Source organism: Sorex fumeus, unplaced genomic scaffold (assembly GCF_029834395.1).
Source record: "Sorex fumeus unplaced genomic scaffold, SorFum_2.1 ptg000043l, whole genome shotgun sequence".
In the NCBI taxonomy this organism is placed as follows: Eukaryota; Metazoa; Chordata; class Mammalia; order Eulipotyphla; family Soricidae; genus Sorex; species Sorex fumeus.
The window spans coordinates 26,545,880-26,651,248 of NW_026606100.1; the positions used below are offsets into that span (position 1 = coordinate 26,545,880).

The 105,369-nt window shown below is 39.6% G+C and overlaps 1 protein-coding gene across 7 annotated transcripts; it reads left to right on the top strand.

Moving 5' to 3' along the window:
• The first annotated feature begins 4,168 nt into the window (after positions 1–4,168).
• LCOR (ligand dependent nuclear receptor corepressor) lies at positions 4,169–105,118 on the top strand. 7 transcript variants are annotated; one of them, XM_056120766.1, is made up of 8 exons: positions 4,174–4,288; positions 47,462–47,527; positions 47,840–47,919; positions 67,012–67,144; positions 71,963–72,250; positions 75,259–75,352; positions 78,049–78,550; positions 81,471–87,437. In XM_056120766.1, exons 1-8 carry the CDS (start codon positions 4,192–4,194, stop codon positions 81,513–81,515), a joined length of 1,305 nt encoding a protein of 434 aa, XP_055976741.1. In that variant the 5' UTR covers positions 4,174–4,191; the 3' UTR covers positions 81,516–87,437. The 7 variants fall into 7 exon arrangements, with proteins under 7 accessions (XP_055976739.1, XP_055976741.1, XP_055976735.1 ...); XM_056120762.1 differs by lacking the exons at positions 78,049–78,550; positions 81,471–87,437 and adding exons at positions 5,486–5,559; positions 100,224–105,118 and having other exon boundaries at positions 4,212–4,284; XM_056120763.1 differs by lacking the exons at positions 78,049–78,550; positions 81,471–87,437 and adding exons at positions 5,486–5,559; positions 100,224–105,118 and having other exon boundaries at positions 4,232–4,288.
• The last annotated feature ends 251 nt before the right edge of the window (positions 105,119–105,369 follow it).

Sequence of the window (105,369 nt, forward strand, 5' to 3'; positions counted from 1 at the left end):
CACCTAGCAACAGGATTTAAAAAAATTTTTTTTAAATTGAATCACAGTGAGATACACAGTTACAAGGTTGTTTATGATTGCGTTTCATTAATATAATGCTCCAATACCCAGTGTACATTTCCCACCACCAATGTCTCCAGTTTCCCTAACCTCTTCCCACCCATGTCTGTGGCAGGCACTGCTTTTCGCTCTCTCTTTCTCTCCCTCTTTTTCTCTCCCCCTCTTTCTCCCTCTCTCTCTTCACACACATATACACACACTCTCTCCTCTCTCTCTCTCTTTCTCTATCCTGCTCTCTCTTTCTCTCACTCAGAACAGAATTTTTAGATGAGGCAGATGCTGTTTGAATAACCCACTCAAAAACCATCAGACCTCACCATTTTGGTAGAGTTGCCCAAAGTGTGAATCTGCAAGCTCCTGCATCTCTGTACCTGAGGCAGTGTTCTTGGCTTCTAGAGCCTGCTCCTCAAGGGAGCCAGAAGTCCAGGAATTAATCTTTCCCTAAACTCAGAGTTCTAAGTCCCAACCAACAATGAGGAGGTTTATGTATAAATACCCTAGCCCCCTTATTACGAAAGGGTCTCACTGCAGAACACGATGTTTTAGTTGCCCACACTCACGATTGCTTAATTATGTCGCTTTATTTTATTTCTTTATTTTATTTATTTTTGGGGCGTGGGGGGTTGGGCTACACCTGGAAGTACTCAGGGCTTACTCCTGGCTCCTTGTTCAGTGCTGGTCATTGAATTCAGATCTGCATGTGCAAGACAAGAAAAGACTTACCTGCTGAACTATTTCTCCCAACTCTTTTTAAAAAAACAAAAATAACAATAAAGCTTTAATTGATTTCATCTCTTCTCTCTCACTCCCTGCTGCGTGAAATTTTCTCCCTAGTAGTCTTCTTGAACATTAAACTCTTTAAAAAAAAAACTCTTGTCTTAGGAGTTAAACCTCTGGATCATGGGATCTATATAGGCTGGGTGGGCTAGAAAGGGATCACCGTATCTTCATACTCTTGCATAGAGATTCTTACTTTTCTATACTCTGGCAGCTTTGGGATTCATCTCACAGTTTTATTTTGTGTTTCTCTGATTACTAGTGAAATTGAGAGCTTCCACCGACTTGTGAGTCATATGTTTCTCTCACTTTTGGATTTCCTGATAGTGTTCTTTTCCATTCTATCAGGGTTACTTGTTTTCCTTGTATATTTTAGGTTTTAATTGCTCTTTGGTTTTTGATGTCGCAAACATCTTCCAGGCTGATGGTTATGTGCTAAATCATATATTTGGTTCCCCATAAACCTTACTAATAGAAACCTTAAAACATTAGCATATAATTTGATATAATCTATAGTGCACATTTGGGAGTAATCTGGTCTACAGCTATTTCCCAATGAAAGTCACAAAATTACCTTCTATGATCTTCCTTTCCGACGGAATTATATCATGGCACCCTGTAGGGTTTATTCCTACTTGTCACAGGTCAGGTTCTCAGAAAGCAGAAGGTGAGATGAACTTTGGAATGTGAAAAATGTATTGGGGATTTGCAGCTATGACAGGGCAGGGGAGGAAGCAGGACCATCCGGAGAAAGTAACTGAATTTAGGTGCAGATTGACAAAGCCTCAGACAACTCAGTTAAGCTCTTTAAAGCACCGATTAACCTTTAGAGTAACCTTCTCAGGCTGAAATAGCCAGGTTTTTATTATCTATTTATCTATATGTTTTAAGGTCACACCCAGCGAGAGGTATGGATGGAGCCATAGCACAGTGGGTAGGGCATTTGCCTTGCACCCGATTCCTCCGTCCCTCTTATGGGAGAGACCAGCAAGCTACCGTGAGTATCCCGCCCGCACAGCAAAGCCTGGCAAGCTCCCCATGGCGTATTTGATATGCCAAAAACAGTAACAACAAGTCTCACAATGGAGACATTACTGGTGCCCGCTGGAGCAAATCTATGAACAATGGGAGGACAGGGCTACAGTGCCGTACTATTTATCTATCTGTTTTAAGGCCACACCCAGAGATGCTCAGGGGCTATCTCTCAGGGTCCTAATATGCCAGAAGCAGCAGCCTACCAGCTGTCAGCAGGGAGTAGTCCCCACCAAGCACCGCCAGTGGGGCCCAGAAACAATAGCAACAAAAACTGGTCCAGGTGTGGTCCAAAAAAACAAAGGAAAAGGGCTGGTTCTATAGCCGGGTTGGCTGGATTTGGTTGAATTTACACAGTTCCCACTTTTATATCAGAGTTGACTTCTAAAGTCCTTAGGAGCCTCTGAATCTACATGGCTAAGACTTATTAAGAGATTACGATGATTTATTATTTACCCTTGGTTTATTTACAAATTAATTAAAACTGGAAAATATATTAGCTATGAACTGGACTTAAATGTTTCTTTCTTGGAAACTTTAGGAAACAGGCTTCCTTGGAGTAGCTTTAGGAAGACTCAGGCATGCATAGGAAGGCCTTGACAGACTGAAAGCTTAAAAAGACTCAAATCCACCATCTAGCGGCAAAGAAAGAAAGTTCCAGGTTGGCGATGTAAGATGTCGAGCAGGAGAGTGATCCATAACAACCTTCTCTCTCATTTGTCCTTTCTCCCCTCCCCACTCAACCCTGTCTTTTGAACACACGAATCCAGTCCTTCCGGATTCAATCTCCTGCTCACTCGACAGTATTCTTAAGCCGATGGAACAGGACAGATTTGGGGGAAGGCGTGGGGAAAATGGGTCTTTTAAGATTTGGGGGCAGGAAAGTGCCTTTTTGTTCCTCCGTCTCCAGCCACTTGGAGCAAGAGGCCCGCGCGTGCCCTCTGCGTCCACACAGTCACGTCATTCATCGGAGGTAGCGAGCCCGGCCACCACCTTAAAACCAACACACCAAGGGGAGCCTCGATGTCCCTAGCGCTTAAGGACCTTGTTTTCCCCAACTACAGTGATTGAAATGTAGTCTTTTAAGTTTGAATTTAAATATTTAAAAGCGGGAAGGCACGGTCTGTAATCTTAAACCCGAAGGGTTCAGGAAGAGGCCACACACAGTCTACGCCGGTCAATCGGGAAGTTTTCCCGGTTGACCTCGGTTTGGTTATTCCCGCTCCTTTCTCCTTCTCAGCGTTTCCCTCTCCCCGAGTGGAACCCTCAGCATCACTCTGAAACCAAACAGGTAGCAGCCGCGCACTCTGCGGGGCCCGCTCACCTCGTTCGGGAGTGACTGTAAATAAAATTCTGTTCGCTGTTGAAAATATTTGTCCTATCCTGAAAAATGCAATCAAGCCATTTGACCAAAAAAAAAATCTTGCTTCAAGATCGCGGATGAAGGCTTCTTTTGAAAAACGATTCCCATTTTGGCACGGTGTCCTTCCTTACACACCGTCCCACTCCTCACAGACAGCTTGGCCTCGGATCAGACTTGCTGGTAGAAAACCTGATTTCACTTAAAACGCCAGGGTTCAATTTTATTATTTAATTTATTGATTGATGTTTCGCGTGCAAGGGTGCGCGGATGAACGCGGTGGCTCAGTCTTCCCGGGGGACTTAGGTAAAACGTTAGCGCCTTCACCTTTGCAAACTTGGAGCTCGGCGCCTGCTGCCCCGGCATCCGGGCACTTATTCATCATCATTCTGCTTCTCCGATCGGCTCCGGGAGGAGCAGTTTCGACTGAGAAGTTCCGAGCAGCAGTTACCACGCAACTTGCAACAGTTGGTGTCCGGCCATAGGAAGGTTGGAACGGATCCACGCGACTGTATTTATTTATTTATTTATTTATTTATTTATTTTGGAAACAAAAAAGCCCCTGGAAGGGGCAGCGCTGGCCCTGTGCCTGGGGGCTGGGGGTGGGGAGGGGGGGAACAAGGCGGCAGCGCGGGGCTGCAGGGAGGAAGGCGCCTCCGGGAGCCCAGGGAGGTGGCGGCGGCCACGGCCGGGACCCTCCCCCGAGCCCCGAGCTCCCGGGCCGGCGGCGGCGGCGGCGGCGGCGGCGGGGGCGCGGGCCGGAGCGGGCCGGGCCGGGCGCGCGCCCAGGCCGCCCCCGGGGCCACGCCGGGGCCACTCGGAGGTGAGGCCCGCCCTGCCCTCGCACCGCCCCCGGCGGGAGGCGCGCGACGCCCGGGCCCCGGGTGCGTGCGCGGCCCCGGGCGACGCGGCTGGGCGTGCGCGGGGCCGCGGTGGAGGCAGGGCCGGGCGGGCGGCAGAAGATGGCGAGGGTGTGTAGGCGGCAGCAATGCTCCGTTGAGAGACGCGGCTTTCGGCAAGAACTGGACTCGTGGCGCCACAAGCTCATTCACTGTGTAGGTGAGGGCCTCCCCCCGCGCGGCCGCCTCGGGCTCTCGGGCCGGACGTCCCGCCCGCGGCGGCCCGGCGCTCGCGAGGCAGCGCCCGGGCGCCGGCGATTTGCCGCCCCGGCCGGCCCGCCCTCCGCGGCTCGGGCGTCCCCCCCTCCCCCACCCCCCGGAGAGTGCGGCGGGCGGGCGGGCGGGCGCGCGCGCGCGACCTCCGGGCGGGCTCCGGGGCGGCCGGGCCCGCCGGGCGCGCGCCCGCCCGCCCCTCCCCTCCCCTCCCGTCCCCTCCCCTCCCCGCGCTCCCCGGGGCGGGCTCTGAGGCGGGAGCGCGGCCCCTCCCCCTCCCCCTCCCGCGCCCGGCCCGGCCGCCCGGCGCCGCCGGCGTCCCCGGCTTATTGTGGAGACTCGCCCCGCCACGGCGCTGCCACTTGACCGGGGCGCGCCGCCGCCGCCGCCGCGCTCGGGAGGGTGGGAGGGTGTTGGGGGGACGTTCCCCCCCGTCGCTCCGCGCCCCCAAGTCGTCCCCTCCGACCCGCCGGCGCTTTCCCTCTCCCCTCCGCACCTCCCCCCTCGCCCACCCCTCCCCTCCCCTCCTCCTCCTCCTTCGCCCCCCCGCTCCTGCCCGACTCCGGGTCGCCCCTCCCCCACGCGCGGCGGTCGCGCGCGCGCCCCGGCCCCGCGAGCACGCGCGGCGGGCGGGCGGGCGCCGGGCGCTCTCGGGCGTGTGCGAGGCGTGAGGTGGAGATGGGGGCGGAGGGAGCCGGAGCTGTCACCGGCCCCGGGTCCGCCTGAGCGAGCCAAGTGGGGTGTCATGGCCGCGGGGGGCAGCGGCTGCACTTCCTCGGCGGGCGGCGGCGGCGGCGGCGGCCGGGGAGTTCATCCTCGACGCTCGGGTCGGTGTGTGTGTGTCTATTTGTGTTCGGGGTGTGCGCGGCGGGGGTGGGTGGGGGCGGGTGGGAGCCGGAGCCGGGGGTGGAGGAGGAGGAGGAGGAGGCGGTGGTGGGGGGGCGGGATCGGGGGAGGGGGGTCGCTCTGCCGCCTCCGCAGCCCGCCCCGCCCCGCGAGCCCGCTCCGCTCGGGGGGCTTTTCTTCCCCGCGGGCCGGAGGGCGTGTGCGCGGGGGCGCCCGGGAGGGGCCGGGCGGCCGCGCTGCGCTGCGCTGCGCCTCCCTCTCACACTGTGTGTTTTGTCTTGTTTTTTTCTCTCCCAAGGTCCCGTTTCCCTCTGTGCGGCGGCCGGCGGGACCTTAAGGGCTTAGCTCATATATTTAACCCCCCTCCAAAAAGTAAGTGGCCCGTGTGGTGTCTCCGCTCCGCCCGCCGCCCCCCGAGCCCCGGTGCGTCCCCGCGGGTGCCAGGCCGGCCCCCTCCAGCTTTGTTATTTCCCCATCTCGGCCGCGGGGGCCCGGCTGATGTGCGGGCCGAGGCGCCGCCAGCGCTCGTCGTCGTTGTCGTCGTCGTCCTCGTCGTCGTCCTCGTCGTCTCGGGTCCCCCACGCCCAGTCCTCCGGGAGGCCCCGCGTCGCCGCCGCCTCCGCCCGCAGCGGCAGCAGCGCCCGGCCTGGCGGGGAGCGCGGTCGGTCGGGCGCCCCGCGGTCCCCCGCCGCCGCCGCCGAATCGGGGCGCTGCTGCTGGGCGGGCGCTCGCTCGCTCGCTCGCTCGCTCGCGGGGCCCCTCGTCCCCTCCTTCCCGACTGGGGTTCGTTGGAAGGAATTATGCAAATCCTGCTTTCTGGTGTCCATTCAGCGGCAATTTCATGCGGTGAGAAGTTCTCTTTGTTGTGCGAGGGGGAGAACAGACACTGATTTAATAGACATATCTGTCGGGTGGGGGGAAGGGTGGAGGGGTGCGGAGAGGCGCAGTTTGGAAGAATTACAGCAGCACTGGCTCCCTCGCTCCGCGTCTTTGTGTCGGAGCTCCCCGGCTTGACAGGAAGGTTCTGCCCTTTACGTGTCCCGCCAGGGATGTGCTCCGCGGTGGTGGACGGGGGAGGGGCTGGGGAGGGGGCGGAAAGGCGAAGCTCAAACTTTAAAGACGCGAGACCCGGCGGCGAGGAATATCGGGGAAGCCTTTGCGTTTCTGCCGGGCTTCTTGGAAATGCAGATGCCTGCGAATGAATTTGATTTTTTTTTGGGAAATGAGACGCACATCCACATACCATAGGCAACAAAGCTTATTATAACCTGATAACACTTTGGTTGTCCAAAGGTTAAAAGTACGTTTTAAAGCATATGCTTCGGTAAATAATAAAGGCATGAATCATTTTTGGGGTGTAATTTGTCATACGGGTAGATTTAAGTTGGTTCCCCCCCCCCCCTTCTGTCTGTCCAAGTCTTTCTTAGATCTGCCCTTCAGGAATCTTTGGGTTTTCAGTTATCCGTTACTGTTTTGTTTGTGCTTGCTGTTACCCTTTCAGACCTATGGTGTGCTTGCTAAAATGGTAAAGCAACTTAAACACTATTTGAATTATGTACTTGTAAGAGTTTATGGGTAGTAGGTTTAAGAAGGAAGAAATAGTAAGTTTTCACAACTGTGAATTACTTAGAGACCTGCAGTTGCCTTGAAAAATTTTTCAGTTCTTGTATTTGTACTTTTTTTTTCACTTTTTTTTTAGTAGAGCTTTTTTCGTTTTTTTAAAATTTTGACTGTCACCCAGTCAATTAGATTTTCTTTCACGTTTTTGTACTCTGACCCGGTACATTTTAAAAATTGTTGCTTTAGATTGATAGTTTTAATGGGTTATTTACCTTATTCAAATTTTGTTGCCTTAAATCTTTGCCTTCTGCCTCATCCACCTTTTTTTTTAATCCGTTTTGACTAGTGTTAGTGGTTTGTTGCTTCCTGCAGACAAGATTTTTTAAAAAGTATATATAAGTTTTTCTGTACATTTCTGAATTGAATATTAAAATTTAGTTTCATTCATCTCTAAGAATTTTAATTTGATGATTGGCTTTTCCACACCATACTTTTAACTCCAAATTTCCATTTTAAAAGTAGAAAAGTTCCAAATTTCCAAAGTGGTAAAGTTCAGGAGATATTTAGTGTCCAGAGTGCAGAGTAGTAGGTATTTTAATCTGAGCAGTAATGTATTTGATAGCTTTCCAGCTGAAATCAATTGGTTCTTTTTTTTTTAATCATTTGTAATTTTCTTCTGTAAGGAGGATACTTCTAAATAAATTATTGTAGTGTTTATTTTAAAGGACTGGCAGTGATCTTTCGACAATCCAAAAGGCAACTGTGTGGGTAACTAGCAGATGTAATAATTCAGTATATTTTAATGGGATTGGTTCTGAGCAGTTAATTTTGTATTTGGTTCTGTTGAATGATGTGTATTTACAGGTCTTTTGGCTTCTAAGTGATATTAATTTATAGCAGTTTTTGTGTTTTAAAGTAAATTCTCATTTCTAAGATCTAATCCCCCTCCACTTTTGTGGGGGATGGGAGAGTGATAGAAAGGTGAGGTGGAGGTGTTCATGGTTCTGTCATTAGGTTTTAGTTGAATTTGGCCGTTGGTAGCAGGGTCAGGTGGTGATTATGATCAAGATGGATATTTGGTAACCAGGTGATAATTGAGGTGCCCTCTGGGACTGGGATGATCAGTTCAGAGCTGAAGAGGATACAGGTTCACTGCTGCATTGTGGTGTAGAGCCTGTTGCGCCTCACCTTTGGTCTGTTCTCAAAAGCTCTTCCAAACGTGGAGAAAGTTGTGATTTCTGCTGAGCTCTAGTTCTTGCTAAAATGTTAATCTGAAAAAACATGGAATAAGTCTCTTTGCTCCAGCGGGCCCAGTAACGTCTCCATTGGAGACTTTGTTGTTACTGTGTTTGAGTAACTTAAGGGAATTATTTCAGATTGTACTCAAGTCCCTCAGCTTTGCTTGTAGCTGGAGCTAGCAATTCTAGGAAACCTAAATACTTTTTGTTACTGCCTATGTTACTAGGGGTGATGGCCTGGAATTTCTTCCAAAGTGAGAATTAGGTATTCAGAGTCAATGGGAACGTGTCATTTCTGAGTACCTGTCTGATCACTTGGGTACCTGTATCAGTGCTGTTTTTAGGAAGGAAAGGTAAGAAAGTTAGATGAGTATATCATTTAAGATTTTATTAAGCATCGACCTTGTACCTAGCACTCTGGGCAAAGATATTGGGGGAGCTGCCCTAACTTGTACAAGCCCGGTCCTTTGATAAGTATGCAGTATGTTCCATTAGTGAATAAGGCAGAATGATGCATGAGAAGTAAATGAGCAAAAATGGAAAAGGACAATGAATAAAGGAACGAGCTTATGAAAGGACAATGAGTTATTGACTTCTATAGGCAACTTCTAGGTGATAAGCTTACAAAAATAGGCAGTTTTTTTTTTTTTGGAGTGGGGTGGGGGCCACACCCAGCAAAGCTCATGGCCTACACCTACCTGAACCCGTTAGTTATGTGCAAAGAAAGCATCCTACCTGCTTTTATATATCTCTGGCCCCAATACAGTTTTCTTAATGTGTTTTTTTTTAAAAAAAAATAAGGTCAGGGACTGGAGCAATAGCACAGCGGGTAGGGTGTTTAGCTTTGCATGCAGCTGACCCAGGTTCAATTCCCAGCATCCCATATGGTCCCCTGGGCACCGCCAGGGGTAATTCCTGAGTGCAGAACCAGGAGCAACCCCCATGCATCACTGGGTGTCACCCCCCTGCCCCCCAAAAATATAGGTCAACTTGGGGTTGTTCCCTTTACTTCAGGATTCCATCTTGGAATTCTAATGACAGATTTTGTTTTTAAAATTATCTTAATAGGAAAAATTTTGTCTCATCAAAATCATTTGGAGGCTCTCTGTTTCACTGTACAGAATATTTTTGGAATCGCCTAAAAGTAGTAGCTTATTTTTTGGATATCATTAGTACTGGCACATTTTCATCTCACGAAGTCAGATTTGGTATTTGGGAACAGTCAAAAGTATTCTTGGTAGTAAATAAAGGCAGTATAAAAGAATAAGACTGGTTTTCTTTTCTGGTTTGCAGACTGTCTTTGAAAGTTTAGTGAAGGGGATTGCTTCGTTTTGATGGGCCTTTGGGACAAATCTTGATTCTTATTTCTATGTGCTGAACGGGAATTTGGGTGTAGGGTGAGAGTAAACAAAGCTGTAACTTTTTGTAGTTTCAAGTTCAAAACTGTTAGTGCCCTCCAAATTATCTTCTATTACAAATATATATATATATATTTTAAACTTTAATACACTTTCATACTGCTTTGGGGGTAATTCTGGTGTGAACTACTAGCTCATTTTATTGATTGGTGTGCATGAAGTTTGAATTCCAAGGGTTCATACATTAAAGTTTTAAACGTTTGAAATAAAGAGTGTCAGATAAGTAATACCATGGGTAAAAGCACGTGCATGTGGCTGACCTGGATTCAAGCCCCAGCACCACATATGGTCCTCTGAGCAGTTAGGAATGATCATGAATGCAGAGCCAGTAGTAAGCTCCGCAGAGCCAGGTGTAGCCTCCCAGAACAGCAACAACATTTGAAATACAACTTAATCATAAAATTCACCTTGTGGCGAGCACACCCTACTGTGCTCAGGCTTGGGGCTTGCTCCTGGCTCTACTTAGGTGATCATATGGAGTGGTGGGGGTCCAAGAGGGATTGCTTGCATAAAGGCAAGTGCCTCGACCCCTGTAATATCTGGCTCAAAGTTTTTTTGCAGTCTATAGTTAAATGCTTTTCAGTGTATTTACAAGATTACACAAACATCACCATCTAATTCCAGGACATTTTTATTACCCAAGAAAGAACTCTCATACTCACCAGCAGTCGTTTCCCATTCCTGCTGTGTCCCAGCCCTTGGCAACCACTAACCTACTTTCTGTTTCTATGGATTTGCTTGTTCTGGATATTTCATATAATTGTAAACATACAGTATGTGACCTTTGTGACTGGCTTCTTAGTAGGTTTTGAAGAGTCTTTTCATACATCAGTGCTGTATTGCTTTTTGTGGCTCAGTAATATAGTGCAAGATGTTGTATAGACACAATACATTTTTCTAACCATTCATTTGACAGACATTAGTGATGTTGCTGCCTTTTACCATTGCTGCAGTTCTGCATCTGTGAACATTAGTAGCATTATTTGCGTGGATATGTGCTTTTGATTTTTTTTTTTTTGGAATGTACTTAAGAATAGAATTGCCAGATCACATGATAACTAAGGGTTTTGTTTTGGGGTGTGTGTGTGTGTGTGTGTCTGTATGTGTGTGTTGGAGGGCGGGGAGCGGTGGTCACCCTGGGCAGCTTTCAGGCTACTCTTAGTTGGTGCTTGGGTTGCTTCAGTATTAGGGATTGATTCTAGGCATCCCGTATGCAAACATGTGCACCATCTTCACATATTCCCGCCAGCAATGTTTGAAGGTTTCAGTTATCTCACACTTTACCAATCCTTATTGTTGTCTTTTTGATGATTATAAGATTTTAAGTGCTAGGTATGAAATGATTCTGATGGTTTTGATTTATATTTCCCTTATGAGACGTGTACGTTGAATATCTTTTCATGTGCTTGTTGGCCTTTGGAGAAATACCTATTTAGATGTCTTGCTCATTATTTCTTTTTATTGTTGTAAGAATATAATCTGTATACTATGTCCAGTATGATTTACACACTTTGTAAAAAAAATCATAACCATAATTTAAGTATAATTACAGATCAGAAGATAAATTGCTGCATACCCTTTTAAAGAATAATGGATATTGTACTGAAAGGATTGGAGTGAAATATGATTACTAAAGAGAGTCTTCCTTAAATGAATTATTCAGATTGTCGGGAGCTGGGGGAATGGCTCAAAGGTTTGGCCTTTAGCACTACCTGAAGTGCCCTCCCCCTTATTTTATTACTTGACTCTTGTGTTAGAACACATATATAAACACCTTGTTTATTTTGCTTTTATTTTAATTAAATTTTTTTTTTCATTTTTGTTCTTGGGCCACACCCAGATGTGCTATGGGCTAATTTCTGCCTCTGAGCTCAGAGATCACTCCTAGGTAGGCTCAGAGCACCATATGGGATGCCAGGGATTGAACCCTCGGTCAGTAGTGTTCAAGGCAAGTGCCCTTCCCACTGTACTATTATTCTGGGCACTGTATTTACTTTGATATTCAAATCATCTCAGTTCCTGCATTACTGTAGGGAAGGTTACTATATGAAGTTCACATTCTTAGAATTTCTTTTGTGCCTAAGTTTTGGAAAGTAAATAATAATGTTTTGGATAGAAATTCCTTTAGTCTCTATCTAGCCCTGTAACAGGTATTTTGTCTGGATCTATTGTTTCGAAGTTTGAGTAGTGAGAGAAGTCTACAATAAGTAAATGTGAAATTAAAGATAACGTTTTTTGCTTGTGTTTTATAAAACAATATTTGATAGATTATATTTATGGTAAATTATTGCTTTATTGTGCTAGGACTTCACATATGCAAGACAAGGGCTTTACTTCTGAGCTACACCCCTAGCCCCATATCATTTACTTACTTTTATTGTCTTTCTCAGAAATGTGGGAAGATAAAGATTGTTTAGAAAGTATACAGAAGCAGTTGTCAGTAGGGAAACATTGAGTAATAACGCTTGTTAAGCAGTCAGGGAATTTCCTGGAGCATAAATGCTTTTCTCCCATCCACAAAAGTAATTCTTTTTCATGTTTGAAATACTTAACTTCTCATAAAAGTAAAATGCAGAACTGAAGAATCTTTGTAGAAGCATACTTTTAATATAATTTTTCCATTTGCTGCCTGACATTTCATTTCATTTCATCATCCTGTTATTCGTCGATTGCCTCGAGCAGGCCCCAGTAACGTCTCTTTCATCCTAGCCCTGAGATTATATTCAAGGCTATTTAGGAGAGTGAGACCCATCATTGTTACTGGTATTTGGCATATTTGGTACGCCACGGGGAGTTTGCCAGACTCTGCCCTGTGGGCAGGCTACATGCGATAGCCTGCAAGTTTGTCCAAAGTAGAAATAAGACAATAAGATGTCATAAAAAAAAGTTCTGTTAAGATGTTGCGCGGCCGCGAATGCGGCCGCGCGGTTCCGGAATCTGGATTTTATAGTCTCTGAGTCTTGGCCGCTGATGGGATTACACGGCGCCAGGGGGCCAGGTGGTGGGTGTGACCCCCGCCTACTGGAATTTGGAGGATCTGGGTGGAAGATGCTCGACTCCAATTCGAGTAGGCTTGGAGGTCTCGACCCCGGAACCCGCGTGGCTTTGTCCCTCTGCCAGTACCTTCGTGTGTGCGGAGAGTGGTCTCAGCATGGTGGTGGCTGGTCCTGGAGGTCTTCGGCTGCCGTAGCCCTGGTCGGGGCGGGGAGGAAAGCTCAACCCGCTCCCCTCCAAGGGACTCCGGGAAGGAACACCCAGGCGCGGGGGCAGAGACTGCGCTTTTCTCGTCCGGGATCTGGATTTTATAGTCTCTGAGTCTTGGCCGCTGATGGGATTACACGGCGCCAGGGGGCCAGGTGGTGGGTGTGACCCCCGCCTACTGGAATTTGGAGGATCTGGGTGGAAGATGCCTGACATCATTTAGTAATTTTCTACCAGTTAAAAATGATGCACATTATTACCCGGTGGACTGGGGATGTGACTCAGCAGTAGAATATATCCCTGGTACCACAAAAACAAGTAAAGGATCAAAACCTTTGGATTAGAAGTTTAAGTTTTCATTCTCATTGGCAGTTCTATGTAGTCAATTGATCTGATCTCAAGATTAGGGTTTTTTTTTTTGTTTTTGGGCCTCACACTCTTGATACTCTGGACCTACTCCTGGCTCTGTGCTCTGGGTTCACTCCTGATGGTGAACCATATGGGGAACCATATCAGGTACTCTGGTCTGGTCCAAATGGGTTGACTGCAAGGCAGAAAGTATCTTACACCCTATTCTATGGCTCTGGCCCTAGCTTAGTTTTTTTTTTTAAGGCAAAATACTATAATTTATTCTTAGTTATTAATAGTTCGGGTAATAGGATTAGTGTTTATTGTGTTGATGTACAAAGTTGCTGCATAACACCACCAAGGAAGTCCCTGTGACCTTCCACCTGTCTTCTATGTCACCTCTAGTTCAGTCTCATCTTCCTCCGTTTCCCCCCTACTATTTGTTAATTGGCAGGAATGAACTTAGTGCAAACTGTTACCTTCTTTAGCCACCACCACCCTGTGCTCCATATCCTCTACCTATGCTCCTGTATTACTTCCTGTCAGCCTCATTGTTCCTTCTATTCCTTTACCCCCCCCCCCCCAAACATGGCACTGTCAGATTTGTAACATTCAGTATATGAGGTTCATTTTCGATTAACTTGTGTCCAGTATGCTTGATTTGTTTCATCATTTACTATAGGTGAGATGATCCCTTATTTGTCCTATGCCTGGCTTATTTTATTTAGTGTGACACCCTTCAATTCTGTCCAGGTTGCTATGAACTTGCATGACCTTTATTGTGGCTGCATAGTATTCCATTGTGTATATATCTGTCACAACATTTTTTTTAAAAATTCATCTATTGTTGGACATCTGGATTATTTTCATATCCTCGCTATGGTACTAAGTGCTTAATTAGCTTTGATTTGTTTCCTTTTAAAATGTTTTTAAATTTTAAGGACTGTGATTTATAATACTGTTAAGGATAGGATTTTGTGCATGTAGTATTCCAATCTCACTGTACCTCCAAGTGACCATTTCCCCCCACCATTATCATCCCGTCAATCCCCCTGACGCCAATCAGCTTGTCACTGTCACTGTCCTCCTGTTCATCAATTTGCTCGAGTGGGCCCAGTAACATCTCCAATGTGACAATTGTTACTGTGTTTGGCATATCAAATACGTCACGGGTAGCTTGCCAGGCTTTGCCGTGTGGGCGAGATACTCTCGGCAGTTTGCCGGGCTCTCCGAGAGGGGCGAAAGAGTCAAACTCAGGTTGGCCATGTTGGCTGCGTGCAAGGCAAATGCCCATCAGCTTAGTCTTTATAAAATCATTTTTATTATTAGCAGTGATTATTGTGTATGATTCTCATTAACTGACTTTTAAAGGTTTCGGAAGAGTAAAGACATGTTTAAAGGTGAAGAACAAATGAGTCTTAAAAGATCTGCTAGGTACAATGACTAAGACACATGTCTTGCATGCTGCTGACCCCAGTTTGATCCCAGCACCCTGTATGGTTCCCTGAGATCTTCTGGGAGTGATCCCTGACCACAGAGCCAGGAGTAAGTATGCTTTGTGCCCAGCCCTCCCCCAAAGGGATCTGTTTGACGAATATATCTTGTTTGATAAAAGATAATCACGTGTGTGTCTGTGTTGTACGTGTGTTGGGCCATTTCTGACTCCAGAAAACGTGTGTGTATGTGGGTTACTCCTTAAGGTGCTGAAATTCAAATGGTTGAACTTTCAGATCTCCTTTTCTTCCTCCTCTTCTCTTCTTTTCTCATCATTTGCAGATTTAATTTCTATACATATTTACTGGATATTCTATTTTCTTTTTTGCTTTTATTAGTATCTTTTAGATTAATGATTTATCAAGAGAGGGATGCCAGAATTGCTTATTTCTATCAGTTAAAGGGAAAGGAGTTTTAAGTAGTCTCAATTAGGAAAACTTGAAACATACACAAAAGAATAGTACAGAAAGATTAGTACAGTGATTACACAGTGATAACAAGTAGATGGCTATTGTTTCATCCCACTGGATTAATCCCAAGACATCAAATTCAGTATGAATCTTTTGTTTTTAACAACTATAGTATGCGGCCCATCCCACTTTCCAGCACCACCAAGGATTTTGAAAATTTAAAAAACAATATAGCTAAGTCTGAGAAAGACAAGCTATTGTGTTGTTTTGCTTAGTCTTAAAAGTGGTCATGCATTATACATTTAATATGAGTTGGTCAAGAACACTTTGATGTTAATATCAGTTTTACGGTTAGAGGAAACCAATTTGGAAAGATTTAAGGTTTCATTTATGGTCACCTTGCTAAAGATCTGGGATTATAATTCAGAAGCCTGTGCTCTTTAATCTTAAACATTAAAGCATCTTAAACACTAAAGCATGCACTTTCCTTTTAGACATTTCTATTTGGTTCCAATAAATTGCTCTCCCCCCTTTTATTTGTAACTGCTGATTGCATACTAGCTTTACTTTAAACAATTTTAGTTTCTTTGCCTATAATCTTATCATAGACTGACATAATTACACTTTTAATTCCCTGACTTAGAATCTGTGACCTGTATTGCCCCTTCCTTTTAGCATTATAGCCCTGTTTGCCTTTTGCTTCCTTCTTTTAAAAAAAAAATCTTTAATATTGGGCTTACCTGGCACTATTCGTGCTACCTGGCTTGATGCTTATATGTTGCTGGAGCTAGAAATAGGATGTCCCGCGCACATACCAACTACTCCAGCCTGTTGCACTGTCTCTGTTTCCTTGTTTATTCCAGTTTCATCCATGACATTCAGAACTAAATAGCTTTCTGAGCTAAATAGATTCCACTAGCCTAATTTCCCTCCAGGTGTTGTTAGACTGACCTTTCTTTAACCATTGGTTAAGATTTGAGAATAGGTTTAAAAGAGGAAAAATAGCAAAAAGTATCCAAGTGATAATTGATTCTAGGCTTTAAACTTGCTAAACCTTGCATGTGGTCCAGCCTTGCTCTTTGGGTCTTTGAAGTTAGTAGCAGTTGCCTTAGTAACAGTGTGTTGGCATCAAGCCTTTTTTCCTAATCACATTCTTATATATTCTTATAGAGACCTTAAGTTGGGATGGAGGGGGCATCAGGCAAAGCAAATTGAAATCAGGATTCATGATTTCTGGATTTTAGCTAAATACCTTCTCTGTTCTAAACCTGTCATAACTTAGATTTGGTGCAGTTGGGAATAACTATTTTAACATGTGTGATAGACAGGGAAATTACTGAGTAGCTTAATAACTGAGAAGGAGGAGTGACTGGGCAAATTTTAAAAACCACATACTTACTATTTTGGTAATTCAAACATCACTGGTCTTAGACAAAATACATATGGGAAGATATATGCAAAAATTTATAGAGATTAAAAATAAACTGAGAATAAGTGAGGGGAATAAATCTATGTCCTTATGTTGAGACATAGGTTTGTCTAATCAACCCCCCCACCTCCCCATTCCTTCCCACTGCTTGGGGCCCAGGGATCACTCCCTGTGGTACTTTGCCACTAGGGTCAATGCAAATGCCTGAGAATGCTCAGACCATGGGGTGCCAAGAACCACCAGATAATCTGGCAGTGCTTAGGGAGTGTGTGGCTACATTCGGAAGTGCTCAGTAGAGTCACACAGTGCAGCCACACCCCACCAGCTGTGACCCCGCTTCTTGCCCCCAAATATTGCTTTTTAAGATACATTTAATTTTTACATACCAATGTAAGCACTATGAATATCAGGTGTGATCAGTTATGTGAATAATTTTCATTCTCTAAGGCTGGAGCAATAGTACAGCGGGTAGGGCATTTGCATTGCATGCGGCCGACCCGGGTTCAATTCCTCTGTCCCTCTCAGAGAGCCCGGCAAGCTACCGAGAGTATTCCGCCTGCCCTGCAGTGCCTGGCAAGCTCCCCGTGGCATGTTCAATATGCCAAAAACAGTAACAACAAGTCTCACAATGGAGACGTGACTGGTGCCCACTCAAGCAGATCGATGAACAACAGGACAGTGCTGCAGTGAGGAATCTTATGAAGTTTAACCCATATAAATAGATACCAGCTCATCTGATCTCAGTTAAATGGTACTTTATTGATGGACATTAAAAAGCCAATAGGTCTTTGGAAATAGTTACTGAAAAACATTTAGCCTGGTCAGTTTTACATGAGTAAGATAGCTAATGCATATTTTTAAAATGAGAATGTATTGACTATTTTATGGTCAGTGTATTAAAATTTGTTATTTACTTATTGAAAACCCTACAATTGGCTTTAATTTGTCTTTGGACCGTTCTGGATAGAATTCAGGGACTGCTTCTAGCTTAATGCTCAGGAGTCTGTTGGCAGTGCTAGGGGACTACTCCTGGCTTTGCATTCAGGAATCACTCCTGGTAGGCTTATGGGACCAAATTGGGTGCCAGGAATCGAACTTGGCTCTGCTGTGTGAAGACAAATGCTCTACCTGCTGTGTAGGTACTCCACCTCCCCCCACACCCCAGCATTGACATTTTTATGGTGCTTATTAGATTCTTCAGATCGAGTTTCTGTTCTGGAAAGAGAATATATCAGAATAAACATAATGAGGTTAATATGGATTAGTTTCCCAAAACTTTGGAGTATTAGAATTTTGCTGTATCACTTTAAAAGAAAAATAAGTAGGGACCAGATAAATAGTCTAGGAGGTAAGGCACTCACTCTGCATGTGATCCACTCTGACTCAAGTCCCCAGGACCACATATGGTTGTCCCCTGAACACCACAAGGAGTGATAACTATGAGCATAGCGAGGTGTAACTCCTCAAAAGTAACTAAAAAGGAGACAGAAGTTAGAGACACTTTTTTCAGGTCTCTATTTGTGATAATGTCTGCTGTGATCATTTTGCTAAAACAAATCACCTGATAGAACCCGCAGTCATAGTAAGAAGGAATTATAAAGTTACACGGCAAAGGGCTGGATTCAGGAGAGGGCTGAAAAATTGTGGTCATTTTCAGTTTACCTTAGAATTCATTTAAAAAAAATCAGCAACTATCATTTATAATTTTACAGTTATTGGTAGAGATTCAGTTATCAGCCTTCCAATACCAGACCCACCATGTAGTGCTTCTTTCCCTCATCCTTGTCTCAGAGTTCTTGTTGAAGTACTCCGTCCCACCTCCTACGTCACCCTCCTCCACCCCTCTACCTCCTGTCTCAGTGCTCTGGTAAGTTCATTCTGTAGACCACATCCTAGATTCTGTTGCTTTGGGCCATTTGTTGTTCCAATACTGTGGTGGTGTTTTTTTTTTTCTTTTTGTAAAAAATATCCCACATATGAGAGAGAGATCATTCTGGTCTCTCCCCCACCTTCTGGCTGACTTCATCCAGCATGATACTTGTCCAGATTCATCCATGCAGCAGAAAATGGCATGATTTCTACCTTAAAGCTGAGAAATATTTCATTGTGTACATGTACTATAGTTTATCCAATCTATTCTTGGATATTTGGGTTGTTTCCAGATTTTGGCGATTATAACTACTTTCGCTGTAGTGTACAAAGAGGGCAAATGTCCTTCCTTCCCCCTCCCTTTCTCCCTGCTCTAAGCTCAGGGATCACTTCTGGCAGGTTTGGCGCACTATGTGCTAGGTGCCAGGGATGGAACCCAGGTCAGATAATGTGCACGGCAAGTGCCCTATCTCTACAACCCCACAAATGTGTTTTCTGACTACAGTTTTGAACCTTTGGGGCAGGTGCCCAGAAATGAGATTGCTGGGTCAGATGGAATCTCAACTTTTCGGTTTTTAGACAAGTGTTCATATTTTCGAGAAAGGTTGAGTCAGTTGACATTTCTGCAAACTGTAGATGAGGGTTTGAAAGGATCCATTTTTATTTTATTTTTTTTGTGTGTGGGGGGGTATGATGGACCATATCCAGTGGTGATCTCTAGACTATTATTTGGGTTGGTATTGGTGTCATTTTCATTGGTGGTGCTCAGGGGACCGTTTGGTGCCACGGGTTAAAGCCAGAGCTCCCACATGCAAAGCTTTTACTCTGCCCCTTGTGTCATTTTCCTGGGCCCAGTTTTTATTTCTTTATGTTAGTATTAGATAGAGTATTATTCATTATGCAAACAGTATATGCTTAACAAATATTTTTCTCATGTAATGAGAAGGTTGTATATACAACCTTCAGTGGTCACTGTCACTGTGCTCCCATTGTTCATCAATTTGCTCGAGCGGGCCCAGTAACGTCTCCATCGGGAGACTTTGTTGTTACTGTGTCGGGCATATCGAATACGTCACGGGGAGCTTGCCAGGCTTTGTCTTGCGGGCGAGATACCCTCGGTAGCTTGCTGGGCTCTCCGAGAGGGGCGGAGGAATTGAACTCGGGTCGGCCATTTTAGCCGCTTACAAGGCAAACGCCCTACCTGCTGTGCTATTGCTCCAGCCCGCCTTCAGTGGTATATCCTTTTTTATATGAAAGAACAGTTGAAATAATTCACAAATCTAGGCTAACTTCAGTGAATTTTCATCTCAAATTGCATCTTTAATTCCTCCACTGTGTTGTTTCTTCCCTTTTTTGGGTAAATGATACTTGAGCTTCTGTCCAAGTTATTTCTTTCTTGACATCCAAGTCTCTTTCCTCTTAGGAGTAGCACCTTGGTTTCCTTTAGGGGGCCATCTTTTCAGATATTCTTGATCCTTCTGCTTTGGATGAGGTGGATTTCTGTGGCTGATGCCTAACTGTTGGTCAGAGTAGGAGGCTGTCATCAAGACTGATTGGCTGAGTTTTTGGGAAAGAGATCTCTTTCTTTTTCTTGGGATAGGTCAGCTAATAATGTCTATAAAAAGGAAGTAATTCTTATGTAGGGAAAGTCTGCCTGTGACTGAAGCGATGCGTGTCTGTTTGAGATGACCAGTAATGATGGAGGAGAAAACACTGCCCCAACTGGAAAAGACTGAATCCAGCGGTGCATGCAAGGATCTCCAAAATTCCATTAGCTTTCCATTTCTTCCCCAGACCCATTTAGATTGTTGTTGTTTTTAATCACTTGTGTCCAGAAGCCCTGATTGATTTCTAAGTTGTTTTTTAAGTGCTGTTTTTTTAAGTGCTAGACATATTCCTCTGGAGGGTAAGAAAATGAGTAACTTAGAAGACAAACAGTGGGGTGTGTTGAAGTGGTCATTGTACCGTGGTGGAGGGAAGCAGGTACTGTTACGATGGGTGTGTTGTTGGAATGATGTATCCATGAAAAGTATGATTATAGTATTGTAAATCCTGATACTTTAGTTAAAATCACCTAAAAATAAGATGAAAGGCAAAAGTTTAAAAAAAACGGGGCTTTAATGAACTGGGGAGAAATAATTTGACTTCCAGAAAGTAAAATTAGGGGAATAGCATAGGAAGATATCCTGGAATTTGGCGGGGGAGGGGGGGGAGCATTTGCACTTTATTATATTTCTAATTTTTTAAAATTATAGCACTGTTATTCACCAATTGCTCATAATACAGTGGTTTCAGGCATTAAATATTCTATACCAAGCCCAACACTAACCCCATCATTGCGACCTTCCCTCCACCATTGCCCCCAGTTTGCCACCCACCACCCCGGCCTGCCCCCTTGCAGGCACAGATTTATTTCATATTGTTTGTTACAACACAAAGCCAAATGGAATTATTAAAATTTATATCAAAAAGTAAATTTGTGATAAGTTATATCTCACCATGATGTTACTAAAGTCATTGAGAATGACAAATGCCAGTTATTGCTAGATGAGTCATCTGTTTTTGTTTAGGCTCATCGAGCGTAGTGGGCTTCTGTGTAGCTTTCCCATCAGATTTTCTGTGATCCTGCTGGGCTAACAATATATGAATTTTTTTTTTAATTGAACAGAGAGATACGTAGTTAGAAAGTTTTTTATGATTGAGTTTCAGTCATACAATGTTCCAATATTTGTACTCTCACCAGTGCACATTTCCCACACCAGTGTCCCCAGTCCCATCCCCCCACCCCCTGCCTCTATGGTAGACATTCCCCCTCCCCCTTTCTCCCCCTCTATTTTTCTATTGCAAATTCAGAAACTCAAGGCAGAAAGGTCCTATTGTAAGTTTTTGAGCTGGGACATCAACAGTAAAGCTAATGTTAAAAATCTGATGTCACCAGGAATATTTTCTCTCTCTCTCTCCAAGCATTTCTTTTTTCTTTTAAAAAAAGCATTTCTTTTTTTTCTTTTGCTTTTTTTTTTTTTTTTTTTTTTGGTATAGTGGTCTCTCCATTGGACTCTATACCCTACCAGTGCTTGGTGCTGTTAGTTGAAGGTTACAGGTCTAAAGGTTGAACCCAGTATCCCACCATGTAAGACCTGCACCCCACCCTTTTGTGTTTGAGCCCAGGGGGTCATTGGGAGTGCATATTTGATTGTGCAGGAAATCTTGGGTGTTGTGAAGAGAGTGATCGAACTCAGGACCTCTAACATGCTGGGCATATGTCTACCACTTGAACTATCTTTTCAGTTCCGGGCCTGGTTTTTTTTTTTTTTTTTTTTTTTTTTTTTTTGCGGGGGAGGAGGGGTGTTTAAGGGCTGGGCATCTGGTGATGCTCAGAGTAACTTCTGGCTCTGCATTTAGGAGTAACTCCTGGATGTCTCTGGGAACCATGTAGAAATGCTGGGATCAAACCTGGGTCGACTGAGTGCAAGGCCTAATAGTGATATACTTCTTGGACCCTGCAGTCTTAGTGATTCCTGGTCTACCCTGTTGGTTCTAAAGCTGCACCTGGAGATGCTCAGGGGACCATGTGGTTCTGGGAATTGATTCTGGTTTGGGACACCTAGCATGCACTTTAAGCCCTATACTACTTTGTGGCCCCCATTTATAAACATTTTTAGCAGTGGTTCATTTTATAACTTAAGTGATACTTTTCTCCATTCAAAAGCCGAAATAATGTAGTCTGCAGTACAGTATTTCCATCCATGCCTCCTCTACTGTATCTTTACTTTGCCTTGTAAACATTTCTTGTTTTTTTCTTATTTTGTTTGTTTTTTTTGTTTTCGGACACACCTGGCAGTGCTCAGGGCGACTCCTGGTTCTGTGTTTGAGGATCACTTCTGTCTGGCAGGGCTTAAGGAACCATATGGGGTGCCAGTCATTGAACCTGGGCCAGCACTTTGCAATGCAAGCACCCTGCCTGCTAGTCCCAGTTTCCCTCCTACCCATCATCTGGTTCTATGACAAATATTTTTTATTTTTTTAAGTTTTAGGTACTGTTGTTTATATAATGGATTTCTTAATCAGCGACATCAGTCTCTACTTTGGAAACAGTTGCTGCTTTTTGTTGTTGAACCATTGCCCAGTGGTGCTGAGGGACTTCTCCTGACTTTGTACTCAAGGGTCACTCCTGGTGGTACGTCAGGAGACTATATACTGTGCTGGAGATCAAAATGGTGGAGAATAGGCGCTGGTGGAGGGATGGGTGTTCGATCGTTGTATAATCGAAACCCAAGCACAAAAATTTGTAAGTCTACAACTGTACCTCATGTTGTTTCACTAATAAAAAATTTTTAAAAAATTAATTTCAAAAATACATAAAATCATGTCAGAAAAAAAAAACTTGGGTCAGCTGCTCTGACCCCTGAACTGCTTTTATATTCATTAACCCAGATTTCCTGAACATTTATGCTTGATGCTGGGATACAGTGATGTGCATAAAGAAGAACAATTTTGGAGTTTAATGGGAGGTATAGAGAGTGTTAATAATATAATTCTACAGTGAGACAAGAGCTCAGAACAGAGACTTGGAGACAATGACTTATCTCTGTAATTGTGTTTATATTAGTGGGTAGAATAGCGTAAGAGAAATTCAGAAGAATTTTCTTTAATTTCATTTGAGAGGTAAAAAATGAATGAGTTCATTTTAGTTAGGGGAAGGAAAAAGAAGAGTAGGTAACGGAATGAATTCTTCCAGAGTATCAGAAGACAGAAAACATACATAGACCTTAGTTTTCCTCTTTAGAATTCTGCTACACATATAAATTATACATGTATGAATATATTTTATATGTATATATTTTTATATGTACTTTTGACTAGACTCTTCTGGCTATAGTATATTCTTAGATTTTTTTTTAAGTTAGGAAACTTGATATAAATGTAGATAGAGAGGGGAATACTGGATGAATTATTTATTCAAATGTTATTGGAAGAAAAGACAGTCTACTCAGGCACTGTATATTTCTATAAATTGACAGCTGTAAAATCACTTCTATTGGGGAATCATGAAGGCATTCTTTGGCAGTAACTCATTTCTTCCTGCAACTCTCTTTCTTGCTTCAAATAGGATGGCTTTTTCTTCTCACCGCCTTTTAAATGAGATAGAATTAAAATGTGAGATTCTTAAACCTTTTGTGTGCACCCCTGTGGACCTTGGTCTCTAGAGGACAGTTCCAGTCTCTAGAAAGTTTTTACTCATGTTTTTCACCAGCCAATTGCCAACCACCATTGTAACTGTTTTCTGTCACCATAAATTAGTTTTGCCTGCCCTGGATTTCATATGAATGGACTCACACAGCATATACTCTTGTGCCTGATTTCTTTTACCCAGTGTTTGTGTGTTGTTAAATTAATCATTCCTTACATAAAATGAGTTCATTGATATGTAATTCATAAAGCTTGCAGTTCATCTATTTAACTATATAATTGAATCATTCTAAGGAACTTGATTAGAATTGTGCAAACCTTACCACAATTGGATTTTAGAACATTTTATTCATTGCCGTCATTATATTAATTTATAAATGAGCTGGAGTGATAGGACAGAGGGTAGAGTGTTTGCCTTGCATGCAACCAACCCAGGTTCGATTCCTTCATCCCTCTTGGAGAACCCGACAAGCTACCGAGAGTATCCCAGCCATATGGCAAAGCCTGGCAAGCTACCCATGATGTATTTGAATGCTAAAAACAGTAACAAGTCTCACAAAGGAGACGTTACTGGTGCCTGCTCGAGCAAATTGATGAACAATGGGAGGACAGTGCTACAGATGAGAGCCCCTATCTATTAGCAGTCAGTCACTCCGTTTCCTTGTCTCCTCTCCTTTAGTGCCCCCAGCCATAGATATTAATAAACTTTGTCATTCTAGATTTTCCTTTTCTGGATATAAGTTCATTATTTATTTTTCTTTGTTTTTCCTTTTTGGTCCACACCTAGCTGTGCACAGGGCTTACTCCTAGCTTTGTACTCAGGGATCACTCATGGCAGGTCTCAGTGGACCATATGCGGTGCTGGGGGTTGAACCCACATTATTCGCATGCAAGAAAAAGTTCCTGACCCGCCAGACTGTTTTGACATAATTACTACTCATAAACTTTGACTTCTACCATGAAAGTGAAAGATTGAAGTGAAATAAAATAAAACTCAGCCATAACTGTAAAATCTCTAAGAAGTAGTAACATTGCCATATTACAGCTATCAAGTTACAATAGATTTGTCATGCATTGCCTGCTCACAGCACATAAAGATTTCGGCCGTTCCACTTACCTCGGTTTTTTTTTTTTTGTTTGTTTGTTTGTTTGGTTTGATTTTGCTTTTGGGCTGCACCTGCCAGTGTTTAAGTAAGTCTACAACTGTACCTGATGGTGTTTCACTAATAAAAAAAATAAAAGTTAGGTTTCCAGAAGGGCACTGCGATTCTTGCCCCCCCACTTCCACCCCCACCTCCCCGAAAAGAGGGCAGTTGACCAAATAAGTTTGGAAACTTTTGGTTTAGTTGTTCATGAATTTAACAGTTTTGTGAAATTGGACTAGATATAGATACCTAAGTATGGTAGTGATCCACACTCAAGTGAGAAGTGTTATGGATTGCTAAAAAAGTTCCAGAATGGTAAACAAACCTTTGCAGCTGATAGCGTTTGCTCATTGGAGTATCCTTTATAGGTTTGGTAATAATTTGGTTTCTTTAAACTATATTGTGTCTGTGAAATACTGATACCACGTTGAGCAGTTTTGAACCAATATCTGGAAAACTGCAGCTGCCTTAAAGCAAGTGGTATTAGTGAAATGAGGCCATGTTTTCTAACCAGTGCATCATACTCATTGAAATATATAGGATAGTATGCCTGGGAGTCTTAATGAAATAGTAGTTTGATTAATCTTTCTAGATTGTCAGTTTTGTGCCATAGCTAATCATTTTTAAAGATAATAAAATAAGGCTATAATAGTAGGATATAAAATGTGATGAATTTCTAGTATAAAATGAGCTGCTAAAATTATTTGTGCTTATACTGACTGCTGTAGCCAGAGTCAGATATGTACTGTTTTTTACTTTTTCATTATGAAAATGCATCACTTGTGAGAAAATGCAAATCAGAACAATGAGATATCATCTCACACAAGTGAGACTAACATTTATCACAAAGGAAAAAAAACAACCGTTGTTGGCATGGATGTGGGAAAGAAAGGACACTCAATTACTGCTGGTGAGAATGTTGACTGATAGTCTTTTTGGCAAATAATGTAGACATCTTTAAAAAACAAAACAAAACTAGGGCTTGAGCTTTCATATGATCCAGTTGTTTTTTTGGGTTACCCCAAGGGTCCAAAAATTCAATTCAGTAATGATACCTGCATTCCTATGTTTATGCAATGCTGTTCACAGTAGCCCAAATTGGAAGCTACCCAAGTGTCCAAGAACAGATGACTGGACATAGAAACTGTGGGACTGTTTTGTGTGTGTGTGTGTGTGTGTGTGTGTGTGTGGCAATGTAGCACTGCCCTCCCGTTGTTCATCAATTTTCTCGAGTGGGCACTGTCCATTGTGAGACTTGTTGTTACTGTTTTTGGCATATCTAATACATCTCGCGTAGCTTGCCAGGCTTTGCCATGTGGGCGGAATACTCCTGGTAGCTTGCCAGGGTCTCTGAGGGGCGGAGGAATCGAACCCAGGTCAACCATGTGCAGGGCAAATGCTCTGCCCGCTGTGCTATTGCTCCAGCCCAAATGTGTGTGTGTGTATGGACTAATGTTCAGCAGTAAGAAAAATAAAAGTACACACACGAGTGGAGGATGTGGTACTATGAATTCCTATCAACAGTTTTTAAACTATATACCCAGAATTAATTTTTTTAAAAAAATATTCATGGTTGGGGGTATGGTCAGAGCATCTACCTTGCTGTCTGAGATCCCTGGCTAATTTCCATGGCATAGGGAATTGGGGTGGGGATAGGGGACCAGAGTAATATCACAGATAACAAATTGAAAATACTGTGTAGTCCAGGTAAATGGTAATTATACCAGGTAATTGGTACTGGTAGTACCAGTTGGTACTGGTTGTACCAGTTGTAACTGGTACTTAGACCAGTTAGGAACATATCTTTAGGGTGTAAATAAGTTGTTTGGAATTGGTAAATTTAACATAATTTCCTTTGGATTCATATTGGAAGAAAGAATGTAAGATGTCTAAGATTTAGATCCAAACAATTGAAAGTGCATGTGGATTTTTCTTTAACCGAGATTGGTAAAGACTGGATCATGTTTGGTGGAGAAAATAAAGATTTGATTTTGAGTATCTTCAAAATCAATATAACAGCACTATAATTGTATTTTCTTATAGATATAGCACTGCTAAAAACAAGCTACCAAAGATAAGAGAGCTGCTGAGAACATATTTTTTTTTTTTGGTGGGGGTCACACCCAGCAGTGTACAGGGGTTATTCCAGGCTTTGCACTCAGAATTTACTCCTGGCGTGCTCAGATTCCCTGTGGGATGCTGGGAATCTAACTCAAGGTCGGCCAAGTGCAAGGCAAACACCCTACTTGCTATATTATTATTGCTTCAGCCCCGAGAGAACAGCTTTCATTGTCCTAACATTGTTTATTAACTGAATCTCACTTCATTAGCATGGTGCTTTTGTATATTTTTTTTCATAGCTGATGTGTGTTTATAGTGCTTAGTGTAACAGATGCTGATCTAATTTTTCAACTACTTATTCTTCATCCTCACAAAAACTTTAAGGTAATATGTTATTTTACAGATAAGGCACTTGATAAGGAATTTTTCCAAGGTCAAATAGTAGAAAAGGTAGTTACGAGTTAAAACCACACAGTTTTATGGTTCCATAGTCTGTTGTGAGTCACTGTGTGTGTAGTGTGCATTCTTCCTTTTTTGATATTTTTCATGATTATAATATATAATATAATAAATTCTAGTCCTGAATTGAGCGTAAAGATTCAAACCAAAACCGGATGCTTATCTCGGCCATCAGTGCTAGAGATTACTGCTAATGGGTATTACACAGTTTTTAAAGTCATGGTTGGTAAAGCAAGTAAAGTAAGGTAAGCCTGTGAAACCACAAGTGCTGTTACAAAAGGCTTACAAATTGTATTTCAGGGTGCACTAAATGTACACAAGTTTTTCAGAACTGCCTCTGTATGAGTCTGTCTGCATGTATGCTGCCATATTGGTTGGGGGGGGGGGGCGGGGAGAGAATATACAGTGAGTAAGCCACTTGGCTTTGTACGTGGCTGACTGGGATTCCAGCTCCTCTAGCACATAGTCCCTGAGCACAGCCAGGAATAAGCCTTGAGCACAGCTGGGTGTGGTTCAAAAACTACACACACATTGTGTATAGGTTTGAATTTGTGAACCGATGATATTTTGTTTGCTTCATATCTTTTCTATTTAATAATTTAATAATTGCCCAGTTGCTAGACTGTTATCTATTGGAAATTATTAAGTTGGTTAGCTTTTTTGCAGTCGGTATTGATTGGTTTTATTCTATTTGTCGTAAACTGTTACTGTCCCAAACGGCACTGAGGTTTCCTCTTTAATAAATCCCAATGATGTTTATATCTGTTAGTTTGAAATTATATACCTTTGCAAAGTGTTCCATTTATTTCCTTGGAATTATAATCAGGTTATATAGGTGGCATTAATGCTAGTTGGTCTTCAAGTACTGGTACAAGGTACCCAGGGCTGGGGGCAGCCCTGTCTGTGCTCAGAGTTTACTCCGGGCTCTGTGCTCAGGGATCACTTCTGTGGTACAGGAGGAACACGTGGGAGTGCTGGGGATTGAACCTGAATTGGCCACGTACAAGGCAAGAGCTCTACCTGCTGATACCTCTCTGGCCTCATAAACGTTACATTTTAAGGGTAGTTTTAGGTTCACAGCATAATTGAGGATTCCCACAGACATAAAACTTGCTCAGTATTCACATCTTGTACCACAGTGGTAGCCCTAAATTGCGCTCTTGGTGTTGTACATTCTCTGGGTAGACACATGTATCCGCCATTGTAGTGTCATCCAGAATAACTGCACTGCCCCCAAATTCCCGTGTTCTGCCTATTCCGCCTTCCATAAATATTTTTTACTGTGTGCATAGTTTTCTTTATTGTAGGATGTTGTCTAGTTAAATCCTTAATAACCTTCTCATATTGGCTTTTTTCACTTACCTATGTGTATCCAAGTTTCCTTGTAACAAGTCTTAATAATTCATTTCTTTTTGTACTGAATAATGCTTAAATATACTGGAGTTCACCCCCCAGAAATGTACCTTGGTTAACTTACAAGTTTTGACAATTAGGGAGTAAAAGCTACTGTAAACTTCTTTGTGCACATTTGTTTTTGCTGCATCTGTTCAGGATGTTCTAAAGATGTTAACTCCTGACTCTGAGTTCATGGATCACTCCTGGAGGACTTGGGGAACCTTTTGGGGCACTGGGAATCAAATCCTGTTGATTGTGTGCAAGGCAAGTGCCTTACTGCTATTTTTTTTTTAAATATTTTTAGGTGCTCTTGTTTGTGTCTGCGTTTTTGTGTGGACTAAGTTTTTTGTTCTTTTGAGTAGATACTAAGAATTGCAGTTGCTGATAATTGTTGAGGATATGTTAAATTTTGTGAGAAATTTTGTGGTTTTTCAAAGTGACTTGTTTTGCTTTTCTGTGAAAGGTTAATGAGTTCTTGTTGCTTCACCAGAATTTGCTGATCTCTGTTTTGATTTTGGGCATTCTAATAAATATGTAATGGTATCTCATTTTAGCTTATAATTATCTAATGACATACTGTGTTGAATATCTTTTTTCATGTTTGCTTGCCATCTGTGTTTCGTTTCTTCTTTGATGATAGCCAAGGTTTTAATTGAGATCATTGTTGAGTTTTGGATAACAGTTCTTCATCAAATCTGTAGTTTTTATTTTAGTTTGATTATATTTTAGTTTTGGGGCCATATCTGACAGTGCTTCAGCTCATTGCTCTGCTATTGTTGCTCAGGGGACCATGTACTGTTGGGGATTGAACCCAGATCTTCATACAAAGTAGTGCACTAGCCCTTTGAGCTATTTCTCTGACCTATCTGATATGTTTTATGCAATTATTGCCTCCCTAACTGCCTTGTATGCTTATTGTCTGGAGTAGTAGCTGCTGCTACATCCTCACCCCCTCCTTTTTTTTTGGCCACACCCAGTGGTGCATAAGGGTTGCTCCCAGCAGTGCTGGGAGAACATGAGGTACAGAGACTTGAACCCAGGCCTCAGGCATGTGAAACTTTGTGCTTAATCCATTGATCTGTCTCTCTGTCCTCTAGAATAGCAGTTTCTTGGTGAACTCTTTTAAATAACAGTAGGTATAATCTATATATAAAATAACATACACATTGGTTATTATAATGTAGCACATCTTAAATTGTATTATTAAATATAACTTAATATTTGTAACTAAAAATTATGCACATAAAATTTCAGATTCTGAGAAATTTTATTGTCCATTTTTGTGAAAAATTGTTTTACAGAATTTAGTATATCTCTTTAATTGAGGATGATCATTTTGGGGACGGGAGCATTCCTTTCATGGATCCGGGCAGGCTTGGGGACGAGATGCTGGGGATTGAACCTGGGTGGTGGCAAACTCCTACCACTATACTGTCGCTTGACCCCAGAAGTGAATCATTTTAGACATGGATTTGTCTTTTTCATAAATGAATCATGTGTGGACAGATTATGAATGCTTTTCTAGAACATAGCTTTTTAAACTCTGGGTGGTGACCTCATGTAATGGTCATGTACCTGAAAGTAGGGTAGTTGGCAACAGTTAAAAGTTTTGAATATGGAATGATTTAAAATTAATTTAGAACAAGCTATAGTAATGCTTCTAAGGATTTCCAGCTCAGGCAAAGTAGTGTCCCAAGTGGAAAAAATTTAAGAAACGAAGGTTTACATTTGTTTCTTCTATCCTCCACCTGTCTTCATAGGACTTGTTGTTTATTTTATAATTAAGGGAGTCCTAGATAATTCTAACATTGCAGTGGTTCTCATATGTCCAGGGATACCCAGGTGTTCAGGAGTGAAAACTAATAAGGTAGTATTTGCCCTTAACTCTTTTTTTTTTTTTGTCTTCACTAAGTGGAGCTTTCCAGAGGCCATGGAATATGATAATATCATTACTCTTGATTGCTTTGAGGTGTGAGTTATAATAGTGTTTGGGGGTTTAAAAATATCTTTTAAATTTCAAATACAGAGACTATAGTAGGCATGACTACACACACAAAAAAACTTATTTTAGGTAGCTCAGTATTTAAGAATATAAAGTAATCTTGGAACTAAAGTGAAAACTGCTGAAGTAGAATATGTTTATATTTCAGATCTGTTCAGGACAGACAGGTAAGGTATTTGGTTTCCCTAGAGAAACTCCCTTATTTTCTCTAAATAGAAAAAAATTGCTTTTCCTTTCTAGATAGCTTTTGTTGTTTTTAGTGACACACCTAGTTATGCTCAGAAAGCTATTCCTGAATATGTGCTAGAGGTTACTCCTGGCAGTGTTCAAGAGACCATGTCTGTAGTGCCAGGGATTGAACTTGGCTAGGACTCTCTCCTTGCAAAGTCTCCCCTGTCTCTGTGGCCATGGATGGATTTCCCCCACTTGCTTCTTATTGCAATCAAAAATTTGTTTCTTTGGGATAGATGATGACGTGGTAAGTTAGTGGACCAGTTTCTGGGATAGTATCACTCTAGGATCCGAGCTTTTGCCGGACTCTTAGTTTCAACCATCATTATTCCTTTTTTTGTCCTTATGTGATTGCTCTTGACTTTTGTGAGTGTTAAAACCAAATTGCCTAATTCATTTGGGCCCCCATACCTTTGGAATGTCAATACATACTTTTTCAAGATTCTCCTTTATTTCTAGTACTTGATGCTTTTCCTAACGAATGATTTGAGTTCAGTTATGCATTGAGAGAGATAACAAGGGATATATATCACTTACACAATATTTATAGTAATGAAATATCTTACATTATTATTGATAATAATAGGCCATGGGGGGCACACTATCTGTGCTGTACTATTGTTCTGACCCTATATTTTAATTTTTAGAATATGTAGAATGTATGTTTCCGTTTATAAGGGTAGGAATCCAACTTCATTCTTTTGTGTATAGTTTTTCTAGTAGTCTCAGTATCTTACTGAAAGAACAGTTGTCTGCCCATTGGAAATCCTCTTGACATGTCTGTAAAAAAATTCAGTTGGCCAGGGGCCAGAGAGATAGTACAGTGGTTAAGGCACCTACCTCACATGCATCTGATACTGGTTAGATTTCCCAGCACTGATATCATTTCCATGAGCAAATAGCCAGGAATAAGCTCTGAGCATCACTGGATATGGCCCCTCAAAATAAAAAACAATACAAATCAGTTGATCATTGGTGTATAGGTTTGTTTTCTGGACTTTTAAATTTTGTAGTGTATGTTCTTGTTCCAGTTTTTATTATTGTGAGTTTATTAGGTGATTTTTGTTGTTGTTGTTGTTCTTTTATTTTTAGGCCAAAACTGGTGGTGCTTAGGGCCTGGCTCTGTGTTCAGGAATCACTCCTAGCAGACTCAGGGAACCATATGGGGGTGTTGGGGGTTGAACCTGGATCAGCTGTGTGCAAGGCAAGCACCCTACCCACTGTGCTACCTATCTGGCATCACTTTCAATTTTAATACAGTATTCAATAAGTAATATAAGCTATTCAACAAATCTTAGAATCAGCTTTGTTAGATGGTTTGTCTAGTTGTAATGGTAAGGTAAAGGTAAAGGCCCTCCCGTTGATCATCGATTTGCTCGAGCGGGCCCAGGAACGTCTCCATTGGAGACTTTGTTGTTACTGTGTTTGGCATATCGGATACGTCACAGGGAGCTTGCCAGGCTCTGCCGTGCGGGCAAGATACTCTCGGTAGCTTGCCGGGCTCTCGGAGAGGGGCAGAGGAATCGAACTCAGGTCGGCCATGTTGGCTGTGTGCAAGGCAAACGCCCTACCCGCTGTGCTATCGCTCCAGCCCCTGCCCGCCGTCACGCGTCTAGTTGTAGGCTAATAAAATATAAAAACTTTTGATTGGTATAGTATAGTAACTATTTTGTTTGTGTGTTTTCACCTTTAGGTAAGTTTATTGGAATATAACCTTTGATAATTGAGGAAGACCAGTAGTTGGTTTAGTATTGCTCATGTCTTCTGTTTCTCATTTTATTTTTTGCTAGTTTTTTTTTCAATCTATTGGAAGTATGGTGTTGAAATCTACAGTGCTCAGGTGATGCTCAGAGTACTAGAAATTTGAACGAGGCTCAGTGAGATGCAAGGCAGTTGCTTTGCCCCCACACTATCTCTCCAGCCTCTCTATATTTTTAGATTTAATGAGAATTAAATTATTTAGATTTAATGTGAATTCTTTATATATATCATGTAGTTGTTATGGCTGGAGCAATAATAGCACAGTGGGTAGGGCGTTTGCCTTGCAAGTGGCCAACATGGCCGACCCGAGTTCGATTCCTCTGCCCCTCTTGGAGAGCCCGACAAGCTACCAAGAGTATTTCGTCTGCACGGCAAAGCCTGGCAAGCTCCCCGTGACATATTCGATATGCCAAACAGAGTAACAATTGTCACAGTGGAGATGTTACTGGGCCCGCTTGAGCAAATTGATGAACAACAGTACAGGGACAGGGACAGTGACAGTAGTTGTTATATGGCAGTTGATCCTTGGCATCCCATATGGATTCCCAAGCCAGCTAGTTGTGATGCCTTAATGCAGAGTGAGGAGTAACACCTGAGCACTGCTGAGTGTGGCCCCAAAACTGACACACTCAAACACACTCACACACTGGTGTAAAGGAGTGATAAGTGACTAAGAGAAAGTTGATGGAAAAATAGCAAGAGAAATTTTTGATTTATAATCATGAGACTGAGCTGGACTATGCTTTGAATAACTGGAGATTTCAAGGAATGCTTTTGGCAGGAGGAAGAGGGTATAAAGAGAGGGATTAGGATCAAAATAAGAAAGAACAAGTTATATTTGAGAAACAGTAGTTTCAGTTGAGGGCACTTAAAGGAAATTGGGAGAGTGCTGAAAAAATTTGGAAGAATTTAAGAGCTTAAGAGCCATAGTTAACAATTTTGACTGACTTCTTTGCAAACAGGTAATCACTGAATGTTTTTAAACAGGAAAACTATCAAGAATTTATGACATCTAGATTGAATTCCTGACACTGCATATGTACACTTGAGTATTGGCAAGATTATTAGCCCTAAACTGCCAGATATGACCAAAAACCAAAAGAATTTACTTCATGGAAACTGCTTAAATGCTCAATGATGGATGAGTAGATAAAGATATGTTATACACACACACACACACACACACACACACACACACACACACACACACACACAATGCAGTACTACCCAACTATTGATGGGAATGTAGAGGGTCATGTTAAGCAAAATACATCATATGGAAGGGTTATTCCTGGTGGGTCTGGTGGGCACTTGTGGTCTTGGGGATTGGGGATCTGGCAGGGTCAGCTGCTTCCATGGCAAGTCCCTACTCTCCAGACCCTAAAAATCATGTCTCATGAGATTTTTTTGTGTTTTCTTTTCCTTTGGGGCAGAACAGGGGGTGGGGAGTGGGTGGGAAGGGGGCAGGATAAGTACCCAGCAGTGCTGAAGATCGACTTCCTGTTCAATGCTTAGAATTCACTCCCATTAAAGGGAGCTCAGATAGAGAAGGGAACACCAAATAAAGGTGTTGGGAGGATCCTCCCAGGATGGGAGAAGCATGCTGAAAGTAGACTATAGACTAAAGATGATTGTCACCCATTGCCTCTCTTGCAAACCACAGACCCAAAAGGAGAGAGAGAACAAAAGGGAATGCCCTGCCACAGAGGCAGGGGGATGGGGGTGATGGGAGGGTGGGAGGGATGCTGGGACCCGTGGTGGTGGGGAATGGGCACTGGTGGAGGGATGGGTATTTGATCACTGTGTAATTGAAACCCAAGCACAACTACAATTTGCCCAATTTTTAGACTAAAAGTCCAAACATAATTTTTAGCTTCTTTGCACTGTACATCCTAGAGCAAATGACCACAGCAGATTTCTCTTAGAATATACTCTCTATCCAGCCAATCACCTTTCTATCACTGCCACTACAATTTAAGCCATCAATACTTCCTCCAAAGCTATCATAAGAATAATCAAATAATTCTTTCTTAATAATCAGTAATTCATGTAATAACCTGGTAATCTTTTTAGTTTGTTTGTTTTGGGGCCACACCTGATATGCTCAGGGCATACTCAGGGATCACTCCTGACGGTGGTTGGGAGAACCATATGTGGTGCTGGTGAATGAACCCTGGTTGGCTGCCTGCAAGGCAAGCACCCTGCCTGGTGGACTCTCTCCCCAGCTTAGCAGTTTGGTAATCTTAATAGAAACCTGGTCATGTTGCCTCTACCACTAAGTATAAAATCAGTGGATTTTTACTAAATTTAAAACCCAATTTCACTGTATACCTTTGTTTTTATTATCTTATCTCTGAATCTCTGACCATATCTCCTTGTTTTTCACCATATTCAGTCTGTCCACGTCACACCAATTTTCTTATTGTTCCTTAGATAACACCAAATTGCTGAAATTGGCCAGCAGGTACAAGCCCCTGTAAATCAGAATTGACTAGGGTTTCATTGGGGAACGATTCACCACTCCCACCTTGACAACACCCTAGCAACACAACTGAAAATGACTAGGTAGCTTGGAAAAAATCTCTGAAGGCCAGCTTTGGACAACCAAGTGGTGCCCACTCTCCGTGTTGCTTGGGAGTTGACCCCACTTGATTCCTCTGGGGGTACAACAGTTTCTTTAATTTATGATACACTCCCATCTTGTTCAGTTGCCCACAACCCTCTATGGATGTGGTTCTTTTTCTGTTTAAATTTATGGGGTACATTCATTCCCTAGAGTAGGGCTGGAGTCATAGCACAGTGGTAGGGTGTTTGCCTTACGTGCAGCAGGCCCTGCCAAGCCGGGTTTGATTCCTCTGCCCCTCTCGGAGAGCCCAGGAAGCTACCGAGAGTATCTTGCCTGCAAGCTACCCGTGATGTATTCAATATGCCAAACACAGTAACAACAAGTCTCAAGATGGAGATGTTACTGGGCCCACTCGAGCAAACCGATGAACAACTGGAGGACCGTGCTATTCCCTAAGAGTTAATTCATCCCAATTTGGATGTATAATTCCTGAGCTAACACCCCACCCTGTTCTTTGGAGAAATTCTGTGTTCACTCTTAATCTTATTCTCTGACTTTTCACTTCCCTTCCTTAGTTCCTAAGTAAATCCTCTTTGCTTCACTGCCCCAGCAATTCTAAGAGTAGTAAGCAGCGAAGGGACAGAGAAGTAGTACAGCAGGCATGGTATTTGCCTTACAAGGCATGGCTGACTCAGGTTTGATACTTGACATCCCATGTGGTCGGTCCCTAAGCTCTACCAGAAACTCCCCGAGTGTAGAACCAGCAATAAGTCCTGAGCACTTTCAAGTATGGACGCCCCCCCAAAAACAAACAAAGAAACAAACAAACGAAAAACAGAAATAAGACAAGCCCTGGAAAGCTGGGTAGAGGTCAGGACTTCAAGGTCCATACTCTGTGGGAGTTCCTGCAGGCTTTCATATGTCTTGAGTACCTCAAGCACTGACTCTCTGCAGTGGAACATGCAGAAGCGTGGTATTAGCACACTCGCTGGTGGCTGCCTTTCTCCTCTAGTTTCCCGTATACCCACTGCCACTTCAGACTGTATGCTGATGTAGCACTGTCCTTCTGCCTGTTCTTGATATCCTGTTTGGATATCCACATGACTTGGATATCCATATTTTTTGCTTTTTGGGTCATACCCAGCGATGCTCAGGGATTATTCCTGGCTCTGCACTCAGGAATTATTCCTGGTGGTGCTTGGGGGATCATATGGGATGCTGGGGATCGAACCCAGGTCGGCCGCGTGCAAGGCAAATGCCCTACCCACTGTGCTATCGCTCCAGCCCTCACTTTATTTCTGACCAGGGATCATATATGTGCCTGACTGATGTTTGCACATTTAGTCGTAGTGCTTGCCAGAGGTCACTTCCCTTCATTTGTGATTGTTGTACCAGGAGTCATAGACAGCAGAGGTGTCAGGCTCAAATAGAGTTCTTGGGACCTAGTTTGGTGCATGTAGCAGAATGGGGATCAGACTTCAAGCTTTGAGGGGAGACTCTTAAGTTGCTGAGTCATCTCTTTGTCCCTAGAGGCTCTTTTTCTAACCTCTCAAGGTTAGAAAAAAGTCTCCCTAAATCCCTCTCCAGTGCTTCTACGAAGTCAGGGTTTATCACAGTTCAGTGTTATCCACTTATTTTGCTATATTCTTCTACCATTACTTGTTATGCTTATCCTTAACATGCACATCATCATGTGTATCTTTTGCTTCTGTTGCCAGAATGAAAGTTTCATCTGTCATTATTTACAGCTGCATATCTAGTGCCTGACTCTTAGTCGACTCTTAAATTTCTGTCGCCGACCTCAAAAAACACGCATGGCAGAGCCTGGCAAGCTCCCCGTGGTGTATTCAATATGCCAAAAACAGTAACAAGTCTCAAAATGGAGACGTTACTGTTGCCTGCTCAAGCTAATCAATGAACAACGGGAGTACAGTGCTACCTCAAAAAAAAGAGGATCAGAAACTAATGGAAGGTTTTTAATTGTGTTGTTGTTTTACTTTGAATCAAAACGAGGGCTGGACATACAGTTCAAAGGAGCATATGTTTTGCTTTGCATCTCAGGGGCCCCCATCAGGCCAACATCAGGGCCAACATCAGGGATGTTGATCATCAGTAGAGCACTTGCCTATCTACACAAGGCTTGGGTCCAGTCCCTGACATGGCAGAACAACACTATTCCACATTGTGTGTTATTTTTAGTTAGTTTTCATCTAGGAATGGGGAGAAAATTCAGAGGACTGTAGTGCATGTTTTTCTTCCAGGAGATCCATGTTCAGTCCTTAGCACCTTGTCATTCCCTTGAACATAGAACTTGGAGTAGACTCAGCCCAAAGGAAGCTGGGAAGGAGAAGGGTAAGGATTGGGGAGAGAGAGAGAGACTTAATGACAGGACAAACGCTGTTAACAAATTTTGAGTGCTTTGGGGTTGTTGTTTGTTTGTTTTTTGTTTTTTAGGCCACACCCAGTAGTGCTCCGGGCTCTGTGTTCAGAAACCATTCCTTTGTGGGTTTGGGGGACGATAAGGAGTACCAGGGGTTGAACCTGGTTGGCCTTACGCAAGGCAAATGTCCTACCCTCTGTACATAGCTCCAGCACATGATTTTTGAGTGCTTTTAAAGAAAGAAATTTCGTTCACAGCAAATAAAGTTTGGAAACGTAGTGGCTTGCATATATGATCACATTTTTAGTTCATGTACGAACTGTACTCATACAAGATTACTGACCTGTAATGACTAAGTCCTCTAAGGAACCGAGGCCCAGAGATTGTGAACTGGCATAATTGACTTATTCAAATCAACCTCAGATTTATATTTAAATGGCTTCTTTATAAGCATAATTACTCTCCGAAAGACAGTTTGAAATAGTAGAAAAAAGTGAATTCAAACTACCCTTAGATTTTCAGTGAACTAAATTTATCTGACTTAAGTACTTCTGTAGCTACTTTTGTGATTTTGATTAAGCATTTTGAAATCTCATTTTATAATAATATGTAATATATAAAACGATACCAGATGATTTTGATAGTGTTCCAGCTACTCAATAATACTTCTTTTCCCTCTTTAAATTATTAATACCACTAATATTTAGAACTTTCCAACATACTTCTGGTTTTGTTCTGATTACAGTTTTTCATAAACTGGATTTTGTCATCTCTGTTTAGGGGCCAACAAAGCAAGCCTTAATTATAGTTTGGTTTTAGTTTATACCTGCAGAGAACTTCATTGAGTAAGGACAGAAAACCATCATTTTCCCATAACACAAAAATTACCTTTCTTTCATATTTTTTTTTAATTTGTTTTATCTTCAGGATGCCAGACACAGAAAGTAGAATCATTATAAAGTCTCAAAGCAGCAAACCAGGGGAATAGCTCAAGTGATAGCATGGGTTTAATCACTGCACTGCCTGGCCCCCTTGAGCACCATTCAGGTGGTCCCTGAGCAACACCCCACCCTGGTGGAATACTGAACCTGCCGGGTTGCATCAGATGAGGACCTGCCCACCACCCCAGCCCCAGGTCCTGCTGAATGGGAGATCTCTTTTAAAAAGATCATCCTGTGAATAGGAGAATATGGAAATTGGGAAGGATGTGTTTACATTTCTTTTAGCATTTTATTTGGTGACCACACCTGGGAGTGTTTGGGCTTCACTCCTTGCAGTATTTGGAGCCCATGTGGCGCTTAAGTCTCCTGTGTGCGGTGCATGTGCTGTAACCCATTGAGTTACTTACTTGGGCCTTTCTTTTCTTTTCTTTTCTTTTCTTTTTTTTTTTTTTTTAAATTTTGGGACTATGTCCAGTAGCTCAGGGGCCATTTCTGACACGGTGCATCACTCCCATTCACCATGTCAGAAATTCAGGAGATAATATGTATTCAGGAGATAATATGCAGTGCCACTGAGCAAACCTGGGTCTCCTCTTACTAGCCCCTTGAACTTTTTCTCAGGCCCCACATTCAGCATTTATTGGCTGACGTTTAGGACTAGGTTAGGCTATTTAAAGAGAAAAGATGTATGGACTCTATAGTTCTTTGTTCAAAAATCAGTAGATAAAATCTCTTAGTTTATAAGTAGTATAGCTACATCACTGGTGAGGTTGTTTCGAACTTTGCCTGGAATTTGTGGAGTGAGTTAAGAAATACCATAGAATTAGATTAAGGCTGCAGATAACACAATAGGTTAAAGAACAAAAGGCTCAAAAGACTTTAAAAGATAAATATGTAATGATTGATAAATTACTATGGCTGGTATATGCAGTGTATATGAACAGAAAGCAATGACAGGAGACTGAAAAGATTGTTTTCATCTAATCCTCACTCATCTTGCTTTCATCCAAGACTCTAAAGTCTTCAGTATGTCAGTGGAAAATCATTAATAACATTTAAAATAGAGAAGATGGAAGAACTTGGCAGCAGTAGGATGAGTTGTGTTGAAGATGGGGGTTAGAGAGATCATGAAGTAGTAAGAGGAATAGGAAATTAGGAGTTCTTTTTTTTTTTCTCTCTCTCTCTCTCTCTCTTTTTGCCACACCTAGTGGTACTAGGCCTTATTACTGACTCTGTGCTCAGGGATCACACCTGACAGGGTGCTGACCATATGGGGTGCCAGGGATCAAGCCTGGGTTAGCTGTGTGCATGGCAAGTACTCTACCTGCTATATTCACTATGGCCCCTGATTTTAACTTTCGATAAATTTTAACTTTTTTTTTTTTGTTGTTGTTCACACCCAGCTGGAGCGATAGCACAGCGGATAGGGCGTCTGCCTTGCACGCAGCCAACATGGCCGACCCGAGTTCAATTCCTCCGCCCCTCTCAGAGAGCCCGGCAAGCTACCGAGAGTATTCGATATGCCAGACACAGTAACAACAAAGTCTCCTATGGAGATGTTACTGGGCCTGCTCGAGCAAATCGACGATCAACGGGAGGGCCTTTACTTTACTTACTTTACTTTACTTACCCAGCCATGCACAGGGGTTACTCCTGGCTCATGCACTCAGGAATTACTCCTGGCAGTGCTCAGGGAAACATATGGGATGCTGGGAATCGAACCTTGGTCGGCCGCGTGCAAGGCAAATGCCCTACCTGCTCTATGTCTCTACATTTTTTTTTCTCTTTAAATACTGATTACCAAAAATCTTCCTAGATAAATAAATTTAACTTTGAGTTGAGAAATTTAAATTTACTAGGCAATTGGCTTGGTTTTGTGGGGTTTTGTTGCTTGTTTTTGCTTTTTTTTTTTTTTTTTTTGTTATACCTGGCCAGGCTTAGGGCTTACTCCTGGCTCTGTGCTCGAGGATCGCTCCTCCTGGTGGGACTTGGGGCCATATGGGGCACGGGCGCCAGGGATTGAACCTGGGGCTGCTTTTTGGAAGGCAAGTGCCCTGCCCATTATACTATCACTGTATATGAACCCACATGATTGTTTTTAAATTATATATTTCTCAACTCAAAGTTTTATTTATCTAGGAAGATTTTTGGTAATCAGTATTTAAAGAGAAAAAAATGTAGAGACATAGATTAAAATGCTTCAATAGGGACTGGAGTGATAGCACAGCAGATAGGGCATTTGCCTTGCACGTGACTGACCCGGGTTCGATTCCCAGCATCCCATATGGTCCCCTGAGCACGCCAGGGGTAATTCCTGAGTGCAGAGCCAGGAGTCACCCCTGAGCACCGCTGGGTGTGACCCCCCACCCAAATATAGCTGAGTACATGCTTTGTATGCAGGAGGCTCAGGTTTTTTTTTTTTTTCCTTTATTTTATTTTATTTTTTTTCAAGTTGTAGATTTACAATTTTTTGTGCTTTGGTTTCAATTATACAATGATCAGATACCCATCCCTCCACCAGTGCCCATTTTCCACCACCATAGATAATATCCCTCCCACCCCCATCCCCCCATCCCCCCTGTCTCTGTGGCAGGGCAATCCCCTGTGTTCTCTCTCTCCTTTTGGGTGTTGTGGTCTGCAAAAGAGGCATTGAGTGGCAAACATGTTCAGTCCATAGTCTACTTTCGACATGCATCTCCCCTCCTGGGAGGATCCTCCAAACATCCTTTATTTGGTGCTCCCTTCTCTATCTGAGCTGCCCTTTCCTCTAGGATACCCGGCTGGCCTCTAAGTTATGGAGTAATCCTCCTGGTGCTGATCTCAGCTATTCTTGGGTATTAATCTCATACTTTGTTACTTTATATCCCCCAGATGAATGCAATCTTTCTATGTCTATCCCTCTCTTTCTGACTCATTTCGCTTAGCATGATACTTTCCATATTGTACCACTTGTATGTAAATTTCATGACTTCATCTTTTCTAAGAGCTACATAGTACTCCATTGTGTAGATGTACCAAAGTTTCTTTAACCAGTCATCTGTTCTTGGGCATTCAGGTTTCTTCCAGTTTCTGGCTATTGTAAAGAGTGCTGCAATGAACAAACAAGTGCAGATGTCACTTCGACTACACATTTTTGCCTCTCTGGGATATATTCCCAGGAGTGGTATTGCTGGGTCAAATGGGAGCTCAATTTCTAATTTTTTGAGAATCGTCCATACTGTTTTCCAGAAGGGCTGAACCAGTGGACATTCCCACCAACAGTGAAGGAGTGTCCCTTTCTCGCCACATCCACGCCAGCATCGGTTGCTTTTGTTCTTTTGAATGTGGGCCAGTCTCTGAGGTGTGAGATGGTATCTCATTGTGGTTTTGATCTGCATCTCCCTGATGATTAATGATGTAGAGCATTTTCTCATGTGCTTTTTTGCCATTCGGATTTCTTCTTTGAGAAAGTTTCTGTTCATTTCATTGCCCCATTTTTGGATGGGGTTGGATGTTTTCTTCTTGTGGAGTTTAACCAGTATTTTGTATATCCTGGATATCAACCCCTTGTCAGATGTGTATTCGGTGAATATCCTTTCCCATTCTGTAGACTGTCTTTGTATTTTGGTCACTGTTTCTTTGGAGGTGCAGAAGCTTCTTAGTTTAAGATAGTCCCATTTATCTATCTCTGTTTTCACTTGCTCGGCCAGTGGCATGGCATCTTTGAAGATACCATTAGCTTCAATGTCATGGAGGGTTTTGCCAACTTTATCTTCAATGTACCTTATGGTTTCTGGTCTGATGTTGAGGTCTTTAATCCATTTTGATCTTACTTTTGTACATGGTGTTAGGCAGAGTTCTGAGCCTATTTTTTTGCATGTAGAGGCTCAGGTTTGATCCCAGGTGTGAGATGGTCTCCTGAGCATGACCAGGAACAACTCCAGATTACAGAGCCTGGAGTAACCCTCAACGCCCCTAGAGCCAGAGGGCACGAGGAGGATGGTACTGTGTTTACCTCTTTATTTGTCTGTTTGGGGGCTATGGCCAGCCGTGCTCAGGGACTAGTCATGACTCTGTCTCAGGGATCACTCCGGGCTATATGGGGGACCATATGTGGTGACAGGAATAAAACTGGGTTGGGTGGCAGCGTGCAGGGCAATTGCCTTACCTTTGCAAGGTCTTCAGCTCTTGTACCTTTTAAAGAATAATGTTCATAATACTGTAAATGCGAAATAATTGTCTTAATCTATTTTAATTACTCTTCTTTGTAGGCTCATAGAAATACTACTCTTCAAGTTCCAGTCATTTGTCCCCCTTCCTCTCACTATTTTCCCCCTCCCTAATATTGAGGATCAAATCCAGGGCTTCTCACATGCAAGATATATAATGTACCACCACTGAGCTACCTGCCTTATCCTCTTGTATATTTCTGTATTCTGTTTCAGTTTGGATCATTAGTATTACTAAATTCTTCTTCAGTGTAAACGGACAGCTGTTTCTTTTTTTTTCATCAGGTTTTATGCTAATTAATTCTGAGGGTATATGTGGTACCATCAGATTACATGGGCCTGGAGCAGGATTCTCTAGAAGAGAGCAACGTTTTACTGGAAAAGGGGTCATAATCAGTGATATTCAGGCGTCACTCCTCCTAGCAGTGCTCAGGGAACCATTTGCTATGCAGACCAAACCGGGTCAAGCTTCTTGCGTGCCCTTATCCCCTGTCCTATCTCTTGCCACAAAGAGGAACTCTTAATGTATGTCAGTGAGATAGATTGCCTTGAGGAAGGACAGGAGGAGTCTGCTAAAACTCATTTCTTTATAGAAATTCCTCCAGTTGCCTTTGGGCTTATTTGTTTTTAAGTGAAGTAAGATCGTTTTTATTAAACAAAGTTTATTTAGAAAGATTCGTGAACTGGGAGAAAAGAAAGGAATACATATGTTCAAGAGAGAACACAATTAAAAAGAGCAAGCAAGCTGAGAAACGAGACAAGCAAGCAAGATCCTTGTTCAAGGGGGAACACAGACATGAGAGAGCCAAGCCACTTTTGGTTTTATGGTACACCAAGATAGCTAGAGCAAAAATAAAGCTGAGTTTGAAGTGAGGAACTCCAGATGCTGTTGGTTCTATCTAAATTCTCAAGCATTAAGTTAATAAGTAGATATCCAAAGGACCTTGATCTAAAATTTGCTAATTTTCTGAGAAGCTCATAATTTTCCTTTAACTCTTCTGTGTTTCTTAGATTGTTTCTGTACTGGTTCTCTCAAAGGAATGGGTTTCATGATTCATAAATCAGTGTTTCAGTCTTTTCTTTATATAATACAACATGTAATAAGCAACACTATAATGCTTATGTTAATTTCTTATGTATATGTTCCTATCCTATTGCTTTTCATAATGTGGTTTTCCTCTATTGGCATAAAAATGGAAGAGATAGTAGAGATTATGGTGTAGATTAAAGAGGGGAAAAAGAGAACTTTCCATTGTTCTTTTTTTTTTTTTACCCTTTGGGTCACATCTGGCCATGCACAGGGGTTACTCCTGCCTCTACACTCTACACTGGCGGTGCTCAGGAGACCATATGGAATGCTGGGAGTCGAACTCAGGTCGGCCAAGTACAAGGCAAACACCCTACCCACTGTGCTATATCACTCCAGCCCCTGTTCATACTTTTGAGAGCTATATGATAGTAGCAGAAGCCAAAAACCAGACATGTAGAGTCATAGCTAATAGAGAAATTGAGGAAAACAAGACCTTCCTGGAGCTTTTAATCTCCTTGGAAAGCTAAGAATAAACTATTAAAGAAAAAATTTAGAAAGCCCATACCAGATTTTACATTACAGAATATTTGAATAAACAGTGCTTGCTTGTGTCAGGGGAATAAAAGGCAATTTACAGTTACTGTAAGAGGACAGTGTTAAGGAAATTCTGTTGAAACTGAAGCATTTTAAGAGCTGGCACGATGTCTGTCCACTACTTCCCACTCAGTGTCTGCAGCTGGACCTGGGTGGTAGAAGCTCCTCAGTTAGTGTCTGTTGTATAAAGGAGTACATATTTGATGGAAAAGTGCCCTGAAGGATAAGATTTGTTTATGCAGAGGTAACATGCAAAGGCTTGAGAAAACTCCACATAGGAAGTAGAAATAATAATCAGATACATTAAAAGGCAACCTTGCTGGATCTGTGAAATGAGCAGGAAAGTTCTGGGTAGTAAACCCTCTATAAAGCTTTGTTGAAGTCAGGTTATAAGCACCTTTGATTGGTTAGATGTAGAAATTTGTTTTTTGTTTATGTTCTGCAAAGTCAAGTTTTTCTGAATAAAGGCGTTATTAAAGAACTGTTTGAAGAATATAGTCTGAAAACAATACATATTGTAACAGGGAAGAGACCAGCTTTAAGAACAATTGTATAGGAATTGTTTGGAAAATAGATATATCAGGGAATTTTTTTATATGCAGTATATTACAGTTATTTTTAAAGCCCTGGTAATAAAACATAATGACACAGTTCTGAAAACAATACATATTGTAACAATACATATTGTAACAAGGAAGAACAATTGTATACGAATTGTTTGGAAAATAGATACATTCGGGAAATATTTTTGTAATTGAACATAATGGTACAGTTGTCCTTTCAGTCTGTATAGTTTTTCATGGCATTTTGGTATTGATCTTTATGACTTTTGTGTGAAATCATGGTATAAATTTTGAATACATTGGTTCTTCTTTTATTTGCCTTTTGTTAATGTCAAGCATAGCACGAGACATTCCTTGTTGCTAAGCAACTGCTAAATTCAATATTTAATATTAATAAAACTGAGATTAAGTCCTTTTAACAGGATAGCAAAATAAAACCTTACATTGTCCAATCAGTAGTATTTGTAAGGGTATTGTTGCAGTTGTAAACAAAAAGTATGACTTTATAGTTATTATTTTGGACAAAATTAATTGTTAATCTTTTCATCCATGGCCATTTTTTGGGGGGGTGTTCTTTTCCTTTTTTATTTTTAGATGTTTTTTGTGAACCCCTACCCCCCATTTATTTTTGTGTGCCTGCAGTTGAACTTAGGTCATCACAAATGTAAATTAAGAGCTGTGCTGCTGTTTTCTCGCCTCTTGTGATTTTTAAATATTTTCCAAAGCGTTTATTTGCTTTTACTTTCTCAGCATTTTCTGTCATATTAGCACTTTTCTTTCTTTCTTTTTTTTTTTAAAAGAAACAACTGTGGTAAGCATGCAGAGTTGGAATTTGTTGTAGTTTTTTTTATAAACCAAGATAAAAACATATTAAATCTGTTCTTGGGATCACCAATAATTTCCTTTAGCTATTTATATTGTGTATTGTACTTTCAGGGTAATTTAATTGTTGTAAATATTTGTTAAGTCAGAATTTCTTTGGAGTGGGGGCTTGAAGGTTTTAGATCGGCAGATTATGTGATTTATTCTTTTTTTTTTTAAAGGTTGGTACAAAGAATAGTATGCAGATCAAGTAGACAGTGACTAGCAATTCCAGTTGATTCATCTCTTACCACCACTTCCCCATCTTCAAAACCCTCATCCCAAAATGGCCTTTTCCACCCTAACTTGAGGGGAGAGGACTTAATAATTTTAGTGGAAAGTGTTTTAAGTGTAGTTGTCAGATAATAAAACAGGCACAGATATCTCTCATTTGCCTCAAAGATTGGTTTTATTTTGAAAGCACACCATTTTGATGGGAGGGATAGCTCCTGGTGGTGACCGTGGGGGATCATGTGTGGGATGTTGCCTATTGAACCCGAGTCAGCTGCATGCAAGCAGCCTACTCACTGTACTGTTGATAACTCTGGCCCCACAGAAACTCTTTTTTGTATTAATTACAATGACATTTCTTTCTTTGCATTAGAAATGCAGCATGTACATTAAATTATATCAATCTTCTTTCTAAAGGTCATGCTTAAAGTACTTAGTGGATTCACAGATTTTATGTAACTGAGTTCCCAAACAAGTCCATGAAAATCAGTTGGGAACCCTTCCTCAAGTCCATTATTTCTGGTAGAATGTTTTACAAAGGTATAATTTTATTTCCCTTTTGTTTCTTATTCTACTAAAACAAGTAGAAATCAGTATGATGGAGTGTGTGTGTGTGTGTGTGTGTGTGTGTGTGTGTGTGTACTTGTTTTGGGATCACACCCTGCAGTGAGTGCTCAGGGCCTGTGGAACCGTATGGGGTGCTGGGAATTGAACCCAGGTCTGCTGAGGGCAAGGCAAGTGCCCTTACCACTGTATTTTTCTCCTCAACCCCATGACATAGAGTTGATCAGTAGTATTTGAAATAATCAGAGATTTTTTTAAATTTATTTTTCATACTGGTAGTTGTTTATAGATTAAATATTAATGTATAGACATACTTGAATTCACTTTTTTGTATATATGTAATTACTAGATCCTGCCTTTCATAAAGGAACCAAAATATCTTGTCAATGTGAAATAATTATGAAGGTCTTTTTTTCTTTTTCCTGAGTGGGGATGAGCTTAAGAGTTATTCCTTGCTCTGCACTCAAGAGTTCACTGCCAGCAGGGTGGGGTGGGGAAACACACAGACATACACATCACACACCTCACACGCCCCACACACCCCACATTCAGTGGGATGCCTGGAATCAACCAGCCTCTGCCGCGTGCAAGGCAAGCCACACAACCCTCTGCACCACTGCTCTAGCACTAATAGAATATTATGCAGTGATTTTTTTCATCCGTAATACAGATTTGCTTTGTAAAATACTAACTTACCTTACCTTTTTTTGGGGGTTGATATTTAGAGACCTGACATGTAGTATAACCAGAGTATTAAGGAAATTTTGAATCATTTTGATTTTTTCGCTGGGAATGGTGCCCTTTAAAAATTGGGAGTAAGAGAGTTTATATTAAGAAGTATTTGTGATTTTGTAAGTTGGTTAAGAGAACCTATGAATTTCCTTTCTGAGTATTGCATACTTCATGTTTGAATGTGTTCTGAATTTGTATTGACTCTTAATCATTGACAAAATGCAAATGTGCCTGTTAGATTTGTCATTGACACTCTTTCCTCAGTATCCCTTAAATAATCATATGAAAAGTCTTGAGAACTGGAATTAAATAAGTCTTTTCATTAGTAACAGATTAAATGCTAAATTGCTATAGAGAATATTATAATAATGGATTTCTTTTTCATCTTTTCAGGGTTTGAAAGTATTCTTGAAGGGCTGTTTGGACCTGCATTATTAAAAGATCTCAGTTTATTTAAAGGTATTAAATTTTTTTCTCTGGCATTTTAGTGTTTAGGGCGTATACTGACTTAAGCCTAAATGAATTCCTTTTTAAAATTTTCATATGGTTTGCAGCTATATTCATGTAATCATTTTTTATGTTAAATATACATGTATGATGGTACATTAATGAACAATTATCAAGAATTTTAAGACAAATTGGGAACCTGTCCATTGCTAAGGGTTTTTGTGTATTAAATAATATTTCTGAAATTGATTCTCATTTGTTTTCTCAAAAAATGTCTTGTTAGTATTAATTTGTCATTCTTACTGTTTTTTTTTTTTTTTGTAGACTGTGAACCTGAAAGCATTTCTGATTGGACTTTCGATGAGAATTGTCTTTTTTGTTGCTTGAGAAGAGATAAAGTAAAGGTAATCAAAAATCTTGTGACACTTGACTAGAATGGTATTTTACTCGATAGTTTTTAGTTTTTCAAGATTTTATTCCTTTGAAAGATGTTTCCAAAGAGGAATGTATGATTTTGTTTCATATAGTATTTGGTGGTGATTCAGTTTTTCAATTTAGACTGTTTTCAATCTGTTGATTAGCTATTGAGAAATCTATTTCCTAGCATGCAGGCTTTTTAAAAATTTTACAATAGGCAGAATAATTATGTCTCAAACTGTTGTGCTTATTTTAAACATAAAATTGTATGATCACTATAATGAGAGCTATGTGTATAGAAAGATCAGTAACAGATCTGGATCAGTAATTCTTGTAGATTTATGATGAACTCTGGTTTATAAAAAGCTTTTGTATAAAACTTTTTTTTTCTAATATTTGAGCATGAGTTTATATTCAGTTGAAAAATTGGGCTTGTTTTATTGGATTTGTTTTATTAGGTTCCTGTTTTATTGCTTTGTGCAATTAAACAGAATTTTGGTCTAGAAATAAAAACTTCTATTCATAGTAGTTTTTTGTTTCTTTTTATAGTTCTTCTGTTTTTTGCTTTAATGTAGTTTTTACCAAAGTAGACAAAACCTGGGGGAAGAGACCCCCGCTCCTCAGAAAGATTTGGGGCGTGGGGGCAGATGTTGCAGTTAGGACTACTTTTTGTGTGAAGAAGGAAAATTTCTATATGGGAGGGTGCTAGTGATGTTTTCTTTAGTGAAAAGGGGATAGTAGGCCAAATAAGTATGGGGACATTTGTTCTAAAGTTTTGGAAACGTTTTTATTCTTACCTCTTCTTTATATATTTCTCTAACATCAGGCCAGCCAAGTTCTTTCAACTTCTCCTTATTACAGTGTATTCTTTTTCCTTTCTACAGCTATCACAGTTGTTCAGATGATTAGCATCTAAAGTAATTCATAATTGGTCTCTCAGTTTTCTTCAGTCCTTATACACCACTGCAAGAGTAAACCACTGTGCAACCTGCCCTGCCCCTCGTTCTACAAATAGTATGGAAAAGTTACCCTATACTCAGTCTCCAATGACTTTGTTATTGTCTTCTGAATTCATTAGCATCTTCCACAGTCTTAATTCTGCTCTACCAGTGTTCTATATAATTGTGTGGAGTTAAACTGGTCTGATCATTTGATTAAACACCATGTTTTTATTTATTACATGGATCTATTCTCTATAGCTATTCTCCAAAGCTCTAAATTCCTTTCCTCTTCTTTTTTTGTTCTGTATTTTGAGCGACACTTGTGGGTGTTTAGGGCTTACTCCTTCCTGACTCTGGATTCAGGGATCACTTCATATTAGGGGGACCCATATGTGTGCCAGGGATTGAACCGGGTTGGCCACATGCAAGGCAAGCATCCTACCCACAGTACTATCACTCTAGCTTCCACCCCCTTGAGCTTACTCTTAATAGACGCCACCTTTCTTCCCCTGAATTGTTTAGGTGCTGTTTAACTTTTCTAATGCTTCACAATTGTAGTAAATATTACCTGTACTGGTTGTCGGTATTCTGCCCCCTTTTTTTATCCTTTTTTGTCACTGAAACAATTTTTTCTTGGGGGGAAGCACACCTGATAATGCTCTGAAGACTGTGACATATTGGGTTCAATACCAATATTGAACCCAGTACACCAGTATTGAACCCAGTACATGGAAAGCATGCTCTCAGTCCTTTCAGCTATCTCTCCTGGTGTCTTTGAATCTTTGAGTTTCTGACCATATTGTCAAATTATATTTTTTTGTAATTGGGGTTTTTCCAGTCTGTTTATTTTTTGGTTGTCTGGGTTTGGGGCCATACCCAGTGATGCTCAGGGGCTGCTCCTGGTGGGCCCAGGGGACCATATGGGATTCTGGGATCGGACCAGGTTTGTTCTGTGCAAGGAAAGTGCTCTGCCTGCTATAGTATCTCTCCAGCTCCTTTTGTCAAATTCTGGAGGTATGTTTGTACCCCAGTGTGTAGCCACTGAATCAGTATTTGCTATTATCAAATTAGTAGCTTTAAGATCTAAAAGCAGGTTTATGCGCTGCCTAATATTCTTATTTTGTAGAGTCTTTTTTTTTTCTTACTACATGAAGAAGGTTGTGACTCTCTGGGACAGTGTTCTCATTGAATTAAGGAGAGAAGTATCTTGAAATTTAATGTAAGTTGAGAAATATAAGAAAATAAGCAACAACATACGTAGTCGTGTGTGATCCACATATGTACAGGTTGAGTATTGAACAGGTCATTCAGTCAATGCTTGTGTAAACTAGAATAGCATTTTTTTCAGTTCCCCTGTGGGCCCCAGATTGTTTCAAGGGGGCAGAACTTCACGAAGAGGGCCGTGGCATGAGACTAGGCCAAGCAGTAGGACATGAAGTGGACCCGCAGAACAGAAACAAAGTCAGAAGGGCACCATTGCCAGTAAAAAGTTGAGAAACTGGACTTAAAGGAGCAACCATTAATTATCCCCTTTTAGGGTATGTTTGTGAAGAAAATTCCATATACAATAATTGATTGTAAGATATCCTTGTAATAAGAGCTTTCCATTGCTTGTATGAAGATAAAATATTACATGACTATTTTTAGAAGCACTATTTTAGAAGTAGCATAATATGGGATAATTTAGCATCAAAACAACTGTTCTTACTATTTATAGTTACACAATCTCTATATGGCTTTCTCACTAGAGAAGCTTCCTTCATTTGACAATTCAGCTGTTTCTAAAGAAATTGCTTTACTTCATTACCACTTCACTACCTGTCTTTGGCATTTTTCTTTTTTGTCATTTTTTGTCTTTTTTTTTTTTCTCTCTAAAGACAGCCACAGCATTTATAATGGAAAATAGGAACAGAAAGACTTTAGGAACATAAATTGTCAAGTAAATGTCTTAGGTTTTGTTAAAATAAGTGTTCTCAAACATCACAGGGACTTGGAGCATCTTATCTGAGAAGAATTAGAATCTCGAAATTAAATCTGGTCTCTGGGCTTGGTTAACTATTACTAGTTTAAGGCTAGTTTAAGATTTTTTTTTCCCCCAAAGGAAATGTTTGTTATGGTAAGAGCCAATAGGTGGCAGCATTGAGGATGAGTTTAGAATCTTGGAAATTGTCATGGTGAGACATCTAGATTGAGTTTGGAAAAGCTGTTAGAAACATTGACCTGATATCAGAAAAGAGGGAAGTAAGTACAGAAGCTGACAGAATCAATAAAGCAGGCATCGTAAAGTTTGAAATATTTAGGTGAATATATAAAATAATCTTTTTTGAAAATAAAACATATTCACCTAAGTGATTAGTAGAACAATTATTGACCTGCACTTTACAATATTCTGGTTTAAAAAAAAAATTACGGTCTGGGGCTGAAGAGGTCGCACAGCACACAAGATGATTGCCTGTCATGCTACCAACCGGTGTTTGATCCCTGGCACCACATATGATCCTCTGAGCACAGCCAGGTGTTGCTCAAACCCTCCTCCCCTCCAAAAAAAAATTCTAAATTGTAAGACCTAATTTTGTTGTGTTTCTAGAAGCTTTTTATTTAGATATTTTAAGAGATTAAGAAAAGCAGCGTGACACCGAATCAGTGCTCAGGTCAGGATCCCATTAAATATCAAACTACCAAATGATCAGAATTGGGTGTTTTTGTTTGTTTGTTTGTTTGTTTTGTGTGGGGAGGCACAGTTAGTGATACTTGTGACTTGGTGCTTGGGGGTTTGCCCTTAGCTCTGCTCAGGGGAAGCTTGCTCTTCTGAAGTTAGATTCTGGGCCCTTTCTCTTCGCCCTCATCACCCCCACACGAAGTATACAGTCAACCATCTCCCCAGCCCACCGTCGTCTTCCTTTTGAATTATAGTAGTAATCCTAATGGCTGAAACATGTCATGTCATTGTGAGGTTTTTATGCATTTCCCTAGTGATTAGTGAAATTGAACATTTTTCATTTTTCTCTCATGCTTACTGATAACTCGAGTGTTCTTTGAAGAACTTGGTCCTTTTGCACATTTAAAAATTTTTATCATTGAATTGTGAGAATTCTTTCTATGTATTAATTTATTATCAGATAATTGATTTGCAAATATTTTCTTCCATGTTGTTGGTTGCCTTTAAATTCTGTTTATTGTATTCTTAGATATATAGGGTTTATACACGTATGCATACACATATATATATATAAAGGTGTTGAGGAAACTGGTCTATAAGAGGTAAATATTTATATGTTTAAAGTGTACAGTGTTACTGTGCCATATCCACCAATAATGTGCCATTCATTATCCCTCCCCAACTGTCCTATCAGACCTCTCCTTTACCCTCATCGTACCCTTTTGCTTTAGTGACTTTTGTTTAGTAATCAAAATACAAAGGTTTGTTTGCATTGGACATTATCTATTCACTTGCTTTATTTCTTTATGTACTACTTATGAATGATATTATTGGATATTTGTCTTCGATTAGTATGATACCCTTCAGTTCTGTCTAGATTTTAACAGAAGGCAAGACATCAATTTTTTTTCCTCACAGCTCATTAATATTTCATTGTGTGTTTATACCAACTTTCATACAACTTTCACCTGTTGTGGAACAGTTGAATTGCTTTCAGATCTTGGCTATTGTAAATAGCACAACATAGGCTACATACATCTTTTTGTCTTGATGTTTTTAGATGTCGATGTTTTGTAGATGTTTGCCTTGATGTAAATAGGCACCTAATCTAGCAATTGCTAGATCATTTGGTAGTTCTAGTTTAAATATTTGAAGGGAGAGTGGTTTGGGGTTTATACTTTGGCTATGTGCTCAAAGGATCACTCCTGATGAGGTTTGGGAAACCATATGTGGTACCAGCAATCCAACTGAAGTGGGGTATGTGCAAAACCAGCACCTTACATAATGTGCTGTCTTTCTTACCCTCTATTTTAAAACTTTGTATGGGGCCTCAACTGGCAGTGCTCAGACTTCCTCCTGGCTCTGTTTGCCTGGCAAGGTGTGGGAGATCCTAAGGGGTGCTGGGGATTGAATCCAGGTTGGCCATATTCAGGGAAAACATCGTACCTGCTGTACTGTCACTCTGGCTCCTTATTTTTTTTAGAAGTCTCTGTACAGGTTTTCATGGAGACTGAACCAGTTTGCATTTCAACCAACAGTGACAGAATGCTTGCCACCTCAGTTTCGTTTTTATATGTAAAGACCATTTTCCGGTGTGAGGTGATAAAGCTCAGTTGCTATGGTTGTAAATACTGTTGAATTCAATGTAACTGTAATAGTTGTCTGTCACTTAAACTTTAGGATTTATTTCCGTGACCCAAGGTAACTATCAGATAAATTATAAGTTATTTTAGCACAGCGGTAGGGCGTTCGCCTTACAAGCGGCCAACATGGCCGACCCGAGTTCGATTCCTCCGCCCCTCTCGGAGAGCCCGGCAAGCGACCGAGAGTATTCGATATGCCAGACACAGTAACAGCAAAGTCTCCAATGGAGACGTTACTGGGCCCGCTTGAGCAAATCGACGATCAACGGGAGGGCCTTTACCTTTACCTTATGGAAGGTATGTTAGACATTTTGAATATCATATTTAACTCTTGGTGTGTATTCAAGCTCAAAAATTTGTTGCCTTCCTATTCATTAATGCAGTAAGAATTGAAGGAAACATTGAAGGGATACAGTAAAAATTACATTAAGTATAACAGTTTATTTTTTGTTAGTGTTAAAGCACTAATTTACACAAACTACCATTTCGTCTTAGATAACTGACCTTAAAGAGCACAAGCATTTAAAATGGTGGAGATATTTTTCTTGAGACATGCTGGCATTTAAAATAATAAGACATAGGAGAATGTGGCCTTTAAATCAATAAGTTGCATCTTGTCAGTTCTTTTTAGCTCATTGCTGGAAATGTCAGTAAGCCATGGGTAGAGGACATAGCCATAGCTGAAGCTGGTGATCTGGGGTTGGCCTTTCTAACATGACAAACTTGCATGCAAACACATGCTTCTGTCTCACAAATTCTCTATTCCATCTGGTATGATCTCAAAATAATATTTATGTTTGCAAAATCCAGGTACAGAGTGAATACAGACAGGGATGACTGAAATGTCACCCTTCTAGTTTTATTCTGTTTTCCTGAGACATAGGCCATTTCACTTTTCTCAAGTGAAACTTGTCATTATTATTCCAGTTCCTTTACTATGTTTGTAATAAGTAACTAACAATACCTCCTCTTGGCCCCACAAAATGCAAGCTTACTAAGCAGCAAAATTGGAAATTACCAAAAAAAACCTTGATGTTAGTCATTATTTATTACTTTAACTTTATTATTTTTATTCCTAAGTACTAGGCTTCATGCTAACTTAATTATGCTGTCTTCTTTATTCAGTGACTTTGTGGTTCAGGAACCATGAGAACTATTTTTGTTACAGTTATTGGAAGAAATTCAGTAATTCTATTATAGTCAGTGATTTGTGTCCTATTTTTATAATGTGTGCAAGCTCAGGAGTCGGTTTCTGTATTTGTATTTTGATTTTTGGAAAAGGAGAAATGAAACATTTCTGTAGTTAAAAAGCTTAAAATATTGACATTTGACCCTTAACAGAAAATCTCTCTCATTTTGGTTGGAATGTTTTCATCAAATTACTGAGATATTAAGAAAAGATTTAAAATGTAATTCCATATTCTACTTTGCAGTTTATTTGCTCTTTCACTGTATGTCAAAGCAACTCATATGAATATAATTTAATTCAAGACAGCTGGGAATTATGGAGGAGAGGATAGAAAGAAAATGGGAGGTCTAACTTGTACGAGAAAAGTAGGGTTCTTCTCTTGTCCTTTCTACTTTTATAATACTTTATTTTGAAAAGTTCAGAGCTTTCTGTGACCTATTGTGTCATAGAAATGATAGAAGTGATTCTGTTTCTTGGCATTTACCCCCATAATACATGTTGAACATTAGTTTAAAATGACATGTACACCTGTGTTCATTGTGGAGCTAAGTACACTAGCCAGGATATGGGAACAGTCCAAACATCCAATGACAGATAAATGGCAATAGTTCACAGAAGAAAAGATGAATCTTGCAGTTAGTTATCTACAACTTGGGTGCGACAGAAGGGTAACGTGTTAAGCAAAATAAGTTTCAGGAAAGAAAAAATAGTTTCCTTTCATGCATGCTTTCTCTTTTAGTAATCTGTATTAAAGAATTATGAGAATCTGCAACAGATTTACTAACAATTTTCTAGCAGAACCCAGTAGCAAGAAACTGGTTAGTCTAAATATAAATTATGGCTTTATTTGTAATTTATTTGTTGAATTGGGGACACACCTGGCAGTATTCAGGGATATACCTGTGATGCTAAGGGGACCATATGTAGTTCAGGGTATTGAACTCAGGCCTCCTGGGGAGGCCTGTCCAACTGTCTCCCAAATTATGGATAACTATATAAAAGAAATTATTTGAAAAGTGATGAAAATATTCTTTGCTATTTGATACAATTTATAACACTCTTATTTTGGGAGGGTGGTTTGGGGGTCACACCTGGTGGTAGTACTCAAGGGTTACTCCTAGCTCTGTACTCAGGCGTTACTTTTGGCAGGGCTCAGGGGACTGTATGGGATGCTGGGGATTGAACCTGAGTTGTCCACATGGAAGACACAAAGACCCTATCCTCTGTACTATCTCTCTTGACCCTTGTAACTCTCTTTTCTAAGGTTATATAGTTTTATAGCACTTTCTTAAGATAATTCTCTGCTACATATTTTCTCAGGGAGAAAAAAAATCTCGTAATGTCTATATTAGCACATTTCACAGCTTTGGCAAGATTTTAATTCTAAATATGACAGCCCCTGTTTAACATAGAAAAGCAATAAAGTGATCTTTAATCTAGATTGACTTTAAAATAACAGTAGACTTCATAATCTTTAAATTGATTCTCTGGATCAGGTACATGATAACTGTTGCATGTATTAATGAAATTTTAGACATTATTCCATTAAGTAAATAGTATAGACCTTTGAAAGAGAGAGATATCCAGGACTCTTTTGGGGTTGATGGTGATATCACGGAAATAAAAATAAACTGGAGCTGTAATCTTTTGTGTTCTCACCTCCCTTCCTCCACACTCCCCTGCTTTCATTTTTAACTCTTTATTAAGGATAGAACTTTTTAAAAACAGAATCACATACCTCAGAGTTACAGAATTTAAAACCTTTGGGAATATGTTCTAAGCATATGTACTTTTAAAAAACAGAGGATATCCTGATGTGACAGAAGCATCTGTGGCTAGGAACCAGTCTAGGTAGATCAGTTAATTTCTGAATCCTTAAGGAAACAACTCATAGGGGATAGAAGTTCTTATTTATAAATTGTGGATTTGTGCTTATAGAAAAGTATGTCAAGTTACTATTATTATTATTATTATTATTTAGATTTGTGTAGTGTAGTGACTCTGGAATTTAGTCACGAGGGAGGGGAATGACAGAAATTCTTTTATTTTCTACCTGTTCACCTCTGATGGTCATATGCCAACATTATGTTAATCCAGTTCATTTTGGTTCATATATGTGCAGTGAGGGAGGATAAGCAATGAATGTTTTGTTGATTCATCGTTAAATATTTTTATTTCAACCCAAAGCTGGGCTTGTTTTTTTGTTGTTGTTCTTGTTTTGGGACCACACCCAGCAATGCTCAAGAGTTATTCTGGGCTCTGTACCTCTGTCAGTGCTCATGGGAACATATGGGATTCCAAGGATTGAGCCTGGGCCGACTGCATGCAAAGCAGGTACCTTCTCCGCTGTCTCTGACACTCACTATTAAATTTTAACTTGGTGACCGCATGCAGCTGAAAAAATTAGTATTTTTGTGTTACACTTTTCATTGGTTATTCTCAGTACAAGTAGGAAAACAGCCATTTAATTGGTAAAAATCATTTTGAAGCAACCATTTGAATTCTGGAAATATCTTGAGAACATACACCAAATAGAGAATTATCTGCTCATGGAAAACTGCAAAGTTTAAGAAACCATCTGCTTTATGTTGAGCAGAAAGGGTAAACTGAAAATGTCTCATACCTTCTAACTTTGTGATAACGGATTCTCAGTTGACATCGCTATATGGGAAGAGGGACAGCACTCGATACTGGACCCAAGGCCTCTGTGCTCTACCACTGGGTTACACCCTTAGCCCTTATTGCAGAAACTTTCTTCCACATCAATAAGGTACAAAGGCTTAGAGCTTTCTTTCACTCGCCTTTTCTCAGAGTGGTTATATACTCCAGACCCAGCAGACTAGAATACTGGGCACTGATGGTCTCTAGACTGGGCCTCATTCATAAGGGAAAATGGCAGGAGGAGCAGGTCATCACCACTTTTCTCACAGAGCACAGATGTCACTGAGAATTGGGTCACTAACAGCCCTACTTCTGGGCAGTGGCTCTAATATTTCTCTAGGGGAAAGAAGCCAGTTCTTATGAACAGAGAGCACTGCAGCTCTCTCCAGAAGGCTGACTTTCTTTGGTTCAGAGCTTGCAAAAAATGTTGCAAACAATTTAAATCTTTGTGGGAAACAATTGAAAGGAAGGTAGTAAACTCCTGATTCTAGAGGCAGCACATGAAGTGGAAGACCAGTTTAACACGGGGCGGGGGAAACGGAGGGCGGGAAGGGGGACACACGCGACTGTGAAGAGTCCTGGGGATGGAGCAAACCTCAAAAAGACTGGCTGACAACACCCAATCCTTGCAGAGAGGTTCCACTTTTATTATGTCAGAAAGTGGTATGATTTCTGTTTGAGGGAGCGGAGAGAACAGTAGAACAATGAGTGAGGGCTAATCACTGGTTAATCACTGGCTAATCACTAAAAGAAAGATCAACAACCATAATCTTCTAAAGGGAAGACAAGAAAGAAACTGCTAGAGAGTTCACCTGAACCCAGTCATTCCTAATAAATACAGAGATTATGCATTCTCAAGGCAGCATCCTTGAGCTGGTGAGATAGTACAGTGGGCTAAGACACTTACCTTATATACAGCCAATACTGTTTTAATCCTTGGTACCACATATGGTCCACTAAACATCAACAGGAGTTAGCCCTGAGCACAGCCTAGTGTGATACAACCTGCCCCTGCTCCCCATGCCCCCCAGAAGATAACATCCTCTAAAAGTTGTATCAGAGGTTGCAGAAAAAGATTTCAGTGAACTAGAGAAAAAAAGAGTAATCTCTAATGGTGAAAGGAACAGTCTATCAGGAAGACATAATCAAAATGTTAAGGCTTCAAAATGCCTGAAATAAAATCCAACCTAATTGAAGGGTAAAAATTTTCACAAGTAATAGCTGGACATATCAATATGCAACTTTAATAAATTCAGACAATTCTCTGATTAAACTAGATCTAATAGATATGGAGCGATAGCACAGCGGGTAGGGCGTCCGCCTTACAAGCGGCCAACATGGCCGACCCGAGTCCGATTCCTCCGCCCGGCAAGCTACCGAGAGTATTCGATATGCCAGACACAGTAACAACAAAGTCTCCAATGGAGACGTTACTGGGCCCGCTCGAGCAAATCGACGATCAACGGGAGGGCCTTTACCTTTACTTTTAGACATATAGAATACTCAGTCCTATAAAAACTCCTAAAGAGACCATATAGAATTCCATAAATAAGTTTTAAAGGATTGCATCTGTACAAAGCATGTTTTCACCACTTGAAATTATATAAAAAATTAGTAGTATGAGGCCCTAAAAAAAGGCCCTCCCGTTGATCATCGATTTGCTCGAGCGGGCCCAGTAACATCTCCATTGGAGACTTTGTTGTTACTGTGTCTGGCATATCGAATACTCTCAGTAGCTTGCTGGGCTCTCCGAGAGGGGTGGAGGAATCGAACTCGGGTCGGCCATGTTGGCTGCGTGTAAGGCAGAATGGGAAGAATTCACAAATATGTGGAGATTTTGTGTACTTTTTTTGTTCTTGAGCTACACAGACTGGTGCTTAGAGGCTACTTTGAGCTCATTGGTTAGAGGTTACTCCTTGCTGTACTCCTGGCTTTGTGAGGCCAAGGATTGAACCAAGGTTCCTGGTACAAAACATGCACTCTAGTCCATTGAACTAACCCTTGGGCCCTGTGCACTTTTAAATAATCAGGGGAACACATAAAGTGCTAAGATTCCATTTAGATTTTAATAAATGCAAGACAAGTGCTGCTTCCTATACTATCTCTCTGGTTCCTATTACTTCTACTTTATAGTGGAGTTGTGTACCTTGTCTTTGAGGTCACCGATTTTTTAAAATTTATTTTTATAACATTCACAATAATTTATTACATTCAGTATTCTAACCACCGTCATACCTTACCATCATCATTATTTTGAATTTTCCCCACTACCACCCAAGCCTGCCCCAGAGGCGGACCCTAAATAATTTATTTTGTATTGCTTGTTATGAATAATCCACTAAAAAATGATCCAAAAAATTTCCATGGAGGAAAGTGTATGAAGATTGTTATATTTCACCCTGAAGCCATTAAACCCTTGTATAAGAGATTACTGACATGTTGTTAAAGGTTGAACCTTTTGGCACTTTCTTCTTTCTCAAAATATTTACAAACCAAACCCAGAAGCATATAGTGTAGCTGCTTACTAGATTGTTACCGTCTGAGATTTATCTCAGGGGTACAATGTTGGTTTAATATCCTGAAATTAATTAATGTTATAAGGCCGGAGTGATAGCACAGCGGGTAGGGCGTTCGCCTTACAAGTGGCCAACATGGCCGACCCGAGTTCGATTCCTCCGCCCCTCTCAGAGAGCCCGGCAAGCTACCGAGAGTATTCGATATGCCAGACACAGTAACAACAAAATCTCCAATGGAGACGTTACTGGGCCTGCTCGAGCAAATCGACGATCAACGGGAGGGCCTTTACCTTTACCTTATGCAGAATAAGCATGCCCACAAATGCCTCTCCCTAAGCCTTTGACTCATGATTAAAAACACCCAGCCAGTTAGAAATAGAAGAAAACTTCCAGCATATAACAAAAGTTTACCACTAGCATTTTACTTCATGAGTACAAGTATGCCCAGTTTTCCCCATAAAATCAGAACAAGGCAAGTATGTCCATTCTCAGTAATTGTATTTTGCATTGTGCAAAAGGTTCTAGCCTTGCAGTTAGGGAAAAGCTTTAAAAAGTGAAAGAAAAAGGGAAAAAGAAACCAAAGGTATCCAGATTGCAAAAGAATAATACAATAGGAGTAGGGATAAAGGATATACCTTGTGGGAAGCTGACCCCAGTTGGAGCCCTGGCACTGCATGGTCCCTGGGTACCACCAGGCATTGGCCTTGAAAGACCCAAATTACTGCCAGGCGGCCCAGGTAACCTCTGGTACCCCTGCAAAGAACCCAGCAATATCACATCCTTGAGTCCTCACATTGATTGCCAGCTTGGTTTCTCAACCAGGAGGGGGCCCTCCTTCTCCCAAAAGAAGAGTAAAATATTCTCAGTTTGCAGATGACACAGTTAAAGTTGTAAATAGAAAATTCTAAGAAATACTCAAAATTGTTTGAGTAGTAATTAAGTGAATTCAGCTGGAACACAGAACAGTTGTAACAATTGTGCACTACAGTGGTGAGCAGTATAGGCATGAAATTAAGAAAAACTTTCCGTTTAGAAGGAATTGAAATACTTCAATAAAAATGCTTTGGAGAGGGCAATAGCACAGCAGGGTATTGTGTTTGCCAACCGAGGCTCTGCTCCCAGCATCCCTTGTGAAAATTCAAAGCACCCTAAGTAGCAAAACAATTTTAGAATAGGACACGTTGGTAGAACTCACATCTCCCAATCTCAAATCCACTACAGAACTACAGTGATCAGCCAGGGATGAGGCTAGTAATAGAGCACTTTCCTTTTATGTATGAGACTCTGAGTTTGATCCCTAACATTAGAAAACAAACCACACTGATCAACTTTGGATTGTTGTATCAATCAGAGTGATCAGAGTCTAGAAGTACAATTTATAGGCAGTGATTTTTTTCTATAAAGAATATATGATTCTGGGCCAAGACATAGTATAGTAGATGGGGCACTTGCCTCGCTTGCAGCTGGCCCGTGTTTGATCCCTGGCACTCCGTATGATCCACTGAGCCCCCCAGAGATAACCCCTGAGCACAGAGTCAGGAGTAAACCCCGAGTAGCGCCAGGTGTGGTCGAAATCCCTCCTCAAAATAAAGGGGGGGGGAGATCTCGGAACCTAGCAGGTTTTGGCAGGAAATCTTTCCAGATTTAATTGTTAAAATTTCGGAATTTCAAAATTGCGCAGCCACTACTGCAACCTCTCGACATCATATATTATTGATGACCAGCAATAGAAAACAAATTGTCTACTGTTGCCTTTTCGGCAGATCTGAGTGTTGGGGTAGAATCCCAAATAATAATGGTGGGTGTGGTGTCGAAATGTTGAAAGTGATCATAGTATAGAGAGAGTAATTTGGAAATCATCTGCCCCACAGGTAGGGGGAGGGCGTGGGATGGGCGTATACTGGGGTTTTTGGTGGTGGAGAATGGGCACTGGTGAAGGTACAGGTGTTTCATTGTATGGCCGAGACTTACACCCGAAAGCTTTGTAACTGCTGTCACGGTGATTCAATAAGTAAAATTATAAAAAATGGAAAAAAGTAAGATGGAGTTCATGCAAAATTCAGTAAGCCTAATCAGTAGCTGAATAAATAGCAGTACTCCTACATAAAAAAGGGAGGGGGAAGATTCTTACTCTGTACATGAAAAATTAATTTGAAATAGATCATAGACCTGAAAGTTCATCCTAAAACTGAAAGGATGAACTTTGAGAAAATCAGGAGTTTTGATTGTCATGACCTTTAGTTTTGCTGTAAAATTTTTAGATAAAGTATCAAAGGCACAAATGACAAAAGATAAAATAAATTAAAATGTATTGATATTTAAGACTTTCATATAGGTAACAGTAGTGAAGTGATAAGAAAATGCAGATTGGAATATGATTGCAAATTATATATTGGATAATGGATTTTTATTCAGAATATATTAAGGAATTTTAATTCAGCAACATGTTGGTAAAGAATGCAATTTTAAAAGTGTGTAAAGCATATGGAGAACATTTTACCAGGGGCCAGAGAAGATGGTACAAAAGTTAAAGGACTTGTTTACCATGCCATTGACCAGATTCAATCCTGGTACCACTTATGATTCCCTGAGCACAGCTGGGTGTGGCCCAAAACAAACAGGTTTACCAAAGAAGGTGTTTGGAAGGCCAAGAAAAAGATGTTCTATATTAGGCATTAAGAAAGTACAAACCTAAACTACAAGATACCACTTTAAAAAAAAAAAGTATTAGTGAATCACTGTGAGATACAGTTACAGTCTTACAAACTTTCATGCTTGCATTTCACTCATACAATGATCGAGTACCCATCCCTCCACCAGTGCCCATTTTCCATCACCAATGATCCCAACACCCCTCCCACCACCCCCACCTCGTCCCCCTCTACCCTACCCCGCCTCTGTGACAGGGTGTTCCCTTTTGTGCGCTCTCTCTCTCTCTGGGTGTTGTGGTTTGCAATAAAGGTATTAAGTGGCCATGTTTGGTCTGTAGTCTACTTTCAGCCCTCATCTCCCATCTCAAGCGGGCTCTCCTAACATCCTTTACTTAGTGTTCCCTTCTCTATCTGAGTCCCTTTTAATCCAGTTTGTGAGGCCGACTTCTAAGCTGTGGAGTAACCCGTCAGGTACTTATCTCTACTGTTCTTGGATGTTAGTCTCCCATTCTGTTACTTTATAATTTCACAATTGAGTGCAACCTTTCTATATCTGTTCCTCTCTTTATGACTCATTTCACTTAACATGATCCTCTCCATGTTGATCCACCTATAAGAAAATTTTATGACTTTATCTTTTTTAACAGCTGCATAATATTCCATTGTGTAGATGTACCGGAGTTTCTTAACCAGTCATCTGTTCTCAGGCACTCAGGTTTTTTTTTTTTTCCAGATTTTGGCTATTGTAAACAGTGCTGCAATGAACATGTCATTTGTACTATACTTTTTTGCATCTCTGAGATATATTCCCAGAAGTGGTATTGCTGGGTCAAATGGGAGCTCAATTTCTAATTTTTTGAGAAGTGTCCATACTGTTTTCCAAAAGGGCTGAACCAGTCAGCATTCCACCAGCAGTGAAGGAGAGTCCCTTTCTCCCCACATCTGCGCCAACACAGGTTGCTTTTGTTCTTTTGGATGTGGGCCAGTCTCCGTGGTGTGAGATAACATTGTTGTTTTATCTCCCTGATGATTAGTGATGTAGAGCATTTTTTCATGTGCCTTTTGGTCATTTGGATTTCTTCTTTGAGAAAGTTTCTGTTCATTTTGTCGCCCCATTTTCTGAAGGGGTTGGATGTTTTCTTCTTGTGGACTTCAACCAGTGCTTTGTATATCCTTGATATCAACCCCTTATCAGATGGGTATTGGGTGAATATCCTTTCCCGTTCTGTAGACACTCTTTGTATTCTGCTCACTAAGATACCACTTTTTATGTTCTAGGATGTCTAGAATAAAAAGGATAACAGGCTCATAAATTATATGGAGAAATTAGAATGCTTATTTTACTGGAAATACAGAATGGTACCCCTGCTTAGTTCCTTTGAGGGACTTAGGGGGTACACTAGCAGTACTCAGGGCTTACTCCTCCTGATTGTGCTCAAGAGGCCATATGTGGCACTAGGGATCAAACCCTGGTCAGCTTAAGTGCAAGGCTAGACCTTACCTGCTGTACTATCTCCGGGGTCCTCGGTTCTTTCTTGAAATGGCCACAACATAACACGGCCTAGAAATTCCACTTCTAAGGGTTGCCAGTTAGCTCAGTTGGTTACAGTGTGGTGCTGATAGAAATTTCACTTCTAAGTATATATCTAAGAGAATGAAAATATTAGCTTCATAAAGATATGTATTTAGTATTAAATACATTATGTTCCTAACAAAAGGAAAGAATATAAAATCTATACAACAGAATGTTATTTTGTAATAAAAAGTAAATACTCATACTTCATATTATTCTGAAAGTACTTAGTCCCCATCCCCCCCTAAAAAAAGGACAAACGTTTTGTAATTTATTTATATGAAATTTTCCGTATAGAAAAATCGATAGATACAAAAAGCTGAAAAAAAAATGTTGCCTAGGGCTGGAACAAGTTGTAAAGGATGGGGGGATGAAAGTGGGAATTGACTGTTTCTGGGTATATGGTTTCCTTTGAGGGTGTAAAAACATTCTAATATTACATGGTGGTGATGGTTTCACGGATTTTATGAATATACAGAAAAACTTCCTCTTCTTAGGTTAATTGTATGGTATTCATATTAAATTTCAAAAATAGGTGTGACTATAATTTATATGAGCAAACTGGATGTAACTATATAACACAATCTAGTTTAATTTTTTTTTTTTTGCTTCCAGGAAAAAAAAAACATGGAGCTGCATTATTGAATATCAGGTTAATTGCTCTGTGTTGCTTTAGGCTAGAAAATAACCTGCATTCTACATTAAAGTTTTTGAAGTATAGATATTCTTTTCAGATTTTGACATAAATTGACCAAATGTTGTAGGACTGAGGAATGTCTGAGAATAATATATATCATATAATGTCTGGTTTTAAGAAATATACTCAATGGTGAAATGATATCAAAGTATTCTATAATTGTTGGTTTTATATTACTCATTAATGTTTTCCTAATACTTGTTGATTTTAAATCTGTACGCGAAATAGAGTATGTGTGATTCATTTTTAAAAGTTGACTTTTAGTTCATAAGTGACAGTAGGCAAAACTAACAAAGATTTTCCACAATGATTTTTTGTTTGTTTTGTTTTTTTGGGTCACACCTGGCGATGCTCAGGGTTTACTCCTGGCTCTGCACTCAGGAATTACTCCTGGCGGTGCTTGGGGGACATATGGGATGCCGGGGATCGAACTCAGGTCAGCCGCATGCAAGGCAGACGCCCTACCTGCTGTACTATCACTCTGGCCCCTGCAATGATTTTTAATACTTAAAATATTTTCAATATGATTTTAAACAGATTGTGGCTAGTGTATCATGGAAATGTTAAGGGACACTGTTTTGAGTATGTTGGGGGTCTCTATTTAAACTATTTGTTTACACTGATGTTAAATTGTTTTTGTTGTTGTTGTTTATGGTTTTGGTTTTTGGGACACACCCAGCAGTGCTTAGAGGTTACTCCTGTAATTTCTGCACTCAAGAATAACTCCTGACAGTGCTCAGGAGACCATATGGGATGCCTGGGATTGAACCAGGGGGTTGGTTGTGTGCAGGGCAAGCCCACTACCCACTGTATTCTCTCTCCAAGCCTCTGATGCTAAGTTATTTTGCAAATTACTTAGTTTAGTTGTGCTATTGATACAATTCAGGTGGAGAAGAAATCATAGAAAGTTGCAATATCATTGAATATATTTTAAATGCACTATAGCACTGCCCCCCCCTTCATCAATTTGCTCGAGTGGGCACCAGTAACATCTCCATTGTGAGACTTGTTACTGTTTTTGGCATATTGAATACGTCACGGGTAGCTTACCAGGCTTTGCCCTGCGGGCGGGATACTCTTGGTAGCTTGCTGGGCTCTCTGAAAGGGACGGAGGAATTGAACCCGGGTCGGCCACGTGCTATTTGAGGAGATTAATTGTAAGACATAACATACTTTGAGTCCTCTTTACTTTTTATTGTGCCAAGCATATCACTCATTTTTAGAGCACTTTTAGCTTTTCCATGATGTAAGAGTCAATGCATGTGTTGATATATCGCATTTATTTGAAATTAATTATATGTGTTAGAATCTAAATACTAAAAGTACACTTTTGGTTTATTTCCTTTTGTATTTTTCTGTTTTTAAGTAAATGCGAAGCATTTGCTTTTCCAGTGACTATTCTCACAATTTCAAAGCAGATTCTCATACTGGGATGAATTTAATGCAATATTTTGAAACTTTATATTCAGACTTGTATGAGTATACATACATACATATATGTTTCAGAGAGGAGAAAAATACCTAATGTTTAAACTTTTTTTTTTTTGCTTTTGGGGTCACACCCGGCGATGCACAGGTGTGCATAATACCTGGCTCATGCACTCAGGAATTACTCCTGGCGGTGCTCAGGGGACCATATGGGACGCTGGGAATCGAACCCGGGTCGGCTGCGTGCAAGGCAAACACCCTACCCGCTGTGCTATCACTCCAGCCCCTAATGTTTAAACTTTAGATCTTGAAGTGTTCTAAGCATTTTTAACTCTGGGATTCAGTTAGGGTCGCCTGTTTTTTGTTTTGGGACCACAGCCTGCAGTGCTCAGGACTTACTTCTGGCTCTGTGCTCAGTATCAGTCCTGGTGGTGTGTAGGTAGCCATATGTATTGCCAGGATTGAACCTGGGTCAGCCATGTGCTAGGCAAATGCCATAACCCCTAATCTGTCTCACAGCTGTCAGCTTTTTCTGATTTTTTTTTTCTTCTAATGGTTCTTTATAAGTGTGTACTTTGTATCTACTGAAAACGTAGTGGAGGACAGAGATGAATCTCAAGTGAGGTTATTCTCAGTTGAGTTCTGAACAATATATGAGCTATAGCCTGAATTATATTAAAATCAGTTATTCAAACCTCAATTTTAATGGTATTTCCCTTTTAATAGTATAGTTTTGGCTAGAGAGATAGAACAGCAAATAGGTTGTATGCTGCCAACCTGGGTTCAATCCCATGCATCACCTCTGTTCCCCTTAGCACTGTCAGGAGTGATCCCTGAGCACAAAGCCAGGAGTAACCATTGAGTACCACTGGGTGTGGTCAACCCCCCCCCCCAGGTAAAAGTATAGTTTGATTAGAATTTGAGTTATTGTAAAAAATAAAAGAATTAACACCTCAGTGTACTTTTATAATCACTTTATCCTGTTTTAAAATTTTTAAATAGTCTACTTGTTTTAAACTGCTTTGACATATCATATTAATATTAGACTTTGATTTTGTATCTGTTTTTGCTGTTGATGGGGAAAGATTTTTGTGCAAATATTTTACCAAATATTTTTGCAGGGACACTTAGTCGGTCTGGATGAACCAGCTTCGGGAGCTGGGCAAGAAGCTCTGCTTAAACAAGAGCAAGCAAAAATCATTCGGTTCGAGAGACAAGCAGAAGAGTTCCTCAATGCAGTCTTTTATAGAAAAGGTTGGTTTCCAGTGAAGAATGATGTTTAGCACCTGCTTGTCTTATATTAATCTCCTTAAATCATTTAAGAAGTCATTTTTAAGATACTTCTCTTTGATGATACTTTATCATTCCATATATTCCTTATCAGCTTAAATTTGGAATAGAGTAAGGCAGCTCTTCTTCCTTTTCTCTCTGAAGAGATTGTGCCATGTAAATAATTCGTCACTGAATCCTCATTTGGAGAAAAATGTAAATTTATATCTTAAAATTATATTTGTACACATTTCTTTTTCTCCTTTATGCAATCTTATTGTACTAATTTTTATTTTACTAATTTTAATGCATTATTTTATAATGAAACCTTGCCCCATGTGTTTTCTCTCTTGCATATTTCAGTTAATCTTTCTCATTAAAATTTTGTAAGATTTGTGTATTTCTAATACAAAAACATTCTCCAATTACAGTGTCTTGAAGTGTGGGAGTTCTTCATGAACTCATTAATATACTTCCTCTATCCACAAAGTTTTTTTTCTTTTTTTTTAATCCACAAAGTTTTATTGCAATCAGCCAAGACCTTTGTGAACCTTCCCTTTATTATATATTCTAGTGGGGTATATCTTTGCTATCAAACACTTGCTGGGTTTTTACTGATTAGTTCTTAGGCCTTTCCTGTAGCTCTGTGGCAGAAATTACTGATAGGTTCTAAGAAAGTTGTCTGAAAACTACGAATAATCCTTATTTACTTAGGTTATTTCACTCTTTAAAATATTTTATGAGGAAACAGAGTACGGGGGTAAGATTGGATCCCCAGCTTTACTTACGTTCTCCTAACACTGCCAGGTGTGGCCCTAACAACAAAAAATAAATCATTTCTTGATATTTTCTAGGTTAGTCATTCTTCTGTAAATTCATTTCTTCCCTCAGAGTTCAAGGGTATAGTTTCCTTTACACTCTGATAAGTGCTTCTTCTGATGGGTTTGTGACAGTTGAAAACCAACTGGACTTCTGCTTAATGTGATCAGTATTCTCGAGAAGGAATATGAGGCACAGTAGGTGTATACAAGATGATTCTTTTCATTGGCATTCCCCCCCCCCCATTATTTTCTTGCCATCAGATTTGTAGGGCAGAAAGACATTTTTTAAAAAGTTTATTTTTACTTTAACTTAAATTATTTTGTGATTAATTCTGGAACCTTAACTTCTTTTAAATGCTCTCTTGCACCATTTCACATTATCACCCCTATAAAGTACCCTGAATTTCAAAATTATAAATAGCTCCTTGGCCAGTTATACCAGTTTATTAAGCAAAGAACCTTTATACCACTGCTGATGCTCCTTTAGTTAAGAATCTGTGCTGGCATTGTCTAATACTATAGCAAAACTTCGATTACCTGAAAAGAGAAAATTCTCTCCACAATCCGTATAGAAGAACCACTTTTGGTCCACTCTGCATAAAGAGCTAATAAGGTCAGTGACTGTAAGCAGACTCCTCTACTACATGACAAGTCTCACCTCTTTATAATGGAGGAATAACGTGGTAAATTTCTTAAGTTTTCTTAAAAACATTTAAGAGCAGAATATCTTTTTAAATTGGTAGCCCAGGAAAGCTTGATAGTAGGTATTGAAGCCCTTTTCGTTTGTTTTTGTATTTGTTCCGGACCACATCTGGCAGTGGTCAAGGGTTACTCCTGGTTCTGTATTCAGGAATCACTACTGGCAGGCTCAGGGGCCATGTAGGATGCCAGGGATCGAACCCAGATCGACTGCATGTAAGGCAAGCGGCCTCCTTGCTGTACTATCACTCCAGCCCCTGTAGTAGAAATTTTTATGAAACTTAGGCTCAGACTTCAAGAGATAAAATCTCCTTCAAAATTGTATCTAAAGTTAAGTTTGTGTACTTGTATACTGACAACTGAGACCCAGGAGAACTGTTTCTTTTCAATAAAAAATTTTTCCCCCAGGCTTTTATATTAATTTTAGTTCTAATTAACTTTGTCAAGGATGGAAGAATGGTCATGATTACCCAGAATATTTGTATCCAGAGATACGACAGTTGATGAAGAATATTTTGTTTTTAATTTGATTCTTCTACCTGTCTCGAAGAGCCCGGCAAGCTACCGAGAATATCTCACCCGCATGGCAAAGCCTGGCAAGCTACCCGTGACGTATTCGAGATGCCAAACACAGTAACGAGTCTCAAAATGGAGACATTACTGGGCCCGCTCGAGCAAATCGATGAACAACGGGAGGACAGTGCTACAGTGCTAATAAATGACTTCAGCTACTTGGATATATTCCTTTATTTCCAAGTTTTACAAATTGTGTGTGAGCACTGCCAGAGTTAATTCCTGAGTACAGAGCCAGGAGTAACTCCTGAGCTGCTCTGAGTGTGACCCTCAAAACAAAAACAAAACACAATTTACCTTCTTCATTATTTCTTCAGCTTGTTCTGTCTCTTTTAGAAAATTATTCTGTATTTGCAGTTCTAAAACATATGGGTGCCAATGGTAGCATTCAAGTGTTTTTCTCATTTACATTTTGATCTGATGGTGTTCTTATTCTCAATTCTTCATGTTCCATTAAACATATCTGTGTTTCTGGATGTGTTGTGAGTATGTGAAAGAGTGCATATATCACCAAAAACCTTCAAAAGAACATAGAGGTTCAAATGACAGTTGTCATTAGTTAAAAAAACATAAATCATATTTTATGATTGTGTTAGTCATTCATTTAACAAAGTGGCAAAATATGTAGTAGGTATTTAAAAACACCAAAGGTAGTAATTTATGGTCTTTATTCTAAAATCGTTGGCTCTTCACAAATCTCTGTAGTTGTTTTTTACTGTAGTTAAATAATACTATCTTATATAATGCTTCATTTTTGGAAATTTCTCAGGCATTGTACATTCTTCAGCTTTTCAGGAGATAAAAGGATGGACTGGTATTAAAACTTGAAATTATACATACACAATCTTTTTATTTGGACAAAGCCTGTTGGATAGAGAGGTCTTTGGTTTTTTAAAAATTATGAATCAGACTAATATTTCTCAGTGGTAGAGCACTTGATTTTGAATGGCATCACAAAAACAAAATTTTTTTCCCAGAAACTGTTGTCATTGATGGCAATAACTTTTGATCCTTAACTAAATGAATACCTTTTTCTTATGTCATCTAACATAGTTAGTTTCCAGAGAGTAAGTTTAGGGTTAGAAGTTACTAAATATTTAAAATAGGTATCAATAATAGAGTAGATCTTATTAAAATTCAAGGCAATGTTATGGTTTTATGACCATTTTCTGTCCTTTAGAGAAAAATTCTGTTTTTAAGAATCATACAAGTCAGTTTTTCTTTGTAAATCAACATAAATTTCTTAAAACTCTAGAATATTGTGGATAAAGTAATTTACTTCCTCTGATAAAATTAATTTTCTTTCCCCTTTATTTTAAAAGCCACAGAAACTCAGTTTTTGAGAACTGTCATGTAAAGCCTTAGAAATATATTTGTTTGATAAAGGTTCTGGGTGAGACCTAAGTTAGAAGAAAGGGTTTTTGTTTGTTTTTTTTTTAATCAAGGGTGTTACTTTACCCATTCATACAAATAATAGAGGCCCTTGAACCTTTAGATCATATGTCTTTCTTAGAAAAGAAAAACTTTTGATAAATGATTTGATCAGATTTATTACTCAACTAATGTGAAAGCATTTTTTTTTCCCTTTTTGGGTCACACCCAGCAATGCTCAAAGGTTACTCCTGGCTTTATACTCAGGAATTACTCCTGGCAGTGCTCAGGGTACCATGTGGGATGCCAGGGATCGAACCCGGGTCTGCCACGTGCAAGGCAGACACCCTACCCTCTGTGCTATCACTCCAGCCCCTGAAAGCAATCTTTACATAAAGCAAGGATAAGAAACTGAATATACAAAAGTAAACAAACAATCTCTGCCCTTGAGGTGCTTAATGTCCATAAGAGAGTGATAATGATTGAGATATTTATACAAAACATTTTTATTTTACCCCATTTAACATTAATGTCCCTGAATGTTCTGTAAGTTAAATAGAGCCTTTATTTTTTTAATTAACATTCATTAGAGATTGTTTATTTCTTTGGTTATCATGCTTAATGGTTAGCAGGGTATGTTCAGAGAATTTCTTTTAAAAATGTTGTTTTTGTGCCTCGATTTGACATTTAAACTCTAACCAATCTTAAAGTTATAAAACATTGATTCTAAAATTCTAGTCCACTGGTGTGCAGTATAAGAAATTTTTGCAAGATCACTAACTTTGGAAAAAGGGTTCCACGATCAATGCTTACAAACCCTCAAAGTGATTTTGGTAATAGTCTATCAAGCATCTTAATACTTTCTAGTGACCCCTTCTGTATTTTTTTGTATGCCTTTAAATTTTAACAGGAATTGGATTTTAAGGACCCATTAACTGAGCAATCCGTTGCTCAACAACTTAGGCATAGGTGACAGGAGAAAATTAAGGGGAAACAAGATTGTGACCAGTATAGGTGATAAACAGGAGCTTATATTTACTGAGAAGGGATTTCTGTATCAGGTAAGTGATTTTTGCCCAAAGATCTGTGTGTTAACCCTTTATTTGAATTCTTAATGGGGAATGTGTTGGATTGGGGGTATGTTTAGAAAGTCGGTTTGTTTTTCTTTTTAATTTTTGCAACCATAAACTTAGTAACAATATAGCTAAGAGGGAATACTATTTTAGGATATTGCATTTTCAGAAAAAATAAAATGAAGTTTTGTTTGCTTAAAAGCTTGTCTTTTTTTTTTTTTAAGTATATTGTCCCACTTTAAAAGTAAATAAATCTTTGTTTACAGACAGTCCCTGGGTCTCCGACCCCAATATTCCCCTAGTGGCCCGTGAGATCATGCAGCGAATGATCCAACAATTTGCTGCTGAATATACCTCAAAAAATAGCTCTACTCAGGACCCCAGCCAGCCCAATAGCACAAAGAACCAAAGCCTGCCGAAAGCATCTCCAGTCACCACCTCTCCCACGGCTGCAACTACTCAGAACCCTGTGCTCAGCAAACTTCTCATGGCTGACCAAGACTCACCTCTGGACCTTACTGTCAAAAAGTCTCAGTCAGAACCTAGCGAACAAGGTATGGTTTAATGTCAAGGTCTCCTGTCCAATCAGAATATTTTAATTTGGGGAGAAAAAAATTATTGGCAAATAGACACCAGTAACAATAATAGGACTTAAAAACTAATGCAGTACTTGAGTTATTCCTGACCAAGTAGTGATAGAGAAGAGCAACTAGAGTTGATTGTCATACCCTCTAATAGTTCACAGACATGATTAATGGACTGCCTAGGAAAGTTAGCAGGTTACAAACTGTTAACTGATCTTTAAGGTCCTTGATAGTTGCACTTTCCAAAGTATTGTCATAACTGTTGTGTTTTTAAAAACCTAAGAACCCCTCCTTATTCATCAGTATAGGATTAGCATATACTAGCAATAAATATATTTATTTATGAAAAATAAATATGGTAGTTGGGTCGAAGAAATTATACTTTGCAAATGACCATAGACCAAAATTTATGTTACTTGAATTTAAAACAAGAAGCAGCAGCAGTTCTGATGGTTAAGAAATGATGAGAGAACAGGCACAACGAGGTTAAGTGCATTCATTTTTGTAAATGCTCAAAACCATGCATAGATATATATTATTGTGATTAGCCTTATAGTATTTCCAGAAGAGAATTTGTTGGTGAGGTCCTAATTCTGTGAAAAAATTAATTAGAGGTTGTGTATTTTCTTATAGCAAAAATTTGAGTCTTTCATAAATTTGCTTTCAAGAAGTTTAAATACTCCTTTTGCTTTATGATCTTATTTTACTTTAAATTTCACAAGATGAAATAAGCTTTGAGCCTCTATTTTTAAAAACGCCAACGTTTTCTATCATAGAAATTTCAGGAGTATACAGAAAGGTGATATATGTGAATATATTGGTGAGATAAACTTGGACATTGCAAAGTAAAGTCAGTATAAACTTTATAAGTTTATACTTTTCAGTATAAGAAAAGCTATGTGTAAGGGCTTTCTTTTGCTTATTGTGTTTTATAAGAATTTATGCATAATGGACTATTTATTAAAGAATAATTGGGTTTTGAATTTTATTTTTCTGGTGACTATGTAACAACTATCAAAATCTCTTAATTTCTGAGATTTCTAAGTGAGAGACCTTTGAATTCACATTCTCCAGTATACCTTTTGTTACCATATTTGAAAATTGTTCTTTTCTTTTTAAGGATTGTTTTCTCTACTTTGAGGTTTGGTAGCTTCTGCTAAAAATAGCTTTGCTTCAGATATTGCATTAAAAGCTTCTGGTTTGCAGTAGGAAAGTAGCATAAAGTATTTATTTGAAGTGTTACTAATGGAGACTAACATACAAAAATTCCACTAGTGTTATGACTGTGTTTGAGTTGACAGCTTTTTCTAACTAAGAGAAATCGGAACTGGATGATGATATTATAATTCTGCATATACTTGAAGTGAAACAAAAAAGAACTAACCTTATTTTCTAAATGAATTTCAGTTTTTTTCAGCTTAAATCAGAATTTTGTGTGAAAATGGATTTGACAGTCTTAGAAGTTCCTTCATAAGACTGACTTTGGTTGTAAATATTTTAAGCAGCGCGTTTGCTCATTAGATCTCTAATTGGGTTTAATTCTAACAGGATTTTTTTTTTCATAAGATCGTAATTTTATTTTTAGGAAATATTAGTGTCATTGAAGGATCTTTAGTCCCTGTGTGGGTTTTTTTTTCCAATTGCATATTTATTTCTAGCATCCTTAAATACAATTACAGTGTCTTCAGACAGAAGTTCTGAGTGAGCTCTTTTTTGGGTTGGGTATTTTATTTACTTCATTTTAGGGTGCCTTCAAAAGTGTATGACAGGATCCCAGGATCCCAGGGCCACTCCAGGCTATTCTCTGCACAGCATGCAGGTTCAGTGCCAGGGCCCAATTATACCATGTTAGTAGAGCACAGCAGGCCTAGAGGGAACCACGAGGACCACACTTGGCAGTATTGGGGTGAGAATACGGAGCCATGTGGTATCAGGGATCAAATTTGGGATCTTGTACATGCAAGGTATGTGCTCCAGCCCATTGGGGTGATTTTTAACTGAAGTAGACAGCAAAGATCTCCCTTCTGACCACCTGAGAAATCAGAAGCATTATTACCTTGCTTTGTTAATTTTAGCCAGAATGACAGCTTTAATAGTTGCTGGACTATGGTTTTTTTTTTGGTATAAGTTTGTAGAGAAGGAAAAAATCTTCTTGGGGGGGGGATTTCTCATTTTGGGATCCAATAAAAAAATTGTGACTTGATCTAGTTTACTATAATATGATATGCTTTCTACATACTGTGCAGTATCAGAACTGTTCCATTCTCTTCCTTAAATTTTGCCCACCGATATATAATATCCTTTTAATTAAAAATTCTTCTCTTTATATATTTCAGCAAGTAAACTTTGAATTCTGCAGACTTTTTCCCAGTAAACTAAGTTCAAGCATGGTTTCTTCAAAGAGTAATTAGGGCATTTCAATTTATCAAAAGTTTAAAACGAATTGATTTTGCAGACTTAACTTGTGTAATATATGTATAATTGAACTATATAAACCTTTTAAATGGCTTTCAAAAATATTTGTAAATTCAACTTTAAGTTTAGTTTTCCTATCACTCTTAAAGAATTGGGTTTTATGACATCTTTATTTTAGGTGGTAAATTTAAAAGGTAAACTTAAAAAATAAAATCATTTCTGTTGTCAGACTTCATACTGTATAAACTGCTATTTTCTGATATCTCACTATATTTCAACATCTTCAGTGGCGTGCTTTACCTTTCTTTTGCCCTGTTCATAAAATATTTAACATCTGGAGATAATTAAATATAACATGATTTGCCAATTTTATCTTGGTTTAGGTCAGCAGTCTCTGAGTTTAGGAGAAAAGCTGTTCTGATGCTACTAATGACTTGATAACTCAGATATAGCTGGTATAACTAATTGACTTTGGGCCTGTCATCTTTAGAAAATTCCGTTCACATTCAGTTCACATTTGCTGTTAACTTCTAATATCTTCAGGCGTTTTCTTGTCTCTACAGACGGTGTACTTGATCTCTCCACTAAGAAAAGTCCATGTGCTGGCAGCACTTCCCTGAGCCATTCTCCAGGTTGCTCCAGTACTCAAGGGAACGGGTAAGGGAAAATATTTTAGCCTTCCAAAGTTTTTAGGAGGTAATTTATCAAAGGTTAACGCCACTCTCCCTTGTGACTCTAAAGCAGGTGTTTTGTAAAGTGACTTTCAGATCATTGATTAAATAGAAACACAATCTGTGGTATCTATAGTTGTCTAGAATCAATATTGCCAGTTTGTACAAATAGTATTAAATCAGGAATATGGCAAAAAATCTTTGGACTTTTTGTTGTTGAGTATTTGATAGTATAAAACCCAGCCTGAATAATTCTAGAGTTCAGGTATAAAGGAAATCTTTTGTGTTCTGAATTTGTTGAATTAGAAAATGAAAATAAATCTAATACATAACTTAGTATCTCTCTAATGGGGTGTGGGTGAGTATACATGGGGGTGGGGTGTTTTTTTTTCTTGTTTGTTTTGTTTGCTGATCTGAACTGCAGTTTTAAGTTTGTGGCAGTTCATATGTGTAATTGTACTTTTGTTTTTGAAGTATATAAGATTGGTTGTGGATCTTGATGAATAATTGTCTTAGGCTGCGAAGTCATACACACAATTTTGATATTCTTAGCAGACTAAAGTGAGTTTTCTGAACACCTGATTTTATAAGTGTAAGAATTATCTGATTTTCCCTCTATGGGTATAGTAGTTATTTAACAAAGATATTAAGATAACTAGATACTGTATTAGGAAGGCATTTTCATAAAGCTGTACTCTTAACTTAAAAATTGACTTCTGGCTGCAGATGTATCTTAGCCTTAGAGCCATTACCTTGCATGTGTAAGGTCCTAGTTTGAATCCTTATTACTGCAAAACATAAAATGCAGTAAAGTATAACACAGTTAATAAAATTCAACTTTAGTTGCAAAAGTTATGTTGGTAAATTAGGTTATATTAGGTTTGTTTAACTTGGAGACTATAAACTTGAGAAAGTTGTTAAACTATTACAGAAGTAGACAATAAATGGACTTTTTCAGTACACTCTTCATTGCCTTCAAATGGAAGGATTCCTTTGCTGATTTCTTTACTGACGTTCTCTATTTTTTAAAAAATTCCTCATTTCCCTTTTTCTCTCCTTTGTCTAAAAGTAATTTCATTAATAATAATTTTGCAAAGTATACCAAATCTTTTTTTCTTTGCACTACAATTGATACTCGATTTTGTCATCAATTATCCCAGATCATTGGATCATTGAAATATATATATATTTGATATATAAAATATATATATATTTGAGTTATATGAAGAACATGCAGAAAAATTGCTTGCTGTTTGCATAAATAAATTCCTTGCTTCAGATTCCTTTTAGCCTTAGGTGTCAAACCCATGTCCTCTGTGGTTGAAATTGCTGCATTTATCTCTCTGGATGGAATTTTCTATGTGGTACTGTTTTCTGGAAGACAAAAGCATTGAGAGTATTGCCCATCTTTTAGTTAGAGATTTATATAGAATCCCTTTAGACTTGGAGAACATAGCTGGTTTATCATTATTTCTGAAAAGTTCCAGTTTTGGCCTAGTAAATTTATTCCCCTTAGGCATTCTTATCAATTGCCACTTTGATCTTCGATAATATTTTCTGTTGTGAAAACAAAAACTTTATGAGGGGCTGGAGCAATAGCACAGTGGGTAGGGCATTTGCCTTGCACACGGTCAACCCGGGTTTGATTCCTGGTATCCCATATAGTCCCCCGAGCACTGCCAAGAGTAATTCCTGAATGAAGAGCCAGGAGTAACCCCTGTGCATCGCTGGTTGTGACCCAACAAGCCAAACTTTATGAATAAACTTTAGTTAGTAGACTTCTTAACTTACTTGAAAGCTGTCTACTTGAAAATGGCAAAATTAATGTTTGGTATTTTAATATTAAAAGTGCTTTAATTAAATAAAATTGCTACAAAATTGTCTCTATACTTCTGACAGTTACTTTGAGTAGAATTTAGGAACAAATATTTGGGGGGGAATAAAGGGAAATTTCTTGCAACCTAGGATTGTTTTTAAGTGGAGAATGAGTGGTACTCATTTATTTGAGAAATGTGGTAAGTTATGATATAGTTTGGGGTTTTTCTCCCTTGGGGCTGGTAGCCATATTTCCCCCCCAAGAAAAATATGAAACATACTTGGAGGAGTTTTAATTTTTTTAAATAATAAACATCATCTTGTTCGTGAATTAAATGATCAATTATCTGGCTTCCACCAATGTAAAGGTTCCAGTTTTACAACTGGTTGTCATGACTGTTGAATATGTTGATCAAAATAAATAATTTGACTTACTCTTTTATTACTGTGCTTGTTTAGTGGTAACGTCACGTTGGTAACAAAATTCTGTGTAGATCTATGGAGACTTGATGATTACTTTGTAATTAATAATTAAGGTGCTATTTTCAAACAGTTGCGCGAAACTTTTTCTCCGAAAATTTGTGAACCCAACCAGAGACCAGCTGACAGGTTTAATTTTTCTTTGCCCAAAAAGCTTCTGGGTTGTTTTTTGTTTTTTTTTTTCCTTTTTTCCTTTTCTTTTTTTGTGAACAAGTTTTAAAACTAACTGCTGAGCCTTTTTTTTTTTTTAAATTTTAGAGAAAAATAAATAAATAACACAAAGTGATGTTACCCAAGCAAGGCCTTCTAATAAAGGAGTGGTCCCCTCACCTATCCCTCCCTACCTGTGCAAGTCCTGCTCACATCAGTTTCCTTCCATCCAATTAGGCGACCTGGGAGACCCAGCCAGTACCGCCCAGACGGACTTCGGAGTGGTGATGGGGTACCTCCAAGAAGCTTACAGGATGGAACCAGGGAAGGTTTTGGACACTCCACATCACTCAAAGTTCCATTGGCTCGATCCCTGCAGATTAGTGAAGAACTACTGAGCAGAAACCAATTGTCCACAGCTGCCAGCCTTGGGCCATCTGGATTACAGAATCATGGACAACACTTAATACTATCCAGGGAAGCCTCTTGGGCAAAACCACATTATGAGTTCAACTTCAGCCGTATGAAGTTCAAGGGAAATGGTGCACTCAGCAACATCAGTGACATTCCTTTTCTTGCAGAAAACTCTGCCTTCCCCAAAATGGCACTTCAAACAAAACAAGATGGAAAAAAGGATGCGAGCCATTCATCTCCTGTAGATTTAAAGATACCACAAGTTCGAGGAATGGATCTTTCTTGGGAGTCTCGCACTGGTGATCAGTACAGCTATAGCTCTTTGGTAATGGGTTCACAAACGGAGAGCGCACTTAGTAAAAAATTAAGGGCTATTCTTCCAAAACAAAATAGAAAAAGCATGTTAGATGCTGGACCTGATTCTTGGGGCTCAGATGCTGAGCAGTCTACCTCTGGACAGCCATATCCCACATCGGATCAAGAAGGAGATCCTGGCTCCAAGCAGCCTCGGAAGAAAAGAGGGCGTTACAGACAGTACAACAGTGAGATACTGGAGGAAGCAATCTCAGTGGTTATGAGTGGAAAAATGAGTGTTTCCAAAGCTCAGAGTATTTATGGGATTCCCCACAGTACACTGGAGTACAAAGTAAAAGAGAGGCTGGGCACTTTGAAAAACCCTCCAAAGAAAAAGATGAAATTAATGAGGTCGGAGGGGCCAGATGTTTCTGTAAAGATTGAATTAGATCCCCAGGGAGAGGCAGCACAAAGTGCAAATGAATCAAAAAACGAGTAGGAATATTGTAGAGTGCCAATTACTGTACAAACTGGGTGAGCACTACTGCATTGTTCAGCTATCATTGCTTGCACCTGACTCCATTCACTGTGACACTTGTACTTTGCAGATTTTGCATTGACTTGTTTGTCCAGATGTGAAAGGTGCATTTTGAATGTTGCATATTTTAAATTTTTCTTGTGCAGTATGGCCCAGGATATTGTTTGGCCTTTTGCATGTTTCTCTACAAAAGAGAATTGAGTTACCTCACAGAAAACAGATACATGGAAGTGGACTCCTTGTCTGTAGAGCCTGCATGCTTTTCTTTCTTCTTTTTTTTAAGTTTATCTTTGCCTTTATTTAAAAAGGAAAAAGGAAAAAAAGCCCCTTTTAGAAACCACCTGTGTCATACTGGGAGCTTTATCGTTGCAAATTGGAAATTGGAAAGCCATCATAAAATACTAAAAAATTTTTTTTTCTTCTACCATTCAACTAATTGAAGGATTAAACTAAAGGAAAAACTCTTGAGAACAACAAACCTTTGAGTTTAAGAAATTTGGTTATTCGCTGATAAACATTTATTTGGGTCAATTTACATCATATGGTTTTCTTCTGGTTATTAAATTTACTTAATAAATTAACAATATATTTAGTGCTCACCCAGAAGGGAAGGAGGTGGAAATGTGCACACACTACCTTCAGAAATGCTTCGGTTAATTACTTTGTAACACTACCTTTGCTGTAATTTCATTTGGAATTTTCTAAGGGTAGAATTTGGTCTCACCCAAGTGAGGGTTATAGCCTTATCTCATGGAGGACGAGCTCCGCAGTCAGGGTACATTACATAAAACAATAGAGGATGCCTCATTTTAACAAACTAAGTTTCTTTGTATTAAATCATTTTACAGATATGATCATGTGCTTAGATCATGTGCTAACGACTGTCATGCAAGCAGCTAGTTTAATGTATTTTTAGTATCTGTTTATTGGGGAATGGGAAACTAGGGGGAAACGATGTGTATGAATAATTACAAGATTGCAAAAATCATACCTTGATGATTTTACTGCATCAATAGTCTGCCCAAATGCCCACATGAATGAAGGGTCTGTGTGGTGAGAGAAAAAAAGACAACCCCACAAAACTTGTTACGGTATAGGCCAAATTTCACTTTTAACAGTAAACCAACTAGAAGTCAAGTTTGGGAGTTTCTTTCATATCTAATCCAGATACTAGCAAAGATGGGGGAGGGTTGTATTTAGTTTTTTATATAATTTGTAACTGGAATTATTTTGTTTGTTTCTTGGCATCCTTTTTAATATTTCCTTTTATCTGACATTTAGCTCTTTTAATGGTTGTTTAGCACACAGTTCAGGACTTTTAGATCATGTTTGTACAAGCACTCCTTGAAGAATATCTAAGCTCTTTTTTGAGATGAGATTTAAAAATTAAAATAAATTTTCTGCAATGTTTTGGCCAGTATAACTGATAAGAAAGGCCATGAAATTAACTTTGCATTGTGACCAAGTTTAAATTACCATTTGTTCAAGACAGAATCGCATGCCATATACATGTTCTGTTCTAATCTGCTGAGAAAGGTGGCCCCAGGTCCTTCTAAAACACTTAACCAAAACCACAAAAGACTAGTTTTCAAATCAAACTTGGGTCGATCACTTGAGAAGTTGATTTCCTCTGATACTAATGTGTGAAAAATAGATCGAGATATTCCGAAAGTACACATTCTTTGCTTGGAAACTTTGGAGCAGTTGATTAGGTAAAAGATAGTTATCCCTCAACAACCTTTGTGTTCAAAGGTTAGGCACACCATTGCTGTTACTAAAATACATACACTGCTCATTCTTAACATAGCTTGGACTTGGGTTCCTCTTTTGGTTTGGTTGTTTTATGTATCAGTTTAATCATTGGATGACTGAGCCTGTTTTCTATTAGCTTTCTAGTTTCAACAGAAAAATAGTTTGGGTTCAGAGCAGTATATGACTCTGCAATGTTTTCTAGCCTAGCTGGAAGTTGCAATTAAATTCTTTGAAATGTGTGGTTTTCATCAGCAGTTGAAGGAAGTTGTAGAAAGTTTGCTGAAAGCAAAAGGCTGCACTTGTGAAGAAATGCCTCCTTTGTTCCATACTCAATAATTTGTCAAACACAGTTCATTTCAGCTATGGTGCCTTTTTGCATGGCGTTTGGGGTAGCCCAAGACTGCTTGTGAAAAGGTCCTGTGAGCAATTAATTCATGCTTCTCCCTCCCCTCCCTCCCCACAAAAAGGCATCAGTTAAAGGCCCATTTAAAAATCTGGCCCTAAAAGTTCAACTTTAGTAGAGTTTTACTGTTCAGAGAGGTTTAATCCAATGTAGTAGTCTATAAAGTGATGTATGAGTTGAGTTAATGTAAATTTTGTCATTGTAGTGTACATGGAGTGATCATTTTACTAACATAAATATTTTCTATGTGTGTTTCAGTGGATGACAATCGAGCAGCAGAAGAATGGTGTGCCTACCCTTTAATGCTGCAGTTAAATAAGAGAACTTGTATTGTGTCATTTCAGATTGTAGGCTGAGAGTTGTAAATAGTGAAAATTTGAGTACTTATTATTTGTTTTGGTTAGAAAGTGAATTTAAAAAACAAACCAAACTCTAAACCTTCTCAGATTAAAGTCCTGAGACCTGAAGATTGTAATTTCATGTCTGTGAAGCTTTTAAACATTTTACACTTGAGATCAGTCATGACTTAATATTCAGGTAAATTTTCTTTTCCAAGAAGCTTTTGAATAAGCATATTTCCTCCAAAGGTCGGTTGGTCTCTCTCTCTCTCTCTCTCTCTCTCTTTTTTTTCTTATTTGAGTGTAGGTTGTTTTAAAGCACTAATTGCATTACATTCGTAACTGCAATATAAAATAGCCATTATTGTTTTGTGAAGCATGGTTGAAATTAGATAGTGGTCCCTTTTAAATTTCATGAGCCTCTCAAAAAAAAAACCTCAAAAAAAAAACAGAAAGCTGCTGAATATTTCAAAAGATATATATTTTACCTTATTGTAGGTTTTGTAAAGTTAGTTTGTAATATTCAGGTGCACTTTTAATGTTAAATTTAATTTTGTGTTCAGAGTTCCATTATACCATGTACTTCTTGGAGGTGGCTCATCACATGGCTGGCTGTCAGTTCTTGGTGCCGCAGTGATCCCTTAATATTTGATTTCTCTCTTAATTTGCCACTATTCTATATTGGCACTTTCAGTGTAGATATTCTAGTTTGGGGATGTCCTTATAATTATGTAATAGAGATTGGTCTATCCGCATGCTTAATTTCTGCTAATCAAGACTTGTGCAGGGTTCCAAATAACAATTGACCATTTTTATGGTATTGGAAAGTATAGTTCACAACTGTCATTGTCACAGAGCCTTGTTTCCTCACGTTTGCCAATAGGTGGATAATGACATTACTCACAATATTTATTACTCAAAGTAATGTTAGCGATAATGTATTTAAAATTCGGTCTTGCAGTTTTTGTGAGAGAACATTGATATAGAGTAGATAAGCTATAGCACTGTAAGATCAAAAGTGAAAAATTCTGTGGGAAGATAAGTAGTTGGTATCATTAGCTTTCTCATACCTGAACGTAGTCATCAAGCTCGACAGTAATGTATCATATTTCTTTGTTCAGGGCTTACAGGTGACTCTGAACTATGTGATGAGCTATACATCTTTTTTTTTTCTGTTCCCCAAGTACCATGAAGGACAAGGTCTCTTTCAGGAAAAATAATTTATATTTGTGTATAATACTTCTTAATATTAAGTTGTTCTGAAGTTTAGATGTTGCTTGATGAACCTTTGCTGCAGCAGATCTGAGTAAGGCTTTGTGTGATAATAGGGGTCCTTTATGTGAAGTTAAATACTGTTCAGTTCTGGCGAGCAAGCTCAACAGGTGTGAAGTGTGTATTAGCTTTATTTGGTACACTTTTACTTTACAATATTGAAGTGCTTTTAGAACTCTGGTTATCTTACATATAAACCAATACCTCAACCAATTGGCATTACCATTTCCCAATGTTTTACCTGAGCTATAATATGAGCTGTTTGGGTTCAGATAGTAAAATAAAAGGCACAATGAGAAGCTTAGTTCCCAATTTTCTGGAGAGAACTCTAAATTAGGTGAAAGCTGACTGCCCTCCAAGGCCCGTATCATAGCTGCCTTCTGTCACTAGGCAGTACGTACTGACCTGGGAGCTGCTAGTGAACAGTGTGGCCTCCCCTTTCCCCACATAAGCACATGGTGCAAGGCCTGATTGTAAGCCATTGTGATTCTCTTACATCTCATTGACCCATAATAGGGAAGCTTGGATTCAGTTATTTATACAGAACAAGTCAGTGAGTCAACCTGTGTCAGAACCTGAAATTATTTTGCATAGTTAGAGCAGATAAATGACACTTTGGAATAATTTTCTTTAACACTTATGATCCCTGTAGATTTAATTTTGAGATCACTGTATTTTTGCTTTTGTCATTATCCTTTCTTTAAATGCCAGCGGTGGTTTTCATATGTAATCTCCCATTCTGTATATTCAGGTTGTTGTCATTGTAGACTATGGTAATAGATTGAGTTGCTCTACTAAGTCTTTTTTAGGAGACATTGAAAGTTAGTTAAGTTTTGAACATCTTGAAGATATCAAAGATTGTTTTCCTTGTTACCTCCATAATAATTAGGTCTTCAGGTCAGTGTTATTAAAATCTTAATGGCTTTAGTCAAACATCCCAGTTAAGAAACTATTGAGCTATAGATTTTTTTTAATCAAATGATTTTTAATATATTGAAAATGAAATAATTGTAGTGCAAGGAATGCAGACCTCTAAACTCTTTCTTTGTTTTGTTCTGAATTTGAGACTTGAGTAGACTATGGTGACTGAAGGGAAAATGAGAAAACTATTTGCAATCTTCTCTTACTCCCAGATAAATTCTCAGTTGCCTTTTAAAGAAGCAGACATTAGCCCTGTAGCAAAATGCCATAACTCAATCTGTGTGCCCATGTTCTAAAGGAGATTGGGGGAGAAGGGTGGTAAATAGGAAGGGAAAGTAGTTAAAGATTCTGTCGTGCAGCACTAAAATTGAATCCCAGGGTAATGTGGTAATGTTGGGCTATATTCGATTTATCATCAGAAAAAAATATTTGGAGAGTTTGAAAATGAGAATCAAGGCTAATGTTGATTTAACGAGCAATGGAACAGGAGTTAATTCTGCAACTATTTGGGGGTTGGGGGTTATTTTACAGTTTTTTGATTCATTTAGAACTGTGTCAAAAGTTGGAAAGCAAGCACTTTTAGTTAATCATAGATTTATTGGATGTAGCAAATATTATAATATTTAATCTTTATTGTTTGAATATGGAAATGAACTCTTTACCCCATCTTGGACTGTAATTGAGCAGGCTCAAGATGATCTTTTCAACACTGGAAAAGACCCTACACACGTACCAAAAAAACCTAAAGCAGTAAGACATATTTGAAAATCCATACCTCTTAGACTTTTTAGATTTGTCTTGGGAAAGAATTTATGAACCTATAACCAGTATTAGTGCAGTCTTGGGTTCCTTGTTCTGCATAATTGCACCCTTTCTCAGGTATGTCCTGAAAACATAAATTTTAAAATAATCTCTTTAGAGATTAGAGTCTCAGTGGATAGTGTGTAAGGGGACTGGGGGAGGGGGGTTAAACACAGGACACTGATACCGTAGAGCAGGGATTTTTAACATTCAATAGCCAAATAGAATTTCAATATAGAGTATTTTTACCCCCTCAGAATGAGTGAAATAACATCTGTTATTTGGTAAATACCCGGTGCTACACTCCTAAAAGTCTTTTCTATCATCCAGGTAATTTTTTTTCCTGCTTGGTGGGAGGGTAGATAGTTAACTTTACTGTCACTAGGAAAGCACTTGTCAGAAATGTTTAAAGTACTAGAAAAGGGATTATTCAGCACTTTTTCTGTTACAACACTAAAGTCTTAATTTATCTTCAGAGTCTTAGGTACTGTAAGTTTTACGGTGATTATTTAAAAATATAAAACTTACTACATAATATGGGGTCAGATCACATTTATATAAATCTTATTTAAAAATAAAACTAACACTTTGTACTTTCAAGCAATTCCAAGTGATTTGCCTCGTTTTCTCCATTTTATTAAGCATTTCAGGCTTAAGAATTTGGAATTGAGTGGAGGTAAGGGGGAAATTCCCCAACATGGAAAATTGTGTCAGACCATATTCGAGAAATAAATCACTAGGAAATGGGTAGGGATTCTCTCTCCCTTAAGTCTTCAGGGAATGAGCAGTATTTAGAATCTTTGGCTGAAATTCAAGCCTTTTTACTGTGTAAATTTTTAATATTAATTCACTGACATGCTTTTTACATCAGAGGACTGAAAATGGATCTTAATGTTTTTAAGTTGTGGAAGGGTATATTTCTAAAATGAGGGTGGGATAATTAACTAGGTTAGTATACCAGCATTAGTAAGTTTATGAAATTTTAGTATGTAATAGCAAAGTGTTTGATTAAAAGTCTAATCCTATATTGCTAGTCAAAATTAGTTACATTCTGATCTAGGAAAGATAATAGTCATTGGATATTGATATGCTGTGCTGTCAGAGAACCAGACGAAGATAGAAACCTTTATCTGACTCCCACATGTTGCTTGTTCTGATGGAATCGATACTTTAGAGCAGGTTGTTGCTGCTTTGAGAAGAAATGTATAAACTCTACACTTGGAGTGTTTGCTTAAATTCTTTATAACCTCCACTTTAAAATGTCAGACATTGGTTTTTTATCAGTCCATACTGTTAAATAAAACTAGTGTTCTTAGGAATTAAACTTGTACACACTGTTTGAAAACCCTCAGGGACAGTTTACACACTATTCTCACTCAATTCAGGTACTTTGATGCTATTCTTAAACCTAACAGTGACTTGTACTTTTCTGTTTTGCTTTTATTTCAACGTGCTGGTAGCACATCCTTGATGAATGTCAACTTAAAAACTCAGTTCAGGTATCCAGGTATAACTCAGCCAAACAGATTTTAAAGCTGCATATAACTCTCCAGCACACGGTGCCTCACACTCTTATAGTGGCATTCTATTTATTCAGTTATTACTACTGAGCAGATAATATGGGGGTTCCTGTTAATTGTGTATTTTAGAAACAAAAACACAGAATGTGCATAAACATGTAGCCAGCACATGTAAAACACATATATTCACTGACACGCAGTTAAACTATTTTTAAATGCCACTAATAGCCAGCACAATTAAATGACATTCCTTGCTTCTGTTGGTTGTAACAGATGCAATTCCTCCTCGATGTGGCTCTTGCTTCTTCACCATACTACTACTAAATTCAAGCACTGGTCCTTGGGTGTCTGACCTCGTCATTCTAGTTTATGCAATGTCTTTAGAGAATTCTGTGCACTGGCCACTGTGATGGAACCATTGGGCCAGGAGTGCTCTGAGTTTATTAGTAGTGATTCTGTGATTCTGCCAAAGTTGGTACTATAACATGAGCATGTACATGTCAAAAAAAAAAAATCAGCAGAGGCCTAGGTCTGCATATGAGCAGACGGTTTTGTCAGTATATTTTGTAGCCTTGAAGTCCTCAGTGACAAGTTTTCTGATGTGAAGTTCTAATTCTTGTATTTTAGCCCTTTGCATCTTCATTGTTTAAGATTTGTCTACTGGGGGTTTTATTCTTTTTAAAACTCCTTTTGTTTTCTGCAGTACTATCTGTGGTTAACAAAACAGATTATTCCTCTGCTCTAATATTTGATATCTTACATCTAAAAAGAATTCTTCACATATATCAAACCCATAGCCTTTGAATATTAAAAAAAAATGGCATCATACAAATTTCTAGAAGTTCAAGTGTCATGCAACAAAACAGGAACCCCCTTTACTCTATGGACCTCATTTCAATATACTGTTTACAGTTTGACAGAATTGTATAATTTAATATTTCTCTTGTACTGTAGTTTATATTTATTTACAGATTTTTTTTGTACTGTGTGATTTGAACTTTTTGTTCTTGCTATGATCAATGTTTATGTAGTAGAGCACTTATGATCACAAATTAAGTTTTTTGGTTTGATTGCACTACATTAAAATTTTTAATGCAGTTCTGATTTTTGACTGGACTACAATAAGCTGTGTCTTAATGTATGTGATGAGTACTTAAAACTTTAATCCATGTGGTCCCCCTTTTTTTTGCATTGTATGTCAAAGGCGCTAGTTCTTTCGTGCATGTGTAAGATTTAATGGTTCCATTGTATTATTTGACCATGACATTTTGGAGAAACATTCCCAGCTGTAATGTTGTGTATGGTAGTTCTCACTGGATGCTAGACTTTTCAAAACCACTATTCTTCTAATAAATTTTGTTGTGAAAAACTGTTTTAAAGTTTTGGTTTCTACTTTTTAAGGTTTTAATGCTTTTTTACGAAAACTCACAAACGGGTGACATTTCAAGGTATTCTATTAATGTGCATGACAAGATAATTTTTTAAAAAAGTCTTTTACAAATGAAATTTCTTAGATAACTAAAAGTTGCTCCTTCAAAATCATGTTTCAGTATTTGGAAGCTGCACTACCTTTCATCTCTAGGTTTTTAGTAGTTTGCTATTCTCCCTAACCCTCATTTTCTTCATTGGATTCACTTAGGAAACTGTTTTAAGGGGACCAGGAGATAGTATAAGGGGTGAAAAAAATACCCCTCCCCCTCCACCAGTAATACCCAAGTGTGGTCCTGGTGACCTCACAGGGCCCAAGTCCCTGTCGGGCCAGATCCTGAGCACTAACAAGGAGGACCAAATAAATTTTTTTCTGTTAAAGAAGATGCATTGGTGTTTTTAAAAAGAGTAACTTCTTGCTGGGCTTAGTTTTTACCATTTTTTCTTTTTTGGAGTAAATATTTATGTTGAGATAGCTTATCAAAAGTTTGCTGAAATTTTTTTTAGTATAACTATGAAAACAGCATTGTCAATAAATTAAGGTCATTATGCTTTGATTCTTGGAAGGATGCTGGTATTTCCTTGCAAAACAAGTAGTAGCATCCACGTACTGCTCAACATTTACAGTCTTTAGAATTTTGGTATATAGAGAAGTTATGGTTTTTGTTTTTATTTGGGTTTTCTTCATTTTTTGTTTTTGTTTGTTTTTGTTTTGTTTTTTGGATTTGAGACCACACATAGCAAAGGTTAGGTTATGGTTCTGTGCTCAGAGGTCACTACTGGCATGGCTTGGGGGGACCATATGGGATGCCATGACCAGCTGCAAGGGGAGAGGCTTACCTGCTGTGCTATCTCTCCAGCCTCCATAGAAGATTTGGATGGGGGGATGGGGGGCAGCTTGGTAGTAAAGCATTTGCCTCGCATGTGAGTTTCTCCAAGGGTTCATCTTCATAACTGCAAAAGGAAAAGTTTTAAGAGATGATTCCTCATAGTAAGGGAACAGTTAAATTGTTAATAATAAAGTTTAGAAACTATATGAGCCAAGATTATAGCTGCTTTTTTAAGCCCATCGTTTGCATAGAATTAATGTACATATAAACAATTCTGTTAATTTTTATGGCATTTTATCTTTTTAAGTGTTATTGTTGGTAATAGGTCTGGGTCATCTTCTAATGTTTTTGTCTTATTTATTTGGCTCTCTATTTCTGCCCTCTGGTCAGTGTTTATAAAATGGGAAATTGTGTTGGTTACACCCACTTGTTTGTTGGCTTCATTTGTTCACTTTCATATTGACATGTTTTTATAGAACATTTTTCTGGAAACTTAGTATTTCTTCGAAATTCCAAATCTATGATTACTTCTTAACTACCCATTCTAACTTGATTTCCAGATCATTCTGATTGGGGTTATAATTTACCATCTCATATGAATTTTTAAGTTTAGTTTTTACTTTTTTTATTTTTTTGGACCACACCCAGTGGTAGTCAGGGTTTACTCTTGGTTCTGCACTTAGGGATCACTCCTGGTAGGTTTAAGAGACCATATGTGGTACGATATGCAAGTAGATATTACTTCATATATTACTACCTATTTGCAAAAAGAAATTATTTGTTCTAAGCCAGATTTTTCTACTCTTGATTTTGCTGATACTTTGGGATTAATTCAGACATTCTGTATATTAAGATGTTGAAGCCAGGGAAATGACTTGGTAAAGTAGCATGAATAGAATGAAAGATTATGAAAGATAGACCGAAAAGTGGAATTACATTTTCCTCTGGAATTGTGAATTTTTCTTTGCCAGTGAATTGGATTTAAATATTAGGCATATACAAGTCATGTGATATTAGGTTGAAAAGTCCTTTTTAAAAATAGAAAATAAAAGCATTGTAGATAATTTCTTTTTACTCATTTGTATATCATTTGCTTCCAAAAGATATGCATTTGACGGTTTTATTCTTTAACTTAGAAATTGAATTTTTTGGTTTTAATGAGGTAATGGTAGTGTATCAAACTATATTTACAACTGATATAGACAGGCAAATTTGTAGAAAAGAAATGGTCTCGAAATGAAACAGGTGTGTTAAAAGGTTAATTGGAATGTGATTAAACATTTATACTGATGGTTTAGAGTTTATTTTGGCATATAATTTGGGAAGTGTGCAAAAATATATCAAAATTCATAAATACTACAGTATCTAGCCAAGAAGCTTATGTCAGCATATAAGAATACTAATATTGGGCCTGGAAAGATAGTACCATGGGTAATGCTCTTGCCTTGTACGTGGCCAGCTTGGGTTCAGTTCTTGGCATCCCATATTATCTTCCAAGCACCATCAGGAGTAATTCCTGAGCTCAGAACTAGGAGTAATCCTGAGCATTGATGCTGTGGTCAAAAAACTAGAAATAAAATATACTGCTCTGTTGGCTAGTGATTTAAAGATAATGAATTTATTATTCATCACTTTTAATTTGATCAGCTGGATAGAGTAGTAATTAGTACTTTCGATTTCTTGTAGCTTGGTAGAAAGAATTATTTTTTTATTTGTAGTGGGAGTGTTGACCTGAGTGATTTTTGAGCCTCATTTCAACAGACTATTTGAAAATGCATTTTCTATTAAGTGAGAGACATACAGTATTCATACACCAGAAATTTCAATAGTGGCCCTCCATCGAACATTTAAGTCCTAAAAATCTTACCTCTTCTTTGTAGCATTGTCTAAAAGGAAAACAGTAGAGATTTGGATGTTACTTTAGATATCTTAATTTTAAACAGCTTCATTAAGGGGGGTAGAAATAGTACACGGATTAAGGTTTATGCCTTGCATGCAATTTGACCCTTGAGTCCCACTGGATGTGGCCCTTTCCTTAAAAAAAATAAAATCTAAAAAAAATTATATGTTTTTGTTTTTTGTTTTGTTTGTTTTTGCTTTTTTGAGTCACACCCAGTAATGCTCAGGGGTTACTCCTGACTTTGCACTCAGGAATTACTCCTGGGGGTGCTTGGGGGACCATATGGGATGCCAGGGATCGAACCCAGGTCAGCCGCATGCAAGGCAAATGCCCTACCCGCTGTGCTGTCGCTCTGGCCCCCAAAATTTTCCGTTTTTGAACAGGATACCTTTGCAAAAATTAGCCAGGGACGTTTTATGTTAAACTTTACCATTAAAAAGTTAAAAAACTTTACCTAATTTCTATTTCTGTTGTATGTAGGCTAATTTTACCTTGAATATTAGAGCAGTAAATGTTCTTGGCATGGCTAAAGTCAATCTTTGTCAAATTCTGAAATATCCCATGCTTGAGTTCTACACTAAATCCCCTGTACTGGGTTATAAGAGTAAAGCGTGAATATGTATGTATTTTCAAAATGTAACAGGCAGGAGAAGGAGTTCAGCAGGCTATTCTAGAATGTTATGTGTAGTCCCTGAGCACTGATGCGAGCAACCCCCAAGTACTGCCTGTTGTGGCTCCAAGAAAGGAAAATGTAATATAAGGGCTTAGGGGTGTGTGTGTGTGTGTGTGTGTGTGTGTGTGTGAGAGAGAGAGAGAGAGAGAGAGAGAGAGAGAGAGAGAGAGAGAGAGAGAGAGAAGGGAAATGTCATATAAGGTCATGGGTTTTGGATGTGTGTGTGTGTGTGTGTGTGTGTGTGTGTGTGTGTGTGTGTGTGTGTTTATTTGAAGCACCATGATATTCCATACTGTTCATGATAGGGTTTCATGAATACAATGTTCCAACGCCCTGGCTCCCACCAGAGCTTCTCTCCACCATTGTCTGGATCCCCTTCTCGGCCACCCCTCTTACCTTCCTTGCCTCCCTTTATTTCTATTGGTTTAGTTCCATAAATCAGTTTTTGATCTTTGAACAATTGTTATTCCCATACCCTTGTTCTCTGTATCTCACACATGAGAGATCGTTCTCTTTATTTTTTGCATTTTAAAAGACGTTTGACTCAGAAAAATTTTAATTGTAGAAATAGAAATATAATGTAATTGTCTTTGTAATGTTCAGTGGTGTTAAGCATAATCATATGGTTGTGATCATAGTATTTTAATTATTCCGCTCAGTAAATACTTGGCCCCATTCTTTTTTTTTTTAATTTTTTAAAAATTTTTTTTATTTTTATTTATTTATTTATTGAATCACTGTGGGAAAGGTTACAAAGCTTTCAAGTTTAGGTCTCAGTCATGCAAATATCAAACACATTTCCCTTTACCAATACTTATTTTTTACCATGAAGAACCCCAATAAAACCCCATCCCCCACCCCTCCCAGTCCCTGTGAGGCAGATGAATTCTAGTTAACACTATCTGCTTTGATTAGATTCATTGTTTCAATAAAAGATTCACCACTATTATTTAGAGTTTACCCCCCCCCCAAATCAGACATGCTGAAAAAGCATTGTGAAGTGATTTGCTTTCTACAGCTGGGTTCAAGAATTAAATGTTGGTTTTGGATTTCTGCTATTTTACTTAATTGATCCTGGAAGTATTTCTACTGAAAGTCAGATAGTTAAGAAATTGGTTTCTGTGCTCTGGAGTCGTGGCCGTGCTGGAGAGCCGCTCGTGGGGGGCAACTGGTGGCCTCGGTAGGGCGTGAAGGGCGGACCAAAACGCCCCCCTTCCCATGAGGTTTTAGTCGCCCCCACACCCCCGGCTCATACCTGCTCATACCACAAGGCTCCCATGTGGCCGCCATCTTTCTTTCCAGAGAGGAAAGGGCGAATGGGGCAACACCCTTTCCCCTCCGGACAGACATGATGTCCTGGATTAACGCATAGTCCGTTCACTTTTCTGCTCCAAGCTGCCGGGTTCTGCATTAAGTCCTTATGCTTCTGGGGCCGTGGCTGTGCTGTTGGCCCCATTCTTATCCTTCTGGAACTTCCCAAGCAGTACTCGGGGACCTCGGGACTGCTTGCTCCTGGCTATGTGGTTTGGTGCTAGGACCCAAGAATGTAATGCTAGGGACCACTGGGACTGTACTTGATGGTGGCTGGGGATTGATCTGGGATCATGCTGCCTTCCAAGCATGCACCTCTACATTTTTCCTTTCATTTTCTTGAATGAGGCACATTGAAACTTGGGGATTTTAAGTGATTTGTCTTACATAACATGTTCTTAATACTGTGGTTCCTAACCATGATATTACTCTCTAAATAGACATTTTTGGCACTCTTGTTTCAATTTATTGAAATTTATTTCTCATGTCTGTACTTGGTTTTTCTTTTTTTTTTTGCTTTTTGGGTCACACCCGGCGATGCACAGGGTTCACTCCTGGCTCTACACTCGGAAGTTACTCCTGGCGATGCTCAGGGAACCATATGGGATGCTGGAAATCGAACCTGGGTCGGCCGTGTGCAAGGCAAATGTTCTACCCGCTGTGCTATTTCTCCAACCCCTACTTGGTTTTATTCTTAGATAAACATTTTGCCTTCCAGAAAAGTTAAATCTGTATTATGAAATTACCAGTAAATTTTGTGTGAAGCACATAATCTTCATTACATAGTTAAATGAGCATTGATAACTCAGTGCTGGGGCAGGTTGATCTTCAAGAGTAGGTAGAGTTAGGAGAGAATATGTCAAGAGTTCAGGAGAATTTGATGAGCCAGTCAAATTTTACATTCCAGAGTTTTGTTTTGTCATTACTCGTTTGCTTTCCTTAGTACATTATCTTGTTACTAAGATCAGTGTGTGTAAAATACCTAGTACCAAGACAAGCCCTTTGCAGATACTCAATAAAGGAAAGCTAGGAGTGATGATATCATCTGGTGTTGATTTATTTTAGCTAATTTAGGAGTTAGTTTGGTGAGATAAAGAATGAGAAAATTTAAGTTGTGGGGTGATTACATTTTGAAAGTGAGATTCGTTATTTCAAAGGATTATTTATTTGGAGTCTTATTTATTATTAAATTTATTATTAGTCTTATTATTTATTTGGCTCAGTGCTGGGCGATCGCTCCTCGCAGCACTCAGATGATCATGTAGTGCTGGGTTGTGATGTGTCCTCACACGTGGCACTTAAGGCACGTGCTCTGTTTGTGAACCACAGAACCAGCCAGATTAGGGTTTTTTTTTCCTTCAGATTAGTTATTTTTGACTGGGATTCTCAGCAGCCAATCTTGTTTTAATTCTTCAAAGACAAAGAATATTGGAACTATAATAGGAACCTGGAATGTTGCTTTTCTGCATTTCTTGGGCCTGTATTTCAGAGTAATATTATGAAACTGTTCTTTGTTACTTTTTTAGGACTGAAAGATGTTACGAATATAGGAGCTGTTTAAGGTGTTAATTATGAAGTTGTATTAAATTCATATACATGTCTGGGGAGAACTTTTTATTTTCAGATTTTACATCCTTAGATTCTAAAATTTTTAAAAATTTGGTTGTAGAGTTCAAATATCACTGTAACAACTGAATGTGGCACTGAGGATGTGTTCATGAGTGCTCATTCCTCAAGACTTTAGTTTTTTAATAAAGAATTGGGGCATCTTCTGCCTATTTAAGGTGATTTCAGTTGCATTTTTATTAAATGAAAGTTCTATGCTTTTTTTTTTCTTTTTTGGGTCACACCCCGTGATGCACAAGAGATTACTTCTGGCTTTGCACTCAGAAATTCTCCGGGCGTCGCTCAGGAGACCATATGGGATGCTGGGAATCAAACCTGGGTCGGCCGCATACAAGGCAAATGCCCTGCCTCAACCCCTGTTCTATGCATTTCAAACTGAAATCAGATCATTACCGTTTTTAGGAGTTCATTCCAATATCTACTCAATTGACCTGAAAGTGTTTCTAGGTTACATTCTATTACTAGGTAGTAAAATTATGACTCATTTTCATCATTTTTAGGGAAAAATAATTAAAGTAGAATATAATCATTTAGAAAATAGCACGCATCAAATAGAGGTCAAGTTCTCTGGAACATTTGTGTGTGAGAAGTATGTGTGCCTAGTCATAGTCTGAAGTGTTCAGAAAGTATGGATGAAGAAGATGCTTGACTGCAGATCAAAAGGTCAGAGCCTAAGAGTGTTAGACCATTGTTATTAGAGCTCAAGTTTGGTAACTTGTAATAGATTATTTATTGGAAGGCATTTTTTCCTGTTCCCTTTCCCCCCTCCTTCTCCCTCCACAGTGTTGGGGAAGATCAAGGAAAGATCTTTTCTTAAATAACTAGTAGGGCTGGCAAGATAACTCAGTGGACTGAGTGTATGCTTTCATGCATAATGTTTGGCTTGAGTCCCAGTGCCCAAGCTCAGGAATACAGAGCTGGGAGTAGTCTCTGATCCCTGCTGGGTGTGGCCCAAACCACCCCCCCTCCATCCTCATATAAATAATCATGTTTATCATAATTAATATCTTGGGTAAAGCCCCCAATATTTATTTAATTCAGTGTAATACATAAATCGTGATACATGATATGGCACAGTGCGATAAGGTTGATAAGTTTGATATGACTTGATGTAACATTTGTTACATTGAGTCACTTTGAAAATATTTTTTTCTTGTTCTGGGTTAAACTCAAAAGTTCTCATAGGGCCAGAGAGTACAGGGGTTAAGGTACTTGCCTTGCATGTGGCAGATCCAAATTTGATCCCTGGCTACGCTTGTGCTATGAGCATCACCATGAGTGGTCCCTGAACACAGTCAGGGGTAAGCCCCAATCACCACTAGTATAATTTAGCCTTTACCTACCACACAGGGCTGGAGCGATAGCACAGCGGTAGGGCATTTGCCTTGCACGCAGCCAACATGGCCGATCCGAGTTCGATTCCTCCGCCCCTCTCGGAGAGCCCGGCAAGCTACTGAGAGTATCTCGCCCGCACGGCAGAGCCTGGCAAGCTCCCCGTGACGTACTCGATATGCCAGACACAGTAACAACAAGTCTCGTGATGGAGACGTTACTGGGCCCGCTCAAGCAAATCGATGAACAACGGGAGGGCCGTGACCGTGACCTACCACACACTCTTCAAAAAACACATGTTCGGTTTGCATAGGGCAGAGCACCTGCCTTGCGTGTGTGAGGACCTGGGTTTAGTTCCTGAAACTGTAAAATAATGAGTACATTTTTGGGGGTGGGGGGATGAATACCCTAATAACTTGGAGCCAAGAATGTTGCTCTGTGGTAGAACTCATGCTCTACCTCTATAATGCTCTAGGTTCTGTTCCTACACCAAAGCAAATAAAACACTTTTAATAAAGATGAAGAATGGGCTGGAGAGAAGTATGATGGATAAGCCAATTCAAGTTTGATCCTGTATGGTCCCTCTAAGCACCATAAGGAGTGATCCCTGAGCACAGAGCTAGAAGTAAGCCCTGAGTACTGCTGAGTGTGACCCCAAAACAAAAAATGCAAGGCAAGTGCCCTACCCGCTATACTATCACTCCAGGCCCTAGCCCGCTTGATTTTAATAAGGCACTTCCATTTTGTGATCAGTGGATTTTATTTCTCAATTTTCTATATAATCTTGACTCCTTTTTTTCCCCCACATTGGTTTTCAATGGAAAGAATCTTGGTAGCTCAATTCAGAGATAAAACTATGTAACATTTTAGAGAAAATAATTATACCCCATGCCACCTTCACAACAGATAGATTGGATAGATGCATGGATGGCACAGTTTGTCATAACCTTTGTAATGTCCCTGAATCCTGGTATAATGATACACAGATGTAATATAGCACAGATAGATGCATATTCTGTGTACAGCAAAGATTTATCAGTGTACTTATCCAGGCTCTTGAATACACTTAAATTTTTTTTTCTGAACTTAAAGGATTAGATAGAAGTAAGAGTTTAGGATTCTTAACTTTCATTGCCATGGAGGGAGGCTGATGCATTTTTACATTTTCCTGTATTAAAGTGAAGAAGCAAGCCAAATTAGTTGACAGCTCTGAAATTTTTGTTCTACTGTCTGTTATTCTGTCTCCTCCTGTTTCCATTAGATACTTTTTCTTTTTCCATTGCTACTGAAATTATGTTTCATCATAAGCCAATCTTTAGAATGATCAAAACATAATTCACTGTCATTTTTATTTTCTTAATTAAAAAAGAGTGTATTTTGATAACAGTGCATTTGCTGTTTAGCAGTTTAGTTTGATTGGTAGTTTGGAATTAGGCACTGGCGAGAATACCCAAATCTATCCATTTCAAATTCTAGAATTTGAATTTTTGAAATTGTTGTTTTAGCTCTCTGTTACATCTCTTATTTGATCTCTTTTTAATGTAAGGTATAAGTATTGAACACCCACCATTTTTATTGACCGCATGATTGCTTTCGTATAGGAGTTTTAAGTGTTGACAAAGTAGGAGAGTTCAACTATGTCTGACCTCTGATCTAGAAAAACATCATAGAGTAAGTCATTAGAGATAGGATTATGAAACAACACACCATCCTTAATCTGTGCCTTTCCAAGTTTTTATGAATATTATCTTATCCTTTTACCGCACCCTTAAGAATTAGGCATGGAACAAAGGATAGAAAGACAAGGTGACCAAGTTCATGCAAGCCATTTCTCACCAAGTACACAAGAGGGCAGTTGAAAGTAGTTTCCGCCTCTTCTGTATCCCTTCCTCCCAGTAATATACCCTAGGATCTTCTTGCTCTGTCGTAGTGGTGACGAAGTATTTCTGGTAAATAAATAATCCATGTGTTGTTAAGTGGAAGAAGAATGAAATCACAGAAGTGATTTCATATAAAGAAGTGATTTCATAATCTGATGAATTACTGTTCTTGTAAAGATTATATAGATGTGAAGGACATACTGTAATACCTACTGTAATCACTAAAACATATGCTTCCTCTGACACTGAGTTTAGTAAGTAGTCTGCAGCACAGACGCTCTGCCCTTCAATGGTGTTCCTACATCCAGAGAGTACTCTAAATCAGGGTAAATGCTGTATGTAGACTTTATTAAATGCCTGTGCAAATACCATAAAAAGAAAAGGAATATCTGGAAGCTATAGAGAAAAGTAGCTGTTTAAAACTCAGGCAGAACTGAGCCAAAGAATTAGTCTTGGGTTAAGGCTCTTGCCTTGCATCCCACTGACCCCAGGTCCATCTCATATGAGCTCCTGAGCACAGGGGCCAAGACAGCCTCTGAAGTGGCTAGATATAGCCCCCACACCCCTCCAGGAACAAAACTTAAGACAAAACTGGTTAACACCCTACTGTTTGGAGGGTGGACCACACCTTGTGGTACTCAAGGGTTACATCAGTCTATACACTCAGGAATGGATCCTGGTTGTGCTCAGGGACCATATGGTATACTAGAGATAAAACCCGGGTCAAAAAAAAACAAGGCAAGCACCCAACCTGCTGTACTATCTCTCAGGCCCAACAGTCTTTGTGAACATGAAAAATAGTAATAGAATTAAAGTTCACATTAATTTAAAAATTGAATGTTCAAATGATTTGGAATTTAAATTAGTTTAAACTTGTTGGAGGGGCTGGAGCAATAGGACAGCAGGCGGGGTGTTTGCCTTGCACACAGCCAACCCAGATTGGGTCCCCGGCATCCCATATGGTTCCCCAAGCACCTCCAGGAGTGATTCCTGAAATCAGTGCCAGAAGTAACCCCTGAGCATCGCCTGGTGTTACCCAAAAAGCCAAAATAAAAATTAAAAATAAACATACTGGGAATTTCTAAAAGACAAGTTAGGACACTAGATAATATAGAGGCATAGTCTAAAGTAATTTTATTACTGTAGTTATAAAGTTAGCAATTGTAACAGGCCCATTTAAAGATACCTGGACAAAGGTTAGTGTTAATCTGAAGGTTTTCAGATTCAAGAGAAGGGGTTGGTGAGCTCCTGCCTATATATTTAGTTGCTTACTATTATCTCAGATTCAGGGACAATAATCATTTCAACTTAATGAGACAGAATATGAGTTCTTCAGATACATACAGCGCAATTACCACCATTTTTGTACTATTTATGTCTCAGTAAATGGTGTTGCCTCAAAAGAAAACCAGGGAAGCATCCTTGATGTTCCCTCTCCACCCCCAGTCTTGTCTTTTTTTTTTTTTTTTGCTAGGGGAAAACAGAAAAACACATGCATCTATTCAAGTGTAGTATCTGCTTGAAAACTAAGACAAGTTCAATCAATAAGAGACAAATTATAAGATACATGCATAGTCCCTTACACTAGCCAATGAATTTTCCAGGCCTATAAAATAAAATACTATCTTTTCTTTTGTTAAGCAGTTTACCAGATTTTGCAAATAGTTTCTTGGTTTGGTTTTGTTGTGTGTAGATATAGTTCAGCAACATTTATTTATCACTGGATCTTTAAACTCTCCCTGAATTCTCAACAGGGAAATTAAAACAGAGCAACTGGTCTTCTGTACCTTTTGCCTTGTGTTTAACATCTCCAACAGCTCTTCGAAATTCTGAGATTCACTTTCAACTTAGAAATGAGGAGACCAGTGTTCAGAGAAGTAACTTGCATAAGATCCAATAAATGGTAAATGTCAGTGCTAGAAATAGAATGTATGTTCTTTTATATTTCACACTTTGTTCTTTCTAATAGAACCACACTGCTTCAAGGGCCAGAGAGGAGCAGGGAATAGAGAGCGAGTCTCTAAGGAAAGCCTTCTTGAGAAAAAAGAATTAGCTAGAAGATATTATCAAATAGTTCAGCAAGCATTTACTAAGATTCCATCAGTGTTCTGCCTACCGCATACACTCAGGTTATAATCTCCTGAAATTATGTTACAGAAAGAAAAAGATTGACAGATTATATAAACCCTGAGATCATTGGAGCATACCAACCTCATGGACTTACTAGACTTACCCATCCATTCAGAAACACAGAACAGTTCTTGGATCCTTTGGCTTTGTTTAAAGTGTAGTGTCATCTTTTCCTCCCACTCTCCTGATAAAACTTGAGTTGTCTTGAATTATTAATAGAAATTATTTTAAATGATACTATAATATAGATGAGCCTCCTGTGAATTATCGCAAAATATTTATTGAAGATCAAGGAGAATAAACAAATTGGGGCTTTACTGAAAACATGCTCCTACCTTGCACTAACAAAGCAGCCTTTACAGTTTACAGGGTGATTTACTATATACTTCTTCACTTAGAGTCTGTTAGGATTTACTAGTCATTTCATCTTTTATCATGTTTGAAATGTTAAATCATTGGTCTTTTTCTCCATACCTTCAATGAGGAAGCAGAAAGATTCTTACAACACCCTTACCAGAACTCTTATGTAGTTTAGCCAGCTGGTCAGGATTGGAAATAGAAATTTAATGTAATAACTTGTGCTTCTAAACCAAGATTTGTAATACAGTATAGTTTGAATTTTTGTCAGTGTTGCAGACTGAAACAAGTAATTACTTGGGCTGGGGAACTAGCTTAAGGGACTCCAGCATGTAATTTGCGGGTGGGAGGTCCTAGTTTGATTCCCATCCCTGGGCATCACCTGGAGTGGCCCCAAAATCCAGACTGAAAAACCAATAACTATTTAATAAACAATGCCCAAGCCAAAAATCAAAGTATAGTTTGACTTTGACCAGAATTTTATTTTTCAAGAGAAAACTTTTTTTTAATAACATTTATTTTCTGAGATATAAGAACTATTTGTGAATGTATTTAGAAGCAGTTTTAAACAGATTGTGCATACTCTCTACAGCTTGTGTAACTTCAGGTGTGTTACCTACTATAGAAAGTGATCTTTGGAAAAATGACCATGCTAATTCCTTCTTTCTCTTTCTCTTTTCTTGTCTGACTAGTGAGAACTCAACAGAAGCAATAGAAGTAGATTCTAGCAATCAATCGAAGTCACCCCTGGAGAAGTTTATGGTCAAGCTGTGCACTCATCACCAGAAGCAGTTCATCCGTGTCTTGAGTGACTTGTACACTGAATCTCAGCCAGGTGCTGAGGAACTGCGACCTTTTGATTCTGGAGCAATGGATGCGTCCACTTGCAGTGCTGGCTGTGCCCAGTTAGGCACCAAACACCAGGAAAAGGATGCTGTGTGTGTCGATTTGAAGTCTCTTACTTCTGTAGATTTATTCATAGACTCATCAGGTTCTCATGGCTCTCTTCACTTGACAGAACAGGCCCTGAAGGAGCCTTCCAATGAGACAAACTCTATAGAATTAAGAGAGAATGCCTTGACCTTTGTCCAGAACGATTCTTCTGAAATTCCAACCACTAAACCCAGTTCTGCTAATTCAGTGGATAGTTCCACTCTGGGATACCTCACTGCATCTGATTCTTCCTCACTCAACTTCCACATCTCAAAGAACTTGGAGGGACAAACCACTGGAGAGGAGGAAGACACAAGTGTGAAAATGTCTGAGGATGGAAAAGACCAGGTACAGAGTTCACCATTAGTAGAAAGTCAGGTAACAGTAAAAGTGGTAGCTGAGAATACTGAGGAATGCAACAGCAGTATTGTTTCTCAACAAAATTCGTTCAAAGCTTTATCAGAAGAGGCTTGGAACTCAGGGTTTATGGGGAATTCACCTAGAACTGCTGACAAAGAGAATGCTTTGCAGTGTAGCTCAAAAACACCATTGCTCCAAGACTTAGAGGGAAATGAACAAGATGCAAGGCCAAAGCAAGAAAACCATCTTCACTCACTAGGAAGAAATAGAGTCGGTTGCCATTTTCATCCCAGTGATAAGGGCCAGTTTGATCATTCCAAAGATGGTTGGTTAGCCCCCAGCCCCATGTCAGCTGTACACAAAGCGTCTAACGGACATTCACGAACCAAGATGATGCCAACTTCCATTAAGACAGCTCGGAAGAGTAAAAGAGCGTCAGGGTTGAGGATCAATGACTATGATAATCAGTGTGATGTCGTGTATATCAGCCAGCCAATAACAGAATGCCATCTTGAAAACCAGCGATCAGTACTCTCCTCTCGGAAAACAGCCAGAAAGAGTACACGAGGTTACTTTTTCAATGGTGATTGTTGTGAGCTGCCAACCGTGCGCACACTGGCCAGAAATTTATGCACACAAGAAAAAGCTAGCTACTCCACACTGACATCAGAGGCAGTGGCCACTCCCCAGCAGACACCGGTCATGCCCGCCCCTAGCCCTACAGCAGAGGTGCAGCACCCCAGAGAAGATAACCCTGAAGAATTCAGTAAAGAAATAACCTCTCACCCAGGAAGAGACACAGATGCTTTATCAGAAAAGGAATTTCCAGAACCTGAGGCTAGCCCCATGATGAGTGAACCAAATCTGAGCAGCTCCTTCGAATCAAAGGAAGCCACCAACAGCCTGGTGTGGCCTCTCTCGGATCCCCCTCCTGAAGATGTGCCGGAAAGCTGCAGCACAGTCCCAGCTCCCGCTGCAAGTGGGATACCTTCCCCTGAGCAAGACCCAGGGCCAGTAGAATTGCTGGATACAGAGGAAGTGAATGTATCCCAAGATAGTCACCAGGTTTCCTGTACTGAAAACATTACTAAAGGAGGTAGTGAAGATCTTGTTTCTGTGCCTCACAGTTCTCCTGAGCCAGTCAACCCAGAGGAAAATCTGTGCTCAGAAAATCAAAGTCCACCAGTGGACTTGGAGCCTCCCCTCAGCCCAGGAAAAGCTGAGAATCATGAAAGCATCAGTACTGAGCCCAAGGCTGAAGATACTCTGGAGCTAGGTGCTGACCCACTGTTGAAGGAAACCATCACAGTTACTAGTGAAAACCCAGGGGAGATTGAGGAAAGTGAGGCAGCAGACAGTACAGGAGAATTAGAAGAAGAGGGAAGTGATGGAAAACGTACTTCAGAAAGAGATGTGTGTGATCAAAGCACTGATTCACCTGAAGAGAATTTGGACAAAAAGAAAAAAGGTAGAAAATTCCCTGAAGCCTCTGATAGGTGCCTAAGAAGTCAACTTTCAGATTCTTCACCTGCCGATAGGTGCCTAAAACATCAAAATTCAGATTCTTCCTCACCTTGTCCTGAGATTAAAGCTTCTAAAACTGCTGGTGCAAAATATTCTAAAAAAGATGGGTACTCTGATGAGACAGTATCTGAGGGTTCTCTGACTAGTGGTTTTACTACAGAAGAGGACACTGAAAACCCAGATACTGATAAGAATCCCTCTGCAAAAGACATTGAGCAGGAAAGTGAGGAAAGTGGGGTCATCACTAGGCAGAGTTTGAAAAACATGTTGGCAAAGGAAGTCAAGGAGGATGTAGGAGATATTTTCTCCAGTGATCCATCAACCACAGCTAGCCAGCTCTTGGCCGGAGAGAGACTGGAAATCTATGTTCCTTCTAAGTTGGATGAGAAAAATACTCATGACCCCACAGAAAATAATCCTTGTACTTTTCCAGAACAATCAAAAGAGAAGCCAGAGTCTCCTCCTGCACTTCCTATAGAGGAAGCTGTAACTGACCTAGCCAGTACTAATACCCAGCACAAAGATGGTGATGGGGATGTGTCCTCTAGCACGCCTGGGTTGTCAGGGAGTAGAAATGGCGATGCTGTTGGGCCACCCAAATGGGTACCAAGGCCTACCAGACTGACCTCTTCGACCTACAATCTAAGACATGCTCATTCTCTGGACTCCTCCTCCGATACTACAAAAGTGAGATCAGAAAAAGAAGTAGCAGAAAAGAACCCAATGCCAAAGGAAAACAAAGCCTTGGAGAATAGAGACCCCTCAGAAGAGGATGAAGTGGACATGCTGGTAGATGAGCGACCAAAGTTTGTAGAATGGTGTGCTGAGGAGGAGAACCAGGAGCTTATTGCCAACTTCAATGCCCAATACATGAAAGTTCAGAAAGGCTGGATCCAGTTAGAGAAAGAATCTCAGCCAGCACCAAGAGCAAGGAACAGGTCAGATAAACTCAAGGAGATTTGGAAAAGCAAGAAACGGTCACGGAAATGTCGGAGTACTTCAGAGGTACAAAAGTTTTCTCCTGTACAGATGCTATTTATGACCAACTTTAAATTATCTAATGTTTGTAAATGGTTCTTAGAAACAACAGAAACCCGGTCTCTTGTCATTGTGAAGAAGCTCAACACTCGACTTCCAGGAGACATCCCCCTTGTCAAGCACCCTCTCCAGAAGTACACTTCTTCCAGCCTGTACCCCAGTTCACTGCAGGCTGAACGCTTGAAAAAACACTTGAAGAAATTTCCTGGCGCTACTCCTGCTCGTAACAATTGGAAAACACAGAAGCTCTGGGCTAAATTTCGAGAGAACCCTGACCAAGTGGAGCCAGAGAATGCCAGTAAGGTGAGCCTCAGCCCCAATTCTGAAGATACTACAGCCGACACTAAGGAGGGCAGAAATAGCCATCCTTCCACAAACTCACCTACTCCAGCCAGTACCCGGATCCTTAGAAAATATTCCAATATTCGCGGAAAACTCAGAGCCCAGCAGCGCTTGGTCAAGAATGAGAAAATGGAAGGCCCATGTAGCCTGACTGTGGAAAATAAGCAGGGTTCTAAGAGTGTTTGCATCAATCCTCTGATGTCCCCCAAACTTGCCCTGCAGGTGGATATAAATGGGTTTCCCCTTAAGGCCAAGAGTACTGATGGAATGAAGGGAAGGAAAGGGAAGCAGATGTCTGAAATCTTGCCAAAAGCAGAAAATCAAAATAAACGCAGGCGAACAGAAGGCAGCAGCACTCAGGATAGGAAGGACAAAGGACCAGTGGCCAAAACCAGCAGAGAGAAGCATATTGACGCCACCACCAAGTCCTCCACTGCCAGGAAGCCAGCTGCGAGGGACAAAATCAACCAACTGCCCAGAAAGACATCTTTGAAAGAGAGTAAAGTGAAGACCCCTAAAAGGTCCTCTGGGAAGAGCTGCCCTCCCTCCAGGAAAGAAAAAGAGAATGCAAGCAAAAAACCTAGCCAGCCCGCCACCTTGGAGTCAGTGACAAAACCTGCAAAGCAGAAAGGGGGAGCAGCTGATTCCTCCAGGCCACAGAAAGCCACGAGCAGGAAGCAGAGCAGCGGAAAGACCCGGAGCCGACCCCCGACAAAAGCCACCGAGACCAGCACGGCCCAGAAAAAGCGAAAGCTGAAAGTGAAGCCGGACTCTTCTCATGGCAAACGGAGACGACTGGATACGAAGTGATTGGAAGGGAAGGGTGGTATCTAGGAATAAAACTTTTATAGAAGTAACCCTTTATTTTGCATTAACTAAATCTGCTTCTCAAGCCTTTCAAATCTGCAGTTAATGGAGAACACAGTTGAAGATGTCCGAAGATGCGGCTCAGATGGAGAAGGGAACTTGCAGAGTCTTTCTCTGAGGCTGCGTAAGGAAGTTATATATTATAGTCTTCTTGTTCCTTGGGTTTTAAACTTGGAACTGAGCAGTTTTAGTTTTTGAAAGTACAGTGCCTTATTTATCCTTTTTGTTTTTAAATTTACAAAAGCTAAAAAGCAGATCTATGTGATTAAAGGCTTGTATTTTATACTTGATGCACAAGCACTTGTCCTGTAGCCGAGAAGACCACCATCATGCACATAAACTACTTTCTGAGCTGCCACCCAGCGGTGTCTGCCTGCGAGCAGATACGCCTCTTTGCAAACCACAGCAGTGAATTTCCCTCTCTGTCTTGTTTGTTTAAATATTTGAAAGCTAAACCAAATCCTTTTTATGACGTGTGAAGAATGCGGAGGGCATTTATAATTACAAAAGATGGATATTTCTGTTACCCCTTTTAAAAGAATACCATATTCATTGCTGTCACTCCTCTTACCACTGAGTTTTTGTCATATGAGAACTCTAAATTTCGTGCCCTGGGACAAAAGGTATGTTGCAGAATGTTAAGATTGGTTTGTGAAATTATGCGCATCCCCCATACTGATTTTGTTTCTGATTCTTCCCATCCTTCTCATTTTGGTCAGCTTTCCTAACAAGGTTTTTCATCTTTGAGAAAACATAATTAGAATTTTTTAGTCT

Coding starts and splice junctions, on each gene's coding strand:
- LCOR (XM_056120760.1), top strand. CDS start 4,192: ATGGCGAGGGTGTGTAGGCGGCAGCAATGCTCCGTTGAGAGACGCGGC. Junction 67,145..71,962: donor TGCAGTCTTTTATAGAAAAG/GTTGGTTTCCAG, acceptor CTTTGTTTACAG/ACAGTCCCTGGGTCTCCGAC. Junction 75,353..100,223: donor TCCAGTACTCAAGGGAACGG/GTAAGGGAAAAT, acceptor TTGTCTGACTAG/TGAGAACTCAACAGAAGCAA.